This window comes from Amphiura filiformis, chromosome 19 (genome assembly GCF_039555335.1).
Source record: "Amphiura filiformis chromosome 19, Afil_fr2py, whole genome shotgun sequence".
Taxonomy (NCBI): Eukaryota; Metazoa; Echinodermata; class Ophiuroidea; order Amphilepidida; family Amphiuridae; genus Amphiura; species Amphiura filiformis.
In genome coordinates this window covers 1,944,647-2,073,629 of record NC_092646.1, presented here as the reverse complement: position 1 = coordinate 2,073,629, position 128,983 = coordinate 1,944,647, and the positions used below count along the sequence as shown (strand labels likewise).

Genomic DNA, 128,983 nt, shown 5'->3' with positions numbered 1-128,983 from the left:
CTATATTATGTACAGCATTGATCCCTTCTTCTCTAATTCAAAAGTAATGAATGCTTAAAATGAATTTACCAAAAGCCGAATCCGGATTTGGCCGTCTGCCGAATTCATAACGATATGGTCAATACAAACTATTGACTGATTTGTCTTCACGGGTTAAGTAAAAACGTGATGGAAGTATAAGAGTTTGAAAGAGCAATCAGTGGGTGGAATTTACATATGGTTGAACCCGGGATCTCTGGTTGAAGCTGGAAGTGGGTTTATTGACCGTGTATACAGAAAGGGTGGGAGAAAGTGAAGTTTACTCCATTAAATGAAATATGATATTTGTACTTAGATCTTATATTTCCCTTATTGATTTTTGACAATGTGGTTATATTATTAAGCTGGTAATGGTTTTTGTTGTTGTTAATTTGCATAAAGCGGGAAACCTGAAACCTTTGATTGTATCTTTTATTATGAATATGTATGCGCATTTTCGGCTGATTTTGTGTGTGAAAATCTGTTTGATACTTGCACAGCTATTCGGCTGAACCTGATGGAAGTTGAAATGCAGAATTGTTTAGTGTTAACTTTCATGCATTTACGTTACAGAGTCACTGGTGTATGAAAACTTTGAAAACACAACCGAATTTCAGCGCATCTATGATGAAATGGATGGTTTGTGGCATCATTCTATGTGGGATTCAAATATACCTTTTCAATGGTCAATTCCACTAACTTGTAAGAATAATGATACTGAATATCTGTTTTTATAATACTAAGCATGCTATTCAATCCTCGAAAATAGTCACTTGCTGAGGATATTCGGCAATGGCCCCTTGCTGGAATATTGCTTTTAAAAAGTATGAATTTAGTTGGTATCGTTTGCATAATGAAATTCGCAAATATTTGTCAAAACATTTAAATGTCGCCTGGGTAAAATGATTACGAACGTTTTCAAATATTTTTCATAACATTTCAAAAGTTGTCACAAAAAGGTTTTAAACAAGAATGTTGTAAATGATTAAAGTTTAAAACTCAAAAACTCGATTCGTCACTCTGCTGAATTCAAAATGAATTAGTGATCTTTTACCTTCTTTACTTTCAGCGAGTGCGTCGGGAGAGTTTATATTCTTTGACAGTTCTTCTATTTTAGCTGGTTATGGTGAAAACTGTACCGATGCAAATTATTATTCAAGTCAAAACGACTGGAGCAGTGAAGGTAAATAAAGACCTTTTTCGTTTAACTCCCTGATCACTACCTGCTGATCTAACATTGCCTCTAATTGGTCAATTACATGATATCTTCACTTTAATCACCAATCAGAATGGAGCTTTGAAAATAATTCACCCCAACTTTTTTACGTGGTAAAATTATTCTAACAATGTTGCTGATTGGTCCAATTGATAATGAAAACTTCTTTTTGGTCAGTACAAGATTAATTTTTAAAAATGGTTTTCCTAAAAACAATTATATGATAACTATATCAGGTTAGCGGCCGTTTAAAGTGGGATTAAATAGTCAACTATATTTAACTTTGCATTCCATTATCAACACATGTTCTTGATTCTCCACTCGATATTACAACGAAGCAACGCACACCACCTTTGTGGGTTTTTTTTCTTGTCTTTCACGTGTCCTTGTGGGATAATTGTATGGACCATCCCCCTATCAACTATCTACACCTATGACACTACACCAGGCACAAAAAGAAACTCGTCAGTAATATTCATCCTTGCTGTTCAATAACTTGATAATTTTGGATTATTCTGAAATATACATTTTGTTAATTGGACCTTTCTTTCTCATTTGACATCCTGGTCGTGAACATTGAGCAAGATTGACCAAGATATGCGCCTCCAAACCCCAAAATGAAAAGTTGCAATTTTAACGATTCAATTGTGCCTGTTACACACTGTGTACTTTATTGATTGGCCCGTGGTGCTTGTGTGCAATACAACGATGCGTTCCCATTGAAAATCGTTGAAAATGCAACTTTTGATTTTGGGATTTGAGGCTTTGGAGGCGCATATCTTGGTCAATTCTTGTTCGTTTTTCACGAACAGGGTGTCAATCAGAAAGCAAAGTCCAATTAACAAAATGTATATTTCAGAATAATCCAAAATTATCAAGTTATTGAACAGCAAGGATGAATATAACTGACGAGTTTCTTTTTGTGCCTGGTGTAGTGTCATAAGGACTATTAACAAAATATTAATTTATTTTTGTTGATTGCTTCTTTCCTGTAAGTAACGACATCGATACCAGAGGCTTTCTCATCTGACTCAAGTCAATCGAATCAACGGGGTTCATCCTGGTCTTCTCAATATGATTCCACTCGATCAACACATTACAACTCAATGTCTGAGAGGCATAACTCACATTATAGCTCCACATCTGAGAGTCAGAGTCATAACTCACCATTTGACGCTGAAACAGACAATGCAACGTCACAGTACTACGACTCGGATTCTGAATCTTCTCAATATTCCGATTTTTCTTCCATTCGCTGTTCTCTATACGCAGTGGCAAGTGTTGCCATGTTTGATATATCACCTGTTGGTAACGGTCTGGCAACGTTCAGATATTTCTTCGGTACTGTTGGTGAGGTTATGCCATATTTGGCGATTTATAAAGAAGATGTCAATAATTCTGAATTAATATGGCAGAAATATGCAACACAGAGTGAATCAGATTGGGAGGAAGGCTTGTTCTACGTCACATCAGGAATCGAATTCACTGTAAGTTTCATTATTGAAAGTTATTTAAATATTGATAACGTCAATGAACTACTCACATCCCACCAACCCTGCAACATCCCCGCATCTCACACATAGTTATGACAGGCAGGCGTTTGGGCAAGGGTTGAACGACTGGACATTTAAATATTTCTTATACAAAAACCTACTCTGTAACTTGGAACATCATCTATACACGTTATATTTTTGAAAATTTATGACACTATGATATTTTAATATCATAGTGTCATAAATTTTCTTTAGCACTTGTAAATATGCATTAAAGGTTTCAAAGTAAATAGCCCCGGAACGTTTAGCTAATTCGACTAGCGTCTTATGCAGATGGTGATGTTGTGATGATATCTTGTGTACAATCGGGATAGTCCTTTATTATGACGTCATGTCATACGTCATAAGGACTCAAAAACGAGACTGAACTGTGATCAAAAATTAGAAATAGGTCTAGATCCTCGGTGTTCAGAGTCTATGATATGGGAGAACCTGCTGGTTGGTGGTACAACATCATAACACCCTGTGACGTCACACGACGTCATCAAAAAAGACTATCCCGATTGTAAGATATAATCACAGCATCAGCATCTGTTGAAGAAGCTAGTCGACCTAGCGAAAACGTTCCAGGTATGCAAAAAAGAGTGTTATGTTAAAGTTAAACTCTTTAGTCACTTTATCTACTAGTACCACTACGTATAAATATCTACTCGTATTGTGCCATTGATAGCACCACAATTTTAACACACTGAAATGTTAAATTATTTAGCTTCTAATAGTGGTTGGCATCCCACGACGAAACGAGACGACGGTTGTTGCTTTTGATGAGTTCCGATTGATAAGAGGTAACTATATTAAACATCTCAAAAAAAGTAACTAACCCCCCTTAAATAAAGGTCATTATTCAAAATGGGGCTATTGTATTAGACCAGGTTAAAACTGAGCTAAGTACCACTTGGAGAACCAGAAATTCTCATATGGTTTATCTGGACCAGTTTTGCAGTTTTGCCTGAGAACTTTTCCGTGAGGGCGCTTTTTTCAAAATGGCCGCCAAAATCCAATATATATGGTTAAATTAGTCACTTTAGGGCATATTTAACAAGATTTTGGATTTTATTGATAGCAATAATGTACTACTAAGTCAGGTTATTAATATGGAGGTGACAGGAGTCACGGCTGAGGGCGCTTTTTTTTCAAAATGGCCGCCAAAATCAATGAAAAACATATATATGGTTAAATTAGTCACTTTAGGGGCATATTTAACCAGATTTTGGATTTTTATTGATGGCAATAATGTACTACTAAGTCAGGTTATTAATATGAAGGTAACAGGAGGTCACAGGTGTGGGTGCTTTTTTCAAAATGGCCGCCAAAATCAATGAAAAGCATATATATTGTTAAATTAGTCACATAACTGGTATACTTCATCAGATTTTGAATGTTGTTATTGATAGCGGTAAAGCCTTAATACTAGGTCAGATTATTAATACGGAGGTAATAGGATGTCACAGGCGAGGGTGCTTTTTCAAAATGGCCGACAAAATTGAACTGGAAAGTATGATATCAACAAAAGCGTCATAAAATGTTACTTAAGTTGAAAAAAAGTAATAGTTGTCTTTGACTTTTGAACTTATAATGAAGTACTTCAGGGTGGTAAATGTAGATTCTGATTTAAAATGGCTGCAATGATGACTACCAGAATTGCCTTTATGTATTAAAGAAGACCCAAAAGGCAACTTGTACACTAGAATGCCGCAAAAGTGTTGCTTACAGTGTTATAAATTGTCCGTTTTTGCATGATTTCACTGATGCATTCCTCTTTGTTTTAATCCTCATGATCAATCAAATCGCTATTATCTGAAAAACCTTCATAGTCATTCTCTACCAATAGTTCTTGGACGTCCTCAGGCATTACCGTTTCAACCCACTTAGGTTAAGGTTCCATGTTTTCGTTCCACCCATTGTCAACAATGTTTCCACCATCGTATACAGTGACATCGGCTGCTGCTCTCTACTCTCTTGCAATGAAATTTGCGCGAAGGATATGAAGCGCCAGCGCCTGCTTACATGGAGGAAGTAAAGATATATCTGTAATATTTTTATCTTTTGAAAACTTTAGATCAAAGATATCGTATCTTGCTTCGTTGACATCTTTGTCCTTTATTCCGTATAGAAGTGAAACGTTCTCCTCTAGCTCTTTGAATAAACTTTCTGACGGAAAATCTAATACTCCAATGCCGTCCTGTATTTACCAGTGTTTGTGTCCAGAATTACTCTGTCTCCATCATGAATGAAATGGGATAAAGCAATGGCTGCAATGTCTATGTCTCCCGCATGTGAACGGATGATTACTATTAATACCCTCGTTATTATTCCTCACTGTATGCTTTGCATGCAAGATGACCTTTGTGTAATCTTCTTCCTGATTACTGCTAAGATCGAGAATCAAAATAGCATCTTGTTTTGTGACACGAAGGCCTTTAAATTGAGCGATATTGAATTAACAGCCAGCTCAGAAGTCATCCCTGATTGGATTTCATGCATTCACTGATTACAACTCAGCTTTTTTTTTTTTTTAAGGGGAAACGTCAGTGCTGGAAACTTCTGGAGTCAAAGCCAAATTTTGTGGACACTTTCTGCACTTTGGAGTATTAGATTTTCCGATAGAAAGTTTATGCAAAGAGCTAAAGGAGTACGTTTCACTTCTATACGGAGTGAAGGGCAAAGATGTCAATGAAGCAAGATACGATATCTTTGATCGAACGTTTTCAAAAGATAAATAGATTGCAGATATATCCTTACTACCGCCATGTAAGCAGGCGCTGGCGCTTCATATCCTTCACGCAAAAAGTCACAGACAGCTATTAATTTTTTTCAAGCGCCCTCAGCTGTGACCTCCTGTTACCTTCATATTAATAACCTGACTTAGTAGTACATTATTGCTATCAATATAAAGCCAAAATCTGGTTAAATATGCCCCTAAATTGGCTAATTTAACTATATATATGTTTTTCATTGATTTTGGCGGCCATTTTGAAAAAAGCGCCCTCAGCTGTGACCTCCTGTGACCTTCATATTAATAACCTGACTTATTAGTACATTATTGCTATCAATAAAAATCAAAAATCTGGTCAAATATGCCCTAAAGTGACTAATTTAACCATATATATTGGATTTTGGCGGCCATTTTGAAAAAAGCGCCCTCACGGAAAAGTTCTCAGGTTACGGGCTTTTTACCCAAGAAATTCTTGTTCCCCATGCAAAACTGGTCCAGATAAACCATATGAGAATTTCTGGTTCTCCAAGTGGTACTTAGCTCAGTTTTAACCCGGTCTATATTACAAATCTGTAAAATGCATTGGAAGAAGAATTATTTTCTGCGCATTTTTACACCTCATTTGATACGATAGCCTAGAAAACAATTTTACAATACAAAAACACGCAGATATCATTACACAGATTTCCTTCCATTACACTGAATACAAAATCAATACAATTTAAATACTGCAATTTTCAAATCTTGGGTTACATTGATTTAAATGTACGCTGTGACGTTAATATTTAGTCAATTACTACAAATGAGGTGTCAAAATGTGCAGAAATAAATTCTGCTTCCAAGGCATTTTACAGATTTGTAATACAATCACCCGTTTTTGAATAATGGTTATTATTTAAGGGGGTTATTTACTTTTTTGTGGATGTTTATTATTCAAGAAGGCCATCTGCACTGATCCGTATTAAACTTGCCTTCTCTAGTAGACAAGGTTACTGGATTTTTCTGTCCTTTACATCTATTTTAATCTGAAGGAAATGCCATCTCCTGTGACGAACATCGCGAGTGAAATCAATCTGATCCTGGAATATTTCAATCATAATCGTTACTGTTTATATCTTGCAGGTGTATCGGAGCCCACCCGGCATTCATTCATGTCTTCAATTAAAGACAAGCACATTTCCGTATCAAGTGTTCAGGATCCTTTCGATAATGTAAGGATAGATGATGATACTGCATGGTGTGCATCTGAAAATGACTCTCATCCATGGATAGAGGTAAAGTATTAAAATTACTGTACAGTTCAATCTTTCTATAGTGTTCATATTTTGCTTCAGAGTGGGCTGGTTTGGCATACAGAAGATCGGAAAGCTCAGTATTTGGATCAAGATAGGACTGAACTGCAAAATTGAGTCACGCTTTTGTCACACCAATTGTGACAAAATTGCGCTATTTGCTCTCTCCAATGTAAGGACTGCAGCTCTACTTATAGTTTCATCATTATTTATGTTATTCCGGGTGAGAACGTTGACACCATCTTTCATGATTGTTGTGAGAACCTTTTTACCGTCTTTACCGAAAAGACCAAAAATGTAGGCGGTACCCTGTTGTAAGATTGTTATAAATGTGTCTATATACATCGAAGGCATTGTTGGTTTGGTTATGATACCTGTATTAAAGATGAAATAAGAAACGCGTGTGAAATTGTTGTCATTAACGGTCCAATGTGACTATCATCCGTCATACACCATGACATTGACGCTGTCAGAACGAGTCCAATGTGACTCTCATCCGTCATACACCATGACATTGAAGCTGTGAGCTTTTTAAAATGTGGCACAATCTGACCCAATCAGACCAAATGTGACAATTATTGTCAAATTGAGATATAGGCAAATATTTGGAGCAAAAACAATACAACACATTCGAAATATTGTAAACGTTTCGGATAAAACTATGCAACCAAGTATTGAGAACCCTTGTTCTAGGGCAAGTGGTTCAAAAGTTCAATTTTCAAGCTATCGACTCGCGGCCATTTTGGATTTAATTCTTCTAGGACCCCGTGGAAATTCTAGGTTCAGGAAATGACAATTGAGTTATTGCGGAAAACAATACATCTCTATTTGACCTGTAGCGCCTGATCTTGACCTTGAATTAAAAAAACCCATTAGAAATGGATTATACACACCCCAGAACCCATAAAAACGGTATTATACATCGTTCTAGGGCAAGTGGGTCAAAAGTTAAGTTTTCAATATAAAATCCGGCGGCCATTTTGTATTTATGCAAAGTTGCCCAAACTTGCAGTTCTGGCAGCCAAGCTGAAATTCTTATAGGACCCTATGAAATTACAAATCAACAAAGAGAAAGCTTCAAAATTGTCTCCTTGGCTATGGGTCCCTTATACATAGTCGTATATTTCGTACTAATTGTATAAGCTACTTATTACTTAGGCCTAAGCAATAGAACCCTACAGTAGTGCTATTGGGGTGTGTGTAACAGCTGCATAAAACCGGGCCACGTTATTTCTATAGATCTGCTAAGCATTCAAATTGCATTGTATCATTGCATCGTAATTTCATTTGTGTCCATGCTATTTATGTTTACACAACATGAACTCACGTGTTTTCAAGCATATTCGCCGATAATAGGTGATCAAAAGCGATCGGAATGTTACAAAAGTACAGATCGCATTCAGCTTACTTCATATGAGATGATCTTTGGAAAAACACGGCATAATTTGCCATGGTGCCTGCGGAATGCCATGCAGTAAAATACTAAAACGTTGCAACAATTCATGATTGGCAACTAAAAATTGGCGTGTCGTTCGTATCCTCTGTCAATTTCTTATCCACTCACTAGTCCTCACAAAAGCTTTGTGTTGATTACGTAACGTGTGGAGGCAAATTGCAATAAGTAAAATGAAATAATTGGTAGGGCGGGCTCTGGGCGGGTTTCGTCTTCGTCTTACGTAACAGTATTGCCCGGGGGGGGGGGGTACTCAGTACAAATGACCATACGGGGACGTGCCGCAAATATGGGTAGCATTTTCAGCCTTTTGGTATATCAATGACCCCTTTTTCAAAGTCTATTTTGGTATATGAAAGAGTCCTTTTTTCAAAATTTTCTCAATTTTTTCGGAAAATAGCCCAATTTTCCCTTAATCTAGCGAAAATTGGGAAAATTTGTGAAAACTAAGACAAATTGGGTTAAATTCGGCAGAAAATTTTGACTTTTGATATGGGTCCAAATTTCTTGAAAAATTGGTATATTTATGGGTCCACTTTCAAATTCTCAGCGGCACGTCCCTACCAAAACCAAACTTGAGTACCCCCAGGCAGTATTGTTCTCAACAAAAAAAACCCCGGAAGCGCTACATATGGCGCTCTAGTTGAAATACAGAAAGATAATGTAAGATAGTAAATGTAAACCTGTACTTCAGCTAGAGTATCTCGAGCTAAACCGGCGAAAATCAATAAGATGAATTTTTGGGGAAATCATCGTATTTCATAAACAACTTAAAAGTACATGAAATGATTTAAAATGAAAAGATTATGCATTTAATCATTTATTTATTACAACCATTTACTTACCGCAAATTACAATATGAAGCATACAGAAATCAAACTGGCATAACTCGATCTATTAATACAGGGTGTATCAAAATGATTGGTACCGGGCTATATGCCATATTCAAAAATATATCAAAAATATAAAATTGCTAATTAATATAGTTTTGTACTCTAAATAGAAAGGGCATATGTTAACTTATTGATCTATTAATCTGAAGTTGATAGGTTGATACATCTGGGAGCTATTGTCATTTAAACGAAGATCTACGTAATCATGGTTTGACTTACACAACACAAGATGAATAGGTTCACTGCTTGAACCATTTATTGCATACATACTCTTCAATATCTCACCTCAGTATACATAACATAAAATTGCTTTACACATGCTTTTAGAAAGTTCCTGAAGTCCCTGCCTTACAACTCAGGCAGTGTAAGGTGAAGCCCTATTTTGAAAGAACTTAACACCTGGGATGGATCCATTCTGTAACTGTCCATATCAAATTTTGAAGCATGGCAAGTTTTAGCATGTTTTCATGGGATACGCCTTGCTCCCGGGGCCTTGCTCTTAGAAACTGTCTCCTAAATCTTCTCTGCACTTCTCTATAGCTTTGTGTCGACCAGTGATTCTTAACTATGAATGCACACTGAAATGTGGAATACTGTGGAGTCATTCCAATAATTTTTACCAGGTCTAAACTAACCTACACTGTCTGCAGTCTATAGCCATTCTGCCACACCATCTACTTAGTAATCTCAATAATACAATTTAAATTACCGCCCTGGATGGTGTTGATACACAAACTTCTTTCACCCCACCTTATTCAAGTCAATAATATTACCCTTAACCAATAAATATTGATTATAACATTTATATATATTATGAATGAAGAAATGGACAAAGAAAATATTAAATATTTCCATGATTTTCAACATATCATCCTCACAAGGTATTTGCAGTAAAATAGAGCTTTGAAAATGGTGCGCTACTGATGCAGCATTACACCTCCTTTCCTTTAGAATCATGTAACTTCTGAACATAATGTGCTATCTTTATGATCTAAAATTCTTAAAGAAGATAAAACTACTATAATTAAAAATATTTAAACAATGAACCCCAAACTGGCACAACAAATGGTAAAAAAATCGGCAAAAAATGAGAAGTCTTAGGTACCAATCATTTTGATACACCCTGTATGTGTGTCGTATAGAAATACACAACTGTTCTATCCTTTAGATATTGGCTGCTACATGTACTAACAACCTTTGTCCTTCGATAAAACACATTGATATGTAGGCTTGTTCCAAGCCCGTATTCACCCGAAGCCACAGGGGAAGTCACGTACGTAACTTATGTTGCTTGGCTTGCTTGGTGATTCCACAAATTATTGATGCATAGTCCAGTTATGATGCACAGCAAACATGACTCGACCTTTGCAGTACTTAAACCTGGTTAACAGGATATAACTCCAGCAACAGCAATCGATAAAGTGTAGCCCATCCTCCACATTGAATGGTGGACTGCACTTATGCCCAAATATGGCACTTGGCAATCAATAATCACCCACTTGAAATTCCCTGACTCGCTCCACTGACTAAAGTTATGGACAGATATGGGAGGTGTTTTTTGCTGCTATCTGTCATTTACATATCAGGGAGGTACGACCATTCTTGATTGACAGCAAGTACAAAAATATCCGTCAAGTGGTTTAGCTTTAATGCCCTTCGATTGAGAGCGGTCCACAAGTGAGTGATAGTCACTAAAAGTTGCAGTCGATCTACACAGAAATTTTGCAGGCCGTGCCGTGCCCTAAAACACCAAAGTGCGAATATTTCCAAACACCTAAATTAGCTAAAAATTTAGGACATGTTACAAAACTATATTTCCTAGAATTTCAGAGAGTACTTTAAATGTTGGCCGGTTATTTTTCACACAGTGACGTTAACTAGGCAATGCCCTATACCTATAACATACACTGTTTGTAGAGGTCACGCGTCAATGGTGAGAATACTGTTTATATTTTCCATCTTCTTGTTTAGATTGACTTCCAGGGACAAGTGGTTTTGGAAGGCATAATTGTAAGTGGCAAAGGTCAAAACTTCAAATGGACCGGCACATATGAGGTGGCATTGAGTGACGACGGAGTACATTGGGAGCACGAAATATATTCGGTAGGAACCATAGAAGAACAATTCTTAATTCTCGCGTTTCACAATACGATGCGCCTCCAGCGGTCGCTGGATCGAGGCCATAATACGCAGTGCATCATGGGGAAATGTCGACATCCAAAGCCTGCGTAATACGAATACAATACAGGAACATGCATCATTGTGGTTTAAATGTCATTTTCTATCTGTTGATCACAGGGAATCCTTCGTGGAGCTGTTTTCAACATAATCATACTCGAGTGAAAATTCAATAGCAGCTAGAACGGCGATGTCGACTCTGGAGTAAAAAAAAAATGACTGCCAAGAGCAACCGTTGGCGGCGCATCGTATTGTGAAACACGAGAATTAATTGAATACAATGATCTTATAGGTATAAGTCAAGGAAGTCAATAATCGCATTAGGCGGTCTTGTGGCTCTTGAGTTAAGGCCAATGATATATCAAAACGACAGTTGAGGGTGTTTCCCCCGTCAGAGAAAAAGCATGCAAGACGGATAATGATACCCGGCCTAATTAATGATACCCGGCTTAATTATATCAAGCCTTGGGATCTCAATTCAAACAATTTATGTTAAAATTTCGGTATTTTGATGCATCCAAATTTCTTGAAAAACTGGTATATTGATGGGTGCACTTTTAAATTCTCAGCGACACACCCCTTCCCCCAAATCAAAACTGGTATAGAACCAATACCATTTATCTTATGTTACAGCTGCGCGACGCTCGCGATTGTATACTACACCCACTGGAGCACGCACTGACGTGAATGACGTCACTCTTGTGAGTATTAAGACAAATGGACTACCGTATAGTACTTGTATTTATTTTAACTTGATATTTTATTCAGATGTATTCGGCGCGTACCACAAAGACGATATTTCCAAACCACATGTTACCAACCAAACTACGATTGCTTCCGCTTAGCTGGAATGGAGAATCAGCGTGCATGCGAATCGGCGTTCTCGGCTATGAAGGTGATTGTACTTTTAGTATTTATCTGCATCTTGTGAAAATATAACACCTATTACAGGCTAGCGGCCTAAGAGGAAAGGAAAAGATGAAAATGAAGGGTAAAGGGCGGTGATAAGGAAGTGGAAGCTAATTATGAAGAGGCGAAAGAGAAGCAGAAAAATATTACAAATTTCAGCCAATAAAAAAAAATGAAAAAAAAAAAAAAAAAAAGAAGAAGAAGAAGAATCTGCAAGTGTTGGAAATAAGGAGGGAGAAGATGAAGATGATGCTGAAGGTACAATATGTATTTCGATTATGAAGTGATGTGATCTCTAAAGAAATCAGAACGAAGTGTTCGTAATGTGAGTATAATTTCCAATACCAACAAAAATATTAAATGAGACAATCATTACTGCCTGAGAATATTAAAAGTTAGCCTAAAATATTTATTTTACCTGCCTTCTTGGCTGAGACAGTCGTAGTTTGCATACTCTAATAAAATGTGAATGTGTTTATTCTAAACAGGTGCTGCATACATTGGTTGTTTCCAATTCACCGCTGACGAAAGTCTGTTGGCCAACACCAATATTAAGATCGAGTCAAACATGCGGCACCACACGTGTTTTCAGTTCTGCATGTCTTTGAATTTGCCTTTTGCCGGGCTTATGAGCACTGAGTGTATCTGTGCCACAGAGGATGCATATGAAGATTTCGACATGCAAGAAAGACCCGAGTCAGAATGCGGAACTTTCTGCAAAGGATATAGAAAGCAAGAATGTGGTGGGGATCTTAGGATTAGTGTGTTTTCGTTACGGGGTAAGTTTGACAGTTTGACTCTAAATAGCTTAAATTATACCGGCTTTGAACCTGATACATATCGTTATATATTCAACAGATAGTGGAATACGTATATTCGTCTTTTGGTTAATTCATGTTACGCATGCATTATTTTTGAATTAGCGAACAAGGGATCAACGCTTTACCTATAGAGGTCAGCATATCAATTTTTAACGGTGATCATCGTCGCCGTACTGCGTTGCACCGTTAGCCAACCCTGTATGCCACCCTCTTTTGCTTATTTTTCGCAATGATGGTTGTAAGTTTCGCTTATAATTTCATCTTTTTCAATACGTTGTGCATATAGTGTTGCGCGCCCTTAATCTCAAATATGTGATAAACACACCTGTTTATTTATGCAAACGTGACAAAGTACCAAATATGGATATCATAAAGTGGTATCGTGTGGGTCATTAGCATACGTAATTGATCCATTATACTTATATATATAAGATATCGGTATAGAGAGCTATAGAGGACATCGTAATAGGTGCTCCATGGTTTGTGGTTCAGTTCCACATACGCATGTCGCATATTCAGTGTTAAGATATCTCCACTGACATAATGGATGGCTAAGAGACAGCCACTATTCACAATGTTCCATAAAACGATTAGCAACACTGAAAGCACAATCGTGCAGCCACGATATGATAACCACATATGAAAACCGAATAGAGACTACACATGAATCACAGGAAAGCATTGGTGTCACAATTGCCTGCGGATTTATGAATATGCAAATATTGGGACAACAACAAAAAATGCTCCAAATAGAACAGACGGGGTAACACATGTTTCAATGTGTGATTGTGAAACAACTGCAGACACATGTTACAGCAGATAATATTAAAGTAAACATTAATAATTGAAAACATTTCTTTTACAGTCGGCGATGGTACTGCATCTGTTGAAACTACGAGTCAACGTGTCGAGACGCCTCAGCCAACGCCACCGGTTTCGACACGATCTTTAGAAACTAAAGCGGCCAATCCAAAACCGTCATTGTCACCGTCTCCTTCATCGCTTCTTACACCAGAGGAAGCAGAAGTCAAGGAGCACATTGCAGAAGCTGAAAATGTAAGCAATATTGATTAAGGAAATATTTAGCATTATGTCCAAGCAGTCAAGTTAACTCAATCGATAAGGCGTTCGACTATGGTGCGACAGGTTGCGGGTTCGAACCCTCAGATTATTTGTGACATTTTCATATCGTGTAGCATATCAATGGATAGCTACCTTGTTCCCCTTTGCAATGATACCACATTTGAAACAATAAACCGTTTTTACAGCTGAGTACACGTCTTGTGCATGTAGTGGTTCTCAAACAGAATGTGTCAAATTGACCATTATTCTTTGCTCAAACAACACTAGTCGCTAACCTCAATAGCAGGTGGAAAAGCCATACGTAGCCACAACAGGCACCTCCTCCTCACGCTGCTCACCAGGCTGGTCACACGTTGCTGTTGGATGGCATTCCATTCTTCAGCCATAATTCGTAGCAGGTCATTCAATGTGGTTGCATTGGCTACTCTGACACGCTGGTCTCACAAGTGTTGAATCGGGTTGAGGTCTGGGCTGATGGCAGGCCATTCCATTCTCTCTACTCCCATATTCTGCTGGTAGTCGTTGACTACCTTGGTTCTGTGTCATCTTGGAGGATTGCATTAGATCGCAGATTGTGGACATTATGGGATTACATCTTGCTGCACAGAATAATGGTCCATTTGGCCCACTACATTTACAAGACGTGTACTCAGCCGTAAAAAAGTTGAATGTTTCAAATTTGGTGTCATTGCAAATTGAAATAAAGTACCTATTCATTGATATATAACACGATATGAACATGTCGCAAATAATCTTAGAAATACATATAGTAGCTTGAAAAAAACTTTTCAAACTTTTGTTGAGGAGTTTAGTTCAAAAACCTGTGCGCAGTGGATGAAGATATGTAGAAATATTACTCTATTTTCCTGTTACAGATTGACGAAGTCCTAAGCGCGGTTTCTGTTCTAAATGGGTCATTGAGTGCCGAAGCCACCGAAATTGTGTTATCTACGGTAGAAGTTCTAACTGGAGGGGATGCACAAATATCGGCACAACAAGCACATGACTTGGAGCAAACATTGGCTTCAACATCTAGTGCAGCGTCCAAGTCTGAAGACACTGCTAAGGTATAACAAATGGCATACAAATATTAATGCTCTGCGTGCTAGCCATGCGCTTCAACGGAAAAAGTTGAATTTTTGAAATATTTTCTCAAAATATCAAGAGCTATCTTAACAACAACTGAACCAATACTAGGCTTGTTTGTACTCATTTTAATGCATATTTCATGCTGATTCCAAATATGGTCATGAAAATGTCTAATTCTGAAATTTTTGAATTTTTCAAAAAAATTTGAAAAATGTCGTCTGCAGTCGATCCCATCTCTTTAAGATAGATCCCATCTCACTTTAAGAATATGCTCGTCAAATAGTATAAGCCATATGTCTAGCAATACAACGAATGTAAGGCCGTTCTGATATCTCAATACACTGTAGTACCATCTTAAGTCGGATATATTTCAAGGGCGTGGCTGATAATTAAAACGTTGAAAAGTAATCAACTAATAAACATTCTACAATTCATGGCTTTGTATGAGTGATATAAAATAAATATAATAATGTTCTACGACTCGTATGGTAGCAAATACATAGAATTGAAAAACAAATTACTTCCGAGCCACTAGCCGAGTACAATTGAACAGTACTTACTCCATATGGAGATATCATAAAGTATAAAGTGGGCCAAAGAACTGTTTCACGGTTCAGTCCTTAAATTGTTTCCTTTTGTTTAAATACACATACCCAGAGGGTCGTTGTCTTTTCTTTATAATTGTTGCGCTTTTAACATGCTTCTAAAAAGAAAAGATCTTTTATAATTTCCCAGGTGTACCTATCTGTGGTTAATAATCTATTGACCTCAAACAATACACTGGCAATAAGTAGTGGAAGCAGCGGAAAGGTTCGTATTGTGCACCGTAGTGTCTTCCTGTCTTTTCATTATAGGAGCCAATATCATTCTAGTCTCATTGTTCTTTGCCACTCCTTTGCTTTTTATTTGTCCGCTTTGTCTTATCTTTTAGAAGATTATTATGAGTATTCATTGAGTATTAACAATTACTGAGAACTTTACTCTTGTGGGGTGGGGTTGATGATAAAAGGACCTGTCCCTCCTAGTCTTCACATTGCTGGGATTGAACTTGAGGTGGTGTCTGAGACTAAGCTCCTTAGTCTGAGATGCTCTCACGTCTCAAACGCCTTGGTGTTCCAACTGGTGACCTAGTCTCTGTTTATATTGGTTATGTTCGCCCAACATGTGAAAATGCAGCCTCTGTCTGGCACCAGTCTGGCATGGTAGTATTACCAACGACCAGGCACATCAATTAGAGCGCATCCAAAAGAGGGCTTGCCGCATTATCGTTGGTGCTAATTACTCATCCTACACAGATTCCCTTGATCAGTTGGAACTCCAAACCTTGAATGATAGAAGACTACATCTCTGTACACAGTTTGCTCAAAAATGTGTCGACTCTGAATGGTTTCCACACAATATGAGGACCCACAATATGACCATTAGACAGTATCATATAAGTATCATGTCCCCAGAACCAAAACAAACAGATATGGGATCAGCTCAATACCCTATCTCACTCATCTACTTAATTAGAGTATCTCATCATGTTCATATTCAGCTGGTGTGTTTTAACTGTGATTTTATGACAGCATTTTTTATCTTGATGTATTCAATTCGTCCCTTATAATTTGGCTGGTCCCATTTATGTGCAATATTTTGTTATGTTATTTATTAGTTACTGTTTTATAAAAATTAAATTCTTTAGAGCATCTGTGGTGTGTGTATAATGGAAGGCTGATAGTTTGGGTGGGGGTGTATGTAAGGTGTGTGTGGAGATATAGGGGTATGTGAGCTGTATGAGTGTGAGTGTGAGATTTTGCCTCAACAAATGCAATTAATTTCTTTGAGTAATTTTATGGTGTTTTTATGTATATTTTATGTCTTTTATGTCTTTTAATGTAATCAATGCAAATGTAATATTTCATGTAATTTGGCCTACGGGCCACGAATTTGAAATAAATTTGAATCTGAATCTGAATCCATCCAAAGAACACAATAATATACACATTGAATGTGTACAAAAACACATTAAATATTAACAATTACTAACAACTTTACTCTTGTGGGGTGCATTAGAGAATGAATTTGGAGAAAACCTTCTGATAATAAAGTTTATTGTATCTATATACAATAAACAAATTTACCCCCTGTGGAATAGACTAGTCCAAAACCAGTGCCTGGTCAAATCCAATTGATTGATTTATTGATTGGTTGCCTAGGAATGGCATTATCCAAGGGCCAGTGATGTTTAGGATCTATTGTTTGCGGTGGCCAATGAGAAGTGGTCAATGACATTCTTGCCCTGCCTAGTTTTCCAGGATAAGGCCATAAGGATATCTGTCTTGAAAGGAGTAAGATGTTTCTGGAGTTTGGTAATGGAAAAATTTTTGGTCACTTAGAAATTTTCTGAGTTTTACTGTCGGCGGATATCGAGTACTTTACTTGATTTGAAGTTTGACTGTAGTGAGAATTCATCTGAAGTATTACTACGGGAAAGAAGAGAATGGTTCGTCGAAGAAGAAGCGATGGAAGCATGATCACAAAATATGTCGGCAACTAGTGTCTAGAAACACCGATGACATTAATGGCGGCTGTCATGAGAGACACCAAAACACCACATTGGTAATACCATGGAGGTAAGACAGGATGAGCTTCAGGTGTTACAATGACTGTAGAAAGCTATAGCACACGGACAAGTGAAAAAAAAGGGTAGATACTCAACTCAAGATGGAAATATATGTCAGCGAAATACGACCCTGGTGTATTGTGCCATATCATTAGTAGGCCTATATACTCTAAAGGGTGCAGAATTTTGAACCATTACAGGAATGCAAGGCATCGCTCATCAGTCAAAAAGCTGCAGCAGTCAAGGTGGTTATAAATTTAATACTGGATGCTGAATCTTTCGGCAGAAATGGAGTATATGGAAGTGTAAATGAAAACATGGTCGAGCATCCATAGCAGCAAATCACAGCAACGAGTGGGATTTGTCACAGTCTGATGGCGAAATCTGCGTATTGGGAAAAGAGTATTGCAATTTGGGAAGGCCAGCCGAGTAAAAACCGGCGGAACATCTGATTACGTATGTGGATACTTACTAGGACATGGACAGCAATACAGGGTGAGCAAATTTTAAGTAAGCTTACATTTCAATAAAAAATAAACTAGAATTTTGAAACTTCACTACTTGCGGGAATAAACTAGGTTCTGCGATTGATCAAATTTCAATTTCATGAATGATTAATTAGTTGCAATCATGTGATCATAACATCTCCTTTTACCATGTTTAACGTTTACAGGAGATATAAATTTATCACGAATGAAAAAAAAATAAATAAATACATTAATTACAGGTAATTAGTATCATGAATAATTCAGATGGTTAGATAGGGAGAATTGGTCGGGTAATTAAACAATTTGGCTAGGGTGGGGCTTTTGGGAAATGGGCGTGGCAAATTGGGAAAGGATGGTGTCACTGCCGCTGTGACAATTTGCGAATATTTAATTAGTTGCAATCATGTGCATGACATTGTGGTTTTTTGAAGAAAAAAATGAGAAAACAAAATAAAATATTGGGCAAATTGTTATGTTAATTCATTATGTCAGGTAGGGATAGTTTGTCAGGCTGTCAAGTATTGGATATGGTATGTGCATGAGGTCACTCAGACCATATTAAGTAAGATTTTATATTGTTTGGTAATTTTAGTGGGGTTAACAGCTTCAGTTAATGGGGTGCCTTGGAGCCTGGGTTTTACAGAACTGGGCAAGGCAAAATGTAAAGGGTGCCACCACCACGGTGATGATGTTTACCAAAATTTGCGAATTTGTATGTAATTAGATGCATTCAGGTGATCTACAGGACGCATGTGATCATGTGAACATCTTTTCAAGGGGAAATTTTATATTTGTACAAATCAATTCAAAATAAGCAAACATCGAAACAAGATAAAGAGGGCAAGGTCAATGTAAGGTCATTTGGGGTCAAACGCCATAGTGTCGTTGGTTCATGAAGTTGGATGGGGGTGACCACAGAAATGGGACAAAAAATGTCAAAGTCAATTTCGAGTCATCCAGGTTCATCAAATTAGGTTGGGCGACCATTTTAAGGAGGAAACAAAATTTTCAAGGTCAATTTGGGGTCATTCAGGGGCCAAACCGCATGGATTGTGGGTTGCGTATCCAAAAGTAGGATCGTAATTAGGAAGTTATTGGTATCGGTCATCTAACTCTGGATTTCAAAAAAGATTGGAAACGGTGCGAGACTGGTTATAATTTACAAGATGTTTTTCAAGGGTAACTTTTTAGCTTGGGTTTTGCATCACTCCTCGTTATGTTTTTATGGTCAGTCAGGGTGATCGTGAGGTGTAGTTTTTGCCACTTTCTTTGTTTCAATATTTATGGTTAATTTCAAGGTCTTATGGGTCCGTCCGGGCCTGGCAATCGAGGTTGGATCGTTGGATAGAAAAGAAAAAAGAAAAAAAACCATAAAAAAACCAAAAAAACCCCAACAACAACAACAACAACTAACAAATAAAAAAAAAAAAAAAAAAAAAGTGGAAGTTTATAAGGTAAAAGTGGGATTTTCATGGATTTTGGGGAATTGGAGGTGCAACCAAGTCAAAATTTCTCAGGGTCATATCTGGTTATCAAGTCAAATAGTGATCATGTTCAGATTGGTATGCAACTCAGTGTAATGGGATTCAACAGAGTCTAACATAAAGGGATACATATGATAGGTTTGTGGAGCTTGGTCAAAAAAGGTAGCATGATAAGTTATAGATGTTAGAACTTTTCGCTTTCCTCAAGGTCATTTCGAGACCAGCATGTAAGCCAAGGAAATTGGAAGTGATCGAGATAGGCGTGATTGGGAAAATATAAGTAATTGCAAGGATAGTCATTTGGGAGATCATTCGCCCGGATCATTCGATGTTAGAAAATTCATGAGGCTTGGGTATGATCAGCATTGGAAGGTAGCAAAAATTAATAAGATCAATTCCGGCACAAAATTCGGGAAGTCGGAAGCACACGTTGTATCGTCATCAAGTTCCGTAATAAATAAATAGAAATAAAATTCTTAATGTATGTGTGGTCAACTAAAGCAGCAACAACATTCCTGTTTATCTGTGGTGTATAAGGATTTTGTTTTATCAGTGATTTCTACAAGTCGTGAATGTGTAAATAGGAATGTAATAGGGATTTTGTGGAGTGGTAGGCTTTGCTGTACCGTCGAGTTGCTTCCTTTTTCTGTTTTCTTTTTCTGATTCATTTCAGGTTGAATAGACACATTGATGCTGGCAGTGATAAACGAAGGCCGGGCAGGTCCTGGACTACTAACACGTGGACTACTAGACGTGAGCAGTATAAATAATGAACACGTCTGGCGATCAAAAACTTGGGATAGAAAGATATATAATATGTTTGGAGCATTATTTCGACAATTTCTCCCACGTCAAACGAAATGATAGCAGAGAACTTATGGCATGCAGGTGGAGACAAAGTGGGATGCATGAACTAAATTTATATCATATATGATGACTCCAATCATTGGAATTTCACGAATCTGGTTTTAAATTGCATTTAAGGTTGAATCAACATGTTGATGCTGGCAGTTAGCAACTGGAGCCCTGGTGGGTTCGGGAACCCGTCGGACTAATAGTCATGGGTGATAAACAATGAACATGTTTGGCGATTAAAAATATTGAATATAGACAGGGATAGAAGGAGCCTATATAATATATCTAATGATATATTCGCCCAGTACATTGTATTTTCAAAGCAAGCCTATGGCAGGACAAGACAAAGTGGGATGCAAGCACTTTTATTTGTATGTGGTCAATATGAGTTAATTAACATTATGGTTTAATTGCCAATAATTTGTCTGACAACATCGTTCCTTGGGAACAAATGATAGATATGTATGCAAGATGGGTCGGATTGACAACCAGAGCAAAGCCAGGTGGTGCCATATTGGTGTTGTAATTATCGAGTTAGGCACCGCAGGTAGCCTAACTTGCTATGTTTCTTGCCGTTTCTTTCTTTTATTATATGACTTTTATGCATGAATGCTGTATGCAACGGTCACAGGGTTTTGGGGACATGAGTTAAGTTACTTTTACCAAAGTTGCTTTAAATCTTGGGCAGTATTATATTTGTCCAGCTAAATTATAGTCAGTCTGCTCACTTCAGAATTTTATCATTGGTGGATAAAAATATATCCATTTGGAGCGCCTTCTGCGAATTGGCGGTAAAGGTAATTGGCTTGTTACATCATTAGAAATGGGTTATGTGGGGCTCTGATACACGGTCAAAGTGACAGTGGTCAATTCAGGTCGGTTTGCACTTCAGAGCAGACTAACCAATGCCGGGAACCAATTTAAACAGTTCAAATAAAAACATCAACTTGAGGAAAAGCTTTTGTGTCAGCTTTCAAGTTGCCCTCTATAAGGGTGTCGGTGGTCCAGGGCAGGGAACCGGGTGTCGTTTCCTAGTAGGAAGAATTCAAATCACCAGGGTGCCATGGGGTAGTAAGCCAGGGGTCATCCTACGTTCTCAATTTTTCTCCTAAAAAATAAATAATGATAATAAATAGAGGAGTTTTCGAGTTTTCGTAGCCCGCTGCTACCAGGATTGTTTTCTTTAGGCTCAAAGCCTTAACAATGTGAACAATTTGGTATACAAGAGTAAGTCTGAAATGCACAAATATAGTACGGGGGAAGGGGGTCAGACACGTTCTTGGTCAGATGTAAATGAGAAAACATTGGGGCTTAAGGTTGAGATAAATTATCTCAAATACTAGTGTTGTGTCAATGACCTCCCCGCCCCCAATCAAGGGTGTGCATTTTCTGCAAGGGCCTTTACGGGCGTTAATAGGCCTGGGGTTTACAGGTGATCAAAGGAAAAGGGTGGTTCATATTAAGTCTCTTACTCAAAATTGGAAGGTAAAAACAAAAACAAAAAAAAAAGGGGGGGGTTGGGCAAGTTTCTGTGCCATAAACTTGTTTGGCGGTAAAAAAGGGACATGGCCACAAAAAATTCATCTTAAAGCCAATTATATGAAAATAATTTGATCACCGTAATTGCATAAGTGTTTACAAATAGTAATAATTTGTTACTAATATATTTGAGAAATAGTGCATGAGAAGTTGAACGAAATTATGTCAAATATCAGATTACTTTCCTGAATGTTCCCGGCTTCAGGAAAGTAGGATTAATGTTATGCACTTTTCTAAGGTATTTATATTAAAGGATTGACTCAATAAATGTATGTAAATTTCTCTTGAGAAATTTTCTCTTGAGAAGTTAGGCTACGTTTGATGTATTGGAACGGACCCTTTTGGTCCGTATTTTATTGGATAAGCTGAAGTTAAATCCAATTCTGGATTACAAATAAATGGAGATACTCCTGACGGATATGCCTAGCAAAACTTTTGAGTAAAATGTGCTTTATTTCATCTGGGGGTAATAAAGTTTATTGTATCTATATACAATAAACAAATTTACCCCCTGTGGAATAGACTAGTCCAAAACCAGTGCCTGGTCAAATCCAATTGATTGATTTATTGATTGGTTGCCTAGGAATGGCATTATCCAAGGGCCAGTGATGTTTAGGATCTATTGTTTGCGGTGGCCAATGAGAAGTGGTCAATGACATTCTTGCCCTGCCTAGTTTTCCAGGATAAGGCCATAAGGATATCTGTCTTGAAAGGAGTAAGATGTTTCTGGAGTTTGGTAATGGAAAAATTTTCCCACCCACCACACCCAAAATTTTGAGCAGTAGTCAACTGGGAGGACCCCATATTGTATGGGATATTGAGGATCACATGTATACCAAAAGTGTATTGAAATATGAGTTTTTAATGGTAGCCTCTAGGTAATGGCAAACTGCCAGGAAGAGAGGTGTTAATTGACCAAGGGGTTGGATTCAACAAGTTCACAAGTTATGAACTTCTTTTGGGAGGGAATCCTCATTTGGGTACACAGATCTAGGGGTTCAGGAAATCTCTGAAAAAGGGCTTTGTAACTTGCCGGTTAATACATTGCTGTTAACTTCTTTTTAAGAAGTTGGGCCACACTTTGAGCATGTTTGAAATTTCATGGAGGTCCCGTTAGTTACAATAAATTAATTTGGGCTAACTTCTCTGTGAGAAAAGCGGTGGGAGCACACTTGTGTGTGTGCAATAGGGCCGGGAAATTCCCTGGAGGGCCCTGTATCTTACGAGAAATAAATTTGGGTTAACTTCTCTGCAAAAGAGAAGTTGGTCCACACTTGTGTGTGTGCAAAAGGGTTGAGCAAATTTCCTGGGGGCCCCGTAGCTTACGAGGAATTAATTTGGGTTAACTTCTCTGTGAGAAGTTGGGTAACAAGTGTGTGTGCAAAAGGTCTCGCTTAAAGTCGTGGTGTGCCCCATATTCATTCATTCATTCATTTTTCATTTATTCATTCATGTAGTCATTTCTTTCATTCATTTATGTATCTTTCTAGGACTTAATTCGGGTTAACTTCTCTCTGAGAAGTTGGGCCACACTTGTGTGTGAGCAAAAGGGGTTTGTGGGAAATTTCCTGGAGGGCACCATGGTCATTCATGTTTCAATCATTTATTAATGCAATCATTCATTTCTTCATTTCATTCATTTATGTACCTTACAAGGATTTAATTTGGGTTAACTTCTATGCGAGAGGGAAAATTAGGCCACACTTGTGTGTGTGCAAATTAAAGGGCTCTGGGAAATTCCCTGGAGGGCCCCGTATCTCACAAGGAATTAATTTGGGTTAACTTCTCTGTGAGAAGTTGGGCCACACCTTGTTCTTGAGAGGCCCCGTACCTTACGGGTAAGTAATTTAAGCATGGGCTCAGGAAATTCCCGAGAGGGGTTAACTTCTCTGTGAGAAGTTGGGCCACACCTTGTTCTTGAGAGGCCCCGTACCTTACGGGTAAGTAATTTAAGCATGGGCTCGGGAAATTCCCGAGAGGGGTTAACTTCTCTGTGAGAAGTTGGGCCACACCTTGTTCTTGAGAGACTCCGTACCTTACGGGTAAGTAATTTAAGCATGGGCTCAGGAAATTCCCGAGAGGGCTGTATCTTACGGGTGAGCAGATGGATGGTTAAAAAAGGTGGCGGTAAAAAAGGGACATGGCCACAAAAAATTCATCTTAAAGCCAATTATATGAAAATAATTTGATCACCGTAATTGCATAAGTGTTTACAAATAGTAATAATTTGTTACTAATATATTTGAGAAATAGTGCATGAGAAGTTGAACGAAATTATGTCAAATATCAGATTACTTTCCTGAATGTTCCCGGCTTCAGGAAAGTAGGATTAATGTTATGCACTTTTCTAAGGTATTTATATTAAAGGATTGACTCAATAAATGTATGTAAATTTCTCTTGAGAAATTTTCTCTTGAAAGTTAGGCTACGTTTGATGTATTGGAATGGACCCTTTTGGTCCGTATTTTATTGGATAAGCTGAAGTTAAATCCAATTCTGGATTACAAATAAATGGAGATACTCCTGACGGATATGCCTAGCAAAACTTTTGAGTAAAATGTGCTTTATTTCATCTGGGGGTAATTACAAACACTCGCTGAGCAGCAAGACCTTCCCTCTAAGCTTTTAATCCGATAAGCTGATTATCTATTTGTTTTCATGAATTGGAAGACATTCTTTGCTGTATTTACTGCGCTCAATCATCTGAAATTACTGGAGCGTGAGCCACCCAGGCTGGTGGCTCAGCATAGTATTTATTAACAGAAGGTTTTTCCAAATTCGTTTCCTAATGGGGTTGATGATAAAAGGACCATCCAAAGAACACAATAATATAGTCAAACAAGCAAAAACAAAGCAAAACAAACAAACAAACAAAAACAAAGCAAAAACAACGAAATTATTGTGTCTTTTTTCTATTAAACGAATCTATTGTGATAGCATTCAAAACTAATCTTTCCCGACCCTAATCAGATGTGGTCGTCCCGATTTACTTTGCATTGCAAGGGTGTGAGAGACCAGATTTTAATTTGTTTCCAGATATATTTTTTCAACTTTTTCCTACACTTGTTGTGTACAAAAGTATCATTAGGAAATGAATTTGGAGAAAACCTGTTAATAAAATACTTTGCTGAGCCACCAGCCTGGGTGGCTCACGCTCAAGTAATTTCAGATGATTGAGCTCAGTAATACATCAAAGAATGTCTTCCAATTCATGAAAACAAATAGATAATCAGCTTATCGGATTAAAAGCTTAGAGGGAATGTCTTGCTGCTCAGGGAGTGTTTGTAATTATCAGATCCGGTCCCCCAAAACAAAAATATTTTTTCAAAGACACACTCTCAGGCCTGGTATTGTGAATAGCTTTTAGTATTTTTATCCTTTTATCTAGACGAATGAAAACAGCACAGCTACTGCCAAACAAGGTGAAAAGGTTGCCAGTAGTCTAATGAAGACCATTGAAGATTTCGCTGTGAATCTCGGAACCAACCTCTTAAGTGAAAATCAAACGGAAGTTGTGATTGCCAACGATAACTTGGGTAAGCGTATATTCAAATGTTCTTAGATTGTTTTGTTTGTTTAACGCGGTTGGTCCATATAAGGAGACACGGTAACAGTTTGTGTGTGTTCTCTTCATATTCTCTTATAAATGTTTCTACGCACAGTTTCCACCTCGATACACCCGAGTACACAGATATTTCCAGCACAGCGAAACAAACTATCCAAGCAATTTCTGTCCAAAATGTACGTTTTAAAAGTCAAAACCTCAAGTGTTCCTTACAATATTTTAAATTCATTAAATTAAAGAGCACACTTATATTGGCCATATACTAGCTTCATTGGAATAAGCAATGCCCAATTCTCTTTAAATTGCAAATCTTGTGCAAAAAATTAATGATTTCGCCTGTTTTGTCATACGTTTGTAAATTCAACGAACTATGACTTTGCTTACAAATTGATATGATGTGGACAAAATGAGATCAATAAACTAAAGACTAATATGTGAAATATAAACAGTCTCAGCTAATACATGACATTAGTTAAAAGCAAAGACTAAAAAAGAAAGAAGAACAGAAATCCACTTCCAACAAGCAATTGAGCAATTTTACTGTAACCCTATACTTATTCTGGGGCTGAGACAGTTAATGGGAGTTATTAACTTGCTGTACATAATAATAATAAATTTTCTATTATCACATTTGACGTTTTTAAATGGCTACGCATGTTTATAGTCCTGGGCCAACTAATAGTCGAAGGCGACACCCTCTAACACACCTTAAATCAAATATGCAAGATTTAATTAAAAATATATTATGGAAATCTAATTTCCATTTTTATTTCGCGGAATAAAGTTATTTCAAAATACAATTCATAGGAATGTCTTTGTAATGAAACTTATGCATGGGACAGGAAAAAAGCCTCCAGTGAGATTCGAACTCACGGCACCTGTTTTACAAGACCAGTGCTCTAACCACTGAGCTATGGAGGCAGTTGGGAAATTAATCTATTATGAAAATTCAAATCCTAAAAAAAATTGAAATAGAAAAAATTCCTTTATTCTAAAAATTCAAATTCATAGTAATGTGATCAGAAAGTTTATGATGAAATTAAACATGGGACACAAAAAAGTAAGCCTCCAGTGAGATTCGAACTCACGACCCCTGGTTTACAAGACCAGTGCTCTAACCACTGAGCTATGGAGGCATTTGGGTAATTAATCTATTATGAAAATCCAAATCCTAAAGAAAAAACGAAATGAAAAACAAATCCTTTATTCTAAAAATTCAAATTCATAGGAATGTGATCAGTACGTTTATAATGAAATTAAATATGGGACACAAACAAGGAAGCCTCCAGTGAGAATTGAACTCACGGCCCCTGGTTTACAAGACCAGTGCTCTTACCACTGAGCTATGGAGGCAGTTGGTAAAACGGTTATTCATGATAATTATAAAATCTATTAGGAAAATCAAAATCCAAAAGAAATAACGAAAAAGAAATAAGAATTCTTTATTCTAAAAAGAAATCCCAAAGAAATAACGAAATAGCAAAGAAATAAAATCCTTTCATTCTAAAAGATTAATTCAAATTCATATGAAAGTGATTAGAAAATTTATAATGAAATTAAACATGGGACAAAAAAAAGGAAGCCTCCAGTGAGAATTGAACTCACGACCCCTGGTTTACAAGACCAGTGCTCTAACCACTGACCTATGGAGGCAGTTGGTAGGACGATAGTTCATAATATTAATTATACAATCTATTAAGAAAATTCAAATCCCAATGATCCCAAAAAAAATCATTTATCCTTTATCCTTTATTCTAACCACTGAGCTAAAACGATTATTTATGATATTAATATTATACAAAAAATCACTGATATAGGGTGTTTTCAACAAAAAGCAGTTTTTGGCGGGATGCTTATTCTACCCAAGCATCCCGCCAAAAATTGCTTTTGTTGCAAACCCCATATATCATTTCTTTTTTTGATGATTTTTTTGATGTTTTCTCAAAAGTGGATGTAAGGGGTTTTGCAACAATATTCTAAAATGAGCGTTTATTGCGTTTCGACAGTATTTTTTGTGGGACATGAGAGCACCTCGGACCTATCGAATTGCATTGTGAATACGAAGCATGTCTTTCTGATATCAAATAATTTTCATTTTTTGAAAATCACAATATAATACAAATTTTATATATTGATATATTCTTAAAGTGTATGTAGCAGAAAGGAAAAGCCGACGGTCAATTGAAAATGTTGACCTTTCATATTGAAGATATGGATTTTTTCCCAAAAAGACCTAATTTTTTTTGTGTTTTGGGAAAAAAATCCATATCTTCAATACGGAAGGTCAAAATTTTCAATTGATCGTCGGCTTTTCATCCCACCTACATACACTTTAAGTATAAATCATCAGATTTATAAAGTTTCAAGTACTGTTAAATATCAAAAATATCAATTTTTAATGATTTGCCATAAAATGTGTATTAAATTGCGAATTTCAAAAAATCAAAATTATTTGATATCAGAATGACATTCTTCGTATTCAGAATGCAATTTGATATGTCTGATGTGCTCTGATGTCCCAAAATAAATACTGTCCAAACGTTCATACCCCAGCCCTTAAGAAAATCTAATTAACAACGAAACAATGAAATAGAAAAAAATCCTTTAATTTAAAAATTCAAATTCATAGCAATGTGATAAGCAAGTTTGTAATGAAATTAAACATGGGACAGAAAAAAGAGAGCCTCCAGTGAGATTCGAACTCACGACCCCTGGTTTACAAGACCAGTGCTCTAACCACTGAGCTATGGAGGCAGTTCGTAAGACCATTATTTATGATATTAATTATACAAAATATCCCTGATATAAGGGGGTTGTCAACAAAAGCAGTTTTTGACGGGATGCTCATCCTACCCAAGCATCTCGCCAAAAATTGCTTTTGTTGCAAACCCCCATATATCAGTTCTTTGATTTTTGTATGTTTTCTCAAAATTGCTCAAGTGCCAAGTGGATGTAGGGGGTTTTGCAACAAAACTCTTCATATTAAGAAAATCCAATTCCTAACGAAATAGAAAAAAATCCTTTAATTTAAAAATTCAATTTCATAGGAATGTGATAAGCAAGTTTGAACTGAAATTATACATGGGACAGAAAAAATGGAAGCCTCCAGTGAGATTGGAACTCACGACCCCTGGTTTACAAGACCAGTGCTCTAACCACTGAGCTATGGAGGCACTTGTTATAAATATGGTGTTTAATCAATGTGAGGGATTGAATTGCCATACCACATTTCCTATTATAATATTAATAGGAATTCTTGCAACAGCTTGCATTGTAATAAACATAATTGCATTGTTCAAAAACACGGCTTGTATTGTGTTTGCAAGTGTTAATTCATACTCGAAATACGATTGGCAGTTAATTACGTATTTACTTTTTATTAAATAAAAGACATAATTTTGGCAGCATATTTAAATAAATATTTTGTTTGTATTAGACACACTAGTAATATAAAAATCTCAAAAAAATTAAATGATCATTTTTAAAAAACGGACTATTGTATTATAATCTTTAAAATGTGTTGGAAGCAGAATTTATTTCTGCGCATTTTGACACCTCATTTGATACGCCCGATTTTGAATAATGGCCATTATTTAAGGGGGGTTAGTTACTTTTTTGAGATGTTTACTGTAAACTTTAAAAGTGCTGATAGCTACCAGACAAAGTGAATGCATACTGAATAAAGTAGCACTAATATCAACCTGCCTTAAAACAAAACAAAGCAAAAAGTATGTCTGACAATGCTATCAGACTGGTCCTATATCTCTAGAATAACTATTAAAATTTCCAAGATATAATAGAAATTGAAATTATCTACATTTTATTTATTTTTTATTTTTGCAATTACAAATTCTTTTCTTTATCCTGCTGTCTTTTGTGATCGTTTGGCGTTTTTCTGCTTCGTATTCCGGTCATCTCCTCCATATTTGTGTACTGTAAATAAGCAAACAAATAAAAACAAACATCAGAAGAACCAAAAACAGCATCAATGATCTATAACTTTGAGCACTTGGGTCCCTGCATTAAGCATTTCCAAATTTAAGGATATCAGATTAGCAAGTTTGCTAATAATATTTACTGTTTAAGGGTAGACTTGGTATTGTTGGTCGAAGCAGCCAAAAAAATCTTCATTTTCTAAATCAATAAAGCAGCCAATTGTTTTTTTCATTTTCTTAATCAATATATTATTGAAAATAACACTTTGATGTTTTATAAAAGTTCATTCTACAAATAATATACTTTGAAAACTTGCTTGATCTGTTCTTGTTAATGAGTTTTGTACGTTTTACAGAAATGTTGTTGTTTCAACCCTCTTTACAACATAACTCAAGAACCACGGAACCTACAAAAGTATATCTGTGATATTTGAATTATTCTACACACTCGCTATAAAAATTACCAATGCAATTTTTGCTAAAGCACATTACAATTCGCAAGATGCTGTGAACTACCAAATTGCAACAGTTTAAAATAGATGCTAACCGTAATAATATCACTATATTTCTTATTACAGTTGTGAAAATACAAGCTCTGTCTATAAGCGATTCGGAAGAGAACCAGAAGTCTGTTAGTATAGAAGTGAACGAAACAGCTGGTGCCATATCACTTCCAATATCTGCTCTCAAAGGAAAAACTGGTTAGTTCAATGCCGTAAATATTCGCCTGATGGCGAATGGGTAAATTTCACATACAAAAGTGAGCTTCCTCATCTGAAAAATTCCAACATGAATAAAGGGTCCGTGCCCTTATTTGCTGGTGGGAATTTTACGGGAGGTCACTTTTAGTTTGTTCTTAAAATTCCAGTTACGCAAGGGATCCCATGTGCGCCATAAGTCGAAACTTTACGGTAGTTAAAATTGTAATAGCCGTCATTATTGTTTTATGTTCCTACAAAAACGTTAACTGTTATACTTCCGCATACTGATGAATATCATATCACTTGAAACCGTCCCTATGCATATTCATCTTCATTTCATTCGACTGCGGATTACTCCAAGCACCAAGAACCATAGATCCATGGTGAGAACACGGTGGCTCAGTGGACCCGGGCTTTGGACTCATAATCTAAGAGCTTGCTCGACGTGATTGGGTTCGAGTCAACGTCCCACCACTGTGTTGCGCCCTTGGGCAAGGAGGACGCAGTGTGGGAAGCTGTTAGGGCTAGTCAGATGAACCCTGCGTCATTTGTAAGCAGCAGACATGGTTCCGACATATTCTAATGACGGCGGAATAAATGTAAAGCGCTTTGACGCTGTTTACGGCATAAAGCGTTATTTAAATATCTACATTTATTTATTTATTTTAGATAGTGAGGCAATAGCATTTTCTTGTAAACCGGGGTTGCAAATCGATGTTGTATTCACCCAAAAATAAACCTGTATGTATGTCTGATAGCTTGTCCATTCTCCACTGGTCTCTTTTTGCCATGTGATGGAAGATAAAGGGCAAATCGGTTGTAAGGATCCTCCCCTGACATCCTCAGGATGCGTCCATGAAAGCGAAGTTGGTGCTACCATTGGGTTAATGAGAGGCTGGGTGTCAATCATAGCATAGGTCCGGGCGTCGCACACACAGTCAAAGCACTTGGTTTTGAGCATTATCATGTAACATTATGTGGCGAATGCATTGATATTATTTTCCATGTCACTAGATATTACCAAGGATTGACAGCCATATAAAACCACTGTTACACAGGTAGAGTTGAAACGCCTGACTTTGTTTGCGATAGAGATTGATGGAATTCCCCATGAAGGTGCTCTAACCTCCAAAAAGCAGTCCAAGCCACTGCTTTCCGCATAGGCACTACATGCACTTGAAGTGGTGGATGTGGCTGTGGGTTGCAGTCACGTACTCAGTTTTGAGTACGTTGTTGAAGATACCTAGATGTTCTGCTACGACGTGCTCTTGAAATGGAAGATTCAAGCAAAGCAGTGCCGTCAGCAACCTCAAAATCATTTATAATGTTGGCTAGATATATATCGGCTTGACATTACACCAGAGGCGGTATCCTTGGCTGCATTCTTCATCATGTAGTGTATGAGTACAATGAACAAGAATGGGATCAGAATACCCCCTGCGGTACCCCTGTGGATACCTGACACGGTTCTGAGATGTTGCCATCCACCGTAACAGCACTCTCGGAGTTCTTTTTAAGAACACATATTTACCAGGGAATACCATATTGGCGCTGAATTCAAAACATGAACCCCTGTTGCTAGAATCAAACGCCTTTCTCAAGTCGATACATGTGATGTTGAGTGGAAGTTGATAGATGTGGAAGGCGTCAATGATTGTTCAAAGGATGTGGATTTGCTTTGAGCAACTTCTGTCTCGGCGGAATCCAGTCAGTTTATGCATTCTTCTTTGGATATATGGTCTCTAATATCTCATCAACAATATCTTGCTGTTTAATTGTGCAGCAATGTGCATCAGAGAGTTCCCTATAGTTAGTCATGAGACTGAGGTATCCTTTCCTTGGTAATGGAACAATAACATTGGTTATCCACTGCTCAAGTGTAAGTGTTGTAAATACTTCAACAGATATATTTTGTGCATGTTGTTGGCCATAACTTCACCGCAAGCTTGTGGTGCTTCTGATATAATCGCATAATTCAAGAAATCAGCTTTCTTGTTCTTCGTGCTCTGGGTTGCATCTCTATTGTTTATTCAAGGGTGGGTGGCTCAACACAAATAGGCAAGTCCTGAGCAGTAGGTAGTGAACGATATGATGTCTTTGTTGAGCAAGGTGGACTAGTACTATTCCGCTCAATAATTCCTTGTCACTGGACGGAGAGGATATATCACGCCTCTACACCTTTTGGTTAGATATTTTGTTCTGACCAAAGATTTCATGGATGATTTTTATTTCCTGCTGGTGTTATAGTCACTCTTTTTTTTATTAGCTAATGATCGTCCATCGCTTTTGTAGCGAAGCCACGGTTGTTTGATGGGATCATTTATTAGTTTTTAAAACAAAACATCATGTACAACCAAATTTTAGCTAATGTATACAGATGCTTTTGGGTCATTCTCAACTTTAATTTTCCCTCTTTTACCAAATTATTCACTTTTATAGCATTTTAAAAAGCTTTTTCGGATATAAAATAAATCTTTTAATGACAAAATTGGTGGCGCTATTTAGTTACTGGAAATTACTCTTTCAAGCTTTTTAATACAAATAATTCCTTTTATTGTTTGATTAAATATGTTTATAAAATTTCCTTGCTACTTGTTTCACATATTCCAGCTGTTTTAATGGCAGTATTAATCACCTACCCCTTGCAAATAAAGAAATATGATTTAGGATAAATAGCGCCATCTATAGTTTGCATTTAGTTAATAATGAAGCCAATTCTACATACATCAAACAACCGTGAAGCAATTACGTCAAATCTAAGACTAATTCATACTCATCGGACTGCCAGGGTCTTACATGCAGGTACATCTTTGCTGCGTCTCTGTCTTCTTTCAGCTTCGGAGTCTTGTATGATACCGAGCTGGGCATTTCACAGTGTTTTCTCTTTCCAACCATCTCAATCCTTTCAATACCTACGATCATACCCATCCTCAGAGCTGCAGAAAAAACACACTCTACTACATTAACTCCACATCTGCATATTGAATTCTGGTGCTGTAGGCATTTTGTATTTGTTAAATCTATGAACTTTATTTTATTATATTCCCAAATGTAAAATAATTATTTATCTAAATTTTAAACTAATGAAAAGTTAACAATGTAATAATAAAGAGAGAACTATTGTGCATAATAATCTAATCGACTTCAATCAAATTTTCATTTTACTGATATTACTTGTATTAATTTATATAATCCAATGTCTTATGGTTTATTAGTTAAGGTAACAACAGTGGTTTATAAGACATTACACAATGCCGTATCGAACAGTATAGAACTTCTATTAATTTATATTATCAAATGTCTTATGGTTTCTTAGTTAAGGTAACAACAGTGGTTTATAAGACATTACACAATGCCGTATCGAACAGTATAGAAGGCTCTGAGGATAACAATTCAACTACGATCTCCACCAATGTGATATCTTTGTCAATCAGTGGCACCAATTTGACATTCTCTGAGGAAGATCCTGTTGCACTAACGTTTGCACATCTTCAGGTAAACCAAGAACATTCAGAGACACAGACATGCATAAATTAGAAATGTTTTGAATCCCAAAACATTAAAAACACTTGAGGGTTTCAAAGAACATTCAGAAAAAAAAACACATCGAGGGGTTTAAATCTGCATTTATATATCCTTTTTGAGGAGGTATGCTGAAATCAAAGAAAGGGCAGTATTCAAAGCGGGTAAAATCGACAACTTCAAAGGACTTGACTCATTTCATGCAGTGTAGTCATACTGTGTTCCGCCATGCGTCGAAAGGCTTCAAAGAAGCATTTTGAGCAGTTCAGAGCACTTTAATCATTAACTTAGATCATCTTAGAAGAGGATAGAAAAGGATTGAAATTAATTAATTGAATTAATTAATTAATTAATTAATTAATTAATTAATTAATTAATTAATTAATTAATTATTAATTAATTCAAAAGGGGAAAAAGAGAAACAAGAACAGGAAAGCAGAAAACGAGAAAAAAGACGCTAAGAATGCAAGCTAATGCACTTATGTAAACAGGCAAACAATTTTCATTTGCTTGTATTTACATTGCCAATACGTCAATAACGCTTAGGATTGAAAACAAGTTGAAACATTTATATTGCAGAATAAGTCTGCCAACCAAACCCCAAGATGCTCCTATTGGAAATTCGATGCAAGGTAAGTGAATAATTTGCAAAGTTGTAGAACAGTTCATACTTAATTAAGTTGCACTGGAATTACTCTCAGGACTCATTTTTGATTTACCTAACATGGCGCCGATTTTATTTAAAATATCATAGTTAGTGCTTGCACAATCGCTCACCACCTGCGACATTAAGCGGGTGAGTAGTTTTCTTTCATTTTAAGGGGGTACAACACCCCTGACCAATTTTGTGCCTATTTTTGCATTTTTCTCAAAAATTATAGCGCATTGGTGACAAGTAAGATATGTATATTATAGGGGCAAGGACTACAACTACTGCTCTGACAATTTTATATCAGCACAGACAACAGTTGTGGAGTTACAGTCAAAAATGAGGGAAAACAAATATTTGATCAATAAATCAATAACTACTTGTCTTGAGTCACTGAAATTCCAGTGTAGTAACTGGATTCCTTGCCCCTATAATATACATAACTTTTGTTACCAGTATTTTAATAGTTTTTGAGAAAAATGCAAAAATAGTCAAAAATTTATCAAGGGGTGTAGTACCACCTTAACATATTATTTTATAATCATACAATATGCCTTTTAAAGTACAATATCGTAATTATGTTCTCAGACTGGTAGATTTTGGGGCAAAAAAAAAGTTTGAAATGCTCTTTATTATTCTGTTTCTTTCAGTGCTGATTCTGGCGGTGTGTGGTCAACGGATGGTTGTGTAGCAGACTCATCCTCAATAACAAGTACAACATGTCACTGTACACATTTAACGAACTTTGCCGTGCTGATGCAAGTTAATCCCAATGCGAAGGTATTTCAGTGATTACCTTTTTTGTCTTTTGACATAATGTACATAAACAATTTAAAATAATGCATATGAATGTCGAACCAGGGAAGTGCGACAGATGGAAGCCGGTCAAAGAGTACATCAAAGTGAGTATCAGACTTAGCGCGATATTGAACAAAAGTACATGTGGGAGGGGAACATTCTCGTCAACAGCAATTTTGGGGTGGCATGGGCCCACAAATAGATGCGAGATTAATTTTACAATGTAATTTATGTGTCAAATGCGCATATCAATTTATAGCAATAATTAGCGGTTTAAACTTAAATGACTGATTTCCAATATTTTAATTTTTAAAGAAATCTCTAAACATATGGCCGAATACGATTATTTTGGGTTGATTTTCATAATTATGGATTATAAATGTTATGTCACTGTCACTTTTTCTCGATTTTTTTGAAAATTAATCGAGAAAAACACAATTTTTGTCGATAATAATAAATCTGTAAATAAACAAACTGGCAATAGAAGCGGTATATCTGTTCCACTTCAAAGGCACGCTGACTACATTGTTAGCACAATAGCTTGTCTCACTTCCCTGGTCGAACTCACAACAAGTATTCAAAAATATTAGTTACATTTAGAACATCGCTCTGCAAATATTATGCTTAAGAGGATATTTTCTAAACCTGAATCATGATTTTTGTGTGTTTTCATTTGTATTCAGCCGATTCCGACGAAACACGGCAATGCACTAGAATCTCTGACATATATAGGAACGTCACTATCTGTATTGGCTCTTGTGTTGACTATGGTCATATTTATATCACTCAAGTAAGTAAAGCATAACAGTGAGCCAAATAATTAAGGTACCAGTTATGTTCACCCCGTGTATATCCTAAACAAAGACAGATATGTCATAATTGGAACCAGCAGCCAATAGCTACATCTTTTAGCTCGAACTTAAGACCTCATTTGTTGAAATTGGTCAAAAATTTAACACACGACGATCCAAAAACACAAGGAAGATGCCAATTTAAAAGTTGCACTTTGCTCAATATGATGCCCTATTGATCTGTACACAACGCATTCGAGAACAAGTGAACTAGCGCCGTGCTTCCATTGATTAGCACGTTGAAACTAGCGTTGTGCTTTCATTTATTAGAACACAAAAGTACAACTTTTGATTTCGTTTCTTCATTAGGTTTTAGATCACTGTTTCTTTAATTCTCAAACAATTTCAGAAATAAGGTCTTAAAAATCAGAGCTAAAGAATACAGGTATTGGCTGCTTGTTTTAATCTTACATATTTGTCTTTATTAGGATATACAGGGGTGAACACAACTGGTACCTTAATTGTTTGGCTTACTGTATTCACCCAATGGTATTCCAATATAGAACTATTTCGCAGGGATTGTGTGTTAACCCTCTCTTACATCGTCCTACCTATCGGTGTGACAGTTTTTCTCATATCTATCGAAGTTTATTCGAGAAAATGGAGTGACAGACATTCAATGTATTTAAACCTGTTACAGACTTCTGAAATCTCAACGCACCGCCATTCATGCAAATCTCGCCGTATCGTTGGGATCAGCGCAGTTCTTTTATCTTGTTGGAATCGACGCAACAGAAAACAAAGTAAGATTATTTTAATTCCACTATTTGTTATTTAAGCTACAATTTTTATGTTGTTGTTTGCCTCCGAAAAGTATTAGTAATCGTCCGCCATTACTATTCGTGAACTGCATGAAGATCCCTTTCTTCGATAAAGGCATCAGCCGAAATGTCCATATTCTACAATGTAAATAAATATAACTTTACACCCCGGGAAGATGCTATGTTTTGTGACACTCTCCTTGCAGAATGTGGCGGAAGTTACCCCTGGAATAGTGAATGATATCCATATTAGTTTTATTTAAAGATCCATTTCTTCTTCATTGTTATTTCCAATAAAGGGTGGCTGCACATTTATCGCCGTATTGCTTCACTATCTCTTCACCGCTTCAATCTGTTGGATGTGGTTAGAAGGGGTGCATCTCTATACATGTACCAAGTCAACTGGTGTCTTTGGGAAGAGATTCAAGACCAGAGTATGGATGGCTGTTGGATGGGGTTTGTGTTACATGTCAAAACTTGACATTTTTATAATATAAAGCTAGAAAGCCAAAATGATAAAGACGCTAACGGTGGGATGGTTCTAATAAGGCCTTATTGGATGTGGGGTGTATGTGGTTTAACGGTCTGATGATGATGATTATAATGATGATGATGATGATAATGATGATGATGATGATGATGATGATGATAAGGAACAAGATGATTGTACAATTGACGACGTTTATACCTTTTATTTGTATCAGTACCATCCATATATTGTGTTTGATATACTTTTTCTAGGGGCACCTGCGTTAATTGTCATAGTATCTGCCGCAGTTCGTCCAAATGGCTATGGTACAGAAACCAGGTAGGCTTGTTATTGTGAGTTGGGCGTAGAATGTTTCCAAGTTCAGGTTTCAATATTTCGAAATTTAATATAACAATCTTTTGGTTTGTATGAAGTCCTAGGTTTAATTGGCTATCCCTACTTATATCATAATATGCAGAAAGGTATAAAAGTTTTGGTCCACGTAATAAAGAAGCAAATTATATTCTTTGATCGGATAATTGCGGTGCAACACACCTATGCATAACTCAATCTAAAGGAAGTGGACATACAATTATTGGGATTTTAAAGCAGGACAATTTTTTCAGAAATATATTGTCTTAATACTTGAAAATTATCATATGTTGGCAGTATGTAATCATTGTGATGTTGAATATTCTGTTATCTGGACTACAACATCCCGGCTATCAGTATACATTATACATCATCTCTAGGGAAGGTGAAACTCACTGAGTACAGAGTCACGTGTTTGGATTCTACGTAAATCAATTGGATCGAGACTAAACCCTACCTTTAATATGACTTATATTTACAGCTGCTGGATATCTGTGCAACAGGGTCTCGCTTGGGCATTCGTCATTCCTGTCTTATTTGTAGTTTTGGTAGGTTCTAAACCTAAGAAAACTCTTAGAATTGCAATTAATTAAATCTGGTCAACCAGAAACCGACGTTCTGACCAAATCTGTACGTCTTCAACTGGGTGGATGAGGGCCAGTTGTCAAGGAAGTCACTTAGGGCCGGTTTCTCGAAGCTTCGAGAAATCGGACGTTAATGACCCGATCCCGAATACGTCACCTGTTTGCTTAATCACAATTCAAATTGTCTCCCAGATGAATGAGATTATACACAGTGTTAAAAGCTTATAATAATATAAAATACAATAAATCAACAATAACTTATAATTAGGTCTACAAATTGTTGTGGCGTAGTGTGATGTGGTGGGTTATGGGCATTTCTCCTAGTCTTGTCCCCATGTTGCCAATAGAAAACCCACTTTTTACGTTAAAATTTCAGGCACATTTTTGCATCCACCTAATTTCAATTTCATTGGATAAACATTTATGTTCAATCACAATGTATACATCATATTTTCTTGTCTAAGTCTAAGATATAAGTAATATTGGCAATACTCGTAAAAACAACAAAATAATTCTCAATTTAATCATAATAATCATAATTTGTGTCCAGTTGCGTCAATATCACGGCATAATTTTCTATCGATTATTTTATTTCAACAGATGAATTGCATCATCTTGTTTTTGGTATTACAAGTATTCGTGACACTTAAAGCAAATGCTGATAAATCGGAAAAGGAAAGAATAAGGTAAACATAGGGCTATTCCATATATAATCCACACTACCCCGTGGAAGATTTAACTAAAGTCTTCCGCAGAGGGAGTATGAGTTTTGAATAGAATAGACAACTTCCATTTGAAATACTCACTCCAGTTGTGGAAGATATAGGTAAAGCCATAATACGGGGGAGTATGGGTTAAAAGTGATTAACCCTGACCAATTACATTTGAAAAACATACTCCCCCTGTAGAAGATATTTCCAAAATCTTCCACATGGGTAGTGTGGATTTTAAGTGGAATAGCCCATATGAAGGGATGAAATCAAAAATCCACGGGCGGTTGAGGGCAGTTGAACCTCGTTCTATTGTTTAGAACAATAAAATCCGGCTCCTACCGGACGGAACCGCCCGGAACAAGCGGTCGACCGGTGGTCAAGTTTTGTTTTCATCCGTAACAAATAGCCGGCTTAAGTAATATTATATTTACTTAACAATAAATATTCGGAATGTCACATATTCTGACCGCTATAGACGAATCCAAATTCACGCATTCCTGCACCTCAATTGCAGCCATTAGCTGGGTTCCCGTCGGCTCCATCTCACCTAAAATGTGAACTGATGCGGTCTTGGAGGGTATTTCAAACTGCATTCTATCACCCGTGGTACGCGTAGACAAAAGAATGATAACAGTTTACAACACAAAAGAATCTAGCATCGAATTTTAAGCGGCTTTAATCCACCCAATTGGGCAGTCACAACACCAGTTCTAGCTGCGGGGACCCATAAATGGCCGACCAAATCTGACCATGACTTGGCTCGTTGGATTCGTCTATAGTACAACATTCCAATGTTATTCATTCCGTATAGATGCAGTTATATGGTATTCTATACATGGGTTGCTTCGGCAGACTGCATAATCCGTATTTGTCTTTTAGTAAATTTATTTTAAATTACAGAACAGGGAACTAGTGCTTTAGAGGGCAGCATGTCAGTTTTTGCATCCTGTATACCGCCCTCTTTCACATGCTTATCACGCTAAACAATTTAAAAGCTAAAGCTTAAGCGCTGATCCCTTGTGCTCTTAATTTTACAAAAAGACGAATCCGGATTCGACCGTCTATCAAATCCATAACAATATACTGTCGTTTTAAATGTGTATATTCTATTCCTATTTAAAGGAGGATTTCGTGATCCTAGAAACTCTTTTTATGACATTTGTCAGTAGAAAAAACTTATTCCCAAAATTTCAGTTGATTCCGATTTTGCGTTTGCGAGTTATGCATGATTATGTGTATTTCACTGCTGCATAGGCCATTGTTGTAATTTCGTTCTGGTATAGCAGAACGAAATTCAAATTTGATGATATTTTTTAGTGCAAAACGAATTATTCTGCAAGAAATGTTTGGTACATAAACATTAAATAGCCAATATTTGACATCGCTCTATAACCGTATCACTCGTGCCAAATATTAAATAGGTTTCCAATGGTATAAAAATCTAAACTTGGGGGGATGAGGCCGTGGATCACGAAATGCCCTTTTAATAGCATATTGATGATTATTATTCTTACTAATTATGGTACACAGAATTGCATTGCGTGCTGTACTCGTACTTCAACCAGTACTTGGACTAACTTGGTTCTTTGGACTACTAGCAGCCTACGACACCACTATGCTTTTTGCATATCTATTCGTTATATTCAACTCATCGCAGGTAAATATTAATTGAAAAATTATCAATAGGTTACATGTGACATTAAATATATGTAATATGTCAAATACAAAACGTTTTCGACATCATACGCAAAAGGTTATAAAATGTCAGAAACCGTTTAAATGTCGGGTTATATAAAGGGTATAAAACGTTTTTATAACATTAAAACAGTTTTTGATAACCTACCGAAAATATTTTAACATCATGTTATTTAAGTGTTGACAAAATTATTTGGCAAAAAATGTTTGCAAAAAAATAGTTTACAATAATATTTTGAAAACATTTACAAATTATATTATCAATGTATACATTGTGATTGAACATAAATGTTTATCCAATGAAATTGAAATTAGGTGGATGCAAAAATGTGCCTGAAATTTTAACGTAAAAAGTGGGTTTTCTATTGGCAACATGGGGACAAGACTAGGAGAAATGCCCATAACCCACCATAACGCACATATATAATAATAATTATATTACATTATAATTATTTTTACAGTAAAGTAAATATTGACCTCATTGATTTTTGTCTTCATAGGGTATTTTCATATTTTTACTGCATTGCCTATCAGACAACGAGGTAAGTAAAAGTAGTGTTATGTTCGTAATTAAATGGATGAAATAAACTGAAACTGATTAATTTGGTTATATATCATTTATCCTTTTCCTCATTATCATCGTCAACAACATCATCGACCAATATCATTATTACTCATGATCATCATCATCAATACCACTACTAGTATCGTGGCTCATCTGGTAATGGTGGGGCAGATAATCCATGCTAAAAGACCTCGTTACAGTCGGTTCCGATCAGGGTAACGCCCGATTGTCGGCTGCACTTGCATGTCCTGTAAAAATACCCCGACCAGCTATCTACGGCGACCCCCCTTTGTCAGGTCACTTGTGCCTGGCCGAAGTTTCGTCAGCGGTATTTCCTAGATTTCAGCTGTTAATGCCTAGATATGTCCGACATAAAAAATAGCATCATCATCATTGTCGTCGTCGTCATCGTTATTATTATCTTCTCATTATTTCCACCTTTTTCCATTTCCAACTTATCAAACAAACAAAGAAGCAAATCAAAGTTTTTCTTAATATTTCTCAAAACTGTATAATTTAGGTGCAGAAGGTGTTAAGACGAAAATACCGTCGAATTCGTCGTCGTTCATCAATTTCTGCAAATACTAGTATGATGTCTGGTACCAGCTCAAGCACAGTAATGTCTACTACTACTACTTGTAAAGAAAAGAATCCGCGAAAGAGCATTCCTACGCTCAAGAAGTTTAACACCAAAAATGCACCCCATGTAACAGCTGAGGTAAAAAAACCAAAAAACTAAAAGATGATGCTATCGGGTAAATTTGTGTTCGTGTAATTTTAGCACGACATGGGGGTTTAGCGTTACTTTATAAGTCAACTCATGTAAAAACAAACTTGATCCAATTCTAACATTTTGATTTCAAAACGAGAGGGTTTCTTCTATCCGACTTGAAATGACACCCAGCAGATAGTACCGTAAGATGACACAATACAGGATGTTGGTATTCTGTCCACAGGAATACAGCATAATAATCGATCAAATGCAACGTATTTATTTTCACAGACCGTGACAAAATATAGAGTGAAGAAAAGTATGTCTTCCGGTAAGTGAGTAAAATTAATCAAATAATTTGAATCTTTGTCGGCCCATTGTTGAGCGCTAAGAATTTTTTACCCTGATTTTGATAATCAGATTTCGAATCAGTAAAGCGCGTTGTATGAAATACATGGTCAAAAATGTATCACTCGTAAACTGACAGACAATTCACATTTAGTTTTTGCTCAATTTTAAAGATTCTCTTGGGAGAACAGCTTGGGACAAAGACTCAAAGGACAAGAAGCCATTGGTATCAACGATCAGCTCCCATATTCTACCTGCTCCTCCTGCCAGTCCAGAACTGTACAGTAAGTGACACAGCACTGCTCAACTCTTTGTCAGGTTTTATTTCCCAATTTCAATAGACATGAAATATTTAATAATTAATACAATCAATTAATAAAACATAAGAAAAAACACATTAGTTATCAATTAGTTAACAAATGACTCTGAAAGAATAGTTATAAGTGACTGTTATGGTATTGTTGCTTTATTGAAGTTCACTAACACCTGGATTATTTTGAATTAGAGAGAGGAGACGAGCGCTTTAGCTATTAGCTAATTTATTTATATACGAAAAGGCGATTATCCGGATTCGGCTGTCTGCTGAACACATAACGACGTGTTAGCGTATTTAGTAATTAAATTAAAACAATTCAGAATGTTTATATTTTCGTTTTTCTTTTTAGAAAAAACATCCTTATCGGAAGTAAAAGTTGAAAACAAGGAAGCAATTATTGTAGAAGAATTGCCATTGGAAGAAGCACAGCCTTGTGAACAGAAAGACGTGCAAACAGGTAACATAATGCAATGGTATATACGTAATTCTTGAGTTCTGATCTACCGTATTGAAACGGATAGGAATAGTGTATGTTATTGAATAGTAACGCTCTGGCCATAGGCTTCAACATAAAAAGTTTTGAGATATTTTTTCAAAATATCAAGAGCTCTCTTAAGAACCACTGGACCAATGCTAGGCTTGTTTGTATTCATTTTAATGCGTTTGTCATTCCAAATATGGTCATGAAAATTTACATAAAATGAAAATTGTCTGCAGTCAACACCCGCGTGGAGTTAAAGCAGTTAGCACAAATTGGCTGAATTTCGAAATTTGGCCGCTTCTTTTTTGAATTATAATAATTAACAACTCATTTTTAATCTAATTCCACGTTGACTCATTTTCCCTTGTTTTCTATTCTTTTTCTTAAGCAGATCAAAAAGAAGAAGAAGTGCACCATCCAAATTCACCACACTGAACTTACAGTATGATACTATGTGTAGGCTACTGGTTGGGGGTGTTTTATTGCTACATTAGTCGAACCAATGTGTTTTGGCATCCATACACCTGAAATGATAAAACTAAGATCCTATGAGAGGTTAAAGGTCATAGTGGAGCCAAAATTCAAAGAATAGTCATATCATGTTGTAATATATCTCAAATATTTTTTCTTTCATCGCTAGGAATTAAAAAAGTCAATTGTCATATTGTACTGCTAGCAGGAGTTATAAAGGAAAAGTCCAAATGTCAAAAAAATTCTTACACAGAGGTCAAATTCAAAAAAAAAAATTCTTCGTCTTCGATAAAAGTAATTTACTCTGTTGCCCTTTTAGAAATAGAGCCTCGATATTGAATGATAGTGTAAATATTTTTTCTTGTATCTACTTGATTCCTATTACTGCCGCTCCAGAGGTACGCTGTTGCTCAGCAACGTCATAGAGTACCCGTGTGGTTATTCTAGAATACACAAACCTGAATCACGTGTACAGTACACACACTGGAACTGGATTGTTACTGCACTGGTACTCTAGAGTAGCCACAAATTAAGCCGTGCAACAGGGTACCTCTGGGGTCAACAGCAATAGGAATCTTGTGGTGTATGTTCGAATTCGGTTAGTATTTTGGAATTACGTGAGTGTAAATATAATTATTCTTTTATTTAAGGGGGTACTACACCCCTGTGGTAAATTTGTGACTATTTTTGCATTTTTCTCAAAAAATAATAACACACTGGTAACAAAAGTTGTGTATATTATTGGGGCAAGGAATCCAATTACTACACTGAAATGTCAGTGTCTCAAGAAAAGCGGTTCAGTATATATGATAGGAAACGAGGTACATCCTAGTGGTACCTTATTTCTTATCATAAATAATGAACCGCTTGTCTTTGGTCACTGAAATTCCAGTGTAGTAATTGGATTCCTTGCCCCTATAATATACATAACTTTGTTACCACTGTGTTATTAGTTTTGAAAAATGCAAAAATAGACACTAATTTATCGAGGGTGTAGTACCCCTAAGATTATTAAATTCATGATCTAAACCAAGCTGGGGCCTTGATCAAACCTTGGAATACGAAAAGCATAATTATGAATACAAAAAGCAAAAAACATGTAGTTACGCTCGTATATTGGACGGTCAAGTATATATTTTGTATTTTGAAAATTCATTTAACCAAGCTGGGGCCTTGATCGAACACGGCGCACACCGACATCGCCTGGCTAATAATTATTTGGTGCAGCAGAGATACTAAAATAAATACCCGGGATCGATACACGTGAATTGCTATGCACGATTTTGATATCAGACGAAAATCTTCGGATACCGGGGTGGAAAATGATAAATATCTCCCGCTTTCGTCTCAAGAAACCAGATCTGGTCTCATACACTTGAAAATACGTGTTGAACAGATATGATAGTCGTTAGTTTGCGCTTTGAGAAAAGGCCGTGAGTCTTGAACTCAAAATCTGACCAAAATTTTAATTTTATATTGCGTTGGTCCTGTATGGACTAACAGCGCGCAGGCTATAGCTGCACTCACTACTCCAGTGGAGACAGTATGACCATTAACCGCAATGTCGTATACAAGCTTACTCACACATCGAGAAATCAATTACCCCGGCTATTGTCAGTAGCCTTAGTCAGGTCACTTGGCTACTGCGTCTCATATTAAAGGTGGAATAAAATGGCCATGCGTGGCTGTGGATTCAACCTACCATGGCGATTTCTACCATGAAGATATCGGGGCGATGACACTGTGCGGCGTGAGAACGTAAGGTAATAAGAGATGGGTAAATGTTGTCTATAATTATATTCAAAATAAAAACAATATAAACTGTTTATAATTATATTTTGTTCACGGTTGTTTGATGTGCTCATTTATTAATTTTTTCTGACAAAAACATTATATAATGTTCAATTCTACTCCTGGGCAAGACTAACTGGTATCACATTAAACACCCAATCAGTGATCCCAGCGAAAGTGTAACAAAATTAAAATTGTTTATAAATTGCTTAAAAGTGAAGGATAAGTGTTTCAAAGTGTCATCTGGTATCTTTTAAATGAAAAATTTGGCAAAAAACATAAAAGCAGTTTTAACGAAGTTGAAGCCCCATTCGAATACATGTAGCTAATTCAGATACTGTCAGTATCTAAATTACAGATTCATGTAAATTCCTGATTTTTGTCTTAACTACACGTCTTTCGGCTGAACCAGAAGCAAGCTATGTTTACATATGTATGACAATAACAAAGGTATCAAAATCTGAAGTTTGATGACGATCGTCCGGATGAGCAAATCACTGAATGGGCCTTTAATACACATATATTTTAAAGTTATTTTAAAGATTTTCTTTTCTATATCATATTATTCATCTTTTCTGCTTTTTTGTGGTAATTTTTATTCTATAAACTGCACATTGAGGGCGCTATTTACATATATATATATTAAATTTAAATTAGCCAAATAATATTACTTATTTCTTACATTTATGATGAAATGTTTTTTGAAGTATTTTGTCTGATGTTCTAATACCATTATACAAGTGTCTACCCCTTGTAATGATGCAAACAAGATTTAAGATAAGTAGCGCCATCATTGTTCAACTTTCCTTAAAAATGACACAGTTTTACATTACATCAAACAACCGCGTGTTCTTATGCCGTGGTTCGATCGTTTACTCAGAAAAGCGTACTCGTCACGATCACCGATCATTACGATATGAATACCAAATATTGTGCAATGAAAAGCATTATTTATGGGATTAACAATATTGTATAGCAGCATTAAATTAAATTAAAATTTACTAAGTTGTTGATCAGTAGTGTAAATCAAGTATGGTATTACCATGTTAAACCGGGGTGCCATATTCCTTGTTGCGGACAGTGTGACATTTTTACAATACAAATACCGATATATTTAAAATCTAATATTGGTTCTTTGATATGGCAGCTCTCATGTCACTCCCTGACTGCAGAATATGTACCAAAAGACGCCTAAGCTTTTACGCCTTACGTCCCAGACGTAATTTTGGACGTCTACGAATTTCGCGGTCACATGGCCGGAAATCACAAACAAGCATTCATATTCGTATTCATTTATGGAATCTTAGACGCATGAGATTTTCTTAGACCTCCAGGATTGACCAAATACTATGATATTTATTGGCAAATTAGAAAGCTCGCAAAAGATATCCTGTTAACAGGAGTTTGCACAGTATATTACAGTAAATCTTTGCATCTTTTGATGTTCTTGGTCATCCATAACCGTCAGCTAGGTACGACACAGCTTTTTAGAATGCAATAACCTGACAATATGCAAGTTTGGTAGTAGTTGTTCCAATCAGCAATCCTTTTGTACTCTGATGATAAGTTGCAACTGTGGAACCTGTAAGAAACTCTCCAGTATCTGCAAACACTTCGCTTAATGTGTACTCATGTGTTGCTCTAGTGGGGTCTTCCCATTTGACATGTAGCACCTGTGGACGAGATTCAACAAATTAATATGGGTGAATAAACCGATACCGATTTTTCACAAAAAGCACCGAATTTTGCTCAAATTGGGTGTTTTTAAAGGCACATTTGCGCATTGGTCTCCACTGAAAACCCACCCATCGATATACCAAAATCACAGAAAGGGTACTTCACAACCATGGCACATTCTTGAAGATCTTCAACCAGGAAGAACCCCCAACCCCAGAGGTAAACACTATTCAATCTAATACTATCAATGCCTTCATTAAATTTAAAAGCAATGGTGGCACCAAAAGGGTACATGGGATATTACCCCCGGTTGAAAATCACAAATGTTAGCACCTCCTGTGATTCAGATTTCCTTGCTGTTATTAACTCGGTACCGCCTGATGTATTAAAACAATTTTGCCGCCTTGCTCAAAACCGTCAATACGCGGTAGTACATACTAGTATTATATACTGTAAAGTGTGCCGAGGCTTGTGGATCAACATCTAGGCGTTGTGCCTTTAGATTCAACCCATCGTGGCATGTTTTTCAAACAAATCCAGGTAACCGGGCGATCATGCGATATGCATATCACGCAAAAGACGAGGTACAAATGTTTGACCGGCAGGCTGGATTTGTAGGAAAAACGTCCCTAATGGGTTGAATCTGCTATAGGATAGTGGCCTTATTCCTATGGTCTGGTGATGATATACATGGTATTGATCCATAAAGGCAATCCAAAAGAAATCTAGAGAAGCTATATACAGCTCACTACTCTTCACGAATTGGCCACCAGTTTGTCATTTTTACGGACATTTTTCCCAGTGTGTTCATGACTCATTAGGTACTTCAAGGGGAAAGGAAGAATAACATATAGAAGGAAGAAGAGAAATGGTAAGAAATGAGGAACGAGAGGAGTAGGAGGAAAAAAGGAAGCAGAAAGAAGAAAAGGAATGAGGAGGAAGAAGATAAAAAAGGGCATGTACGTGGACGATGCAATAGAAGGAACATTAGCAAGAATAGTAGTCTGAGAAATGAATGTACATAATATAATATTTATAACAATACGGAATAAAAGTGTATTTCACTTACTTGTGAAGGTGAATTGACAGTTATATTTTCAAAATGACCCACTAACTTATGTAACATGGGATGACCACCTATCCATAGGTTCCCAGTACCAGGTTCTACAAATATGTTATCTCCAAATGTACCTATATCAATCACCTAAAATATAACACATAAAGAAAAACATGTCAATAGAATAGGTTCCCAGGAGGTCGCAACTCCTTGTGGGATTTCTGTTGAGAACGTACGGGTGTGGATTTGAGGGCTCCCTCGGGTTTCGTCAATTAATGTGAAAATCAGTTGAAGGTTTCAGGGCAATCCTCTGCATAAGAGTATCCAGGTATAATGTGGTACTTGCAACACATTTGAGGTCGTCAGCGGGCTGACTTTTGAGACACGGAATCACGTTCTAGAAAACAAAATACCCCGTGTTAGAAAATAATGGCGGTTGCATTATCAACAGAGCGGGAAGCCTATTCAACACACAGACCAACTTCTACGATTTGTAATTAAAATGTTATATGCTCTCTCAAAATACCCTGGATGAGTTGGAACAGTCAGGAGGGATTAACACCCCATGAAACAGGCCGTGACTACCTGTAATAGGATATTTCTGTAGAAATCCGTACAACCCCTGTGGAAAACATGACATTAGTCTCTTACACAGGAGGTGTAGATTTCAAATGGAGTCACCCATTCAGGTAAACCCATTTGAAATTCACACTCCCTGTGTCGAAGATGTACGGTCATATGTTCCATAGGGGGTGTATGGATTTAAACTGGAATAGCCCAATTACCTGAACAAGTTTGAGTGATGCATCTTCATTGCGTTCATAGATATTGATAATCATACCAAGTGATTGAGAAACATACAGGAATCTGGCGAGACAAAATAAACAAACGAATGCAAAGGTTGTATACTATATATATTGCAGATTTTTTTTCTCTCTCTCCCACCATCTCTCCCTCTGCTTTTGTCCCTTCTATTGCGGCTTGTGATGAGAAGGAAGACTATTTAATCATGAAGCTTCTGTCGTCAAGTGGATAGGATGCAGGTCTATAGTGTGTCTCGTTTCAAGTTGACAGTAACGCCATGTTCGTAGTGCAGATTCGCAATTAAGTTTAATCTTGAGGGGCGTATTATACACACGCTAAGGGCCATTTGTCCACAAGTTGTTGACGCAACCTGGGAGACACTAACAAATTCGTCCCTCAAGTGACCCTTCAAGAGATCAAATTGTTTTTGACCACCCGTGCAGCCAATTAAAGCAACACATAGCGAATGCAGTAAAGTAAGAACTGTTCTTTGCTGTGAAAAAAATACCTACTTATTATCGGGTGAAACAGTGACGCCATTGTTCCCGAATCCTTTATCAGCCACTATGCGCATGTCCTTGCCGTCATAGTAAACAACGTTTCCTTTAAGTGACATCATGAATGTCTCTAATTGCCTAGGAAAGAAGCTTGTTGCATAGGCATCGTTGGTGGCGTAGAAGGCATCTGAACTGACTGCAGCTACGTCATTCAAACTAATTTGAAATATAAAAAAAGCAAGTTATACAAAAATGAAGACAAATCCAGTAAATGATGTGTACTGATGCTACTGTATTAATTATAGGCAGTTAGGTGACGTCAACGCATTGAGGGCGCACGTTTCCCGCGAGCATACAATTTAGTGCACGCCTTGTCGCATGCTTAGAAAAAAGAACAGGAAAAATATTTTGTAAAGTAATGTATCATCGTGTAAATACCAATTCTTCTACCGGGCAGCACATTTCCAAAATGTAGACCTTTTTACAAAACGATGACGATTTAACCCACCTCCCTAAATTGCACCTTGAGGTCTGTTTTGAACAGTTTCACAATAAACAATAGTCAATTCCCTAATTCGCTTTCTGGTTTGGACCTTCTGCAGTACCGGTTAGAGCCCTTTATGTTGTTGTTGTTGGATAGTCCCCCTTTCAATAGAAGCACCTCAAAAGAGTAAATTTATATTCACCTGATACACTAGTTCACAGTCACAAAAAACAGTCAATAGAAGTTCACTTCAACAAATACTTATAATATCACAAATGTTGAAATTCCCTGTAGAAGAAGGTTCGATATCTCGAGAACATTTTTGCCCTATGTCGAATATAGAATAACGTTCGTTATGTTGAATTTAACCCAAACTCTAGCTAACCTTATTCATAATTCGACATAGCAAACCTCATTTTCGACTTAGCAAAGCTGTGACATTGACCTTTTCGGTAAATCTCGTAAACCTTTGCGAGTACACCTGAGATGTCGTCATTTGATGTCACGCCGACTTGCAACGTGCAGTAACGATGTTCGATGAACGATGTGCGCATCGGCGCAGATCGGTGTGACGTCAAATGACAACATCTCAAGTGTACTCGCAAAGACTTATGGGATTTACCGAAAAGGTCACTTGCGGTGCGGCCGGACACCGGAATACCAACCTTCTCAAAAGAGGATCAATAACTGATTTCTTGTGCTCCAATATTAGTGATTTATGATCAAACTGGAAGACTTCAATGACGTCCTGATCATGGCGATGATTCACAGCAAAAACCGACACAACACCTGAAGAAGAATAAGACATTATGTGATACCTTACATAATTATATGTATTATGAAATTTTGAGCAGCATCATTTATGAGAATCTGAAAACCGATGGGGCCGAGTTTCGTGCCCTGAGGGACTCCTCCATGAAGTGAAACATACCTTACATAAATATGTGTATTATGTAATATTTTCCATCCCATTAACAATATATGATAAAGTTTACAATGTGATGATCATTACAGAATTATTCAAAAAAGATATAAATCATTGAGCTAAACAAAAGCACTTTTTTAAGCTTCTTTGAGATTTTATTTTATATTATTGACTAGATTGCCTACCGGTCTTTTTATCTTCGTAAGCGTCTATTCCATGAGGGAAAAATGTAGCATATTCGAAGTTCTTTCCTACAAGTTTGAGTTTTATTGCACCTTGCTCTGGATGATTGAAGTCAAAAAGAAATATGTTTCCTTGATGCTTCAAGATTTCATCACACTTTACCATCATAGTTATCAAACCCTGAAAGTCAAAATTGAACATAACAAACCATGCTGGACGGTTAGCCGTCGAGGAAGGTAAAACTGGGGGACAACGACGTAACAAAAAATTCTTGGGTAATTTTTTTTTATTAATTTTTAAAAACTAGATGAAATTATCTAGGACCAGTTTGTTTATTTTTTTTAAATGTTGACCAACTTTGAGAAATTTGCACCAAAAATGGTTAAAAAATGCTATATTTAAACAAAAATCATAAAAAATTTGATTTTCGTCCAAATTTCAAATATTTTTGGTGAAGTTCGACAAAATTCCAAAATAAATAAATAAATAAATAAATAAATAAATAAATAAATAAATAAATAAATAAATAAATAAATAAATAAATTTAAAAAAAGATAAATAAATAAATAAATAAATAAATAAATAAATAAATAAATAAATAAATAAAACAACGGGACCTAGATATTTTTATCTAGTTTTTTGCCGAAGATTTTTTCATTCTGCTCACTCTTTTAGTGAAAGAATTGTTAAACTTTTTACATTTATAATAAGAGAGTATAGACGAATCCAATTTCACGCATTCCTATACCTTAATGGCTACCAAAGTTGGGTCTCCGTCGGCTCAATCTTACCTCGGCCTGGGAGGGTATTTTAAACTGCATTCTATCACCCGTGTTATACGTAGACAAAAGAATGATGACAGTTTACAACAAAAAAAGAATCTAACATCGATTTTTAAGCGGCTTTTTGGTGTTGCGGGGACCCAAAGATGGCCGACCAAATCCTGACCATGACTTGGCTCGTTGGATTCGTCTATATTGCCACTTACAGATGAAATCAAGGCAAGACCATTAGATAATAATGCTATGTCTTCTGATCCACCATCTGCAAAACAAAATGCATAAAAGACATTGTCAAATCCTCAATTCTATAATATTATGGCAAAACGAGTCTGTATTGAATTTTTTTTAAACGATTGAATACGTTACCAATTTCGGGAATGATCCTACAAGGTCCAGGATAGTGCCGATATAGCGCTTGTTTATGAAAGCCCATTATATACCTACATCAGAAGTAAAAACAAAAGATTCATGTACGATAAATCTGAATTTATACTCCATCGCTGAGCGACAAGCGATTGGTTGGTAGCCAATGAGGTGACGCGCATTTTGTTGCTTTGGGAAAAGCTACCTTATTGGTCAAATATAAATCGCCCATCGCCCAAAAGTTCATTTACCATTTTATATGCTACATTTCTTGTACAGATTAGCTATAATAGTTTAAACAGTATGACCATTCATTTAGAAATGAATGTATTTAATTAAATGTTGGCAATTAATATATGCAATTTATGTGAATTAATATATTCAAGATAAAATTCAATTTACTGCTGCACATTTGATCGATTTGAAAGTATATCAGGCTCATGAATGATTAAGCAAATTTCATAAAAGCAACTTACCCTAGAGTTAAGATATGCCGTAATATTACCACGACGGCAACTGTAATTATAATGTGTTTCCACATAATGACTGCTTAATAAAACTTCCTCGGGACTGTGATTGTTACCTGTAAAATGTAATGCGTAAAGGCACACAAAACAACAACAAAGACTACTTCTTATACTTGAAAACGAAAATGCGAAATGCGCTTTTATGGCTATTTATCCTACTATTAGCATTTGGGTGACTGTTTATTGTTGACAATTTGTACAAATAGCACAAATAGCCAGTTGCTTAAGCAATTTTTACAAATTGCATAAATAGCCACAAGTCTTGCAATTTGTGTCATTTATGTCACTCAATTGCACGAATAGCCTACATTTGCAAGAAAGTGTGCAATTTGTACAAATAGCACAAATACCCAGCAAACACAAAAAACGTTTTAAAAGGTTTTAAATAAGTTATATTTTGGCTTTTGGTTTAGGTAAAAACGTTTTAATAACATTAAAATGTCGGGTTATATAAAGGTCATGATAACCGTTTTGTATGAAAACACACTGCAACAATATTTTGTAACTATTTTTGAAAACATTTTTGCCAAATATTTTGTCAATATTTAAATAACATTATGTTAAAATATTTGAACCCAGCAAACACAGAAATGTTCTTAAAATGTTTTTTCAGGAGACATTTTAATAACATTTAAATGTCGGGTTATATAAAGGTCATGAAAACGTTTTTAAAACGTTATTGCAAATATTTTGGGCAAACATTTTTCGCAAAATATTTTATCAACCCCAAAATAACATTCTGTTTAGAATATTTTGTATCAAGTTTTTAAGAATGTTTTTGGAATGTTATCAAAACGTTTTTATACCCTTTATATAACCCGACATTTAAACGTTTTCGGTAAAACATTTTGGTTTGCGGAGCAGTAGATTATCAAATAATGTTTTTTAAGGTTATGAAACAGTTTTATACTCTTAATATACCCTTTACAAATTGCATAAATAGCCACAGGTCTTGCAATTTGTGCTATTATGTCAGTCAATTGCACGAATAGCCTACAGTTGCAAGAAAGTGTGCAATTTGTATAAATAGCACAAATAGCCACGTATGTAAGCAATTTTTACAAATTATAGAAATAGCCACAAGTACTTGCAATTGATGCAATCTATATATCGGACAAATTGTATAAATAGCCACAGGTCTTGCAATTTGTGTGATTTATGTCACTCAATTGCACGAATAGCCTACATTTGCAAGAAAGTGTGCTATTTGTACAAATAGCACAAATAGCCACGTATTTAAGCAATTTTTACAAATTGTAGAAATAGCCACAAGTACTTGCAATTGATGCAATCTATATATCGGACAAATTGTATAAATAGCCACAGGTCTTGCAATTTGTGTGATTTATGTCACTCAATTGCACGAATAGCCTACATTTGCAAGAATGTGTGCAATTTGTACAAATAGCACAAATAGCCACGTATTTAAGCAATTTTTACAAATTGCATAAATAGCCACAGGTCTTGCAATTTGTGTGATTTATGAGCACAAATAGCCAGTTGCTTAAGCATTTTTTACAAATTGCATAAATAGCCACAGGTACTTGCAATTGATGCAATCTATATGTCGGACAAATTGTATAAATAGCCACAGGTCTTGCAATTTGTGTGATTTATGTCACTCAATTGCACGAATAGCCTACATTGGCAAGAAAGTGTAAATTTGTATAAATAGTACAAATAGCCACGTATGTAAGCAATTTTTACAAATTGTAGAAATAGCCACAGGTGTTGCAATTTGTGCCATTTATGTCAGTCAACTGCACGAATAGCCTACAGTTGCAAGAAAATGTGCAATTTGTATAAATAGCACAAATAGCCACGTATGTAAGCAATTTTTACAAATTGTAGAAATAGCCACAGGTGTTGCAATTTGTGCAATTTATAAAAGAAATGATGACAATATCTGAGTTGCTTCCAGTAAGCGGTATTTGTGCTATTTGTGCAATTGGTGGAAAGAAAATTTAAGGAAGAATGATACGTACGAGGATGTTTACATACATGTAACAACAACAAAAGTCCGAAAACTATGGTTACACTCAACATTTCGGGGCTCGCGCTGCGCTGCGCCATTTCTTTCGAGAACCGCTTTCATATAAACCGTGAAAATTTAAGGAAGAATGATACGTACGAGGATGTTTATTACAAAAAGTCCCAAAACTGCCCTATGTAGCGCTATTCCCGCTAATAGTTTCTTCTAACAACTCTGTTAAATGTGTCGTGAGATTATATACCTTGTATTCGTTCGTTGGCTGCTTATCTCTGTAATGATCAGCAGTTATATGGACCTTTGTACCACACCATAGACTTCTGAACGTGAACTTGTGAACAAGTTCAATTGGAATGTTAGTTTCAACTGTAAATTTTGTTCTTTTTTGAACAATCACAAGTAAAATGAAGGTGTTTTAAAAACTCACATTTTTAGTGACGTTTCACCTCTGCACTAGTCCAGGAGGATGTGAGTTCATAAGGTCAATGTCGGGGACTAAAGGTCACAGTCGATGTGAACACATGATATACCACCTACAGCCATTTTGTTCAATATAACGAATGGTTCTTTGTCAGTTATTTTTATCGACATGGTATACTACTTATCATGCTTATGGACCACGTGGCTTTGTGTGACCTTGAGTTAAGGTTGGTCTGAACCCTAGAGTTATGGAAACTTTCGGGCCTCATAACTTGTAAGTTGTTGGTCTAAAGTATATAAATACAATAACCAACTTTGAGAAATTTGCACCAAAAATGGTCACAAAATGCTGATTTTTCAAAAAAATCATAAAAAAGCCAGATTTTGGCCCAAATTTCAAATATTTTTGGTGAAATTGGTCAAAATTAAAAAAAATGAAAAAACGGGTCCTAGATATTTTGATCTAGTTTTTAAAAATTAATAAAAAAGATTTTTTTTGTTAGGATGCACGAAACAAACCCCTTTATTTTGGGGATTTTGGGCCAAAAATGGCATTTTGGCCCAAATTTGACCCCACAGATGAACTTATCAAGTCTTTGCCATTCTAAATATGTATACTTTTATATACTGTAAACAAACAATTTAGAAGTTATGAGGTCCGAAAGTTTCCATAATTCCAGGGTTCAGACCAACTTTAAGAGGCATTCCCGATAGGTTTGGTAAATTCCCTGACTAATCATAGTTTCATTAGACTGACAACCCATCACACTGTTTTCACACTGCATTTTAAATTAATTAGTTGCTTGTTAATACATTAGGCCCGGGGTGGGGAACTTCAACTTACATTTGAGATCTTATCTGTAGATTATTTTATCAACTGAATGAACCCTATTTGTTTGCAGACGATAGCTAGAAACAAATTAGTTCGATCTTTCGATCGACCATCGATGCTTGGTCGGTCCTTATTATTTATGGAATCAATTAATTCACCATTATTATGTGTGTTGTTATTGAAAAGTATAAATTTAATTATGATTAGTTAGATGTTAGTTCATTAATAACAAGTATCGAAGCAGCATGGACGGTCGCTATAAAGATCGAACAAAATTGCTTTGGTTTTTTTGGTGAAAATACTGTACAAGTAACAAACTTACACGCTTTAACAATCATTGTATTTAGCAGAAGTGATGTGCATTTCTGTGCATTTCTTCTATTATATATATTATAATTATATATATGATGATTTTTTGTTGTATACAGACGAAAACGATATGCAACACTTTTTCTTTTTTTTTCTCTCCTCCTCCTCTCCTCTCCTCTCCTCTCCTCTCCTCTCTCCTCTCCTCTCCTCTCCTCTCCTCTCCTCTCCTCTCCTCTCCTCTCCTCTCCTCTCCTTTCCTCTCCTCTCCTCTCCTCTCCAATACATACATACATACACATAGTTGAAATAACACTATAGTATAATAATGCTATTAAAGAAACAATTGCTAAGGGTCAAGAACAATTGAAACATTTACATAAAGAAAGACAAACACTCTTTTCAATAATGGAATTTAAGAGTCAATTTTAACCCGGGAGTTGTTTGTTAATACATTTAGGCCCGGGGTGGAGAACTTTTCAACATTGTGTTACGTAACACCGTGCTCACAACCCGTAATAATTTTCTGTCAAACAAAAGAGGTCACGAAGTTGCCGTCGTACTGTACGTCACACATGGCAGAGTCATCCTCATTGAAATAAAATTCTGTCCTCCATATAAGGTAACACGAGGTAATTCGCATGATAATACAATAAAACTGGTTATAGGTATGAATGGTTGTAGAATCGATATAGAGACCTGTCCATCTGTAAACTTAAGCTCAACATGGCTGCTATTCCATTAGTTTATTGCATACACTCTATACTTAAAGCGCGAAAATTTGCTCTAAAATTTCTATCGGTGGATCAAGCTGGCCTGTCGGGTAACACCCTTCAAGCAAACAAAATTCTGTTGTTTCTTCTAACAACTGTTAAATGTGCCGTGAGATTATATACCTTGTCCTCGTTCGTTGGCTGCTTATCTCTGTAATGATCAGCAGTTATATGGACCTTTGTACCACACCATAGACTTCTGAACGTGAACTTTTGAACAAGTTCAATTGGAATGTTAGTTTCAACTGTAAATTTTGTTCTTTTTGAACAATCACAAGCAAAATGAAGGTGTTTTTAAAACTCACATTTTAGTGACGTTTCACCTCTGCACTAGTCCAGGAGGGTGTGAGTTCATAAACCAAATTTATTTGGTAGGGTTGCGACGCGGAATTTCGGTTACTGAAATATATATGAAGAGTTTGCTTCCAAATGGCATTAACTCCAATGGCTACTTTGTGTAAAATTAATTTGAAGATATTCCTAAAAGTAGCAGTAACCTTGCCAATCTAATAACATTGGACCACTAGAATAGTTATAACAATTTTTTTGGTATCTTAAAAACCCGATACCTATACAGATGTGGTATTTACATATACAAGAATTGAATGACTGATTAAAACACATTTTTAAGAACATTTGTGAGTAAGTAACAAACTTATACGCTTTAACAATCATTGTATTTAGTAGAAGTGATTTGCATTACTGTGCATTTCTGCTATTATATATATATATTATATATATTATAATTCTTTTTTGCATACAGACGAAATTTTTTAATTTTCTTTCTTTCTTTTTTCTCCTCTCCTCTCCTCTCCTCTCCTCTCCTCTCCTCTCCCCTCCCCTCCTCTCCTTTCCTCTCCAATACATTCAAAGATACATACAGTTGAAATAACACTTTACTATAATAATGATAGTAAAGAAGCAATACGCGGATTTAGGGTTTCTCTACCAGAAGTCAATTTGTGCCGAAATTCCTTCCCATAATGCAATATGCGTATTGCATAACAAAGAATATTGATTAACCTCCGAATTGTATCTATTGTTATGCAAATGAATAACGACATTTCATTGGTTAATAGCCAAATAATATAATTTCATATTGTTCAGCGTTCATAAATTACCGTACAATATATAGCCGTATTATTCAGCTCTTAATCAGTACCGGCAATTAAAGGTCCGTAACCCGATCGACAGCATCATCCCCCGATTTGTTTCATTGTTGATGAGGTTTTGGTATCACATAATAGATACTATTTTTCTCATTACTATCCTGAAATTTGACGCTCCAAGTCGATGTATTTCCGGAGAAATCATGAAACACAGCGGTATTTACAGGCTACCATTTTGTAAATACTAAAAATTACTTCGGATTTCTGGGCAGGGAATTAATTGCGAATCAAGTCTCCTCAACAGCTACTATTGTTTTGTGTCATACACATTCTGTGAAAAAAGCGAACCACACTAACTGCTGAGGAGACGGTGCGCCGTTTTTAATTATAAAACTTCCACGACAGACGTATTGGGCTAGATGGCTCAATTGGTTAGCGTATTATGCTTTTACCCGAGAGGTACCTGGTTCAAAACCTGGTATCTGAAGGTTTTTTTCCTCTCCATTTTTAACCCAAACTTTTTTATATTCATTTGAAATGTACATATTGCAAGGGGAAATATATTTTGTTTCCTTTTTTTCTGAAACGGTACGAAAAAACCAAATATTTTCCGTTCAATACGGGTCGGGCATTGTCCAGCATGTCATGTCAGCATTCGTCATACGAACGGGAATTGCTGTTGCTTGCCTGCTCAGAATGCAATTCACGTATACTAAGGTATTGGATTGCAAATTTGGCTATTTATTCACATTTGCGTTGAAAATGCTCATGTTTTTTTTCACACAGCAGCATAAAGGGGGCGATATTTGATATTATTATGTAATTTTAAAGACAATCCATATCCAAAACCAATAGGGTTACCCCCCTTTAACGGGCCTGCATACCCACGTTGTATTATACACTGTGCTGATCGCGTATGCGGTAGAGACGGCAATTACTCGCTACCTCGATTGGCGTGCTAAGTGTGCGTCACGCGTTGGCAATAGCGCGCTGTATTACATGGCCTGGCGGTAGTTGCATGACAGAAAACTGTAAAGCATGCATGGAGAAGTTTGGAGTAGGCCTATAGCTTGATCATTTTATGATTGTGGTATTATTTAATTATGAATTATTTATTTATTTAAATTTATCTATTTATTTATTTATTTATTTATTTATTTATTTATTTATTTATTTATTTATTTATTTATTTATTTATTTATTTGTGTTAAATTCATGTCTACTGAATGATAAATTCGTTACCCCCTGTCTGTTCAATAGCGAGTGTCTTTACTTCACACGGATTTATGCAAATGTGAAATTGTACTTCTCACTTTAAAAATTTCGACCCGGTGCTCACTGTCGCTGGAAGAAAATCCGTTGAGTAGCAGTAACCTTGCCAATCTAATAATATTGGACCACTAGAATAGTTATAACAATTTTCTGGCTATCTTAAAAGAATAAAAACGATTGCTAACAGATGTAGTATAAGTATTTACATCTACAAGCAATGAATAACTGTTTCAAGCAAATATTAAGAATATTTTTCGGACAAGTTTTTTTGGGGATAGCGTATATAAGTAACAAGCTTATATGGTTTAACAATCATTGTATTTAGTACATGTAGAAGTGATGTGCATTTCTGTGCATTTCTGCAATTATATTATATTATATCTATTATATATATTATAATTCTTTGTGGTATATCTATACAGACGAAAAAGATATGCAATACTTTTTATTTTATTTCTTTCTCCTCTCCTCTCCTCTCCTCTCCTCTCCTCTCCTCTCCTCCTCTCCTCCTCTCCTCTCCTCTCCTCTCCTCTCCTCTCCTCCCCTCTCCTCTCCTTTCCTCTCTAATACATACAAAGATACATACAGTTGAAATAACACTATAGTATAATAATTATAGTAAAGAAACAATTGCCAAGGGTCAAGAACAATTGAAAGCATTTACATACATGTGCATTTATGATGAGAGGTAGGTCCACCTAGTGCGCATACTTCGAAACAAATTTGTCTGAATGAATATGTATAAACAATCTTATCAAAACTACATTAATTGCTCCTTTTATACAAGTTGAGCACTTTATTGAGAACCACCTTCAATATATTATATTATATATATTATATATATTATAATTCTTTGTGGTACATTTATACAGACGAAAATGATATGCGATACTTTTTATTTTCTTTCTTTCTTTCTCCTCTCCTCCCCTCTCTCTCCTCTCCTCTCTCCTCTCCTCTCCTCTCCTCTCCTCTCTTCTCATCTCCCCTCCTCTCTCCTCTCCTCTCCTCTCTAATACATACAAAGATACATACAGTTGAATTAACACTATAGTATAATAATGATAGTAAAGAAACAATTGCCAAGGGTCAAGAACAATTAAAAACATTTACACACAGAAAGAAAACCACTGTTTTCAATAATGGAATTTAAGGTTGCATTTTAAATAAACCCGGGACCGGGAGTTGGTTGTTAATACATTAGGCCCGGGGTGGGGAACTTCAACTTTCCTTTTTTATTTGCGGTAACTCCGTGGTAACTGAAATATATAGGGGTGATTTTCACCGTTTAAGCAGAAAAAAATTGGACCTTTCCATTTAGATTGGCATTTCAGGGGTACGTCATATCGTAGGCCATTCACCCCATGCATCCTGTAGCTATACGAGGGGCAGTCAGTATGTTTTAAGAGTGGATTCGTGACGTCATATGTGGATTGTTTTCATGGCATTTCTCAATGATTACATAAACACTGTACCTTTGTCTTTCAAACAACACATGTAAAAATTATATCATACACATGATTACATAACAGCATTAGCATAAAATCATAGGGACACTGCCAAATCACGCAAAAAGGCGGGCCTTTTAAATTACAGCAAAGACACGTGTTTAAAATGTCCGAGAACAGAAAAAGTACAAGTGGCATAAGGCTAGTTTTTGGCAGGAATAAGCACTAGGTCCTCAGTTTGCATTTGGTTAAATATGAGACTTGTCATTAAACTGTGGTGGAAATGGGACGTCTGGAAACTTCAACAACTTTAGGGCTTGAATGGAAGCAAAATTATTCTGCAAAAATGGCGTTAATGAAAAAGCAGTTATTACAAATGACATTAATTATCTCCAAAATGAAACAGACTAAAATATAATGACAGGTCACATGTGAGAGCTAGTACTCAGTGCGATGATAACTGGTGCAAATCAAACAATAATCTGCGCATGCGTAGGTAGCATGACCGATACAACATGGTGGAAATGCACGAAAATGGCAAAATTCCATGTAAATAGGGCCTAAAATATTACAAAATGCTATGAAAATTTTAATTTTAATATTGATATGAATTTTTATGGATGATCTCAACCTGAAATGAACAGAAAAGTTTTAAAAATAAGTTTCTTATTAAAACGATGGCCTCTCTCTCTCTGTACCACTACTTTTGTATAAATGTAACAATGGTAGAATAACAGTTATATTTTAATCACGGATTCAAATATTTTCTAGGGAGACTCCCGTTTTAATTTGTGGAGATTAGTCAACAGAACTGGCCAAAAAAATTAAATTTCCATGTTTGCTATTTTTGGCAATATCAAGATTTGTATAGAAAGAAAAGCCTTGTTTTTGTCAAAAATAAGACATATTTGACCATGCATTATAAACAAACTAAAACCTTTACAGCCCAACAAACATGGTTTCATGAACTGGTAGTTTGTGTTCTATTACTGTTCCAAAAGACAGCATTCTCCATTCTTTAATTCCCTAGAAAATATAAAAAATACAACAATACCTCATTTCAGCCTCTTATTTCCCTTAACAAAAACGATTCAATTTCACCAGGTGACTCTAGACCATTGATTTTATGCTAATGCTGTTACGTAATCATGTGTGTGATATAATTTTTGCATGTGTTGTTTGAAAGACAAAGGTACAGTGTTTATGTAATCATTGAGATATGCCATGAAAACAATCCACATATGACGTCACGAGTCCACTCTTAAAACATACTGACTGCCCTCGTATGTCCGTGCCTCCCCTGGGATCAAGTTCCACTAGCTTTATGCGCATTACGCTCAAAGCAATCTGCAATGGCACTTGCCAATGTGTAAATGAACGGATTTAAAGATGAATTGATTGGAAGAATGAAACCCACCGTCCACGCATACATTTCTGGTCCAATCGTAAATACTCCACATTGTACGAACAAACATACCAAAGCCAATGGCACCCAACATAAGAAGTCAGTTAGAACTACACCAGACATTTTCAGTGCCATGCGAATTTCTCTTTTCCTAGTGGCGGCTGAATTTCCAGCTGTTTTCGAGGAATTAGTGGCAATTTGGAATATTTTAACATAAAATACAGCGATTGCGATAAAACATGTTAGATTAAGCCCAACAAACACAACAATGGATAAATAACTAGCTAATTTGTAACTTGCAACAATTGCGAGTTTATAATAAAAGTTCTGTTCAATAGCGAGTGTCTTTACTTCCCAGGGATCATGCAGTTGTGAAATTGTGCTTCTTGCTTTAAAGATTTGGACCCGGTGCTCACTGTCGCTGGCGGATAATCCGTTGTCAAAGTACGTTAAAGCTTGTGGCAGGAAGTATTCCTGGTCGGCCATGTCAAAAGTAACAACAGCATCTTTTTCTAATGTCACCACCCGCCTAACAATCGGAATACCCACACATACTTCTGAAATTTCATAAAATCCAGGTATGTACAAGTCTAATACAACGGGTCCGATGGAAATCAAAAGAGATATCAGCCAACACAAAGATACACATAGTTTCATCTTTGTACTGCCCAATCCTCTGTTCACACCCAGAGGGTACCTGATGGCAAGGTACCTATCTAAGCCTATGAGTGTTACCAAACCTACAGACGCTTCACTCGAGAGGGTGGCCAAGACAGCAGCTATTTTACAAAGATACCCTTGAATCCAATCACTTGAAAAGGTTGGAAAATATTCCGAGTAATACAAATCTGCTGATGCTAGAATGAGCATGTCAATTCCCATTAACAAATCTGATAATGCAAGATTCAATATGAGTATATGCTGTAATTCTGTCTTCATATCCGTAAGCATTCGACTACACATTACCGCAATGTTAAACACAACTGCAGCAGAGCCTATCAACCACACCGTTATTCTTAAGAGAACATTCGGTAACAATCGCGCGCACGTCAGGTAAGAAGGTCGAGCTGTTGCCGAAGTGCATGTTGTCATTTCGTCTATAAAGCAACATGTTGAATATTCATCTACTAAGAATCGAACGTTTTCTACATTTTTAAACGATTGCTTATCTAAATATTGCAGAGAGTTTCCTCTCAAGTCACATGTGACATTTTGCGATGACGTCATGTCCCTTAAATAAATTCTTTCAATGTTGTTCTGGGATACATTTAAAATCGTTAAATTTGTCAAATGTTCCCAACGTACGCGTGAGAGACTAATTAGATTGTTATTCTCCAAGTTCAAGTACTTAAGATTCTTCAACCCTAACAAAGTGTCATTGGCAATCTTTGAAATATTATTAAATGATATATTCAGACTCTCCAAGTTTTCTAAATTTTCAAATGCATACGATGAAATACTGTTAATTTTGTTGAAATCTAAAAACAGACCTTTGAGTTTAGCAAGCGTCTTAAATGCGTCAGTTGGTACAGTGGTAATATTATTATGTTGCAAATGTAAACGTTGTAAATGAATTAGATTTTCAAAACTTTCTGTGGTTATATTGTTGATTAAGTTGCTGCTGAGGATCAAATTGTTCAAATTGGTGCACATAATAAGAACAGGTACCTCAATTAAAACATTATTGGCTAAATTGATGGACTGCAACGAAGCTAAAGGAGAAAAGATGGCATCTTGCAAATGATTTAACTCATTCCATTGCATATCGAGATAAACCAGTTGTATTGTGAGCTCAAACATGTTCTCATAGAGATGCAATAGGTAATTATAAGCAGTATCAAACAGTTTCAATCGTGTAACAGATAACAATAAACCATCTGGAAGTTCTTTCAAACTGTTTCCAGCAATGGTTAAGTACTCTAAATGAACAAGCGTTTGAAATATTTCGGCTGGTAACTCGTATAGATTATTGTACGATAATGCTAGCATCTTTAAAGCTGTATTTGTAGTAAAAATAGTCGTGGGCAAAATAGTTATGTTGTTGTGATCAAGATGCAACACTTTCAACCCTGTTAACATTATAAAGGTATCATTGTTAAGTGCCGATATCTTGTTGAAGTTAAGTTGCAGTTCAACCAGAAATACCAGAGAATCAAATATTCCAATTGACAAATCTTGCAATTGGTTTACACCCAGTAAAAGTACTACTAAATTAGAAAGACTACTAAAAACATCTGCATGTAACGTTGAAATACTATTTTGCTTTAAAGAAAGAAAGCGTAACTGCCAATTTTGACGGAATACACCGATCGGCAATTGCTCTATATCATTGTCATGAAGATATAGATATTTTATGTGTTCAGATAAAAAGGAATCATTATGCAACTCCACCAATTTGTTACTGAAAGCACTTACTACTTGAAGACTCATCAATGACGTCATATTTGGAAAAATTGATAGGTTATTTCTAGTCATAATAAGTAATATAAGTGCTTTTGTATTAGAGAAAATCAAATTTGGCAAATCTGTCAAAGCATTTTCATCCAGGTTTAGTTCTTCTAAATTCACTAGATCGTCAAATATTTCACCTGGTAAGGATGTAAGTAAATTCCTTTTCAACTTCAAAAACGTAAGAGAGATCAACGATGCAAACACGCCATTGGGCAAGCTTGCTATCTGGTTAGAGTTTAATGTTAGTATATATAAATGCGTTAGATTGGCGAAAACACCTTGTGGTAAAGCAGTGAGATTGTTACGAGAAAGATAAATATACCACACATTATAGGTCCCGGTAAATACTGCTTCGTTGAGGAACGCAATCTTGTTTTGGGTCAAATATATATCAATTAAATTTTTCAAATTCAGAATAGGCAACGTTACTAAATCCATGTGGTTAAGGAACAAAGTTTCAAGATCTGGTAGATCGGCAATGATTTGGTCAGGTATTGAATGTAATTTATTAGCGAACAATCCTAGTACTGTGATGTTCGGGCAAAGTTTAAAAGCCCCAGCATCCAGCGAGGATATCAAATTATTTGTCATATAAAAAACCTTCAAACCTATCAATTCTAAATATGGCAGTTCAACCAAATAGTTGTGAGACAACTGCAAACTATAGAGATTACTGAGACCGATGAACAAGTCATGCGGCAGCCAAGTCAGCAAGTTATCTAATAAATTAAGGAATTTTAAATTCACTAATGAAGTAAATAAACAATGAGATAATTCAGTAATTTGATTGGAATTCAATTTTAATCTTAATAATTGATTGTTAAATAAACCACATGAATCTAAAACAACCAAATTGTTGAGTTCCAAGTCCAAATATACGAGATTAATCGTTGACTGGAAAATTTCGTCTGATATCGGGTCTGAAATGTAGTTAGGACCTAAACCAATTTCTAAAACTTTGCCAAGTGAAGCGAATACACCATTACGTAATATGTGTATGTTGTTACCATCAAGGAGTAAGAACATCAGGTTTATTTGATCGTTGAAAAGATCCTCATGTAATGACGACAATAAATTCCAAGATAAATCTAAATACCGCAATTCTTTCATTCCGCTGAAAACTTGTCTATCCAACAGCTCAATGTTGTTGTTATGAAGGATTAATTTTAATAAATAAATGTAGCATATAAATGCATCCGGTTCAATTGCCTGTAGATTTCTACGGGCAAGATACAAGCCTGCAATCTCAGGATTACATACAAGTAATATTCTACTTGAACTATTAAGACATTTTACTACCCACTCATTGTGACCTAATGAACAATAGCATTCATCTTGGAAAAAACAACTTACATCGTATGTAAATGCATGTATTTCATGGTTAGTATGATGGAATTCGACCACTAATTCTACGCGCTGCGAGAGACCAAAATATTGGAAGTAAAGTCTCTCAACGCTCTGATATTCAACAGCATCACAATTACTCAAGTCTGTTTCATTTCCATCTATTACACGGATGTTGAAATCAACGTAGGTCAAAGACAAGTGAAATATTAAAGAGCTACCAGTAAGAATAGCTGTGCAATTGTTATTAAATGGAAAACTATAAACCATCTTATTGGACTGACTTTCGTCTTTCAAAAATATCTGCTCGGCAAAAAAAGAAGAGTAATTGTAACTGGCTTCTATGTTAAGAATGTCTATCTGAAACAAAGAGCCGCCAATTGAGTTAATACGTATGCTGCATTCCTCAATGTCAGCAGCTGCTCGAACACGGATAGAATGTTCAAAAGACAGAGGATATGTTTCGTGGCATTTGTTTTCAGTTGGATTTAGATCATATTGTGGCTGATGGTGTTTTTTAGTTTTACCGCGTTCCCAAAAATTTAGGTCTAATTCATTACTAGTATAATCATGATAAGATATAGAGTCTTGGAGTAACCATAACGACTCTTGCTGGCAAGAATTAGATACTGGAGATAGCAGGAGAAGCGGCAAGCAAAGCAAGTAAATATCAAATAAACCCATTGTCTAATAACAGTTTATTTATATTTATTTATTTATAACAATTCGGTCAGAGACCAGGCGAGAACCCAATAGTGCCTATGCACTAAATTAAAGGGTGGCCTAATTACACCAAACACAAAATAAAAGGGACAGACAAAATGGATGAGAAAAAATAAATCAAGACAAAACAAATGAGGTGGAGAAGGAGATGGCTAGCACACCTGGTCATTAATGGCAGATTTGAAGGCAGCCAGGGATGGAGATTTGACTACAGTGTCAGGAAGGTAATTCCATAGGGTAGGTGCATATGGGAAAAAAGATTTTTGAGACAGGGAGAGACGTGAAAACGGAATAACAAGGGCGCAGCTGTTGAGATTGCGAAGGCCAGGGCGCGGGTGCAGTTTAAATGGGTTCGGCGAAGAGCATAGCTTGTGAAGGATTTTGTACAAGTGGCAGAGTGTGGCCAGATCGCGACGTTTGGAGAGGAGGGGGAGGTCTACTTTTGAAAGTAGATCCTCATGGGAAAGCTTCCATTCCTGCAAGATCACACGGAAAGCAAAGCGCTGGGTGGATTCTAACCGGTTTGTGAGCGTCTGGTTTAAAGGGTGGTATGTGATTGAGCCATATTCAAGGGTTGGACGAACAAGAGCCAGATATAGAGAACGGCGGATATGGAGTGGGGCATTGTGGAAAGATCTGTGAAGGAAGCCTATTGTTCTACGAGCTTTCTTGCAAATGCTATCAACATGACCTTTCCAAGAGAGATTGTTACTAATCCAAATGCCCAGAAATTTGACAGAGCAAACTCTTTCAATGGGCTGTTGATTCATATAGAGTTGCATCTGTGGGTACGGTTCTTTTTTAGTTGATATTATCATGGTCTTAGTTTTGCTGGCATTGGCTGAGAGATGGTTGGAACGATACCAGTTATGGATAGCATTAATGTCCTCTTGGAAGCCCGTCAAATCAGAATTGCAAGTAAGAGGCTTATAAAGTGTGGTGTCATCTGCATAGAGCACCAAGGCACTGTCCTGGGAGAAATTAGAAAGGCAAAGATCATTAGCATAGATAAGAAAAAGAAGAAGTTTACCTATTTGTCTGTATGTTTGTGTGTTTTTCTGTCCTGATGGTTATCTCCAAGTAGAATTACACATAGCTGAGCTCCTTGGAAAAGTAATGAAAGATGAATACGCCCAAAATGAGTTACTTTACAAACATCCAACGTCTGTCACAAGAGAAAATGCAAGGAATAAAAACGTCAAATTAGTGAGAAATATTATTGATGCCCGCGCCTGTTTATTAAAAACTATTAAGAGCTGGGGTATGAACGTTTGGGCAGTATTTTTGTGGGACATGACTGAGAACAAATCAGACATAACGAATTACATTCTGAATACGAAGAATGTCCTTTTAAAAACTATTAAGAGCTGGGGTATGAACGTTTGGACAGTATTTTGGTGGGACATGAGAAAAAAATTAGACATAACGAATTACATTCTGAATACGAAAAATGTCCTTCTGATATCAAATAATTTTGAATTTTTGAAATTCGCGATATAATACAAATGTTATGGTTAGTTTATAAAAATTGATATATTTGACATTTAACAGTATTTTGAAGTAAGATTTATAAATCTAATGATAATTACTTAAAGTGTATGTAGCTGTGAGGAAAAGCCGACGATCATTTGAAAATTTTGATCTTTCGTATTGAAGATTTCGTACGAAATGTCAACATTTTCAACTGATCGTCGGCTTTTTTCGCCAGCCACAAACACTTTAAGTACGACATTAGATTTACAAATTTTAAATTTTTTTCATATGGCAATATGAAATTTTCGCCCACTTCGCGCGCATTTGTACCGTAAACTTATTCTGTAGCCAAAAGGTGCCGGATTCACTATACTTCAAGAAATGTTTTTCCAACCCCATCCTTCCATAAATCTACGCCACTGGTATCGACTTAAACTTAACGTAGGATAAAGTAATCGGCACTTTGCAAATACGCGCGAATAATTGTTGCCCAACTATTTGTATAAGGATGACATGAGAGAAGAATATGGACGGAATGGGGGTAAACATAAAAAAAAAAAAAAAAGATATTCTATTTCAAGAAAAGGTAAAATTGGACTGGAGAAAAAGTAAGGAAAGTAAAATTTAACGTAATTGAGTAGGTCCATGCCTAAAACCTGCGGTCCAGAAGTCTGACCCGTGAATGAAATGCACAAAAATATACGGTTGGAGGATAACTAAATAACCAATAAAAGGGTGAAAATGGTGCATCAAATGGCTTCATTTGTGCTTTCATTTTGAAAAAAATCCAAATCCTGAGGGGGCCCGTGAGGGGGCCACATCATACACCGCCCTGTGTCGCGCAAGGGCGACGGGCCGCGCTGTCGCGTCGCATAACAATCTTTCCAATATTGAAATTGCATCGCCCTTTATATCAAAAGACCCTGGCGCCGCCCCTGATGCAGTGTCTGCAGAGCTCTCAAAAGCTTGGTTGCTGGTTTTCCATGACATCCCTGCATCACAATAAGTTTTTATGAATATTGCATACTGTAATACTTACCAGAAAGAAGTTGAAATCTCAGTTATCAAAAACTGTACAATATGCTATGATTTGTGCGTCTTACCTAGGGTGATTGCAGTGTAGCAATATAGTGATATCGCAGCTTGATTGATTCCTATAATAAGAGGTTTCTATACAGTAGATATTTATGCAAGCGATCAACAGTCCCAGAACAACGCCAAATATGGATTAAAAGACCTTTGACCTTGGATGTACAACAGCATGTTATGATCTAATGGGAAACTGTGCACATCAACAAACACCATTTCTATCAAAAAGGCAACGTCTGATATAATTTGAAACCACATAAATTACTAGAGTTGGTTCTTCTCTTGGATTTGGACCAAGCTTTAGAATATCGAATGTTGCGTTTTGAAATAAAACAAACCAGAAATTTATCACCCATTGTAAAAGATATGCACATGTACCGAATACATGTACATACATTGGCTGACCTTGTGGATTTCCTGGCCCAGCCATGCTAACCACATAAGGAGATTATACGATTAACCTAGTGCAGCTATTGTCATAGCAGGGTATTATTATGTAATACTCCTGATCCATATTTGGCGTTCTTTTGGACTGATCAATAACTGCTAAAATAATAATATCAAAAGATTTTACCTGGTTCACTAACTACAATCACTTTGTAAAATGAAATAAAAGATGAAGAAAAAAACAACCAGTACCTAAAATATATTTTATCAAGTGATATAGATGAATTAGTAAATTTCAAATAAGATTGAACAATGTCCAAAAGGATAACAGAATAAAAAGCTTTTAGCATATGATTATTAATAATGAAATTTATCAAAATTAAAGTGAACGTCGATATGAATTCCATATGGCAGAACAGAGGGATACTTAAATGTCTCTCTGAATATGGACCCAGGGTACAGAAGAAACAAGCAAACAAACAAAACAAGTGGAGGTATTTTTAATTATTTCTTATTCTTTTCAGTGGCGTGCGCAAAGGGCCGGAGGTTCATTCTACAAATCATATACTTTGACAATTTGCGTGATTTGTTATTGTTGATGAGTTATGTACGTTTTACAAAAGTGCTGTTGTTTCAACCCTCTTTACAACATAACCAAAGATACATGACCTACAAAAGTATATCTGTGATATTTGTATTCTTCTATAGGCTTGCTATAAAATGATTAATGTACTTTTTGCCAAAGCTCAGTCACTACCATTCGCAAGATGCTGTGAACTACCAAATCGCAACAGTTTAAAATAGTTGCTAATATTAAAATTCGAATGAGACACGGAAATAGTATTGCGCCACCTTTAGAATATGTGACCGCGTTCATTTGCAATTAAACCAAATAGAAGGTTAGCTGCCACAGTAAAGGATAAGTATGAAATAGTATTGCGCCACCTTTAGAATATGTGACCGCGTTCATTTGCAATTAAACCAAATAGAAGGTTAGCTGCCACAGTAAAGGATAAGGCGCATGTACTAAATGTATGTATAACCCTCGGTTACCGTGTGGACTTCCTTGTACAGCCAAACTGATCACATGGGGGAGATAATGAGATAATGAATGACAGCAGAATAGACTTCAATTAACCCAATGCAGTCACTGGCTTATATAGACGAATCCAACGAGCCAAGTCATGGTCAGGATTTGGTCGGCCATTATTGGGTCCCCGCAACACCAAACCGGTGTTGTGACTGCCCAATTGGGTGGATTAAAGCCGCTTAAAAATCGATGTTAGATTATTTTGTTTTGTAAACTGTCATCATTCTTTTGTCTACGTGTAACATGGGTGATAGAATTCAGTTTAAAATACCCTCCAAGGCCGCATCATTTCCCATTTTAGGTGAGATTGAGCCGACGGGGACCCAGCTATGGCTACCATTGAGGTTTAGGAATGCGTGAAATAAGATTTGTTTATACACTAATCCGACGAGTCAAGGGATGGTCAGAATTCATTCTGCCATTACTGGGGGCCATCATCACCAAACTGGTGTTGTAATTGCCCAATTGGGTGGAAAAGCGCTGCTTCAATATCAATCTTAGATTGCATTGTAAACTTTCAGCATCCTTTTGTCACACGGGTGCATGATGGAACAAAGTTTAAAATTCCCACAAAGCCTTGAGCATTTCACATTTCAGATGGGATGGTGTAGGAATAATTATGTGGATTCGGGGTTTGTCTATAGGAGGATATTATTATGTTATAATCATGTTCCATAATTGGCTTTCTACTGACAGAATTGGGGAAATTTTAGCAAAATACATTCGATTAAATCATCCAGAGGTACATAATAGTCGTGGCCCTGTCCTACAGACCCGTATACATTTTTCAAAGAGGAAAGTTTGAAAGTTGATTCGAGTAGGGTATGCATAGGTCTTCCAAATTCTACTAGGTGGAAAATTCCAAACCCGGGCAAACTCTGTATATGGCCATTTTTCAAAATGGCCGCCAAAATGTACTTATGAACCAGGTAAAATGACAATAACTCTGAAACTACTTGACCTAGAGGTGTCTATCCCCACTAAATCAAGGCTGTCTGATTGAATGAAGGGGGTTTCATGAATGTCTGAGGTCCAGGACACCTGAAATCCAAGATGGCCGCCCGTAGCAACCATAATAATCATGTAATATTATAGCCAGATGAAATGACAATAATTCGGAATCTACCTGACCTACAAGGGTCATTGAGGTGTCTATCCCCACTAAAACAAGGCTGGCTGAGTGAATGAAGGGGGTTTCATGGATGTCAGTGGTCTGGGACACCTGAAATCCAAGATGGCCGCCCATAGCAACCATAAATCATCATATTAGCAAGGTGAAATGACAATAATTCGGAACCTGCCTGACCTACAAGGGTCATTGAGGTGTCTATCCCCACTAAATCAAGGCTGGCTGAGTGAATGAAGGGGGTTTCATGGGTGTCTGAGGTCTAGGACACCTGAAATCCAAGATGGCCGCCCGTAGCAACCATAATCATCATATTAGCCAGATGAAATGACAATAATTCGGAATCTGCTTGACCTACAAGGGCCATTGAGGTCTCTATCCCTACTAAATCAAGACTGTCTAATTGAATGAAGAGGGTGTCATGGTTGTCTGATGTCTAGGACACCCGCAATCTAAGATGGCCGCCCATAGTAACCATATAATATTCACATTAACCAGGTGAAATGACAATATCTCGGTAACTATTTAATCTAGAAGAGCAATTAAGGTGTGTAACTTCGCTAAATCAAGGCTGTTTGAATGAATGTGATAGCATGGTTTTCTGAAGTCGAAGTCACACCAAATCCAGATAGCAGTCATAACAACCCTTATAAACCAAATGAAATGTCATCAATTAGAACCTATGTACCTATGAAAATCAAGGCTAGTTTCCATGGTTATATGAGGTATTGGACACCTTAAATACAAGATGTCAACCCATAGCAACCACATGCATATTTCCACAGTTATAACTCTTTCAAATGATTTGACTTGGGGTATAGGTACATGGAATGTTGCCCACATAACCAATGTTACGTTATTGATTGTTAATTTTGTTTGTTAATGTTACAGGTGAGTAGAGATAGACAGACTTGACAGAGGAAAAGGAAAGTACATCTCAGATCGATAGATTAATCTCCTTATTCCCAAGCCTGCTCATGCTCCTACAGACCTTGAAAAATGTATCACCCATTCAAATCCTACATATTTCTTACATTTCTGTGCCTGCTACAGACAAACCAGACGTAAAAGACACTCTAACCACGTCCCAATCTGGTAAATTACCTAGTTGAAATGAAATAATACCTATAAAAGGTTACTGAAATAATTTGTCAAAAGAAGAAACGTGTACGAGAGGTAGCTGAACTCAAAGATGATGATGTTCACAAAAAGCTAAAGGTTCTTAGACCCGATCATACATTCAAGTATCATAACATGATTGCATGTTATGAAAGGTATATACAAATACACGAAACGTCCACATACCACCAGGGGCAGGCTTGGAAATGAGGAGATTAAGTCGATTTATCTGAGATGTACTTTCATCCTTTTCCTCTGTCGTGTCTATCAATCTCTACTCACCTGTAACATTAACAAACAAAAGTTAACAATCAATAACGTAACATTGGTTAAGTGGGGGGAACATTTCTTCATGTACCCTGCAGTCAAATCATTTGCAAGAAAAATATAATTGTGGAAATATGCGCATGCATGTGGTTGCTAGGGTAGCCATATTGCATTTTAGGTGTCCAAGACCTCAGATAACCATGGAAACATTTTTACTCAATCAACTAGCCTTGATTTTCTGAGGAAAAGCACATTAATCCAGCCTCTAGGTCACATAGATTGTAATTGGTGACATTTCACTTGGTTAATAGTGGTTGCTATGGCTGCCATCTGGATTAGGTATGACTTCGACTTCAGAAAACCATGATCACATTCATTTAATCAAACAGCCTTGATTTAGCGAAGTTACACACCTTGATTGCTCTTCTAGATCAAATAATTACGGAGATATTATCATTTCACCTGGTTAATATGAATATTATATGGTTGCTATAGGCGGCCATCTTAAATTTGTGGATGTACGCCCTAGACATCAGACAACCATGATACCCTCTTCATTCAATTAGACAGTCTTGATTTAGTAGGGATATAGACCTCAATGACCCTTGTAGGTCAAGCAGATTCCGAATTATTGTCATTTCATCGGGTTAATATGATGATTACGGTTGCTACGGGCGGCCATCTTGGATTTCAGGTATCCTAGACCTCAGACACACATGAACCCCCCTTTGTTCAATCAGACAGCCTTGATTTAGTTGGGATATAGACCTCAATGACCCTTGTAGGTCAAGCAGATTCCGAATTATTGTCATTTCATCTGGCTAATATGATGATTATGGTTGCTACGGGCGGTCATCTTGGATTTCAAGTGTCCTAGACCTCAGACATCCATGAAACCCCCTTCATTCACTCAGCCAGCCTTGATTTAGTGGGAATAGACACCTCAATGACCCTTGTAGGCCAGGCAGATTCCGAATTATTGTCATTTCACCTGGCTAATAATGATGATTTATGGTTGCTATGGGCGGCCATCTTGGATTTCATGTGTTCCAGACCTCAGACATCCATGAAACCCCCTTCATTCACTCAGGCAGCCTTGTTTTAGTGGGGATAGACACCTCAATGACCCTTGTAGGTCAGGTAGATTCCGAATTATTGTCATTTCATCTGGCTAATATGATTATTATGGTTGTTACGGGCGGCCATCTTGGATTTCAGGTGTCCTGGACCTCAGACATCCATGAAACCCCCTTCATTCAATCAGACAGCCTTGATTTAGTGGGGATAGACACCTCAATCACCCCTCTAGGTCAAATAGTTTCAGAGTTATTGTCATTTTACCTGGTTCATAAGTACATTTTGGCGGCCATTTTGAAAAATGGCCATATACAGAGTTTGCCCGGGTTTGGAATTTTCCACCTAGTAGAATTTGGAAGACCTATGCATACCCTACTCGAATCAACTTTCAAACTTTCCTCCTTGAAAAATGTATACGGGTCTATAGGACAGGGCCTGGACTATAATTTATAGTATAGTATAGTCAGTGGCGTAACCAGGGGGGGGGCAAGCTGCCCCCGGACACAAAAAACTGGGAAGAAGAGCACAAAATTGGGAAGGGGGAAGGAGAGAAAAAGAGGGAAGAAAAAAGGGGAAGGGAGAAGAGAAAAGGGAAAGAAAGAGGGAAGAAGATCTATACTACTTTCATTGTGAAATTTTGTACTCTAAGCACTGGATTTTTAGCTTCTAATATGCCAAAAACCATGAGCTTCAGGGGGCTCCGCCCCCTTGACCCCCGCCGGGGCTTTGCCCCTGGACCCCACCCGTTTATCACTTCGCGGCAAGCCGCTCGCAATGCGCACATAAATAATATAACTTTTGGTCAAAAATTGGGACATTTTTCAATTTTGCCCCGCCCGGAAGGTCAGGTCGGGTTACGCCCCTGAGTACAGTATATTTTATTCGCACACAAATCGTGGCCCTCAGGCCAAATTACAAGTGGTTTACAATATTAAAAACAATAAAACATTCAAAAATACAGTATCCATATCAAGAAGGAAAAATACAGCAACTGCTGTTGATAGAAAATAAAATATTGCATTTATTCAAGACATCATTCAAAAACATAAATACACACCATTAAAAGGGTAAAATTAATAATAATTTTAATGATTTTCACACGCAATCGCAAAAACTTTCTCACCAACTTTTTACCTAAAAGAGCTGCAGGAGATACTTAAAAATACCTCCACTTGAAATGCATTTCGACGTTCTAAATTTAACACCACTTAATTTTTTCTAGCTAAATTACCACATGCTAAAAGCTTTTTATTCTGTTATCCTGTTAGAGACCTTTCAACCTAATTTATTTATATTTCTTTATGAAATTTAATCCAGGCATTGTTTCTTTCCTTCTGTATTTCATTTTGCAAAGTGACTTAGATAAGTGAACAGGATAAAATTGTTCCAACTGGTGTGAAATTTATGAATTTATTTTTATTTATAACTTTATAATAATAATAATAATAATAATAATAATAACACACTTTTATTAAGCGCACTTCACGAAGCGTCACAGTGCGCTTTACAAAATAATTATATGAAAAGCCTTAAAAATACCTTAATTACAAAATACACATAACCTTAAGCAGATACTATTATAAAACAAGTAAAATTCCAGGCTTTGTTTATTATTTATTTAATTTTGCAAAGTGACCGAATCAAGTAAATCAGTGAAATGAGAATTAGCAATATAGAAAACACTTATTGTAGGAATTTGCCAAGCTTTGCAATATCACCAATAATGGTCATAGTGTGTCCCTTCCACACAAAATTGCACCTATGCCCAATGGCACAGACTCCCAAAATCATTTATTTTTAATATTGTGGCCAATTTGACTTTCAAGCCTTCCGAATTCGGCACATTTGCACTACATGCAATCATAAGAAAATGGTCAACTTTGGGCTTGTCATTTTATATGAAGTCAACCTATACAATTACTGGGACTTAGCAAAGTTGTAATTTAAGACTAGTAGTTATATAAAAGTGATGTTTTATAAATTTTGAAGGTGGACCACATCGACTTTGGGCCCCCTGAAAATGTTGAATTTGCAATAAATTTCATCTTCGTGAGGGCGCTGTTCGAAATGTAAATGAGTTGTGACCCCAATTTGTTGGGTATGCATTGTATTTATCCTATATATAGCATCGGTGACAACAAAAATAATTAATGTGACAAAAATGTGAATTTAGGGGCTAAACTTGCCAGTTTACAAAACATTACATTTTTTCTTGCATATTTAATGACCCCGTGACACAACGCGCAATTACAGAATTTTTTTATTTTTTATTTTTTGACAAATTGGGCATGCGGTTAGTGTGTATGCAAAGTTTCAGACCTCTCTTTCTTTTTATAAAGAAGGCACAGACTCCCAAAGATGAAATTTATTTAAAGGGCAACTTTTGGGTCCAAATTTAGACCTCCCTACTCCAACATTAAATAACTTTAAATGGCTGCCACAGAAAATCCGTAAGAGCTACAGACCTCAAATTTGCAAGTTTTTAATATTTTTACAGGTACAACATAGGACTAAAATATGAAGCAAATCTGAGGGGGGTCAGGTGGGGCGCCTCCTTGATTTCATATGGAGTGACCCTAAACGAAATACGCTCATTCGATCAGGCATTCACAGAGTTCACATAGTATACTCCTATTTCGTATAGCGAATACCGTATACCGTATACTTCTATGTGATCGCAGCCTTTGAGTTTTAATGTAGTCTCAGTACTTGTGTACTGGTTGGGGTGTACTGGTTGGTGGGCTACATTAGTGGAACCAATGTGTTTTGGCATCCTTACACCTGAAATGATAAAACTAAGATCCCGTGAGAGGTTGAAGGTAACAATTTTCAATGAATTTAACACGATAGAAATGTCGCTTGCTTAAATACCGATATTATTAACAGTATCGGGTTTTTTAACCAAAATACCTTCCACATTAGTTCCCAAGAATTTGATGAAACTGTTCGCTATTTTTATTTATGCACTCTTTAGCCGACAATTTTCAATGCATTTTACACGATAGAAATGTCGCTTGCATAAATACCGATATTATTAACAGTATCGGGTTTTTAAACCAAAATACCTTCCACATTAGTTCCCAAGAATTAGATGAAACCATAGATACCATATCAGACTGCAGGTGACGAATAGATTTTAAACTAGAATTAAAAGAATCAGCGTAGGCCCTCTCAAAATTTGGTTTCGAGATATATCGCCTTGTGATCAAAAGTGTAATTTGTGACAGCTTTTGGGCTGTTTTTTATAACAAGGAAATGTTTTACTTACACCAAACTTCTCAGTTATTCTTAACTCAATGTCCGTTGCTGTTTGGTATTATTCCAGTAATCCGATTTTAGTTATTTACTTACATTTTTGCACAAGTTTGCTCACCGAACGGTGGGCTATATTCCAAAAACTGTTAATGGCGTCAGTCTTGCCTTATTTCAAGCTAAGTCGATGTGTGACACTAAATTCACGATTTTTCTACTAGCAATTCAAACCTACGACAGATTTGGTGGTTTGCGATAGGCGATACCATTTTCCACGATTTTATGATATCCAGCTATACAGGCCTAGTATTTCATTTGATCACACTGAACATGAAGCTATACTAGCCATCATGCACTGATCATTTGCAGACCCGACCTTCCGCATCGGTTCCACATGTAGTAGTTCTAAGCACCACATTTGATTATGTTAACAAGAAATATTTATAAAATGTCATATATATTCAAAATTAAATTCATGTTAGATTTATATAGCGCATGATTTTTTAAGTGCTATAATCATGATAATTTCGCTACCCGCTGGTGAGTCATCAGAATCAGGTCTACTAGGCCGGTTGCAGCCGAGCACGGCGCACACCTATCCGCTGTTAGATTGTAACATCATCACCAATATTATCTCAGCAGTTCCTCAAATTCCATTGGGTGAAGTTAGTTTTTGACAACTTATCGCCGATTTTGAAAGCAGGATGAAATTGGAGGTCCCGGATTATGATACAATTTCAAATTTAACCAAATAGAGTACCGAAGTGTGACGTCATGATATTTTCTTTTTTGCATTTCAGCATTTCCATTACCATATTTCAGTAGAACATGATGAAAAACATCCACAGTCCAAATTTGGTGCGAATCGGATCATGAGGGCCCGAGATATGGCCGCATGAATACCTAATATAGCCCCATTCAAATCAGTGTAAATTGGCCTGGTTCATAACTGTTTGGAACCAGGCCAATTAACACTGATTTCAATGGGGCTAATTAGGTATTTGGACTGTGGATGTTTTTCATCATGTTCTACTGAAATATGGTCATGAAAATGCTGAAATGCAAAAAAAGATTTTTGTGACGTCATCACTTCGGTACTCTATAATACAATTGCATACAAAAGGGCCGACAATATTATAAGTAGGGCCTACAGCATGATAAAAGCAAGCACACCAGGGGCGTAGCCAGCTTTCTTGGTCAGGGGGGGCAAAATAAAATTTTTGGGGCACAGACGAAAAAATTGCAGTTGCATCATACAATACATAGAGACTGTATGTCTTCGAGCTTCCCGAAAAAGGCCTTATTGGGATGATATGCGTGCGCAGCGCGAAAAAAATGGTATTTTACATTTTTTTCGCCTATTATCCGGCTAAAAAGGGCTATATTGTTACAATGTGCGCGCGTAGCGCGGAAAATTTTTGTATTTTACACTATTTTTGCCCTGAATTTTGCTTGAAAAGGGGCTCCTTGCCCTTTTTATTTTGCTTTTGCCCTTTGATTTTCTCTTTCATTTTTTGTCAAAGGGGCACTTTTTTCTTTCATTTTTTGTCAGGGGGGGGCACTCTGCCCCACCTGCCCCCCCGCTGGCTACGCTACTGAAGCACACCAACTTGGTAAAATGTGACCAAACTAACCAACACCATGAGAGGAAAAATTACCAGCCCTTGCACTCAGCAAGATAAAGCGTACAACAGGATTAATTGAGCGTAATGAATGAGCAAGAGCCGCCTCCTATGAGCCTGTTTATAGTGAGTCAGATTATGCGGTATTTAGCTGGACTGCCACGCAGTCTATATTTGTTTATGTTTTACTAACCATTGCAAATCTAGACTACGCGGTAGTTTAGCTAAATAACGGAAAGATTGTCTCACTATAAACACGCTCTATGTGATATCTGCTATAGGAGCTTTGACGATAATATCTAGAGCAACACCTGTGTTGATTCAATTCAATGCATCTCTTTTATCTATTGACCTCTAATAAAGGATTCAAACTATTATAAATAGCGTCCCCGACCTAATGTGACACATATTTAATGAGGCGAAAAGGGATTGGTCTACTGGAATATGCTTGACCGAACTCAATGCGACCAGTACACTGTCCTATGCCTTATTGTGATGAGGCGGGAGTTTTAAAAACACGGCCCCTGAACATAACATAAAGCCCGAACATATTTCCAGACAAGGAACAATAGCTATGATACAGACAAACTGTCTGGCAATGACGTCAGAACAAAATAGTCTGTGATCGTCTACAGTATAATCAGTACTAAAAGTCCAGAGCGATTTTTCATTTATTTTCTAAAATTAAAAGAACCACTTTTCAGCGGGATTTTTTGTAAGTTACACAGCTGAAGTTGTGAAAGGGTTGAAAGACTACAATATTATGGTCTTTATTTCTATTATCTGACGCCTTAAATATGATAAATATCACACATACACTACATTCACAAAGTTGGTACAATTTTCTATGTCTTGTCCCGTTCATTTCAGCCAAAGTACAAAAGTAATATGTACTGGTATAACATTTAACCTATGATTTCATCATATTCAGAGGTTATATATATTTCTCAAGTTCCTATTTTGTTTCCGGGAAGGTGAAATTTGAAACAAGTTAAGAATGAATCGGAGAACATTTGTACACTGTACCGGTCTCGCAAGGAAGAGGTCACCGGTTCTTATCCCTTTTTAACAAAGTTATCTTTGCGCACCGTCTTCATTTTATAATATTACCAGGTCAGGTTTTCTGTATAATATTGTTTACTAAAGTATTTAGTATAATAAAAAAGCATTTTTAAAATTAAAAAATAAAACTCGAGAATTAAACAAACAATACTTTTAAAATAGATATTGCATAATAGTGTACATAGTATTTCTTGTATCCACTTGATCCCTATTGATGCCGCTCCGGAGGTACGCTGCTGCACAGCAACTTCATAGAGTACCCGTATAAATTGTACATTTGTGTGCACATTGAGGACGCTATTTACATATATATTTTAAATTTAAATTAGGCAAATAATTTGTTTAATAAAATGGTTTTTTTTTATAATTTCCTTGACATTTGTTAGTATTTTTTCTGATGTTCTAGTACAATTATACAAGTGTCTCCCCTTGTAATGATACAAACAAGATTTAAGCTAAATAGCGCCATCATTGTTCACTTTTTCTTACAAATGACACAGCTTTACATTACACCAAGCAACTGCGTGTTCTTATGCCGTGGTTCGATCGTTTACTCAGAAAAGCGTATTCGCCACGATCTCTCTATCGAATACATTACGATATGAATACAAAGCATTATTAATGGGATTAACAATATTGTATAGCAGCATTTAGAAAAATAAACAATTAGGATATGATTTGTTAAAATTCACGTTTTATTATTATGTTGTTGGTCAGCAGTGTAAATCAAGTATGGCATTACCATGTTAAACCGGGTTGCCATAATGTGATGCGATCAAGCAAAATCAGTCGGAACTCGGAAATATTGATTTTGAGATATAGTCAAACAAAGAAAATATTTCCTTTTGTTTCCTCTTGTTTTGGAAACTCTTTAATTGCTCATATCTATGGAACTGGTTGTACAATTCCAATGGAGTTTTCTGCAAAATACAGCTTTGTAAATGCTTCTTACTATCATATAGGAAACTGAAAATTCATTATTGCCGAGTTCCGACTGATTTTGCTTGATCGCATCACATATTCCTTGCTGCGGACAGTGTGACATTTTTACAATACACGTACCTATATCTTTAAAATCTAATATTGGTTCTTTGATATTGTCATTGGGCGGGAAAACCTCATATGTACTTTTTGCCCTTGAACATGAATGAAGCAACCTCTTTGATATAAAGTCTAATCCTACATGGCCTTATCCATGTTCAAGGGCCAAAAGTACATGAGGTTTTTCTCGCCCAGTGACGATATGATAGGTCTCATATCCGAGATTCAATTTTGGACGTCTAAGAATTTCGCGGTCACATGGCCGGAAATCACAAATAGCAAAGCATTTTAAGGTTATTCATTTATGGAATCTTGGACGCCTAAGAATGTAGACGCCTAAGATTTTCTTAGACCTCCAGGATTGACCAAATACTATGATATTTATTGATACGACTGGTAGATGTTATTGCAAATTAGAAAGCTCGCAAAAGATATCCTGTCAACAGGAGCTTGCACAGTAAATCTTTGCGACATTTGATGCTGTTGGTCATCCGTAACCGTAAGCTTGGATCGACATCGTTTTAGAACCTTTTAGAATGCAATAACCTGACAATATGCAAGTTTGGTAGTAGTTGTTCCAATCAGCAATCCTTTTGTACTCTGATGATAAGTTGCAACTGTTGAACCTGTAAGAAACTCGCCAGTATCTGCAAACACTTCACTTAACGTGTACTCATGCGTTGCTCTAGTGGGATCTTCCCATTTGACATGTAACACCTGTGGAAGTCATTAAACAATTTCATGAGGGTGAAAAAGCACCATCCAATCATGCATACACCTTTACACTAACAACTTTATAATAATACCTTCAACAACTTACTCAAACGAAGTGGTTGCACCAAAACCCCTGCGGGGTGGTGGTGGTGGGGGAGGGTGTGTGTCTTAGAGGAAATGAGGGTATGGGGATGTGCGGCAGATTCGGGGTGCATATCCAGCCATTTAGTTTAGGTTCCTGGTGCGTTATTAGTCATTTAGGTTTATTGCTGGCCCTAAATTACATGAAAAGGTGTTTTTTTCCAAATTTTGTCAAAAAAGAGTTAATTTTTAATAGCTTTTTTTTTTAGCACAATGTGAAAAATTAATTTGGCTCACTATTTCGTCAAATGTTGGTTTAGAGTCCGGTCATTTGTAGGAGTACCAGAGTTATTTGCTGTTTCCTCCCTTCTGGAAACAATCGTACCCTTGTCCACAAACATTAACCCACGGTAGTAGTATTAGTAGCCTCATACCCATGGTCTGATGATGGTATAAGCATTGGTTCATAAACACGACCCAAAATGAATCGAGAGGAGCTTGATTTATTTCGAGTGGTGTCCTCGAAATGTGATGGCTTTCTACAACTTTCTGTCCTCCATTGCTTCTTCCAGTCCATTGTCATCTTTCGGAATGTCTACGTAGGTTAGAGCGGGTATTCCAGGTTTCCGCCTCCCGTGCTTGGGTATCCAATGCACCATACAGGGTATATCAAAATGATTGGTACCAATCAGTTTTCAGTGATTATGGACAAGACAGCCACATCAAAATGCAACAGAGGAGCTACATTACTTACAAATGAATGTTATATACGATCATAAAACTTTAAATCTTGAGCCTTTCAAAATGATCCATAGTTGCATATGAAAGAAGCAGGTTTGTCAATAAACACCTACGCTGATGGGTACCAATCATTTTGATACAGCCTGTAGAGGAGCTATACAACTACTACTTTTCACGGATGGGCCGGATGTTTGCCGTTTTTTTACGGAAATATTTTTCCAGCGTAGTCATGCGGTACTTCAAGGAGGAGGAGAAATAATTATATAGGAGGAAGAAGAGAAGTGGGAAGAAGAGAATGAAGAGAGGAACAAGAGAAGAAAATGAATATAGGATGAGGAAGAAGAAGATAAAAAGGTGCATGTACGTGGACATCACGGTTGTTTGATCTATATAGAATTGGTTCATTGTTAACTAAATGCAAACTATAGATGGCGTTATTTATCCTAAATCATATTTCTTAATTTGCAAGGGGTAGGTGATCAATACTCTGCCTTTAAAACAGATGGAATAGGTGAAACAAGCAGCAAAGAAATTTTTATAACCATATTTCATCAAAAAATAAAGGAAATTGTTCGTATTAAAAGCTTAAAAGAGTAATTTTCAGTAACTAAATAGCGCCACCAATTTTGTCATAAATAGATACATTTTATATCCAAAAAGCTTTAAAAAATGCTGCAAATGTGAATAATTTGGTATCTAGGAGAAATGTAAAGTTGAAAATGACTCAAAAGTTTCTGCATACATTAGCATTATATCGCTTTCAGCTGTTTAAGGCTAAAATTGGTTGTAATAGATATTTTTTTGGAAAAACTAATAAATGATCACATCAAATAGCCGTGGGACGAAACAATATAATTGAGGAACATTTGCAGGAAAAGTAGCCTGAGAAAGGAATTTACACATGGTATCTATAACAATACGGAATACTTCACTTACTTGCGAAGGTGAATTGACAGTTATATTTTCAAAATGACCCACTAACTTATGAAATATAGGATGACAGCCTATCCATAGGTTCCCAGTACCAGGTTCTACAAATATGTTATCTCCATATGTACCTATATCAATCACCTAAAATATAACAAATAAAGAAAAAACATGTTTATAGGTTAAGTTCCCAACTCCACGGAGTTGAAAGTTTCAGGGCAATCCTGAAACCTGAGTATCCAGGTATAATTTGGTACTTGCAACACATATGAGGTCGACAGCGTGCTGACTTTCGAGACACGTAATCACGTTCCTGAAAACAAAATGGCGGTTTATCAACAGACCGGGAAATCTATACATCACACAGACTAAACTTTTAAGATTAGTAATTTAAATGTTATATGCTCTCTCAAAATACCCTGGATGAGTTGGAACAGTCGGGAGGGATTAACACCCCATGAAACAGGCCGTGACTACCTGTAATAGGATATTTTGGTAGAAATCAGTACAACCCCTATGGAAGACATGACATTAGTCTCTCACACAGGAGGTGTAGATTTCAAATGGAGTCACCCATTCAGGTAAACCCATTTGAAATTCATACTCCCTGTGTCTAGGATTTTAAAGGCCATATCTTCCATAGGGGGTGTATGGATTTCAACTGGAATAGCCCAATTACCTGAACAAGTTTGAGTGATGCATCGACATTGCGTTCGTAGACATTGATAATCATACCAAGTGATTGAGAAACATACAGGAATCTGGAACGAGACAAAATAAACAAACGATGCAAAGATTGTATACTATACATTGCAAATTTTTTTCCTCTCTCTCTCCCACCATCTCTCCCTCTGCTTTTGTCCATCTGTTGTTCCGTCTACTGCGACTTGTGATGAGAACAGTCTGCCGCCTGGACAACCAATTCTTTAGAAATGCTTAGTCGCGCTAAAAGTCGATCGATACATGTAAAAATCAGCACAATTCAGAGATACACCTTTTTGCTATGAAATTAATTTTCTCGGTCAAATATAAAGCAATATTTTTTTTTTTTTTTTTTAATGTCAGTTAAAAACTTGGTGCTTGAATATACATTTTTTAAAATCCTGGTGTTAAAATTAAGCATCAAATTGTGTCTTTTAGTGTGATATTTTTGATTTTTATAGGCCTTGAATTCGCCTGCGAGCTTTTTACGGAATTCATGTTTTAGCGTCTCAAACTAACATAGTTTGCTAAAGAAAGATATTTCCCACCTCTGTAAAGCACATCGTGTGGGTCTATATGTTATAGTTTTGTCAGAATTTCCGTTTTTGTTTTACCCTTTTTCCATTCATGGTCCGAAAATGTCAAACTAAGTAAAAGTAGGCAATGGTGAGTACTTTTATCTCGAGAGTAACCAGCAGAAATAGTCGATATTTCCTTTGTTGTTATCCAGGTCAATTTTTCATTGAAAGCAAATTGCCCGACCAGCGATTAAATCCCCAATTGGGTGTTCTGGTTAAACATGATCAGTAGGAGCGCTATAGGTCTGGGAATTTCTTTGCTATATTGAAGTTCTGGCAACACTATAGCCATGCCGGTATTCCTATTAAACCCAGGTATATCGATCCACAATGCTAGTATTAGCCTTTAGATTTCACGTGTTGATTTAGAAATTTTTCAGCCGACAGTGAAAGATGGTGAAATCAAAACGGAAATTCTGACAAAACTATGATATATAGCTCACGGTGATGTGCTTTAGAAAGTTGGGGAAAATCCTTCATTAGCGAACTATATTACTTTGAAAAGCTAAAAGGTTGATCCAAGAAAAAGCTCGCGGGCCGAGCTGAAGCCTATAAAAATCGAATATCTTACACTAAATGACTGAATTTCAGGCCTAAGTTTAACACCAGGATTTAAAAAAAAATCAGTATCAAGCATTATAGTTTTTCCAGCCATTTACTGAAAAAATGAAAATTATTGCTTTTCATATGAAAAAAAAAAAAATTTTTACACTGAAAAGGTGTAACTCAAAATTTTGCTCATTTCAACACCAATTTCGATCGTTTGTATTGCCTCATTAAATGACTGAGTGAGCCTTGCAGAACAAAAGAATCGGTTGTGCAGGTAGCTGACTGAGAAGGAATACTAAAATCATGAAGCTTCTGTCGTCAAGTGGATAGGACGCAGGTCTATAGTGCCTCGTCTCAAGTTGAGAGTAACGCCATGTTCGTAGTGCAGATTCGCAATTAAGCCTAATCTCGAGGGGCGTATTATACACACGCTAAGGGCCATTTGTCCGCAAGTTGGCGACGCAACCTGGGAGATACTAACAAATTCGTCCCTCAAGTGACCCTTCAAGATATCAAATTGTTTTTACCACCCGTGTAGCCAATTAAAGCAACACATAGCGAATGCAGTGAAGTACGACTGTTCTTTGTTTTGAAAAAATACTTACTTATTATCAGGTGAAACAGTGACGCCATTGTCCCCGAATCCTTTATCAGCCACTATGCGCATGTCCGTGCCGTCATAGTAAACAATGTTTCCTTTAAGTGACATCATGAATGTCTCTAATTGTCTAGCAAAGACGCTGGTTGCATAGCCATCGTTGGTGGCGTAGAAGGCATCTGAACTGACTGCAGCTACGTCATTCAAACTACAGAAGTAAATGTTTACAAGAATGAAAACAAATCCCAGTAAATCATTATTACTAATACTGAATACTGTCTTAAATATAGTGAAGTCAGGTGACGTCAAAATTGTCAACCCATTGAGAGCGTACGTTTGTCGTGAGCATCTTCAAATTTGTGAATGACACAATTTAGCGCACGTCTATTCTCACGCTTCCCAACTTAAAAAGAAGAGGAAATATATTTGATAAAAGTGTCATCGTGGAAATTTCCAATTTGGACTTATATTTCATCCAGGCCGTAGCCAACAATTTGTGCAGGGCTGTCGAATTTTCAAAATGCTGACGTGTTTTGGAAAAAGAGGACGACTTAAACTACCTCCCTAAAATAGGACTTTGTGGTGCTGTTTTGAACAGTTTAACTTAAAAAAGTGGTCACTTTGTTAATTTGCCTTTCTAGTTAAGTTTGAACCTTCTGCAGTGACATTATTTATAGAAATACCGATTAAATCCCGCTATGTTGATAGTTCAGTATGTCGAGAATATGGTTCGCTATGTCGAATATGAAATAAGGTTCGCTAAATTGAATCTAACCCTAACCATAGCAGGCGGATACCGAATACCAACCTTCTCAAAAGAGGATCAATAACTGATTTCTTGTGCTGCAATGTTAGTGATTTATGATCAAACTGGAAGACTTCAATGATGTCCTGATCGTGGCGATGATTCACAGCAAAAACCGACACAACACCTGAAAAATAAAAGGACAAAATTATACGATACCTTACATTATATGTATGTTTTAATGTTCTTTATCCAATAAACATGATAAACAGTATGATAAAGTTTACAATATGATGAGTATTACAGAATTATTCCTGTATAGGCAATAGGGCCTAGTGATTAAAAAGTACTTTTCTTTGTATATTTGAGAGGTAACTTTGAGGACAATAATTGTATATTTAAGCTTAAAATTGACTGGGTTGCCGGGAACAGATCGTTATTCCGAAGGACCGTTATTCCGAAGGCTCGGAGTATAAACGAATCTTGTTCTAAATTCGGAGTATTTACCCTTCGTAATAACGAACCTTGCTGGAAATTCGGAGTAATTGCCCTTTGGAGTAATGACCTTTTGGAGTAATGACCCTTTGGAATAATTAACCTTAGGAATAACAACCCTTCGGAATAACGGTCCTTCGCTATAAAGAAGCGTATGCCTACCGGTCTTTTTATCTTCGTGAGCGTCGATTCCATGCGGGGAGAATGTAGCATATTCAAAGTCCTTTCCTGTAAGTTTGAGTTTGATTGCACCTTGCTCTGGATGATTGAAGTCAAAAAGAAATATGTTTCCTTGATGCTTCAAGATTTCATCACACTTTACCATCATAGTTTTCAAACCCTGAAAGATAACGTGGAATAAAAAATAATAAAACAGGGGTGGTCAGGAAGGTGAGGAAGGTAAAGCTGGAGGTTTTCCTTCTGATTGAAAGCATTTTTGGTCAACTAGCGCAACTTTGGTGTAACCCGCGCGTAATTGACCTTTTCGGTAAATCCCATAATACTTTACGGTTAGACCTGAGATGTGGTTCGCACATCTTTAAGAGAACGTCGTTACTGCGCATGTCAAAGCCGTGAATTGCGCAGTAACGATGTGCGCATTGGCGTGACGACATCTCAGGTCTATCTGCAAAGAATTAGGGAATTTTCCGAAAAGGTCAATTGTAACCCTGTATTAAAATCTCTTAAAATGTGACATATTTAGGTAGAACAATCCTTCAATAGGGTGACCGATGCCATGGAAATGGAATAGAACAAATTCGACAGCATTGAAGAAAAGATTCTTCAGACTTTTCTGGTCATTTTGATATATAATTTGTCCATTTGAGATATCTGCCAACGACACGATAATTTCATTGGGCTGGCCTCTATACTAACGACAACTGTTGCAGAAAAGGTTGTGTTATAAAATTATTTTTGAGCGCTTGTTTGGTTTTCTTAACATATTTTAACATGTGAATTTATGTAGAAAGATTTCGTTTACTCTCTTGAAAGAGTAATTTTCACTCCATTTGGAGTGGTTTTCATTCTTTTCATTTTTTTTGTGTTGAGAATAAGTTTTTCACTTTTTTTACATTAAGATAATATAACCAAGGGAGAACAGTGCCAGTGCATTGATTGGTCACCCCAGGTTAAATAATAAAGAAATAAAGAAATAAAAATAATTGTGACTTACAGATGAAATAAAGGCAAGACCATAAGATAATAATGCTATATCTTCTGATCCACCATCTGTGAAACAAAATGCATAAAAGACATTGTCAAATCCTCAATTCTGTAATATTGTGGCAAAAAAGTTTCTATATTGAAAATATCAAAACCGATTGAATACATTACCAATTTCAGGAATGATCCTACAAGGTCCGGGATAGTGCCGATATGGCGCTTGTTTATGAAAGCCCATTATATACCTATACATCAGAAGTAAAAACGAAATATTCATGTACGTTAATCTTAATTTATACTCGCGTTTTGTTGCTTTGGGAAAAGCTATCTCATTGGCCAAATATAAATCGCTCGTCTCTCAGCGTATAGCAATCATTTTATTGTGCAATGAGCTGAAATGCGCATTTTTCAGTTTCTGTCACCTCATACAGGGTGTCCCAAAAGTTCATTTACCATTTGATATGCTACATATCTTGTACACATTAGGCTATAATAGTTTTAAAAATATGACTATTTGTTTAGAAATTAATGTACCTGTATTTAATGTGTGCGGCACATTTTATCTTGAAAGTATATGAGGCTCATGAATAAAGGATTAAACAACACAACTGTATTAAGCTAAGTATGGTATTTAAAAATTAAAATATAATTTCATAAAAGCAACTTACCCTAAAGTTAAGATGTGCCGCAATATTACCACGACAGCAACTGTAATTATAATTTGTTTCCACATGATGACTACTTACTAAAACTTCCTCGGGACTATGATTGTTACCTGCAAAATGTAACGTGTAAAGGCACACAAAACAACATCAAAACAACTTTACTTCCTGTACTTGAAAACCAAAATGCGAAATGCGCTTTTAGGGTTACTTATCCTACTATTAGTATTTAGGTGACTGTTTATTGTTTATTATTCCGAGTTCCCGGGTAGACATCTGTCAGTAGTTCGAATTTTGTACTTGACATACTGGGAAACTCATAAGGATATAAATGTCGCCGACATTCATATCCTTGTGAATTCTTGTATATCCAAATGCTATGTGAGTATGCCTCAAGTCAATTAGAAAATAGGTTAAAAGTCTATACAGTGATTTGCTCAATCGTAAAATCGTAAAAATAATCAAAATTCAGTTTTTTTGCACGTTTGTTAGTAACATAAATTTAGATGTGCTAACATAGCCTGCCAGTGGTTAAGGTTACACGAAGAAACGTATAAAAAACATATAAAAGACGTATAAAGTTGTTCTCTAAAACCGCGTTTTCTCAGCAATCAAATATCGCAGTGAGTCAAATGTTGGTGCATGGATGTATCTTTACATTATTTTTGTGTGTTTATAAAAATTTTAGAATCCGTTTGAAAATCCTTCGTTTAAATCATTTTACGCACCATGTTCACAAGATCAAAAACACGTTCCATGCAGTTTTTTCAAATGTTCGCTCCGTATAAAACCACGCCGAGTGATTGTTTTCTCCTTTTTGTATTGTACTACAAATCGATTAAAGAAATAATGTTGCCATGGGGAAGAACCAAATACAGTACCGATCAAATTTAAAAAGCCCGTTTTTGGGGAACATTTTCGAGAATCTTGTCTGAGAAAAAACTGTTTTGTGAAATTATCGATATCTTGATAACGGGGCGTTAATTTAGACATCTGAATACCTACATTATTTCTCAACATTCTGCCAATTGCTATCCCATTTGATTTTCACTCCAAATTGAAGCTAGTATTGCAAAAAACGAGGTTTTTCCTCCATCAGTTCGTTCAAAATTTCAGCGCCGACATGCGTGTTTATTCTAAGAGCCATTGTGCGGACGCGATTGTAATCAAGTAATTACATCAAATTATAGTTACATATCCGCTTCGAGAATAAGAAATTGCGTAAGTTGATGTATGGTCCTAACCCCTCCCAATCCGACTACTTAACCCATCCGAACAATTCCTAACCAATTCCGAACATTTGTTCGGAATTGGCTAGGATTTGTTCGGAATTGGCTAGGATTTGTGCGGAATTGGTTAGGATTTGTTCGGAATTGGTTAGGAATTGTTCAGAATTTCCAACCAAATCCGAACGTTTCGAAGGGGCAAAAACTACGCATGCGCAATATCAACCTCTTCCACAGGCATACACAGCACACATACGGTCTAATACCGCAGTTTGAGTTACGCCGACAAACATTGACGGTTTGCGGTAGAGGCGGATGGTAAGCTGCTCGTGATAAACAAAATGGCCGGAGATCGCATGCGGTTTTAGCGAGAGAATTTGGGTCAAAATCACCTTTTTACAGTGTTCCAAGGTGCTAAGTTCAACGTGGAAGTTTTTGAATACGATCTTACATCACTGTGTAGGATTCAGTGAAGGTGGAGCCTGTGTCACTGGAGCATATTCCGATATAACCGGGCCGATCGGCCGGGTTGATCGGATCAAAAATGAACAAAAAAATCCCTATAAAAAGGAAAGGTCCATTTTCAATTTATATATGCCAATAGAGATGTCTTTTTTTATTTTTCTTAAAAAGAGGGGGGACAGGTAGTCAGGTTTACTGTGGTATTAACACACCTTTATATCCATCTCTTGGATAGACATAAAAAAGAATAAACCTTTTGGAAAAATTTAAATAAATTTTTTGAAAAGTCCATCTTTTTCAATTTTACAGAAAAAAAAGGGGGAGGGGGACAGGAAGTCCCGTTTATTTTGGTATTTACATACATATTCATCTTTTGGAAAGATACAAATAAAATTAACCCTTAGGAAAAATAGAAAAATTCGAATTTAGACAATATGAAGGGTAGGCTTATTGGGATTTCTTTTTCAATTTCTCAGAAAAAGATGGGGGGGGGGGTAGGCGTGGAGGTTAATTATGGTATTTATATATCTTTGTATTCACCTTTTGGAAAGGTTAAAAGATATAATTAACCTTTTGAATAAATGAAAAAATCCCTGTGAAAGGGAAGGTCCCTTTTCGATTTCTCGAATTTGGGTAAAAGTATGGGTAGGCGTATCAAATTGTCTTCTTCAATTTCTCAGAAAAAGAGGGGGCTATGCGTAGAGGTTTAATTGTGGTATATGAATACCTTTATGTCTACCTTTTGAGAGGTAAAAAATAAAAATGAACCTTTTGGAAAAATAAGAAATTCCTATAAAAGGGAAAGGTCCATTTTCGATATCTCCAATTTGGACAAGATATAGGATATGTAAAAACGGTTCCCTCCAATTTCTTAAAATAAAAACGTTAACAAAATCTTGATGTCCAGCAAGGCCGCAGTGCCGGCAGGCCCGAGGCCGGAGACTCCCATACGACGACTAAACACTCCAAGTGAGTTGGAGCCTCGCAGGGCAAGAACTTGGCAAAGGTTACAACTCCCAAGAGAGAGGAGAGGTAGACAGGTTGATTGTGGTATTTTCACACCTTAAATCCAGCCTTATGAATAATTAATAAAATCCCTATCAAAGGGAGAGGTTTCAGTGTCTCATAAAAAGAGGGGTTTGCATGGAGAATTATTTTGGTTTTCACTCACCTATAATTCAATCATTGAAAAACCCTACGGTAATCCATTGTATTACGGTATAATATCACGTGCGCCCTTTGAGAAAATGTTCCCAATTTATCACTTTTTTTGGCTTAAAACTTAATATATATATATATTTTAGTAAAAAATACACAAATTGCTTGAAAATCATGTGCATTGTGATTTTTGTACGATAAACATGAAAAAGGGGGCAAAATTTGATTTTTCCCTTCTTTTTTCTCTCTCTCGCTCTCTCTCTCTTCTCTCTCTTTCTTCTCTTTCCCCCCTTCCCCCTTCCCTCTTTTCCTTTTCTTTCTTTCCCCCAGAGGTAGTCCTTTATGCCCCTTTTTTGGCCCAGTGGATAGAGCGTTGGACTGGGAATCTGTTATGAACAATTTTTGTGGGTTCGAGTTTTCTTTCCTTTTTTCTCTCTTTTCTCATTTTTACTTCCTTTCTTTCCTCTTTTCTTTCTCTTTTTTCATTTTTTTTTCATTTCTTTCTTTCTTTCTTCCTTTCTTTTTCTTTCTTACTTTCTTTTCGTTCTTTTCTTTCTCTCTCTCTTTCTTTCTTTTTCACTATTTCTTTATTCTTTCTTGCTCCTTTCTTTTTAGTTTTATTTGATTGATTCGCTGACTGCAGTGAATCGTGATTGATTGTTTTTCACTTTATATAATTCAGAAATTTGTAGGCCTGCTAAGTCTGTCTTTTTGAATATTCTTCCCAAATTCGATTTGCAAATAATTGCTTTTTGATATTGTTGTTGATGTTATTGTTGTACCCTGTTACATTGTAATCAGGGGAATAGCAGCATTGATTTATTTCATCAAAGATATCAAGGCTCGCCTTTCTCCACCTGGAGTGTTGAGCCGTAACTTGAAGAAGAAGAAGAAGAAGGCTATAAATTCAAAATCAACACATTTTCCAGGGCGTAGCTTGACGAAGTGCCCCAATCAATTTTAAAATTTATAAAATCCTTATGAAAATTGCCGAAAATGGCTTGTACCCCTCCCCCGGCATCCGACCCGGCATGTCGCCCCTCATGTAACCCCCCGCCCGCCCCCGACTCACGAGCTCCTGGCACGAGCTAAGCCAAGTTTCATGTCTTGACCGTGGATCAATATTCTATATAAGTAGGCCTACGTCCCAGTACGCTTGTTCATTTTCTGCATGGCTGTTTCTGTTATGAACTTACGCCCCTCTGAAATCAAGCGCATGAAAAACTCTCGGCTAACCTTAAAGCAATAATGTGGGATTTGCATAAAGAATAGATTCCTATTGAAATGTTTGTTTTCATTGATCACATTATCCCCTTTTAATTTCGAGCCAAACAAATGAGGTCTAACGAAGAAAATTGCGATTTAATCCCAGCGCCTACGATCGTAACATACTGCACGGAGCATCGACGTGTGTACACATAAGCTGACATCCACGGGAGATGTTAGCAAGCACTCGATCGATGAACTCTGAATAAAACTGGGTCGACCCGGTTTTAATATAATAAAAATTCCCTTTAAAAGGGAAGGCCAGCGTCAATGCAGAAGAGGTCTTGTAAATAGTTTGGGTCACCGTGAAAGGCATTTTTTAGGATCACGCTTACATCCATGTTACATGACAGTTCACCAAACCATCAATGGTGAGAACATGCACACTGAAACAGCAAACCACATTAACTCCTATAACTCCTGTCAACTCTTTAATTCATTACTCCAAATTGTTCTGTATTTTTGTCTTTACTGCTTTTTACCCATGGTTATTATAAAAATCAAGAAATACACTGCAGTTGTTAGTGAATTCGCTATGTTAACTCAACTTACATGCACATTTTATTTTAAAATAATTTTATATTATTTCGCAATGTATAGTTTACTATAAAGTAGATAGTGGCAAGCACATGATAAAGGACTGATCATTCACTACAATCTTCACTTTTAAACTGTATTTTTTTGAATGTGTTGATTGTTAGTCCGAAACTCCTGCAAAGCTATGGACATGGCATCTTACCTACTCCATTCTGCATTGTGTGTTTTCTCAGTCTTCAATCATTTTGTTGAATGTAATTTTATGAATCAAATAAAAAAGATAGAAATTGGCCTCACTTTAGTTATGTGTCATTTTACAGTATTTATCATTTATAAAGTAAGACAATAATTTATTTATTTTCTATAAGTGCATGTCAAAATATGGGATATATTGTTCAATATTATAGCTAGCCCCTAAAAACTTTATTTTCAATCGGATTTTTCCCGTTGAAAAGACAAAACTGATGTTAAAGATAGCAATAATATCATCAATAACATTTTGAGTCAATTTTATCCATAAAACGATACAGGATAGGATAGATAATTACATGTACTTTGACTTCAATGTGGTCCATATAATGAAGATTTTGATTCCACAACATTATTAGATATGTTATCAACATATCAATTATGCACTCACAGGCAACCAAACATCATGCTATGCTCAGTCCACTGATATGACCTCGTGATCATTCCCCCGCTTTGACCATGTCATTTTTTTGATATGCTGATTGCTGAACAAGTTTATGTTTATATGTGTAGGCCTAACCTATGATAACTTTTTAAGTCATAATTAATTCAAACATAACTTTGGCAATACTCAATCGTTTTCGTTCGTTGAAACGGCAAAACATACTTTCTTTTCCTTGCAAATCGAATTAGCAGACATCAAAAACATTTCCACCACGAGAAGTAAAAAAAATAATTCATACCAATAGAAGAAGGCTATAATCTTAGCTAATCTTTAGTGTACACAAACCCCATCTCAGAATTAGGTACCAGCGCCCTATGCGCTGGCGAAAAGTTATATTTTACTGTTATTAAAGCACTTCAGGCTCAGTCTTTTACGTGGTATTTTAGTACACCACTGGGCATTATAATTATGCAAAAAGTAGAAACCCGAGTAAAATTGAGGGCGTCGCTGTTAAGCAAATCACACATTATGGGTTTAAGCTGAAAGCCGTGTATTTAAGACAAAATAGAACATTTTATATGAAATTGTAAATTTTTCCACTGGGTAACAGTTAAAAAAATGTACAAAATCAACAGACAAAGCAACAACAAAATGCATACAAGAGCAAAACATGAAAAGGTAAAAAGGAAATCACAGATTATTAAAACGCTGATCAACTTGAGGAATGGTAGATTGCATGTACCTGGTTCGTATACAGCGAGGGGGATCAATCTGTTGGGCATACCTTAGATCACCTTTGGTTTTAGGCAGAATTTGGGAATGTTTAGTAGACACTTGTAAACCCTGGGCGAATCGCACCAACAGCTAATCTCTCCTCATATAAGGAAACCAAACCTAGTTTCTCCAAAGCAGCCCGATAAAATGAATAGCTCTGGCCCAGGATGATACGACACGCCCGCTTCTGGACGAGCTCCATCTGCTCAGACTGTGCCCTGGAGATACTAGTATACCATAAAAGGCTGGCATATTCCATGATAGGCCGAATGTACATTTGATAAGCAGAAGATGTGCCATCCCAAGAAGCATTGAAGCGTCTCAGAACATAAAGAATATACATTCGTCTAGAGGTGCGAGATATCATTAAATTGGATGTGAGTAGTCCAACTATCACTCTCTGAGGTAATACCAAGAAGTTTCATATTCATTCTGAGTGACATCTAAAACAGACCCATTAAGAGTCAAAGGATTGAAGGAATACTCCTTTTTCAAAAAACCGATGTGCATAACATGACATTTTGAAGATTTTGGTAGCATGCCATTTTTGTTGCACCATTCACTTAAACCATCAAGATCGTTTTGTAGTTGTGAACAATCACCATCTCAGGGGGTACAGGGGCTTCGAACGCAGCATCATTGACCATGGCGGAAGAAAATAATTGGACCAAACCAAACTTAGTGCTCTGAGGCACACCTCTCGAGATAGATTGACATGTTGATGACTTACCTTTGATTCTAACAGATTGGGTGCTACTAATGACAGGAATAATACTCGGGCGAATACCTATATCAATTAACTTCTGAACAGCAATATCGTGATTAACCCTGTCAAATGGTTCAGTAAAGTCACATAACTTTGACTTTGCCTTTTGGACACTAAAATGCATTCGATCCTTAATTTTGTTTCAACCGAGTCTTAAATTAAGGTGGGTACCAATTTTATATACATTGATGACATTTTAAAGAAATTTCTGAACATTGACATCCAAAATGGCGTAAGCTAGTCCTAATTATATCACTCATACATAAATTCTAGACAGTTCATTGGTTGATTACCATTTGCTACCATTTGCCATTTTTACTATCACCCTCTCCGTGTGATAGTCTTTACCATCATAGTGCTCTGCCGTAGTGCGCCTGCGCCGAGCCGTGCGCTGGCTCTTAGACTCGCCGATTTAGTGATGGGGTGGACCCCAAAATGTGAAGTATATCACGGCAAAACATGGTGTTATGTTGATGAAAAAATGTATTTCATACCTTAAATAGTATTTTAATAATAGAATTTATGTATGAGTGATATAAAACAAATATTAACTGTCTTGAATTCGTGTAATGGTCGAAATATAATCACTCGGTGAAAGATGAATTGTTCCATCAATCCATCTTTCACCTCGTGATTATATTTCGACCATCACACTCATAGACAGTTAATATTTGTATAATATACATAGGCACGGCGCACGTGTGGTCGAGTAGATAAGGCGCTCGACACATAATCCATAGGTTGCGGGTTCCAACCCCATTCGTGTCAACGTGTTGTGTCCTTGGGCAAGGCACTTTATCCTCATTGCCTATGGGGATGGGGTATGGTGGGAATGGATGTTTGTATAGTTGTTTGTTTCAATGATGCAATATTGGCGCTGATTAAGCTGCTGTGTTTAATATAAATTCTAGCAATTTGACTTGCGGGTTACCATTAGAGTTTGAAATAAAACCTTACTTGTTTAAAACTTTTTTAGGACTGGCAAGCGATTCTAAGTCAAACTACAACTAATTGCAACAAAATCGCATGCTATCCATGCGTCTCTCAAAAGCTCACACAATTACAAGCATATAAGAGACTAAATAAATGTGCACATAAAATAAAAAATGGCAGAGTATACAAGGCTAAATTCAGAATAAATTTGAAACTTTATTTATTTAGAATGAATACTGTAACTGTAATGAATTCATTAATATAATATTTCATTAAAGGAAGAGAGTGTGTTTTTAATCATTTTAATACAACAACAATAAAACTATTTATACTTACCGAAAAGTACATGTATGTGTAGCGTACATGTTAAAAAATCGCACTTTGTTGTTCGTTCGATGGCTACCTGCTACTACTATACTGTCCTTTATACTAAACCTAAAGATAAAATCACATTGAACTACCAAATGGTAATTTAGTGGGTATGAAACTGTGTGTATTGAATACGACTATAATAATGTGTGCACACACCGTAGCAAACCATTTACAAATATGGTTGAAAGGTCTGTTGATGACCTTGGAAAAAGTTAAATTCGATTCGCTGCAGGAGGGTGAAAGTGCATATAGGAACATCGCCAAAAACTACGTCACGCTATTGTTCGACTTAAACTACATCATTCGCCATTTTGTAAATATTAACGCATGATCGTTGCTTTGAAGTTTCCACCGGATAGTCTGTGGATAGCGTAAGAGCATGCTTTGACCATGCGCAAAAAAATAATTGACAGGTGTATCATGAAGATGTTTAAGATTGATTCATAGATGTTTCAAAAATTACCGTCATATTGCATAGATTCATCAAAGAATGCTTTGAAATACTAACCTTATTTAGTAATTTTGAAAAATCGGGAGAATTTTACAAAATCAATGTTTTTACCTGTCGGTATTACAACTCGTGAAACACATTAGTGATGTGCCTGGGTGACCTAATCTACTAACCTTTAACGTTTCCTCTATGAACTCTAACCCTCCTGCAATATGGCGCCTATTGTCTAGAGTTAAACTACATCTTCTGGTGTGTTACGTAATACTACGATGCCTATCCCATTATATCGATCCCTGTTCGCTGTCGAAGTGATGTAATAATCGGATTAACTACCATAGCATTAGATTCAAACAATTTTTGATTATATCGCGCTGCACTAGTACCACAGAGTACCTACCCTAGAGAGGATACTCTATTCACGTGGTTTTTCCAACGCAAAAAGATTACGAATTTTGATGGTTTGCAAGTAAAGAGTGTCCACACTATCGACTGATTACGTAACTGTTATGAATAATTTATTAGTTTTTCAATGCAATCGCCTCGACCCATTAGTACGTATTATCTGTATTATCAAAGTACTTGAAATAACAACCCGGTGAGTTCAATGAACTACGCCCTAATACCGATGGAGTTTCAATGGCGTCTTCTCTCCATACACAGATGAACAAATACAATAGAAGAAGGTCAGCACATAATGCAATCGCCTCGACCCATTAGGACATATTATCTGTATTATCAAAGTACTTGGAATAGCAATCCGGTGAGTTCAATGAGCTACGCCTTAATACCGATGGAGTTTCAATGGCGTTTCTCTCTCCATACACAGATGAACAAATACAATAGAAGAAGGTCAACACATATGACCTGCTTTAGTGACATGTTATATGAGTTGTACAAAAGCTCAATATCAAAAAGACTAGTATTCGTTTGTGCATATGGACTACACATTGAAGATGCAAAATATAAGTCATTATAATTTAAACATTTAAGAAATGGGATTTTGACATACGGTAAAAACATGAAATAAAACGACTAATAAATTCTGCCATCATGGCGTCAGGTCAATGGTTCATTATATCCCGTATGTTTGTTTTAATTCATTAATATTCGAGACCAATTTTGCAACCCATTTATATGTACACAGGCAGATCTGGATTTTTTGTATTTTCGTTTCTTTTTAAACAACAAATTCAGATTTTCCAGTGCATGGGGCCGCCAGGGTGATACTAATTTAATGATTTTAAAAGGTATTTCTAGTATAAAGGCTCTCCATACACAAATGAACAAACACAATGGAGGGGTCATTTTGCCATGCTTCGGGAGAAGTGTCACCAGGAGGGAGAAAGTGCATAGGAACAATGCCGGAAACTACGTCACGCTATTGTTCGACCTAGGCTACATATTTTTTAACGCATGCGTGTTCGTCAATACAGCTTTAGACTCCTCCACCTTCGCAACACGGTACGTGGAGTGACTGGAATCACACTGACGGCGGAGGAGAATACTAGCTGGTCAAACAGTTTAATTCTATCAAGCATATAATACCTAAACAATCATCGTCATTTGATCTATTTACTACAGAATATACTCAAAATATAATTTTAAAATAGTAAACCTGTTAACTTATATATTTGTGTACTAAAATATAAGGACACGTGAATAAAATCATGTCGAAGACAAAATGGCCGCTAATCCGCCTATTGTGAGACCTAGGATACATATTTCGAAAGAGGGCAGCAGACTAGGATGCCTATCCCTTTGTCTATTATTCCTGGTGTCACCCCGTTGCTAGTACCATAGAGGAATTCCCGGGGAGTGCTTCAATAATTAGTATGAGGCGCATTGGTCCGGGGGGGGGGGGGGGGGGGCAGTCCAACTTTGGAGGTGACGCGTATGTTGGGCTGTTAAGACCCCCTTTTTCAGCATCGCTGTCACCCAAAGACCCCATATTTTTTACGAACACATGCTCTGTCACCCGAAGACTCCTCTTTTTCCATTTGATCTGTCACCCAAAGACCCTTACAAGTTCAATTTGAACAGCAACTTTCATTTATCACTGATTTTGTTACTTATTTTGACAAAACAAAGACATTTGAAGCCATTTAGAACTAGAAATTCGATTTTCGAGGTTTCTGTGGCGCTGTTTCGGCTCTCACCGAAAGATTCCATTTAAAAAAATGGACATGTTCTCACCCAATGACCCCATATTTTTAAAATTTTGCTCTCACCGAATGCCAAAAATCATGCTCTCACCCAATGACCCCATATTTTTTACATTTTGCTCTCACTGAATGCCCCTTAGTGCGAAAGTGCCAGCCCTACACCTATATCCATTTCATATTGAAGTGCCCCCCCCCCCGGGGCATTGGTATGTAAATAGCGTATTATCATTCCAATTTGTGCCCTGACTTTAGTCATGTTATGCAGACGGGGCCTGCATCCATGCCAAATTGATCAGTGAATACGTATAATCACCTTTCTGTATTAACTATAAGGTGGCATATTTCGTATACCGTTTCAGTATAAAAAAGGCCAAATATTTTCAAGTGTATACACTTTGAGATTTTCATACCTTTTTTATCATCTGAGGTACGGAGCTCCAGCGACTGAAACTACAGCTGAAGCAAGTTAGTGATACAATGGTGGCCGTACCCGGCTGCATCATAGAATCCTATCCCAATAATATTGAATTTTATCAAATACATTTGAAGCAAACACGGTTCGTCTGCATTTAAAAGACATGTTAATTCACAAAGATATATAATTGATTATTATTCAACTTTTGATAGGCAAATCCAGAGATTAAAACTTTCTTAGCTTTAATAGCAAAATTATTACACACGGCGGACAATAATGTTATCAAAAACAACAGTTTGCCGACGGAAAAAAAAATATTTATCGACGGAAACGTTTACAATATGATCAAAAAGTTGAACAAAATAGACAATTTTTCTGCACAAACACGAGTTTACTTTATTTTGAATCACCCTGTACCTTCCATTATCGAGCATGTAGGTCAGTTACAAAATTTGAACACAATGGTCTGAAAATGTGTAGATGCATTAAGAACAAATTGCAACACATTGTGATTACACATGCTTCCAAGTGAAACAGTAGCTTTCCAGATGGACAATCTGCAGAAATCTACCTTGAAAAAGGTTTTTTAACAAATTTCACCAATTTCGAATTTCTTCGATCAGAGTGATAATACTTTTCTGGAAGAACTGGTTATCTTCAAGAGCTTTTGCGATTCAATGTTCAGCGCACGAGAGATCTGTAAACATTTTTTGATATTAAAAAGAGTTATCAAGAGCATCATAAACGAACGAGATTAGCGCCATCTTTAAGCTTCTGTAGCTAGTTAGCCATTGGCTTTTGGCAGTCAGACTCATGATGGAGTAGCGCCATCTGAGGTGTTTGAGGAGCATCGTCTTTGTGTGGCTGAATAAAACGCGAGACTTGCAGATTCCATATGGGTGCAGCCAGTGGCTAGATTTCTTTTTGACATGGGGGGATGGGGTTGGACATTTTTTTTTAAGTATAGCGAATCAAGCACCTTTTGGCGACAGAATAAGTTAATGGTACAAATGAAAAATTTTGCCATATTGAAGCTAAATTGATGAAAAATGGTGCAAAAATGGACTAAATGTGCGCGAAGCGCGGAAAAAATTGCACTATGGGGGCTAAAATTGCTAAATATGAGGTTAATTTGTTCAGAAACCCACATACAGGCGTCAACATTGGGGGGGTGATTGTATGGACCATCCCCTGGCAAAATATTAGGGGATAAATCCTCCATCCCCCTGGGATCTACGGCCATGGGTGCAGCCCTGGCATATGCGAAATAGTCATTTCAGATGATGACCTTTTTTTTTTGGGGGGGGGGGACTTTGTGACACTCTTTTCATTGGGTTCTATTGGTCCATATTATAGTGACCCAAAGAATCTACATGCCGAGTCTCGTGATTTTGTCAACTCTATCCCATTAATTCGTCGGGTGTATTACATAGTGACGGATGTTAAACTTCGCCAGTATCAAAGAGTATGCCAATTTGTGATCAACCATAGCAGAACACTAACAAGTAAAATCCTCCAAAAGTTGCTGTATTAAAAAAAACTAGTATCTAAAGTATCTTGAAACATCAATCACATGAAGAATTATTCGCTATTAAATCAGTAAAATGATTGCAAAGTTATACGTCAGTATGTAAAAACGTGAAAACGTTGCACCCTAACATCCGTCACACAACCGTCATTATGTCTTGCGCCAATATCGTGCACGCTAATCTGGTCTCTCGTGTTGATCTATGGGCATCCGTCACACATCCGTCAGTATGTCTTGCGCATAAAAGTCGGATCAAGGAAGGACTTCGAAGCATCCGTCGGTTCTTTACGTTTATTATTAAACGCTTTTTCATGATAAAACCTACTCGTCACGAGTGCCCACGACATACATGACATATTGTATTTCAGTATTTACTCCTGATCTTACTAGTCATACTGCAGTTACTGTCCGTTTTCCTATACACAATACACAGTGCTCTTACCATTGACGCGTGACCTCTACAATTTGCCTAGTTAACGTCGCTTTGTGAAACCGGCCAATATTAAAAGTACTCTTCTAAAGTTCTAGAAAATATAGTCCAAAATTTTTAGCTAATTTAGATGTTTGGAAATATGCGTACTTTGGTGTTTTAGGAAGGATATGTAAACGACAGATAACACCAAAAAATTTTGGTTGCTCTTTTTTCAAGAATGCTGGTTAACAAAAAGCAGGCCATTGTCTCATTTCGTGAACAAAGGTCCACTACCATTGTTTCCTCGCGTTTCCTTTATAATCGGTTACCCAACTGAAGCTATAAATACCAGCTCATTGCGATACCGCACATATAAAACAGACACATGTGCACAACCAGAGACGATATGATTTAATCAGTTGAGCTGTTTTCAATGAGTGTTATCTTGGTTTAATAGCTTTTAATGGGGTTTAAGTCCTGCAAAGGTCGAGGTGAATTCTACTGTAGACATGACTGCATCATGTTCTCACTCTCATGATATAGCTAGTCACACAAGCTGTAACTTTTTACAAAACGCCAATGATAGTATTCAGTTTTTACCAATTTACACTGTATTATCTGTCAACTTGGAGCCGCCTCTAAACATATTTTGATAATCTTTCAATAACCTATTCATTAAAAAGGGTCATATTTTCATTTTTTATTATTTAACCATCCCTTTTTATATTGGAGATTTTTGAAATAATGTCTCTAAATAATTGTCGAATCAACTCGAGCCATTCAAAATTTATTAAAATGATATTTTACTAAAATAATGATCCATTGAATATCTGCTCTACGTAAACGTTTTTGGTTTATACCCAGTTATCAACATCCGTCAAGAAATCGTGTAGGTTTCAATGAACAATATTGAATTACGTACGTTCAAATTGAAAAATAATGTTTTTACATAGTGACGGATGCTGGAGATACGCCATACAATTTAGTTGTTTTTCCGAGTAAACGGCGTTTTACATAGTGATCTTAGATACGTCACTATGTAAAACGTCGGATAATGTCAAATATCAACATCCGTCATTTGCATAATTAATTAACTAATTTATTATGCAAACTTGAGCTTCAAATCTTGGTAATATTATACTACTCACTATTTAAAATACATTGGCCAATTTTCATAAAAATTACAAAAATCAACATCCGTCACTATGTAATGCACCCGACGAATTTGTTACCTTGCTTCGCTAACGTTTGTTATTAATATTGATGTTAACTTTTTTATGTGGTACACCAATCCAAAACGAAACAGTTCTTCTGTTGATCTCGTTTAATCAATGTCGTGGCCCGAAAATGACATATCTTGGCTTTGTGTATAGTCCTTGCAAAACATGCAGAAAGACGGGAGGAGCTCATGAATATGCATGAAAACAGTTGCGCAAACTCTCTATATTTTGCCTGGATTTTACTATTCCAACACTCTGTTTAGTTTACCTTCATAGCATTTTTATTCCTACGTTTTCATTGTTTATCCACATTACTTATGTCGACACCAAAAAGAAGCACCAAAACAAGAATTTTAGAAAACTTTGACAATTTATTTTATTTTACTCTACCATAGAATGTACAACTTTACAAAATTATGCTTCATATGAGCATCCTTAATGGCGTCAGACGTAAATAGTCGCGATTTGTGCATACTGACAAATACCATGTTAGTATAAACCACCCCTATAAATGAGTTGACCTATGACCTCACATGCTTACATTCAGGACGCCCTCTGTTGTTTCAAACAAGGTGAAATAATAGTAGCGTCTATGTCAGATCACATACAAGCTTGTTGCTATAATTATGACATTATGTAGCTTGTAGCACCTGGAAGCAAATTTGATAAAATTGCTGGTATTATTTCTTTGAAACCAAAATGAATGCAACAAAATGAATCTCCTCCACGTAGACTATGGTCTTTTTGCCCGGCAGCTTTTATCTCTGTCCACCAAAGTGCGTACTAAATGTAAACACATGTCACCTCATTTGAACAGGCCGTGGGGTACCTTAAGCGTTTAACAGAGCGTTTTGACTGCCGCGACAAAAGCGGCTTTGCACTGAAACAAAATCGATATAAATGTCGCCCTCTACAGGCAGTTTACTACAAAAAGGGCGGTTTATAGTTATATGAGATTCGTCCGTATGCGAAAACTAGAACGGTATGATTACGTCATCATGTTTTGCCACTATGTCGCTCATGTATTACCAATGATACCAGAGGTTAAAGTCTTACAGGATTTACTATCAACATTGTATTGAGTCAGAAGTGGGCAGTGGCTATGTTTGTTTAAGAGTATTCTCGGTTCATTTAGCACCATTTTGGCGTGTATTTGGATATATGATTTCTATTGTGGGGTGTCTGTCATGTGCTATACTTATAACATCAATTTGAACATGGTCTATTTTGGGACACCCTATAAAATAGAACATCCTTAAATTGAGTAAACTCTGTCACATTTTTCAACATGAACCATTTTCTTATAGAGCACATGGATACAAAATGTCGATTAAACAAAAATACAATAAACACTTAACCTGCGCTTAAATAATAATCATTGCACTTAATATATTTGGTGGACAATCTATTGCACTTATAGGTATGAGGTAAAAATAACCTATTATACCGTAAAACCTCTTTTACAAGCATATAGAGTGCTCTTGATGAAAGCTAAATTTATCCAGGCTCCCACCATCCAGAAAATTATAACTTTATATGGAGTTTGAGTGAATACATTATTGATATAAGCGTATACAAACAACTATTATTGTAAGATTGATTCATTGTATTGGCATTTTTACGGCTGTTTCGTATTAATTTAGCTTCCATCAAAAACACTCTATAATGCTTGAAGACGAGGTTGTACGGTAATTAAATAAAAGAAATACACATTTATAGTGATTATTCGAATCAACGGAGTTTCTTGTAGACAAGTTGCTTTTTGACAGTCTTGATTTTCTCGACCCAGTATAGGACTTTCTGCATTACACTCCAGCTCCAAATCGTGTTTACCATGTTTACCAACTAAACACTTTTAAAAATATTATTGCTAACAATCTGCTCTAAAAATATGTTTATAAATATGTCATGTGACAAATTCCTAAACATACTATCCATTCTAAATAATATCCATGTATACTCTTTCTTTCAGCATTTTAACGTGTTAGACAGTGACAGCAAAAATAATGATTCAAGCAGTGTTTCATTGCTAAAACAGTGTTGGACACAAACTCGACTTTTTCTCTGAAAATCCCACTTAGACATCATCCTGCTTCCTGAGTCAGCCATTACATGGGAAGTTTCAAAATAAACAAAAATCTAATAGTTTCAGAACTGCAGTTTCTTTGAATTAAAAAGGAACTTGGGAAAACCTGGTGACCATTTGTTTCGGGCATTCGCATTTCGATCATATTTCAACCCAATATCAACTTCACGTTTGAATGTGTGACTTAGTTGGAAATGGGTCGGTTTTAGGTCGAAGATGGAGATGATTGTAACCGCATATCAACATCAGGTTGAAATCAGGTTGATACGTCGATTCAACGTCGACTTGTCAGCTTGTGGCGACGCGTCGCGACGGTGTAAAGGTACCGTGTCCAATTCTGTCCGATAGCGATATCGGTGCCAAGTTATGTACCGATGCCTCTTTCTATCATATACTGGTGATGTAATCAATTGTTTATCAAGCCGTCGTAATGACGACATAGTGACCTATGATCATTTTTGAAGTAATGTCAGAAATCTACGACATATGACATAATAATTATGTCGTCCTTTCTTATTTTTTATAAATTCGTAACGGTATTGGTCAGTATTCTAAAAATACACTTTCAGGACATCTACGACCTACAAATTCATGTCGTACCGTCGGAGATTTCTGTCTGAAGATTTACAAAATATGTCACTATGGCATGTCAAGGACGAAGCATGATAATTATTATATGCATAGTGTTATTGTTTTTTATTCAAATATAAACAAAAACACTCTGCAGATGTTCTGGGCCTCGTGGAAGAATAGAGGATACCTCAAAACATCCAATGAACGAGTAACCCGGGCAAAAGAAAAAATAAAACAAAACATTGGGTACGATAGAAAAGGCCATCGGTAGCAATCAGGGCACCGATAGTGCTATAGTACCGAATTAGATGTTGTGCCTAAGCTCTGGTTGGCGGGCGATATGAAGTTTGTCCTTCACCCCGAACTCCATGTCGACTTACATGGGAATTTGATTATTACAAGGCGGGCTTGATCGATGCAACCGTTGGTGACAGCGTTCTACAACTCTATAGCAACAAAAGCAGACACAACAGCAGATGAGATTCACCAGGATAATAAAACCAACCACACCAATCAAAATATACATCCATAGGTTGTCAACTAGGAACGATAGGTTCATACAGCAACTAGGTTCACTGCAACATATGTCTGTACACGTGCTATTACTGACACTACATTCAAAGTTTACTTCCGGGCAGCAGTCTATAGCACATTCCTCTACGTTTTCTTTGTGATCGCATCGGCCGTCACCGCAGAAGCCTTCTTTAACGGCAGACCTGCAATATGGAGAAGAAAGTGTTATACGGTAGTTCAGTTATGTTTTGTGTTGTCATGTTTCATTACATGGCGTACCCAGAGAGAGAGACAACAGTCAGGATCCGAATCACCTTCTCTGAGACACGTGTATAATCTGACAGTTTATTATGTCTATAAGAAGAGGGAGCACAATTTTGCTCACCCCACGACACTATTTTTGATCCCTGTCCCCCGTATTTTTCATAAAGCCACCGTATCATGATTAGTTTTACTCAGTATTCATTAAGTTCCTTTTCAACATATGTTCAACAATCTTGTTAAGCACAGAACACCAAACACCACTATTCTCTAGTCTCTCTTTCTATTTTTCCCTCTCTCGTCTCCTCCCCTCCAAAAGGCATAGAATCTGGTATTACACAGTGTTACGGTTACCGCAGGTATATGCGTAACCTCTGTAACTTGAACTGTTGCCTTTTTAGGGAACACACTAACAGTTCGGTTACGTCCTATCAGGGGCGTAGCAAGAACTTCGGGGGCCCATGGACAAGAAACAATGCGGGCTCCTTTTAGCAGGGTCGGATTTACCATTGGGCCAGAGGGGCCCCTCAAATTGCCCTGTGCATGTTCCTCTTAGTCCGACAACACCGTGTTTTATACCAAAATATGGCAAAATTGCCAAATTTGTGCGCTTCACGCATATCATACTAGCCCTTTACATACCAAAATTCACCTTCATTTTGAGCTAAAATTGTCTGAAATAAAAAATTTAAATCGCCCTCTACTGATATTCAATGCTTCTGCCACCACTGTCGATCTTATATACTAGGCCTCCAATTTATAAACCAAACTTGGACTCATAGGTGCACATGTCTCACGGTGAGTTTGGGCCTCCAAATTTTGGTCTGCATGGCCCAGGTAAATTCGGCCCTGCCTTTTAAGCTCGTTTAGCATCTCCTTAATCAGCTCTTATTTCATTTTCTCTTTTGCTTGGGGCCCCTGAATCCTCGGGGCCCATGGACTTCGTCCACCCTGTCCCCCCGCTTGCTACGCCCCTGCGTCCTATAAATGAAAGTCCTTTCATTATGGAGAGGGAGTCAAAAAGATCGAATAGGTTTGTAAAAAACTAGTTAAAATATGGGTCAACGTTGATCGTTTATAGGACGTCATCGAAGTTTTGGTTTGTTCCCTTACTCACCCAAGGCTTAGTTCTTCTTTTTGACATGCTCCAGCATAGCAAGTAGACCACATCCAACACGTGTCCTCAGCTAAGAAACCCCACCGCAGATCACAACTGTATATCAGAAATACGAAATGGTAATAATTATATACGAGTGGATAATAATTATGTTTATTATAAATTTTTTTATTACTTTATATCAAAATGTTTGGTACAAAAGTGCAGAGATGATTCATTACGTTCACAGTGGGTTCAAATCCGTGGCGTATATAGCCAGGACTTTTTCAGGGGGGAGGAGCAGAGGGCAAGGCAAATATCCAGGGGGAGGGGGAAAGAGGGAGACGGCAAGACTTGTGACAAGCTCCCCTCCTTACCCCCTGGCTACGACACTGGTTTAAATCCATCCATCAGTAACTATACTTCCATATGAAAGGCATCACCACAATCGCCTACACAGGATTTCAAATGGATAGTTTGACCAATCTGCGACGTATACGTATTTACCGTGTTAGAAGAAAATAGAAAGGTCGTATCTTTTCTCCGACAACCTATGTAACAAGACATACTACTACAAATATGCCCAGCTTATGTAAATACATTCCTTGTATATTTATTTATTTTTCTTTCTTTGCACAGCCGCCATCGGCGCTGTGCATTCTTTTTACCGCGTTCTTCTTCTTTCTTCTTGCACAGCCGCTATCGGCGCTGTGCATTCTTTTTTCCGCGTTCTTACACAGCCGTGACGTTAGTCACGGCTGTGTCTTTTTTTTTATATTTTCTTTCTTACATACTTTCTTTACACATCCTTGATGTTAGTCACGGCTGTGTCTTTTTTCTTACAGGTTCTTTCTTCTTTCTTTCTTACACAACCGTGTCGTTAGTCACTGCTCTGTCTTTTTTCTTACAGGTTCTTACACAGCCGTGACGTTAGTCACGGCTGTGTCTTTTTTCTTACAGGTTCTTTCTTCTTTCTTCTGCCGACCACTACATTTGCTCTAGCACTTACATGCTTGTACCGATTTTGACCTAACTTGGTCAAAACCATCATTGACAATGCCCCTACATGTCATACGAAACTCGTGGGGTCAAAGGTCAAGCAGGGGTCATAGGGGTCAAAAACGTGATTTCAACTCAAAATGCTTCTCTCACAGATTACGTAGGAGAGTGACACCACTTGCACACATGTATTGTTATTATCCAGTGTCTATGTGGTCCTCACAGAATTGGGGTCAAAGGTCATAAAAGGGTCACTTCCGGAAAAAAAAAAAAAATCTTCAAAAATTTTTATTTGCTAAGAAAAACATAGGACAGTAACGGTATGTTGACAAATAAATTGTAGTTACTCTGTCCATATGTGGTATTTTTTATTTAGGGTCAAATGTCATTAAGGGCTACTTCCGGTATAAAACGAAAATCCTTTAAAATGCTTCTTCTCCCACAAATAACGTATGACAGTGACGCCACTTTCACACATGCATTGTTATTACCCAGTTTCTATGTGGTCCTCTCAAATTTGGAATCAAAGGTCATTAAGGGTCACTTCCGGTATAAAACGAAAAACCTTCAAAATGTTTTATTTGCTAAGAAATACATTGGAGGGTGATGGTATATTCACACGTGAATTGTGTTTACCTATTGTACATGTGGTATTTTTTCATTTGGGGTCAAAGGTCATTAAGGGGTCTGAGAAGAAAAACCTTCAAAATGCCCCTTTCTGCCACAAATAACATAGCAAAGTGGTGCCACTTGGACCCATACATTGACATTAGCCAATGTCTATGGGCGTTTTATATATTTTGAGGTCAAAGGTCATTAAGGCGTCAAAACACGGCTGTGTTCGTGGTCTTAGACCACAGCTAAGTCTAGTTTCTTCTTTCTTCTTTCTTTCTTTCTTCTTTCTGCCGACCACTACATTTGCTCTAGCACTTACATGCTTACACCGATTTTGACCTAACTTTGTCACAACCATCATTGACCATGCCCCTACATGTCATATGAAACTCGTGGGGTCAAAGGTCACGCAGGGGTCATAGGGGTCAAAAACGTGATTTCAACTCAAAATGCTTCTTCTCTCACAGATTACGTAGGACAGTGACACCACTTGCACACATGCATTTTTATTATCTTGTGTCTATGGGGTCCTCACAGATTTGGTGTCAAAGGTCATTAAGGGGCCACTTCCGGTATAAAACGAAATACCTTTAAAATGCTTCTTCTCCCACAAATTACGTAGAACAGTAACACCACTTGCATACATGCATTGTTATTACCCAGTGTCTATGGGGTCCTCACAGATTTGGGGTCAAAGGTCATTAAGGGGTCACTTCCGGTATAAAACGAAAAACCTTCAATTCTTTTTATTTGCTAAGAAAATCATAGGACAGTAACGGTATGTTCACACATGAATTGTGGGTACCCAATTCATATGTGGTATTTTTTATTTGGGGTCAAATGTCATTAAGGGGTCACTTCCGGTATAAAACGAAAAAACTTCAAAATGTTTTATTTGCTTAGAAAAACATAGGACAGTAACGGTATGTTCACACATGAATTGTGGGTACCCAATTCATATGTGGTATTTTTTTATATGGGGTCAAATGTCATTAAGGGGTCACTTCCGGTCTGAGACGAAAAACCTTCAAAATGCCCTTCTGCCACAAGTAACATAGCAAAGTGGTGCTACATGCACCCATGCATTGACATTAGCCAATGTCTATGGCCGTTTTCATATATTTTGGGGTCAAAGGTCATTAGGGATAACAACACGGCTGTGTTCGTGGGTTAGACCACAGCTTAGTCTAGTTCTTTACACAGCCGTGACGTTAGTCACGGCTGTGTCTTTTTTCTTACAGGTTCTTTCTTCTTTCTTTCTTCTTCTTCTTTCTGCCGACCACTACATTTGCTCTAGCACTTACATGCTTACACCGATTTTAACCTAACTTGGTCACAACAATCATTGACCATGCCCCTACATGTCATATGAAACTCGTGGGGTCAAAGGTCACGCAGGGGTCATAGGGGTCAAAAACGTGATTTCAACTCAAAATGCTTCTTCTCTCACAGATTACATAGGACAGTGACACCACTTGCACACGTGCATTGTTATTATCTTGTGTCTATGGGGTCCTCACAGATTTGGGGTCAAAGGTCATTAAGGGGTCACTTCCGGTATAAAACGAAAAAACTTCAAATTTTTTTATTTGCTAAGAAAAACATAGGACAGTAACGGTATGTTCACACATACATTGTAGTTACCCTGTGTATATGTGGTATTTTTTTTATTTAGGGTCAACGGTCATTAAGGGGCCACTTCCGGTATGAAACGAAATACCTTTAAAATGCTTCTTCTCCCACAAATTTCGTAGGGCAGTGACAACACTAGCACACATGCATTGTTATTACCCAGTGTCTATGGGGTCCTCACAGATTTGGGGTCAAAGGTTATTAAGGGGTCACTTCCGGTATAAAACGAAAAACCTTCAAAAATTTGTATTTGCTAAGAAAAACATAGGAGAGTAACGGTATGTTCACACATGAATTGTGGTTACCCAATTCATATGTGATATTTTTTATTTGGGGTCAAAGGTCATTAAGGGGTCACTTCCGGTCTGAGACGAAAAATGCCCCTTCTGTCACAAATAACATAGCAAAGTGAAGTGGTGCCACGTGCACCCATATATTGACATTAGCAAATGTCTATGGGCGTTTTTATATATTTTGGGGTCAAAGGTCATTAAGGGGTCACAACACGGCTGTGTTCGTGGTCTTAGACCACAGCTAAGTCTAGTTACACAGCCGTGACGTTAGTCACGGCTGTGTCTTTTTTCTTACAGGTTCTTTCTTCTTTCTTTTTTTCTTTCTTCTTCTTTCTGCCGACCACTACATTTGCTCTAGCACTTACATGCTTGTACCGATTTTGACCTAACTTGGTCACAACCATCATTGACCATGCCCCTACATGTCATATGAAACTCGTGGGGTCAAAGGTCAAGCAGGGGTCATAGGTGTCAAAAACGTGATTTCAACTCATAATGCTTTTTCTCTCACAGATTACGTAGGAGAGTGACACCACTTGCACACATGCATTGTTATTATCCAGTGTCTATGGGGTCCTCACAGATTTGGGGTCAAAGGTCATTAGGGGTCACTTCCGGTATAAAACGAAAAACCTTCAAATTTTTTATTTGCTAAGAAAAACATAGGACAGTAACGGTATGTTCACAAATAAATTGTAGTTACTCTGTGCATATGTGGTATTTTTTTAATTTAGGGTCAAATGTCATTAAGGGGCTACTTCCGGTATAAAACGAAATTCCTTTAAAATGCTTCTTCTCCCACAAATAACGTATGACAGTGACGCCACTTGCACAAATGCATTGTTATTACCCAGTGTCTATGGGGTCCTCACAAATTTGGAATCAAAGGTCATTAAGGGGTCACTTCCGGTATAAAACGAAAAACCTTCAAAAATTTTTATTTGCTAAGAAAAACATTGGAGGGTGATGGTATATTCACACGTGAATTGTGTTTACCTATTGTACATGTGGTATTTTTTCATTTGGGGTCAAATGTCATTAAGGGGTCACTTCCGGTCTGAGACGAAAAACCTTCAAAATGCCCCTTTCTGCCACAAATAACATAGCAAAGTGGTGCCACTTAGACCCATACATTGACATTAGCCAATGTCTATGGGCGTTTTATATATTTTGAGGTCAAAGGTCATAAGGCGTCAAAACACGGCTGTGTTCGTGGTCTTAGACCACAGCTAAGTCTAGTTCTTCTTTCTTCTTTCTGCCGACCACTACATTTGCTCTAGCACTTACATGCTTACACCGATTTTGACCTAGCTTGGTCACAACCATTATTGACCATGCCCCTACATGTCATATGAAACTCGTGGGGTCAAAGGTCACGCAGGGGTCATAGGGGTCAAAAACGTGATTTCAACTCAAAATGCTTCTTCTCTCACAGATTACATAGGACAATGACACCACTTGCACACATGCATTGTTATTATCCAGTGTCTATGGGGTCCTCACAGATTTGGGGTCAAAGGTCATTAAGGGGTCACTTCCGGTATAAAACGAAAAAACTTCAAAATTTTTTATTTGCTAAGAAAAACATAGGACAGAAACAATATGTTCACACATAAATTGTTGTTACCCTGTGTATATGTGGTATTTTTTTATTTGGGTTGACCTTCTTTTCTGGCGTCGCTTTCGGTATAGCAAGGAGTAGGTTTAAAATGTATCTTTCTCTGTCAGCTTACGTAGGACAGTGACACAACTTGCACACATGCATTGTTATTACCCAGTGTCTATGGGGTCCTCACAGATTTGGGATCAAAGGTCATTAAAGGGTCACTTCCGGTATAAAACGAAAAACCTTCAAATTTTTTTATTTGCTAAGAAAAACATAGGACAGTAACGGTATGTTCACACATGAATTGTGGGTACCCAATTCATATGTGGTATTTTTTATTTGGGGTCAAATGTCATTAAGGGGTCACTTCCGGTATAAAACGAAAAACCGTCAAAATTTTTTATTTGCTAAGAAAAACATAGGACAGTAACGGTATGTTCACACATGAATTGTGGGTACCCAATTCATATGTGGTATTTTTTTTTATTTAGGGTCAAATGTCATTAAGGGGTCACTTTCGGTCTGAGACGAAAAACCTTCAAAATGCCCCTTCTGCCACAAGTAACATAGCAAAGTGGTGCCACATGCACCCATGCATTGACATTAGCCAATGTCTATGGCCGTTTTCATATATTTTGGGGTCAAAGGTCATTAGGGGTAACAACACGGCTGTGTTCGTGGGTTAGACCACAGCTTAGTCTAGTTCTCTACTCTTTTTGGAAATTACACAGCCGTGACGTTAGTCACGGCTGTGTCTTTTTTCTTACAGGTTCTTTCTGCCGACCACTACATTTGCTCTAGCACTTACAGGCTTACACCGATTTTGACCTAACTTGGTCACAACCATCATTGACCATGCCCCTGCATGTCATATGAAACTTGTGGGGTCAAAGGTCACGTAGGGGTCATAGGGGTCAAAAATGTGATTTCACCTCAAAATGCTTCTTCTCTCACAGATTACGTAGGACAGTGACACCACTTGCACACATGCATTGTTATTATCCAGTGTCTATAGGGTCCTCACAGATTTTGGGTCAAAGGTCATTAAGGGGTCACTTCCGGTATAATACGAAAAACTTTCAAAACATTTTATTTGCTAAGAAAAACATAGGAGAGTAACGGTATGTTCACACATAAATTGTAGTTACCCTGTGTATATGTGGTATTTTTATATTTAGGGTCAAAGGTCATTAAGGGGCCACTTCCGGTATAAAACGAAATAAATTTAAAATGCTTCTTCTCCCACAAATTACGTCGGACAGTGACACCACTTGCACACATGCATTGTTATTACCCAGTGTCTATGGGGTCCTCACAGATTTTGGGTCAAAGGTCATTAAGGGGTCACTTCCGGTATAAAACGAAAAACTTTCAAAAAATTTTATTTGCTAAGAAAAACATAGGAGAGTAACGGTATGTTCACACATAAATTGTAGTTACCCTGTGTATATGTGGTATTTTTATATTTAGGGTCAAAGGTCATTAAGGGGCCACTTCCGGTATAAAACGAAATAAATTTAAAATGCTTCTTCTCCCACAAATTACGTCGGACAGTGACACCACTTGCACACATGCATTGTTATTACCCAGTGTCTATGGGGTCCTCACAGATTTGGGGTCAAAGGTCATTAAGGGGTCACTTCCGGTCGGAGACGAAAAACCTTCAAAATGCCCCTTCTGCCACAAATAACATAGCAAAGTGGTGCCACGTGCACCCATGCATTGACATTAGCCAATGTCTATGGGCGTTTTCATATATTTTGGGGTTAAAGGTCATTAGGGGTCACAACACGGCTGTGTTCGTGGTCTTAGACCACAGCTAAGTCTAGTTACACAGCCGTGACGTTAGTCACGGCTGTGTCTTTTTTCTTACAGGTTCTTTACACAGCCGTGACGTACAGCCGTGACGTTAGTCACGGCTGTGTCTTTTTTCTTACAGGTTCTTTCTTTCTTTCTTCTTTCTTTCTGCCGACCACTACATTTGCTCTAGCACTTACATGCTTGTACCGATTTTGACCTAACTTGGTCACAACCATCATTGACCATGCCCCTACATGTCATATGAAACTCGTGGGGTCAAAGGTCAAGCAGGGGTCATAGGGGTCAAAAACGTGATTTCAACTCAAAATGCTTCTTCTCTCACAGATTACGTAGGAGAGTAACACCACTTGCACACATGCATTGTTATTATCCAGTGTCTATGGGGGCCTCACAGATTTGGGGTCAAAGGTCATTAAGGGGTCACTTCCGGTATAAAACGAAAAACCTTCAAAAATTTTTATTTGCTAAGAAAAACATAGGACAGTAACGGTATGTTCACAAATAAATTGTAGTTACTCTGTGCATATGTGGTATTTTTTTTATTTAGGGTCAAATGTCATTAAGGGGCTACTTCCGGTATAAAACGAAATTCCTTTAAAATGCTTCTTCTCCCACAAATTACGTATGACAGTGACGCCACTTGCACACATGCATTTTATTACCCAGTGTCTATGGGGTCCTCACAAATTTGGAATCAAAGGTCATTAAGGGTCACTTCCGGTATAAAACGAAAAACCTTCAAAAATTTTTATTTGCTAAGAAAAACATTGGAGGGTGATGGTATATTCACACGTGAATTGTGTTTACCTATTGTACATGTGGTATTTTTTCATTTGGGGTCAAAGGTCATTAAGGGGTCACTTCCGGTCTGAGACGAAAAACCTTCAAAATGCCCCTTTCTGCCACAAATAACATAGCAAAGTGGTGCCACTTGGACCAATACATTGACATTAGCCAATGTCTATGGGCGTTTTATATATTTTGAGGTCAAAGGTCATAAGGCGTCAAAACACGGCTGTGTTCGTGGTCTTAGACCACAGCTAAGTCTAGTTCTTCTTTCTTTCTTTCTTCTTCTTTCTGCCGACCACTTCATTTGCTCTAGCACTTACATGCTTACACCGATTTTGACCTAACTTGGTCATAACCATCATTGACCATGCCCCTACATGTCATATGAAACTCGTGGGGTCAAAGGTCACGCAGGGGTCATAGGGGTCAAAAACGTGATTTCAACTCAAAATGCTTCTTCTCTCACAGATTACATAGGACGGTGACACCACTTGCACACATGAATTGTTATTATCCCGTGTCTATGGGGTCCTCACAGATTTAGGGTCAAAGGTCATTAAAGGGTCACTTCCGGTATAAAACGAAAAATCTTCAAAAATTTTTATTTGATAAGAAAAACATAGGACAGTAACGGTATGTTCACACATAAATTGTAATTACCCTGTGTATATGTGGTATTTTTTTATTTAGGGTCAAAGGTCATTAAGGGGCCACTTCCGGTACAAAACGAAATACCTTTAAAATGCTTCTTCTCCCACAAATTACGTCGGACAGTAACACCACTTGCATACATGCATTGTTATTATCCAGTGTCTATGGGGTCCTCACAGATTTGGGGTCAAAGGTCATTAAGGGGTCACTTCCGGTATAAAACGAAAAACCTTCAAAAATGTTATTTGCTAAGAAAAAACATAGGACAGTAACGGTATGTTCACACATAAATTGTAATTACCCTGTGTATATGTGGTATTTTTTTATTTAGGGTCAAAGGTCATTAAGGGACCACTTCCGGTACAAAACGAAATACCTTTAAAATGCTTCTTCTCCCACAAATTACGTCGGACAGTAACACCACTTGCATACATGCATTGTTATTATCCAGTGTCTATGGGGTCCTCACAGATTTGGGGTCAAAGGTCATTAAGGGGTCACTTCCGGTATAAAACGAAAAACCGTCAAAATTTTTATTTGCTAAGAAAAACATAGGACAGTAACGGTATGTTCACACATGAATTGTGGGTACCCAATTCATATGTGGTATTTTTTATTTGGGGTCAAATGTCATTAAGGGGTCACTTCCGGTCTGAGACGAAAAACCTTCAAAATGCCCCTTCTGTCACGAGTAACATAGCAAAGTGGTGCCACATGCACCCATGCATTGACATTAGCCAATGTCTATGGCCGTTTTCATATATTTTGGGGTCAAAGGTCATTAAGGGTAACAACACGGCTGTGTTCGTGGGTTAGACCACAGCTTAGTCTAGTTACACAGCCGTGACGTTAGTCACGGCTGTGTCTTTTTTCTTACAGGTTCTTTCTTCTTTCTTTCTTTCTTCTTCTTTCTGCCGACCACTTCATTTGCTCTAGCACTTACATGCTTACACCGATTTTGACCTTACTTGGTCACAACCATCATTGACCATGCCCCTACATGTCATATGAAACTCGTGGGGTCAAAGGTCACGCAGAGGTCATAGGGGTCAAAAACGTGATTTCAACTAAAAATGCTTCTTCTCTCACAGATTACGTAGGACAGTGACACCACTTGCACACATGCATTGTTATTATCCAGTGTCTATAGGGTCCTCACAGATTTTGGGTCAAAGGTCATTAAGGGGTCACTTCCGGTATAAAACGAAAAACTTTCAAATTTTTTTATTTGCTAAGACAAACATAGGACAGTAACGGTATGTTCACACATAAATTGTAGTTATCCTGTGTATATGTGGTATTTTTATATTTAGGGTCAAAGGTCATTAAGGGGCCACTTCCGGTATAATACGAAATACGTTTAAAATGCTTCTTCTCCCACAAATTACGTAGGACAGTGACACCACTTGCACACATGCATTGTTATTACCCAGTGTCTATGGGGTCCTCACAGATTTGGGATCAAAGGTCATTAAGGGGTCACTTCCGGTATAAAACGAAAAACCTTCAAATTTTTTTATTTGCTAAGAAAAACATAGGACAGTAACGGTATGTTCACACATGAATTGTGGGTACCCAATTCATATGTGGTATTTTTTTTTGGGGTCAAATGTCATTAAGGGGTCACTTCCGGTATAAAACGAAAAACCGTCAAATTTTTTTATTTGCTAAGAAAAACATTGGACAGTAACGAGTATGTTCACACATGAATTGTGGGTACCCAATTCATATGTGGTATTTTTTTATTTAGGGTCAAATGTCATTAAGGGGTCACTTCCGGTCTGAGACGAAAAACCTTCAAAATGCCCTTCTGCCACAAGTAACATAGCAAAGTGGTGCCACATGCACCCATGCATTGACATTAGCCAATGTCTATGGCCGTTTTCATATATTTTGGGGTCAAAGGTCATTAGGGGTAACAACACGGCTGTGTTCGTGGGTTAGACCACAGCTTAGTCTAGTTCTTCTTCTTTCTTCTTCTTTCTTCTTTCTGCCGACCACTACATTTGCTCTAGCACTTACATGCTTGTACCGATTTTGACCTAACTTAGTCACAACCATCATTGACCATGCCCCTACATGTCACATGAAACTCGTGTGGTCAAAGGTCAAGCAGGGGTCATAGAGGTCAAAAACGTGATTTCAACTCAAAATGCTTCTTCTCTCACAGATTACGGAGGAGAGTGACACCACTTGCACACATGCATTGTTATTATCCAGTGTCTATGGGGTCCTCACAGATTTGGGGTCAAAGGTCATTAAGGGGTCACTTCCGGTATAAAACGAAAAACCTTCAAAAATTTTTATTTGCTAAGAAAAACATAGGACAGTAACGGTATGTTCACAAATAAATTGTAGTTACTCTGTGCATATATATTTTTTTATTTAGGGTCAAATGTCATTAAGGGGCTACTTCCGGTATAAAACGAAATTCCTTTAAAATGCTTCTTCTTCCACAAATTACGTATGACAGTGACGCCACTTGCACACATGCATTGTTATTACCCAGTGTCTATGGGGTCCTCACAAATTTGGAATCAAAGGTCATTAAGGGGTCACTTCCGGTATAAAACGAAAAACCTTCAAAATTTTTTATTTGCTAAGAAAAACATTGGAGGGTGATGGTATATTCACACGTGAATTGTGTTTACCTATTGTACATGTGGTATTTTTTCATTTGGGGTCAAAGGTCATTAAGGGGTCACTTCCGGTCTGAGACGAAAAACCTTCAAAATGGCCCTTTCTGCCACAAATAACATAGCAAAGTGGTGCCACTTGCACCCATACATTGACATTAGCCAATGTCTATGGGCGTTTTATATATTTTGAGGTCAAAGGTCATTAAGGCGTCAAAACACGGCTGTGTTCGTGGTCTTAGACCACAGCTAAGTCTAGTTACACAGCCGTGACGTTAGTCACGGCTGTGTCTTTTTTCTTACAGGTTCTTTCTTCTTTCTTCTTTCTTTCTGCCGACCACTACATTTGCTCTAGCACTTACATGCTTGTACCGATTTTGACCTAACTTGGTCACAACCATCATTGACCATGCCCCTACATGTCACATCAAACTCGTGGGGTCAAAGGTCACGCTAGGGTCATAGGGGTCAAAAACGTGATTTCCACTCAAAATGCTTCTTCTCCTACAGATTACGTATGACGGTGACCCCACTAGCACACATGCATTGCTATTACCCAGTGTCTATGGGGTCCTCACAGATTTGGGGTCAAAGGTCATTAAAGGGTCACTTCCGGTATAAAACGAAAAACCTTCAAAATGTTTTATTTGCTAAGAAAAACATAGGACAGTAACGGTATGTTCACACATAAATTGTAGTTACCCTGTGTATATGTGGTATTTTTTTATTTAGGGTCAAAGGTCATTAAGGGGCCACTTCCGGTACAAAACGAAATACCTTTAAAATGCTTCTTCTCCCACAAATTACGTAGGACAGTAACACCACTTGCATACATGCAAATGCCCCTTCTGCCACAAGTAACAGCAAAGTGGTGCCACATGCACCCATGCATTGACATTAGCCAATGTCTATGACCGTTTTCATATATTTTGGGGTCAAAGGTCATTAGGGGTAACAACACGGCTGTGTTCGTGGGTTAGACCACAGCTTAGTCTAGTTCTTCTTCTTTCTTCTTTCTTCTTTCTTCTTTCTGTCAACATCATTAAATCAGCCATCGTAGCCACATGCTTTCAGCCATGTTGATCATAGTTGGTCACTAGGACTATTGGGTGGTGCCACAGATGTCACATGATCAACTTCCGATCAAATGTCATCCACTTCCGGTCAGTGGCCAAAACCGTGATTTTCACTAAAAATGCTACTCCTTCCACATATTACATAGCACCATGACGGCACTTGCACACATGCATCACCTATAGCCAGTGTCTAAAAGTTCCTCACAGAATTGGGATCAAAGGTCATTAAGGGGTCACTTCCGGTAAAAGTCTGACAAATTTGTAAAAAATATTCAAAAAATCACTGTCTTTACAAATTACATAGCAGAGAGTCGCCATTAGCACATATACATTGCTACTAGCTAGGGTCTTTAGGATGCCTACAGTTTTGGGGTCAAAGGTCATTAAGGGGTTACTTCCAGTCAAAAACCAAAATTATCAAAAAATATTTAAAATTTTTATCTCAAAATGTAAACAGACCAGAGTAATATAATCATCATACATGAATCAGTGTTATCTGATGTATGCATGGTATTTTTATTTTGGGGGTCAAATGTCATTAAGGGGTCACTTCCTGTTTTTAGCTAAATAACTTTAAGAATTTTATCTCGACAAATAAAAAAAGTAGGATTTTTAATTAAAATTGGAACAATGCATTTTGTCGGTGTATATGTGTTTTTTTTTCATTGAGGTCAAAGGTCATTAAGGGGGTCAAAAGGTCAATCATAAATTTAAAAAAAAATCAAAATCCATGTATAAGTTCCGATTAAGCTGAAATTCACCAGGAATATTCCTTATGACATCCTAAGCACTATGTAATATTTTTGCGGGGTCAAAGGTAATTAAGGGATCACTTCCGGTTCTCACAGATTCGGGGTCATAACTCATTTGTCACTGCTGGCTGTGCATCCTCGCGGTCGCAGGCGAACGCAATCAGATCTCGTTGCACAGCCGCCATCGGCGCTGTGCATTCTTTTTACCGCGTTCTTCTTCTTTCTTCTTCTTTCTGTCAACATCATTAAATCAACCATCGTAGCCACATGCTTTCAGCCATGTTGATCATAGTAGGTCACTGGGACTATTGGGTGGTGCCACATATGTCACATGATCAACTTCCGATCAAATGTCATCCACTTCCGGTCAGTGGCCAAAAACGTGATTTTCACTAAAAATGCTACTCCTCCCACATATAACATACCATCGTGACGTCACTTGCACACATACATCACCTATAGCCAGTGTCTAAAAGTCCTTCACAGAATTGGGATCAAAGGTCATTAAGGGGTCACTTCCGGTAAAAGTCTGAAAAATTTGTAAAAAAAAAAAAAAAAATCACTGTCTTTACATATTACATAGCAGAGAGTCGCCATTAGCACACATGCATCGCTACTAGCTAGGGTCTTTAGGATGCCTACAGTTTTGGGGTCAAATGTCATTAAGGGTTACTTCCGGTCAAAATCAAAATTATCAAAAAAGTTTAAAAATTTTTATCTCAAAATGTAAACAGACCAGAGTAATATAATCATCATACATGAATTAGTGTTACCTGATGTATGCATGGTATTTTTATTTTGGGGGTCAAAGGTCATTAAGGGGTCACTTCCTGTTTTTAGCTAAATACCTTTAAGAATTTTTATCTCGACAACTAAACAAAGTAGAATTTTTTAATTAAAATGGGAACAATGCATTTTGTCGGTGTACATAAGGTTTTTTTTTTTCCATTGAGGTCAAAGGTCATTAAGGGGTCAAAAGGTCAATCATAAATTTAAAAAAATCAAAATCCATTTATAAATTCCGATTAAGCTGGAATTCACCAGGAATATTCCTTATGACATCCTGAGCAGTATGTAATATTTTGCGGGGTCAAAGGTTATTAAGGGATCACTTCCGGTTATCAACAAAACCGCCTGGTGGCTGTGCTCGCGGTCGCAGGTGACCGCAACCAATCAGATCTCGTTCTTCTTCTTTCTGTCAACATCATGTCAACATCATTAAATCAGCCATCATAGCCACATGCGTTCAGCCATGTTGATCATAGTTGGTCACTAGGACTATTGGGTGGTGCCACAGATGTCACATGATCAACTTCCGATCAAATGTCATCCACTTCCGGTCAGTGGCCAAAACCGTGATTTTCACTAAAATGCTACTCCTCCCACATATAACATAGCATCGTGACGTCACTTGCACACATACATCACCTATAGCCAGTGTCTAAAAGTCCTTCACAGAATTGGGATCAAAGGTCATTAAGGGGTCACTCTCGGTAAAAGTCTGAAAAATTTGTAAAAAATATTCAAAAAATCACTGTCTTTACATATTACATAGCAGAAAGTCGCCATTAGCACACATGCATCGCTACTAGCTAGGGTCTTTAGGATGCCTACAGTTTTGGGGTCAAAGGTCATTAAGGGGTTACTTCCGGTCAAAAATCAAAATTATCAAAAAGTTTAAATTTTTTAATCTCAAAATGTAAACAGACCAGAGTAATATAATCATCATACATGAATTAGTGTTACCTGATGTATGCATGGTATTTTTATTTTGGGGGTCAATGGTCATTAAGGGGTCACTTCCTGTTTTTACCTAAATAACTTTAAGAATTTTTATCTCAACAACTAAACAAAGTAGAATTTTTTAATTAAAATTGGAACAATGCATTTTGTCAGTGTACATGTGGTTTTTTTTAAATTGAGGTCAAAGGTCATTAAGAGGGTCAAAAGGTCAATCAAAAATTTAAAAAAAATCAAAATCCATGTATAAGTTCCGATTAAGCTGAAATTCACCAGGAATATTCCTTATGACATCCTAAGCACAATGTAATATTTTTGCGGGGTCAAAGGTAATTAAGGGATCACTTCTGGTTCTCACAGATTCGGGGTCATAACTCATTTGTCACTGCTGGCTGTGCATGCTCGCGGTCGCAGGCGAACGCAATCAGATCTCGTTCGTTCTTTCTTTCTTTCTTTCTTTCTTTCTTTCTTTCTTTCTTTCTTTCTTTCTTTCTTTCTTTATTTATTTATTTATTTATTTATTTATTTATTTATTTATTTATTTCTTTATTCATTTATTTATTTATTTAAAGAACTTTTGTACAAGAAAATATTATTTAAAACAATCAGGTTACAGAAAACAATTCTTGTAAAGTCACTGCATCTGAAAATGTCAAGCGAATGCTGATATTCTTGGGAAGGAATGATGGTATTAAACAAAACTCAAATCCATGATTGTAATGTCATTGTTTAGGAAATAAATAATGCTCAGAATGATGTTATGCATAAAACGTAATCGCGCTATATAATTTCGTTTAACAAAAACCGGAGGACCATTATCAACTATAGAACCTATCCAATACCCGGAACGGTATAACAATTGAAATGGCAGGACAGATTGGTGGACAGATTGCTTTGCTAAATTGGGTAGGGTCTATGCCCTAAGTTGAGAATGGACCGTCCCACTCGATTGGTAATAAAAATTCCTTTAAAAAGGAACAGGGCGAGCAAATGAGGAAGTGTCAAGATAAAGGTGTAGTAATTTTATTGTTTGAACTGTTTCTATAATTCGCATCGATCATAATGATCTTGCAATGAGACTGTACAGTGTATGGACGGTTTTTATAATACACACAATTATTTCTTTGCATTGTATTCTTTTTATCAATAATCAATGAACCAATATGACTGACTCGAAAGTGCTCATTAATATTCAATAACATTTTTATTTAATAGAATACTGGTTTCAAACTTGGTCAAAGTGTTCCTAATGACTTCCAGATAAATAATTAGTTAGCTGCTCTACTTTGCATAATTAATTTTTCTATTTAAAAGCTGTCAGGGTAGTATTTGCACTTATTAAGAACATTTCATTTAGTTTCCGCTGAATGTTATATGCTATAATAATGCGCATAATTATGCCCCCATCATCATGATTAATGTTTACATGATAGGCCTACGTCTGTTTTACATGTCAATGTCGTTCCGCGGTTATTCGTTAAAACGAAAATAATTGCACCTAGGCCTAGATAAAAACGTTTCTTCTTTATCGATGAATGAAGAAATGAAAAAAATTATCGAAGAAATGAAACAAACAACCCAAAACAAACAATCTTATTAGAGATGTGACGGCCATACTATGAATTCAAAAGTTCAAAACATTACATGATGTTCCGAAAGTCATAACAGAAGAAGATCAAAAGAAGGTTGATTAATACGGTTGTGGTTATGCCAATAATGGCCCAGAACCACCTTAAGATCTACGCATGACGACATCATTAACTTTTTTTTATTGTCATTGCATGCTGTAGGCCTATTTAACTATTCTACTGCTAGCAACATTTAGCATAATTAAACATTGACTTCAACGTGTACAGCTGTATACCACCACACCATGTTCAACCAAGTTAGCAGATAAAGGGCAACCAGTTATTGACTTTTCTCCTGTAAATTGGTCAATAAGCAAACATTCTTGGTCTGAGCAATCCGACAGCCTCGCCTCATGTTGACATAAATTAATTGACTGTATCATTAACAGATTCTATACGCTATAGCAGAACAACAAGCACATAGTATCAATAAAACTATAATGAGGCTATTAATGTAGCCCAACTGTACGTACAATCTGGCAATACCGCTAAATCTTAAAGAAATGAAAAATATCTGTTGCAATTTTCGGATTTGCATAAAAGTAATTCTAGTTCATCCAAGTTGTAAAACAATTATTTCTTTTAATACAAACACATTCCTTGGTAAGACAACTTTATAGCGCTGTTTGAATATCAACTTGAAGTAGTAATGACAAATTTAAATATACACTATCGCCTCTGTAGTTTCCTGATTACATAGACAGCACGATTATTTTATTTTTATTCTGCAACGCTGTGAGGAAATAAGTAAGCCAAAACCCATCGCAATAAGGACCGCCCAAAAAGGTCGCGAACCCTTTTGGTGGACCCAAGTAACTGCCTAAAATAAGGCAAAATTGAAAAGAAATGGGGTTTTTACTTGAACTTTGGAATTTGATAAGTATAAATCACGTTAGGTCTAAGGCTGTGCTAACACTTTTCTTTGATGACTTTGGCCACAATTTTTTATTTTATTTATCTTAAAAATTCAAGAATCTAAGCTATATAATTGACCAGACAGTAGATACCATTATAACTCTTTTTAGATATGTTGGAGCAAGGTATATTGTGCCACCAAAGTTTTTCCTGGTATTTCAAGGTCTTCAGTAGAGTTGCAACTTGGTTCCAAATCACAAAAAGAACACACTCTTTGGAAATCATCTGGATTAATCAATGTTATGACCATGATGGGGGCACCGACCATGTTGGAGATGGAGAGAACAAGCCGTTTTTAGTCAATTTTCCTATGGGATTTCCTAAAAAAAATTCAGATTGATTGGGGTGGGATAACGTACCCCATGCCCCTATGACGCTACGCCATTGAGTTTATGGAAGTTTCAAATACAGTTTTGGTCCCATCAAAGAGGATTGCAATATTTGCTGAACCTCCATAGATAGGTGCATGGAGTGTTGTTGTCAAGCTATAACCAAGGTAAAATAGCACGCGACGAAATTGCACCATCCTCCTTCAACGAATCTTTGATCACGTTATTTCTGCGTTGCACTTTCTTTTTCAAAGTTGTCACTGATTCTTTGATGAATCAACATGATCAATGGAATTTTTAAACAGTTATTAACTATTTTGTTATTTTTATTCTTGCTTGTATCCTGTATTGATTTTTGTTCTCATTTTTATGAATTTGGGCGTGCCTGCGATGACGTCAATAAATGTAGCATAAGTTCCCTTCCGGTTCTACTTCCGCAATTACACAAACTGGTACATCAACTTAAGTCAAATGCAGGAAAAAATAAGGATACCCCGCAAATGTCACGTTGTTTCCCGATTGATTCTTGACTTGTAGGAAACGCAAAGGTATTATCGTCATGATGACATTAACAAAATATCTAAATATCAAGCATGACATGAATATTTTAACAATATTGGCCTACATATCTAAAGGGGGCACTTCGTGATCTACAGCGTCAATTCACGATTTTCTGAAGGCTTCTAGATTTCCAAAATAAATCTTAAGGTCAAAATTGATGGTCGCCGTTTCCCCCCAGCTACATACACCTTACGTTCGCATCATTAGATTTATAAGTTTACTTCGAGGCCTGTTAAATGTCAAAAATATAAATTTTCAATAGGCCTATTTTGCCATGTAATTTGTATTATATCGCGAATTTCAAACAATCAAAAATGATTTTATATCAGAAGGACATTCCTCGTATTTAGAATACAATTTGGTGTGTCTGTTGTGCTCTCAGGTCCTCGGCTCAGATCCCACAAAAATATTGTGCAAACGTCGTTATCCGATCCCTTAAAGTAAACTCAAAAATGCTTTCAAGAGCATGTTATCTTAAAGGAGTATTTCGTGATCCTAGCATCCTCTATTTATGTCATTTTTCATTAGATATCCACGAAAAAAACCATTTCTCAAAATTTCAGTTGATTTCGATTTTGCGTTCGCGAGTTATGCATGATTATGTGTATTACACTGCTCCGTAGACAATGCGTTGTAATTTCGTTCTGGTGCACCAGAACGAAATTCAAATTTCACGATATCTTTGCTAAACGAATTAATCTGCAAGAAATATTTTGTACATAAAGATTATGTAGCCAGAGGTTTCCAGTGATATAAAAATCTCAACTTTTTTTGAGAAAAGTAGGGGATGAGGCTGTGGATCACGAAATGCCCTTTTAATAGCCTGTTCATTAAAACATCGTTCCTTTACGTTGTCGATGACTATTTCGATTCCGCCAGAAGGTGGAAGGGCGTATTTCCTGGGATTTAATTTCGCCGTAACAAAAATCCCAGAAGTCAACCAAATTATGACCATATATAGTATACGAATCACATATATTTTGTGAAATACGTTTTAGGTCTTTTAAAGTCATGAATGAAAATTAAATTATTTTTTGTGTACATTATAGACGTTTCCATGGTTATGAAGCATTATATGGCATAAATCTGTCGTATAAGACATTGGAAGCCGACTTTACTTGTCTGTAATCTTGAATTTAAAGAAATCTAAAGCACTCCCATAATGCAATGCGCTACATGGTAGCTACCCAACAGATTAGACGTCTATTTTTTGTATTAGACAGATTCTGTGGGAATCAGTCGGAAGTCAGAAATATTGATTTTGAGATATAGTCAAACAAAGGAAGTATTTCCTTTTGTTTCATATTGTTTTGGAAACTCTTGAACTGCTCCCATCTTTTGAACTGGTTGTGCAAATTCAATGTTTTTTGTTTTGTTTTTTTGGTTTTTTTTACAAAATGTAAAATGTTGTTTAAAATAAGAAATCGAAAATTGAGTATGTCCGACTTAAGACTGATTTTGCTTGATCCAACCACAAATTACTTGAACGTGGACGTTATTGCTGATGGGTAGGGCGTGGCTACCTCTATTGTTAGTTGTTAAAATTTGTCATGCTTTTTTATTGTTCATTTTTGATTATTATTAATTAATACATAATAAATAATAATAAGAATTATAATATTAATAAGAATAAAATAAACTTGATGTATGAGCCCAGCAAACACAGAACGTTTTCGGCATCATTGGCAAAAGGTTATAAAAGGTTGTCAGCAAATATTTAAATGACAGGTTATATAAAATAAAGGGTATACATAAAGGGTACAAAACGTTTTCATAACATTAAAAACATTTTTTGATTACCTACTGCAAATATTTTCAGATACTGCTATTTGAAGTGTCGACAAAATATTTGGCAGCTAAATGTTTGCAAAAATATAGTTTACAATAACATTTAGAAAACATTTTAAGAATATTGTTGTAGTGTGTTTACATGCAAAACGTTTCAAAACGTTTTCATGAACTTTATATAACCCAACATTTAATGTTATTAACACGTTTTTACCTTGACCAAAACCCAAAATATAACTGGCTTAAGACGTTTTTAAAACGGTTTTGCGTTTGCTGGGAGATGTGCTGTACATAGTTACGGTTTTTTTTGGTAGCATTTCGATTTCCTTTTCGCATTGCATGACGGGATTGTTACATATTGCTTCTTTTCAGTGTTGTAGCAACGTATCCTGTCGTATTTCCCGTTTGTCATAATCAATGTAACCCGAGGTGAAGACACAAATTCAATTTCCACCATATCAGGCGCTAGATACAAGGACCTAACATGTTTATTTGTAAAATATAACTTTGTTGTCTTTATCACTTGAAAAATAACCAAGAAAATGTATAAGTAGGCCTACTAGTAGTAGTTTCTATAACACAACATTATATTTTCAATTTTGACTTACGCTAACATGGCTAAGGGTTTACACCCACTTGTTTGTTGGTTCATTTGGCTTAATTATTTCCTTTCGTGATGTAACATGATTAAGGGTCAGTAACATTCAGCCAAGAAATTTACTAGATTTGAACGTTATTCGAAGTGCTAAAATAACATGACTTTTTGTCATGATTGTATTTTGCCATTTGCGAATACCGAATAGGGTGCAACTTGCTAGACTTTAGTCCAGTCCTCGTTTACGGAGTTTAGGGTTAGGGTTTAGGGTTGGGGTAGGGCAGTCTT

General features: G+C 36.8%; 3 protein-coding genes and 6 non-coding genes across 10 annotated transcripts; 2 read left to right on the top strand and 7 right to left on the bottom strand.

Annotated features, from left to right (window-relative positions):
- Positions 1-24,252: 24,252 nt before the first annotated feature.
- On the top strand, positions 24,253-41,397 carry LOC140141683 (adhesion G-protein coupled receptor D1-like). The gene is made up of 14 exons (XM_072163595.1): positions 24,253-24,291; positions 25,584-25,731; positions 30,274-30,396; positions 33,713-33,891; positions 34,498-34,550; positions 35,218-35,347; positions 36,049-36,155; positions 36,857-36,959; positions 37,277-37,433; positions 37,719-37,785; positions 38,300-38,366; positions 39,003-39,088; positions 40,646-40,772; positions 41,311-41,397. Exons 1-14 carry the CDS (start codon positions 24,253-24,255, stop codon positions 41,395-41,397), a joined length of 1,473 nt encoding a protein of 490 aa, XP_072019696.1.
- On the bottom strand, positions 26,609-26,681 carry Trnat-ugu (transfer RNA threonine (anticodon UGU)). Its single transcript has one exon. It is a non-coding gene; the product is annotated as a tRNA-Thr (tRNA).
- On the bottom strand, positions 26,824-26,896 carry Trnat-ugu (transfer RNA threonine (anticodon UGU)). The gene has a single exon. It is a non-coding gene; the product is annotated as a tRNA-Thr (tRNA).
- Trnat-ugu (transfer RNA threonine (anticodon UGU)) lies at positions 27,041-27,113 on the bottom strand. The gene has a single exon. It is a non-coding gene; the product is annotated as a tRNA-Thr (tRNA).
- On the bottom strand, positions 27,341-27,413 carry Trnat-ugu (transfer RNA threonine (anticodon UGU)). Its single transcript has one exon. It is a non-coding gene; the product is annotated as a tRNA-Thr (tRNA).
- On the bottom strand, positions 28,442-28,514 carry Trnat-ugu (transfer RNA threonine (anticodon UGU)). Its single transcript has one exon. It is a non-coding gene; the product is annotated as a tRNA-Thr (tRNA).
- Trnat-ugu (transfer RNA threonine (anticodon UGU)) lies at positions 28,861-28,933 on the bottom strand. Its single transcript has one exon. It is a non-coding gene; the product is annotated as a tRNA-Thr (tRNA).
- A 511-nt stretch (positions 41,398-41,908) lies between the features above and the next one.
- On the top strand, positions 41,909-43,731 carry LOC140140322 (uncharacterized). Its single transcript, XM_072162094.1, has 5 exons — positions 41,909-42,093; positions 42,379-42,418; positions 42,609-42,719; positions 43,101-43,208; positions 43,624-43,731. The coding sequence occupies exons 1-5, from the start codon at positions 41,965-41,967 to the stop codon at positions 43,665-43,667; spliced, it is 432 nt and encodes a 143-aa protein (XP_072018195.1). The 5' UTR covers positions 41,909-41,964; the 3' UTR covers positions 43,668-43,731.
- A 3,248-nt stretch (positions 43,732-46,979) lies between these two features.
- LOC140140801 (serum paraoxonase/arylesterase 2-like) lies at positions 46,980-97,695 on the bottom strand. 2 transcript variants are annotated; one of them, XM_072162560.1, is made up of 10 exons: positions 97,517-97,695; positions 89,431-89,537; positions 88,934-89,007; positions 88,773-88,828; positions 87,761-87,938; positions 87,167-87,290; positions 86,366-86,566; positions 84,611-84,692; positions 83,941-84,075; positions 46,980-47,167 (listed from the first exon to the last, which is right to left on the bottom strand). In XM_072162560.1, exons 2-10 carry the CDS (start codon positions 89,493-89,495, stop codon positions 46,982-46,984), a joined length of 1,101 nt encoding a protein of 366 aa, XP_072018661.1. In that variant the 5' UTR covers positions 89,496-89,537; positions 97,517-97,695; the 3' UTR covers positions 46,980-46,981. The 2 variants fall into 2 exon arrangements, with proteins under 2 accessions (XP_072018661.1, XP_072018660.1); XM_072162559.1 differs by lacking the exon at positions 46,980-47,167 and adding an exon at positions 80,136-82,185.
- Between the last annotated feature and the right edge of the window lie 31,288 nt (positions 97,696-128,983).

Excerpts from the sequence above, each read along its gene's own strand:
- LOC140140801 (XM_072162560.1), bottom strand. The coding sequence starts at position 89,495 with ATGTGGAAACAAATTATAATTACAGTTGCTGTCGTGGTAATATTGCGG. Across the intron at positions 87,939-88,772 it reads GTCTTGCCTTTATTTCATCT|GGTTTGAAAACTATGATGGT; the intron begins GTAAGTCACAAT and ends GTTATCTTTCAG. Across the intron at positions 86,567-87,166 it reads ATTGATCCTCTTTTGAGAAG|TTTGAATGACGTAGCTGCAG; the intron begins GTTGGTATTCGG and ends TTACTTCTGTAG.
- LOC140140322 (XM_072162094.1), top strand. The coding sequence starts at position 41,965 with ATGATGTCTGGTACCAGCTCAAGCACAGTAATGTCTACTACTACTACT. Across the intron at positions 42,094-42,378 it reads CACCCCATGTAACAGCTGAG|ACCGTGACAAAATATAGAGT; the intron begins GTAAAAAAACCA and ends TTATTTTCACAG. Across the intron at positions 43,209-43,623 it reads ACAGAAAGACGTGCAAACAG|ATCAAAAAGAAGAAGAAGTG; the intron begins GTAACATAATGC and ends TTTCTTAAGCAG.
- LOC140141683 (XM_072163595.1), top strand. The coding sequence starts at position 24,253 with ATGGGCTCAGGAAATTCCCGAGAGGGCTGTATCTTACGG. Across the intron at positions 24,292-25,583 it reads GAGAGGGCTGTATCTTACGG|ACGAATGAAAACAGCACAGC; the intron begins GTGAGCAGATGG and ends CCTTTTATCTAG. Across the intron at positions 38,367-39,002 it reads CTGTCTTATTTGTAGTTTTG|ATGAATTGCATCATCTTGTT; the intron begins GTAGGTTCTAAA and ends TTATTTCAACAG.